The 144,179-nt window shown below is 44.6% G+C and overlaps 1 pseudogene; it reads right to left on the bottom strand.

Moving 5' to 3' along the window:
* Positions 1 to 74,683: 74,683 nt before the first annotated feature.
* Positions 74,684 to 75,435, bottom strand: LOC138672146 (calcineurin subunit B type 1 pseudogene; annotated as a pseudogene).
* Positions 75,436 to 144,179: the final 68,744 nt, after the last annotated feature.

Below are 144,179 nucleotides of genomic sequence, written 5' to 3'. Positions count from 1 at the left end.
TAGTCTCCAGAAACGCATTGAGATTCTTACCCATATGGTTCGTTGTGAAGTCTGTATCCTCTATGTTCAAAGTTTGTGAATAAAGGAAACTCTTTTTTACGGATTCGGTGAAGATGCACATTCTTTTCTTTTTTGGACTTTATACGCCTGGACACAGCGGGTCCGTGCTCCTGAAGATTGGTATATGCATCACGGGTGAGCTGGCTTATTTTTCTTCAATACATAAGAAAACTGTATGGCAGTACCGACTGAAGAATGTGAAATGGCTTTTCCTGTGGCCATCCAGAACCTGGGTTCAAAGGCTTATTGGGGTGCATATGACTTGATAGCAGGACAAGCCTTGCATGTAATACATAAGAATACAGTTGTCATGATTAATGGAGCCTAGTCTCCAGAAACGCATTGAGATTCTTACCCATATGGTTCGTTGTGAAGTCTGTATCCTCTATGTTCAAAGTTTGTGAATAAAGGAAACTCTTTTTTACGGATTCGGTGAAGATGCACATTCTTTTCTTTTTTGGACTTTATACGCCTGGACACAGCGGGTCCGTGCTCCTGAAGATTGGTATATGCATCACGGGTGAGCTGGCTTATTTTTCTTCAATACATAAGAAAACTGTATGGCAGTACCGACTGAAGAATGTGAAATGGCTTTTCCTGTGGCCATCCAGAACCTGGGTTCAAATGCTTATTGGGGTGCACATGACTTGATAGCAGGGCAGGCCTTGCAGGTAATACATAAGAAAACAGTATGGCAGGACCAACTGAAGAATGTGAAGTGGCTTTTCCTGTGGCCATCCAGTACCTGTGTTCAAAGGCTTATTGGGATGTGTATAACTTAATAGCAGGGCAGGCCTTGCATTCAATGCAACATTTTTTCAGGAAGCCCTCCTGTACCTCTCGTGAAAGGGGTATTGGGGTGCATTGTAATTGTTGGCAGCCCAGCCACTCACTTCCAAAGCAATAACAGCATAGGAGACCCACTGTTTAATAATGGCCCCTTAAGGATATTAATGCCACCTGATGCCCCTCTAAAAATAGGCTTTGAGACTTTAAGACCGAGTCCCTCTTTCATAAATGAAACAAATGTCTCCTTATGTGTCACACACCACATGGCCAGCTAGGGTTGTTAAATGTTACAATGACATTTCCCAGTGAATGCATTTGTATTAGTTCAAAGCAATGTAAAAGATGAAAAACGCATCAAAAACGCTGTGTGTAAACATAGCCCAAGTGGTGGTGGAACATTTTGGTCTGGAATTAATTATTTTCCCTTATATACAAGTCATTACCCTGGAAAGGATGTACCTTAACATATTTTCCAGCAAAATCCATTTTGATTTCGTTTTTGTATGTTTTTTGGTGAACCTGTAAAAATGGCGTGAAACTCTTACAACATTGCTTTCAGTTGTGAGCTTGGAGTCAGAAATGCTTCCAGGGGCGATCCCCATGATATTCCCGTGTCATTTAAGCAGTGTTTCCATCATTTTCAGATATTTTTAGACCTTAAAAGGAGCCCCGGGGGGATCGCTGTAAAAATACTCGGGTTTTCCATAGACTTTCATTGGGGTCGTTGCTTGGTTCAAGTACCCGAGTATTCCAGTTTGCTTGTCCCAAGCAAAGAGCACCCAAGCATTTTAGTGCTTGCTCATCACTATTCAAAATGAATCAGGCATTCATTCGTGCTGACTTTCATTCAACAATGGTATATGCCAATCTATTTGATTGCCTACTTGAGTGTCTGTTATCTTTTTCCTACATTATTCTGCCACCACCAGTGCTAATAGAAAATAATAATAATGATCCTAGGAGTGCTGGAAATTAGATCAAGACAAGGATTTTAGTGTTGAACCATCATTGCTAAGGGCCCACGCTCAGTACTAATGGCCTATTTTGTCATGTTCTAGTTCTAGACAATGTTACTGCTATAATAGCTGCCATTGCTGGCTTAAACTGCCACACATCTGCTTGTGTTCCCTGTCTCTGCTGTGCAACTTCTTCCTTGTAACTGCAAAGCAATTCAAGCCATACATTTCCCTGGCTGTTTATTATGCTAGACAGTTCATACTATACTGTTGCTTCTAAAAAACAGATATTTTTGGATGGCTAGATAAAAATACTTTGTAATTGCTTAATTAGTTTTAAATGGCAAACCTGTGGCGGATCCCCAAAAAGGGAAAACAAATTAACATAATTAAGAAACCATTACTTCTTCATGCACCTTGGCCGGAGCAATCATATTGTTGCATATACATCTGATGGAAAGATACTAGGGTTTATGGAAAAGGAAAACAACTTGAGTATTCTGGTTACAAGTAAGCGAAGTCAGGCAGCATCTGCAAAAGCATTTTCGGGTATATAAGAAGAAAGATTCAATCCTGTTATCCAAATGTATCATTTATTGCAACTCTATAAATCAGTCCTAAGGCCGCATCTTGCATGTGGGATCCAATTTTGGGATCCACATTGTGAAATGTAGAATGCCCTGCCATAAGAGGTAGTAATGGCAATCACTAGGGTTGAGCGACTTTTCATTTTTTTGAGATCTAGTCGGGTTTCACGAAACCCGACTTTCTCAAAAGTCGGGTCGAGTGAAATCGGCTGATCTTATTGAAAAGTCGGGGATCGGCCGAAACACGAAACCCAATGTAAAGTCAATGGGAAATTTTCTTTTTATATATTTGCTTCAGCGCGATATCAGAAAAGCCAGTAATTCAATTGCCGGCTTTTCATTTCTCCTGCCTAAACCCGACATGATATGAGACATGGTTTACACACAGTAAACCATGTCATATCCCCCTTTTTTTGCATATTACACACTACTAATGTTAGTAGTGTGTATGTGCAAAATTTCGGCGCTCTAGCTATTAAATTTAAGGGTTAAATCGCGGAAAAAAATTGGCATGGGCTCCTGCGCAATTTTCTCCGCCAGAGTAGTAAAGCCAGTGACTGAGGGCAGATATTAATAGCCTGGAGAGGGTCCATGGATATTGCCCCCCCCTGGCTAAAAACATCTGCCCCCAGCCACCCCAGAAAAGGCACATCTGTAAGATGCGCCTATTCTGGCACTTGGCCACTCTCCTTCCACTCCCGTGTAGCGGTGGGATATGGGGTAATGAAGGGTTAATGCCACCTTGCTATTGTAAGGTGACATAAAGCCAGATTAATAATGTAGAGGCGTCAATTCTGACACCTATCCATTATTAATCCAATTGTATGAAAGGGTTAAAAAAACACACATTATTAAAAAGTATTTTAATGAAATAAACACACAGGTTGTTTTAATATTTTATTGCTCGCTCAATCCACCTCAAGACCCTCATTCTGTAACAAATTAAAAATAATAAACCAACAATATACATACCTTCCGTTGATCTGTAACGTCCCACGCTGTAAATCCATGTGAAAGGGTTAAAATATTTTACAGGCAGGAGCTCTGCTAATGCAGCTGTCCTCGTGGCTGTAAAACCCCGGGGAATGATGGTAATGTAGGTCAATGACCTATAGCTACCTTCATTCACGGTGATGCGCCCTCTGCTGGATGTCCTCATATGAACTCGAACCTGGGAACTTGTCTCCAGCAGAGGGCGCATTTAACCCTTAAATTGCCTGTAGCTATTAAATTTAAGGGTTAAAGGCAATTTAAGGGTTAAATCGCGGAAAAAATTGGCGTGGGCTCCCGCGCAATTTTCTCCGCCAGAGTGGTAAAGCCAGTGACTGAGGGCAGATATTAATAGCCTGGAGAGGGTCCACAGTTTTTGGCCCTCCCCCTGGCTAAAAACATCTGCCCCTAGCCACCCCAGAAAAGGCACATCTGTAAGATGCGCCTATTCTGGCACTTGGCCACTCTCTTCCCACTCCCTTGTAGCGGTGGGATACGGGGTAATGAAGGGTTACTGTCACCTTGCTATTGTAAGGTGACATTAAGCCAGATTAATAATGGAGAGGCGTCAATTCTGACACCTATCCATTATTAATCCAATTGTATGAAAGGGTTAAAAAACACACACATTATTAAAAAGTATTTTAATGAAATAAACACACAGGTTGTTGTAATATTTTATTGTACTCTCAATCCAACTGAAGAGCCTCGCTCTGTAACAAAGGAAAAATAATAAACCAACAATATGCATACCGTATATACTTGAGTATAAGCCGACCCGAGTATAAGCCGACCTCCCTAATTTTACCACAAAAAACTGGGAAAACTTATTGACTCGAGTATAAGCCTAGGGTTGAAAATGCAGCAGCTACCGGTAGTGTTGAGCGATACCTTCCGATATCGGAAAGTATCGGTATCGGATAGGATCGGCCGATATTCAAAAAATATCGGATATCGCCGATACCGATACCCGATTCCGATACCCGATCCCAATGCAAGTCAATGGGACCAAAATATCGGAATTAAAATAAACCCTTTCTTTCCTTGTAGGTTCATTCTACATGAAGGAAAACAACTAAGAATAATGCAGGATGTATTTGGGGAGGTGGCGGAGACATTAAAGTCATAGAGGTTTAGCCCAATCAAATAGAATAGCATGTTTTTTTTTTCTTTTAAAGACGTTCGGAGTGACAAAGATATTGACTATGTAAATTTTTTTTTTATTTTGTCAGATATTGATGTTTCACTATTCCACGCCCTTCCCCTTCTTTTTTTTTTACTTTTCCCACATTTTCATCTTCATCATCATCAGCATCTTTGACATCAACTTCTTCTTCACCTTATTCATCTTCTTCTTCATCCTTTACCTTTTTTTTTTTTTTAATACATTCTTCATATTCATTTTATTCAACTATTATTATTCTTCCTATTCTACATATTCATTTTATTCAACTGTTATTATTCTTCCTATTCTACTTCTTCATCATATTCTCATTTGTGACAGGCATTCCCGTAGTTGTTATCTATAAAAGTTGGAAGATTACACCTTCCGTTCTGCCAGTCACAAAAGTTACATTTGTCCGCGTTCAGTTTGGCCTGCAGCATCAGGCTTTATCCAGGGGCACCACGAGGAGGAACGGACTCACCCCCATACACTGCTTAGTCTTCTTCTGCATATAATTTAGATAATATCTTTTGCTCTGATATTAAGTCTTATGCTTAATGTTCTTCTGCTCTTTGTTCTGCAGCCTCTTGTTCTTCTGCTTCTCGGTCTTCCATGTCGTCGTCTCCAGGGTCGTCGTCTCCAGTGTCGTCATCTCCGCCGTCGTCGTCTCCGCCGTCGTCGTCTCCGTCGTCGTCGTCATCGGGGTGGTCTTCCGGGTCGTCGACGTTAGGGTCTTCAACTTGGAAATGTAGCAGAAGGTACAAGAAGGCTGAGAAAATGCCAAGAACCAGCTGATGGAACTGGAACTCGGATGGCTACCCGAAGGTTCAAGAGCCTATGGAACTACCGAGGACCAGCTGACTTTACTGGAACCCGGTTACTAAGCAGGAGGTACCCGTGCCTGAAAGCACTACCAAGGACCACCTGACGTTGGTGGAACTTGGATACCCAGAAGGAGGCACCTAAGCCAAAGGCTCTGCCCGGAACCAGCTGATGGTACTGGAACCAGGATGGGGAGCAGAAGGTCCAAGAGCCAATGGAACTACCGAGGACCAGCTGACGTTACTGGAACCGGTTACTAAGCGGGAGGTACCCGTGCCTGAAAGCACTACCAAGGACAACCTGACGTTGGTGGAACTTGGATACCCAGAAGGAGGCACCTAAGCCAAAGGCTCTGCCCGGAACCAGCTGATGGTACTGGAACCAGGATGGGGAGCAGAAGGTACAAGAGCAAAAGACACTGCCGAGAACCAGCTGATGGTGCTGGAACCAGGTGGTGGACCCGAAGGCCCACAGGAGAGGAGAGAACAGCTAGGCCGCGAGGCAGCCGCAGTTACCGAACCTCAACAGTCCTACAGGGGGAGCTGGGCCTACTGGCACTACAGAACCAGCCTTGACTACCAGTTCACGCAGCCCACATAGGAAGCTCCTAAACTGGAGTCACCCTGGAGTTGGCTAACCCGACCGCACCACGACGGGGCAAGCATAGGCGTCTCAGTGAGCTTGACACTACCCGGAAACAGCTGACGGTGCTGGAACCAGGTTTGGCACGAGGGAGTACCTGTGACAAAAACACTGCCGAGAACCAGCTGGCGGTGCTGGAACCCAGATGCGTTGCCCCAGTGTGCAAGAGCCAATGGCACGACCGAGGACCAGCTGACGGTGCTGGAACCCGGTTAGTAAGCTGTAGGTGCCCGCGCTTAAAAGCACTACCAAGGACCGCCTGACGTTGGCGGAACTCGGATACCCAGGAGGAGGCACCTAAGCCAAAGGCTCGGCCCGGAACCAGCTGACGGTGCTGGAACCAGGTGGTGGACCCGAAGGCCCACAGGAGAGGAGAGAACAGCTAGGCCGCGAGGCAGCCGCAGTTACCGAACCCCAACAGTCCTACAGGGGGAGCTGGGCCTACTGGCACTACATAACCAGCATTGACTACCAGTTCACGCAGCCCACATAGGAAGCTCCTAAACTGGAGGCACCCTGGAGTTGGCTTACCCGACCGCACCACGACGGGGCAAGCATAGGCGTCTCAGTGAGCTTGACACTACCCGGAAACAGCTGACGGTGCTGAAACCAGGTTTGGCACGAGGGAGTACCTGTGACAAAAACACTGCCGAGAACCAGCTGGCGGTGCTGGAACCCAGATGCGTTGCCCCAGTGTGCAAGAGCCAATGGCACGACCGAGGACCAGCTGACGGTGCTGGAACCCGGTTAGTAAGCTGTAGGTGCCCGCGCTTAAAAGCACTACCAAGGACCGCCTGACGTTGGCGGAACTCGGATACCCAGGAGGAGGCACCTAAGCCAAAGGCTCGGCCCGGAACCAGCTGACGGTGCTGGAACCAGGTGGTGGACCCGAAGGCCCACAGGAGAGGAGAGAACAGCTAGGCCGCGAGGCAGCCACAGTTACCGAACCCCAACAGTCCTACAGGGGGAGCAGGGCCTACTGGCACTACAGAACCAGCCTTGACTACCAGTTCACGCAGCCCACATAGGAAGCTCCTAAACTGGAGGCACCCTGGAGTTGGCTAACCCGACCGCACCATGACGGGGCAAGCATAGGCGTCTCAGTGAGCTTGACACTACCCGGAAACAGCTGACGGTGCTGGAACCAGATTTGGCACGAGGGAGTACCTGTGACAAAAACACTGCCGAGAACCAGCTGGCGGTGCTGGAACCCGGATGCGTTGCTTATCAAAGATTGTCTTCCTACAGCCCCAACTAGCGGTGTTGGAGCAAAGGGTAAGCAGGGGGAGCAGAGTGTAGGCCGAAGCCTGCACTGGAGTCAGCTTTGTGTCTGCGTTGCGTTTGCAGGACACTTTGCCGGCTACACAGTGGGGGAACAGCAGGCGGTGCTGAACCCCAGTAACACATTGGCTGGTGTTTTTCTCTGTGCAGCTAGCACTTCCGGGCAAAAACTAGCGGTGTTATAGCCCAGGGGCAGCAGGAGGAGGAGAGGAGCAGAGGAGCAGAGTGTAGGCCGAAGCCAATTTCAAAGGTAAACTTTAACCCCCCCTCAGGTGTTACAAAGTACAAGAGCCACACCTTGTGCAGCATTAATGCTGCACAAGTAAAAGGTTGCTCTATTAATTTTTCTACTTGCACACGCTGAATGCAACACGTACACAATTTAGCCCATTCTACAGTCAAACTGTAGTTGAGGCGTGACTTGTATTTTTAAGGAGACGCAGCATAGGTGTCCCAAATAACGCCTTTGTGCTTGGCGCAGCTTCCTGAGCGTTGTTTTTTGCTGTACAGGAGTCTGCGCTCTTGTGTTATCCCTTGGCAATGCCCTGTTAGCGCTGCCCGTCTTATGACCTCATTTCATGTTGGCCGCTGCGGTTAACGATGGCCATAAATCCCAGACCCACAGTGCCTTTTCATAAAGTCACACTGCGGTGCTGGGATTCGTGGCCTTGAGCAGTAAATATTTTCGACGCTCACACACGTCCTTACACCTGCTTCAGACTAGGCGGTCTCTGCTGATCCCTTTTCGCATGCCGCGGCCATGAGGCTGCACAGTCAGAAGAAGGTGGAAGGAGATGAGTGACGACAGGCGAACATATGCACTGCTCATGCCCATAAACCACACCCTCGCTGACAAAATAAATAAGACAACGAGGGGCGTTGTTTCACGCAGGGCGGATGCACAGGCGAAGCCAGCTAACCATGATGTCAAAAGACGGGAAGCGCTACCAAGGGGGGTGCTGCGTATCATTAGAAAGGAAAGTCACACCTCAGGGACAGTGGAATGGTCTCAATGAGACACATTTTGTACGTGTTGAGTTCCACGTGGGCAAGGAGAAAAACTCAGCCACCTTGCACAAATGCAGCAGTACTGCTGAACAAGGTGGTTGTTATACATAGAAACACCTGGGGGTGGGGGGCAGGCTCCCTTCAATTTCAGTTCATGTGCCTGCATGGCGTTTGCAGGTCACGTTGCCGGCTACACAGCAGGGGAACAGCTGGCGGTGCTGAACCCCACTGACACATTGGCTGGTGTTTTTCTCTGTGCAGCTAGCACTTCCAGGCTAAAACTGGCGGTGTTATGAGCCCAGGGTCAGCAGGAGGAGGAGAGGAGCAGAGTGTAGGCCAAAGCCTGCACTGGTGGCAGCTTTTGTTCTGCTGTGCCTGCGTGGCGTTTGCAGGTCACGTTGCCGGCTACACAGCTGGGGAACAGCTGGCGGTGCTGAACCCCACTAACACATTGGCTGGTGTTTTTCTCTGTGCAGCTAGCAATTCCAGGCAAAAACTAGCGGTGTTAGAGCCCAGGGTCAGCAGGAGGAGGAGATGAGCAGAGTGTAGGCCGAAGCCTCCACTGGTGGCAGCTTTTGGTTGGTTGTGCCAGCGTGGCTTGAGCTGGACAAGATGCCGGCTACACAGCAGGGGAACAGCTGGCGGTGCTGAACCCCACTAACACATTGGCTGGTGTTTTTCTCTGTGCAGCTAGCACGTCCGGGCAAAAACTGGCGGTGTTAGAGCCCAGGGTCAGCAGGAGGAGGAGAGGAGCAGAGTGTAGGCCGAAGCCTAGTTGAACCAATTTCAAAGGTAACCTTTAACCCCCCTCAGGTGTTGCAAGGTACAAGAGCCACACCTCGTGCAGCATTAATGCTGCACAAGTAAAATGTTGCTCTCTTAATTATTCTCCTTGCACACGCTGAATAAAACACGTACACTATTTAGCCCATTCTACTGTAAAACAGTAGTGGAGGCGTGACTTGTCTTTTTAAAGAAAAGCAGCCCAGGTGTCGAAAATAACACCTTGGTGCATGGGCGCAGCTTCCTGAGCGTTGTTATTTGCTGTACAGGAGTCTGCGCTCTTGTTATCCCTTGGCCATGCGCTGTGAGCGCTTCCTGTCTTCTGACCTCATTTCATGTTGGCCGATGCGGTTAGCGGTGGACATGAATCCCAGACCCACAGTGTGTTTGGAAAAAATCACACTGCGTGGCTGGGATTCGTGCCCTTGTGCAGTTAATATGTTTGCCGCTCACACATGTCCTTACACCTGCTTCAGACTGGGCGGCCTCATCTGATCCCTTATCGCATGCCGCGGCCATGAGGCCGCACAGTCTGAAGAAGGCGGAAGGAGATGAGTTAAGACAGGCGAACATATGCACTGCACATGCCCATCAATAACACCCTCGCAGCCAAAATACATGAGACAACGTGGGGCATTGTGTTGGGCAGGGTGGACGCACAGGCACAGGCAGCCAACCAATAATGTCAGAAGACGGGCAGCGCTACCAAGGGTGGTGCTGCGTATCATTAGAAGGGAAAGTCACACCTCAGGGACATTGTAATGGTCTGTAATGAGACACATATTTTACGTGTTTAATTCTACGTGGGCAAGGATAAAAAATCAGCCACCTTGTACAAATGCAGCAGTACTGCTGTACTAGGTGGCTGTTATACATAGAAACACCTGGGGGGGTGGGGCCAGGTTCCCTTTAATTTCAGTTCATGTGCCTGCGTGGCGTTTGCAGGTCACGTTGCCAGCTACACAGCAGGGGAACAGCTGGCGGTGCTGAACCCCACTAACACATCGGCTGTTGTTTTTCTCTGTGCAGCTAGCACTTCCGGGCCAAAACTAGTGGTGTTTGAGCCCAGGTGCAGCAGCAGGAGGAGAGGAGCAGAGTGTAGGCCAAAGCCTGCACTGGTGGCAGCTTTTGTTCTGTTGTGCCATCGTGGCTTGTGCTGGACACGTTGCCGACTACACAGCAGGGGAACAGCTGGCGGTGCTGAACCCCACTGACACATCAGCTAGTGTTTTTTCTGTGTAGACAACACTTCCAGGTGGCAACTGACAGTGTTGAAACCCAGGGAATCAAAGAGGAGCAGAGTGTAGGCCGAAGCCTGCAGTGGAGCAAGTTGAAAGGGAACCTTTAACCCCCCCCAGGCACTGTCAAACCGTCGCGGAAGTGGGACTTTCCTTTGTAATGTGACACAGCAAAGCCGTCATTCCAACCCCCTTGGTGCCGTGCGCCACCTCCGCAACGTTGTTTGGTTCTGTCACGGAGCCCGCGCTGTAATGTTATCCCTTGGCCATGCACAGTTAGCGGTGCCCGTCTTCTGACATCATATAGGTGTCAGGCTGGCAGTGCCTGTGCGTCCAAGCTGCCCGAGATCCAACATTGCAGTGTCATCTAATGTAGTCCCACTGCGGGCCAGGGATCCATGGGCATGCGCAGTGCATATCATCGCCTCTCACTCACCTCCTTCCTGCTTCTTCAGACTGTGCGGCGTCACGGCCGTGGCATGCTATTAGGGATCAGCTGACGGCGCACAGTCTAAAGAAGGCGGAGGGAAATGAGCGAGAGCCCGAGGGGAAGATATGCACTGCACATGCCCATGGATCCCAGGCCCGCAGTGTGACTCAATCAGAAGACACTGCGAGGCGGGATCTCAGGCAGCGCGGCCGCACAGGCGCAGCCAGCCTGACACCAAATTATGTCAGAAGACAGGCAGTGCAAATAGGGCATGCCCAAGGGATAACAGAACAGCGCAGGCTCCGTGACCGCTTAAAACAACGCTGAGGAGGTAGCGCATGGCACCAAGGGGGTAGGAATGACGGCTGTGCTGCGTCACATTACGAAGGAAAGTCCCAGCTCCGGGACGGTATAACGGTATCAGTGAACACATTTTATAAGTGTTAAGTTCTGCGTGTGCAAGGAGCTAAACCAAAAGAGCTATCTTTTCCTTGTGCAGCATTACTGCTGCACAAGATGGCTCTTTCAGTAACAAACGACGGGGGGGGGGGGGGACAGGTTCCCTTACATTTAGGTTGTTGTGCCAGCGTGGCGGTCGCAGGACACATTGCCGGCTACACAGCTGGGGATCAGCTGACGTTACTGAAACCCAATAACACTGGGTCGTATGTTTACTGTGCAGCCTGCACTTCTGATCCGCAACTGGCAGTGTTGGAGCCCAGGAATAGCAGTTCAGGTGATAGAAAGATGAACACAGCAGGAGACCTGGATGACACCCAATTACTTAATCAGGCAGAGGAGTGGCAAATTCCTGCGAGATCCAGGCCTGGTTCATTTTCAGGAAAGTAAGCCGGTCAACGTTATCGGAGGACAGTCGAATGCGACGGTCTGTTAGTACACCACCTGCGGCACTAAAGACACGTTCCGATAAGACACTAGCCGCAAGGCAAGCCAGCACCTCCAATGCATAGTGGCTTAGCTCTGGCCATGTATCCAGCTTAGAGACCCAAAACTTGAACGGGGAAGAGCCGTCTGGGAGTACAGTAAGAGGGCAAGCCATGTAGTCTGTCACCATCTGACGGAACCGTTGCCTCCTGCTGACTGGAGCCGCCGGTGATGGTGTAGACATTTGGGGCGGGCACACAAAAGTGTGCCAGAGTTGTGCCATACTGGGCTTGCCTTGGGCAGAGGCACTGCTTCTGCTCCCTCTTTGGGCAGAGCCTCCCCCACTGCCTCGACGCACTGAGCTGCTTTGTAAAGCACTAGCAGCACTCCTCTCAGTTGGACAGGAGAAGATGATGGAATTCACCAGTGTGTCGTGGTACTCCCGCAATTTACGCTCCCGGGTCAACGCTGGGATGAGGTTTTGGACGTTGTCCCGGTAGCGAGGATCGAGGAGGGTGAACACCCAATAATCAGGCATGTTGAGAATGTGGTCGATGCGGCGGTCGTTTCTCAGGCACTGCAGCATGAAATCCACCATGTGCTGCAGACTGCCAACTGGCCCAGAAACGCTGTCCCCTGCTTGAGACATGATCTCTGCCCGCTCGTCATCACCCCACCCTCGCTGTACACACTGACCACTGGACAATTGTGTCGCTCCCTCCTCTGGACGGAGCTCTTCCTCCTCCATTGACTCCTCCTCATCCTCCTCACAAATTGGCCCCTGCGTACCCCTTTGTGAGGAACCACGTGGCGCTGACTCTCCAGAAGCTGATGGAAAAGGTGACTCCTCATCCTCCACCTCTTACACAACATCATCCCTTAACCCTTGCAAAGTTTGCTGAAGCAGGCAGATAAAGGGGACAGTCATGCTGACTAGTGCATCATCTGCACTTGCCATCCGCGTGGAATAATCAAAAGGACGCAAAACCTGGCAGACATCCTTCATAGTGGCCCACTCTGTGGTTGTGAAGTCTGATCGGCGCTGACTGCGACTTCTTTGCGCCTGATGCAGCTGGTACTCCATAACTGCTTGCTGCTGCTCACACAACCGCTCCAACATATGTAACGTGGAATTCCACCGGGTAGGTAGGTCACATATGATGCGGTGTTCCGGAAGGCGGAATCGGCGCTGCAGAGCAGCAATGCGGGATCTGGCCAAGCTGGAACGCCGCAAGTGAGCACACTCTAGGCGGACCTTGTGCAGCAGGGCATCAAGATCCGGATAGTCCCTCAGAAAACTCTGCACAACCAAATTGAGCACATGTGCCAGACATGGGATGTGAGTGAGGTTGCCAAGGGCCAAAGCTGCCACCAGATTTCGGCCATTGTCACACACTACCATGCCTGGCTGGAGATTCGCTGGCAGTAACCACACATCGCTCTCCTGCTTGATGGCATTCCAGAGCTCCTGCGCTGTGTGGCTTCGATTCCCCAATGAAACAAGTTTCAAGACGGCCTGCTGACGTTTGGCCACGGCTGTGCTCATGTCGGTCATAGGTAAACGTTCACGGGTCCATGTGGAGGTGGACTGTGACGGCTCCTGCAGAGTTGATTCTGAGGAACTTGTGTAAGAGGAGGAGTCAATGCGTACAGACTGGATTCCTGCAATCCTTGGAGTGGGCAGGACACGTCCTGCGCCACTCGCACGATCTGTACCTGGCTCAACAACATTAACCCAATGGGCAGTGAGGGAAACGTATTGCCCCTGTCCATGCTGACTGGTCCACGCATCGGTGGTGAGGTGGACCTTGCTACTGACGGCGTTCAGTAGCGCATGTTTTATGTTTCCCTCAACATGCCTGTGCAGGGCAGGGACAGCTTGCCTGCTGAAGTAAAAGCAGCTGGGCACCTTGTACAGTGGGACTGCCAATGCCATCAAGTCACGGAAGCTGTCAGTCTCCACCAGCCTGAACGAGAGCATTTCCAGGGACAACAGTTTGGCAATGCCTGCATTCAGAGCCTGTGCTCGGGGGTGGTTGGCCGAGAATGCCCGCCTTTTCTCCCATGCCTGTACTACCGATGGCTGTAGAGTAGACTGGGAGTGTGAGGATGACTGGGAAGGTGGTGCTGTGGGTGGAATTACACAAGGTCTCTGGACAACAGTGCCAGAGGTTCTTCCATGGCGATCCTGGGAGGAAGCCAAACCAGCTGTGCGTGAGCTGGAGGAAGAGGCAACACGAGCTGAAGAGGTGGTAGCTGCCGCTGTTGGTTGGCCTACATCTTCAGTGTGTTTCTGTAACTCCACCGCGTGCCTGGTCCGCACATGTTTCCACATATTTGTGGTATTGAGGTTGCTGACATTTTTCCCTCTTTTTACTTTCTGATGACACGGCTTGCATTTGACAAAACAAATGTCATCTGCAACTGTGTCAAAAAAGGACCAGGCACTGCAAGTCTTGGGAGTGCCCTTTTTGGCTTTGGAAAGAGACAGGCTCCTAACGGGTGCCAAAGTGGAGGCTACAGGCTCCGCAGTCTTCCCCCTCCCTCTTTGGCCCGTAAGGGGAATCTCTTCCTCAGAGCTGCTCCCACCACCTTCCTGTTCCTCACGCCATGATGGGTCAATGACCTCATCATCTCCACTACCCTCTGCCACCAACTGCTCCTCCTGGGTAGTCTCGGCAGCACAGTACGCACCAGAAAGCGGCACCTGAGTTTCATCATCAGATGCGTACTGCTCTGTGGTCACCGGAGGCACTGGCCCACCTGCCTCTTCAGAGTCAGAGAGAAAAAGCTGTTGGGCATCACTGCACACTGCCTCTTCTTCCATTTCTCCAATGCTGCTTGGCTGGCCCCCTGTTTCCAAGCCAAGAGATTCAGAGAACAGAAGTAGAGACGGCTCCTGTCCTGGGCTCTCTGACTGCCTGGCCAATTTGGCAGGTGGTGAAGAGACAGATGGCTGCTCTCCAGTGGTCTGTGCCTGAGAGGATGTGGCACTAACTGAAGTCGACGCCGAGGCGTTAGCTGCCATCCACCCGACAACGGCTTCAATTTGGTCTTCACGCAGCAGCGGTGCACGGCGCTCTCCGACAAAGCTGCGCATGAAGGACTGTTCCCTGCTGAAACTGAGTGACGACGAGTCACCGGCGCCCGCAGCAGGCACAGAATCACCACGTCCTCTCCCTGCTCCCCTCCCTGCTCCGCGCCCACGCCCACGCCCACGTGCCTTACTCCCTGCCCTCTTCATCTTGGTTGACAGATAAAGATAAGCAGAAAAGTACTAAGGCCTTAGTGTGCTTATTCCTGAAATGCTCCTCCTAACAGGTGTAAGAAACACTAATGTTGTAAATTGTGGACTAAACTTTATTATTTTTCAAATGTGGCCTACACAAGTGTTAAGTTGTTTGGTGAACTTTACTTTTTTTTTTTTTTGCAGATCGGGCTACAGAGCTAGTTTAAATCACACGGAGACCGTGCAGACAGCCGTAAACGGCGCTGCAAGGCCCAAAAAACCTCCTCTAGGTTATCCTATTTAGTGTTTTTCCACTATTTAGCTGGAGACGGGTGGAAAGACACTAATAGGGAATTTTTTTTTTTAATTTTAAACAGGCTGCACTATTTGAAAAAAAGGATTTTTTTTTTCAAGGTATGAGGCAGTAACGCACCCTGAGCTGAATCCAACCGGCTATGGCTGCACACAGACTACAGGACGAGCTGCGCTCACACAGAGACCGTGCAGACAGCCGTAAACGGCGCTGCAAGGCCCAATAAACACCTTCTAGGTTATCCTATGTAGTGTTTTTCCACAATTTAGCTGGAGACGGGTGGAAAAACACTAATAGGAAATTTGAGAAAAAATGTGCAGCAGGCTGCACTATGAGCAAAAAAGGACAACTGTGTGAGGCAGTGTGAACCCCCCCTGAGCTGAATACAACCGGGTATATGGCTGCACACAGACTACAGAGTGAGCTGCACACACACACACAGAGACCTTGCAGAACGCTGTTAAAACAGCGCTGCAAGGCAAGAGCAAGGTGAACAGTGAAGAACACACAGCGTTTTGCTAAATTAGCCTTTGGAAAGGAAAATAAAGCAATTAGCTATCTCAACTGGCCCTTAGTTAGAACACAGCGTCCTGTCCCTAACTGAAATCATAGCAGAGTGAGCGCAAAATGGCGGCAGCGTTTTTTATAGTGCAGAGTGACATCATTTCAGCAGCCAATCACAGCCTTGCCAGTACTTACATGCCCACCATGCTAAACAGGATGTGCCCACACTTCCAATCATTCCTCATTGGCTGCTGCGTTCAGTTTGAATTCTGGGAACTTCCGATTCCGGTATCCGATACGCGGGAAGTATCGGAATTCGGTATCGGAATTCCGATACCGCAAATATCGGCCGATACCCGATACTTGCGGTATCGGAATGCTCAACACTAGCTACCGGTGAATTTCAAAAATAAAAAATGACTGTAAAATATTTTAACCCCTTCAGATGGATTTACAGCGTGGGATGTTACAGATCAACGGAAGGTATGTATATTGTTGGTTTATTATTTTTAATTTGTTACAGAACGAGGGTCTTCAGGTGGATTGAGCGAGCAATAAAATATTAAAACAACCTGTGTGTTTATTTCATTAAAATACTTTTTAATAATGTGTATGTGTTTTTTTTAACCCTTTCATACAATTGGATTAATAATGGATAGGTGTCAGAATTGACGCCTCTCCATTATTAATCTGGCTTAATGTCACCTTAAAATAGCAAGGTTGCATTAACCCTTCATTACCCCATATCCCACCGCTACACGGGAATGGTAAGAGAGTGGCCAAGTGCCAGAATAGGCGCATCTTACAGATGTGCCTTTTCTGGGGTGGCTGGGGGCAAATGTTTTTAGCCAGGGGGGGCCAATAACCGTGGACCCTCTCCAGGCTATTAATATCTGCCCTCAGTCACTGGTTTTACTACTCTGGCGGAGAAAATTGCGCGGGAGCCCACGCCAATTTTTTCCGCGATTTAACCCTTAAATTTAATTAAAAAAAACACCAAATAATATCCCTGAATAGGCCATGAAGGGACAAAATAGACAACACCAAAAGGAACCAAAACCTTCACAAAAAGAACCAACAACTATATATAAAAGATACAAACTTTATTGGGTATACATAAAACAATGTAAAAGCAGGGCAGTAGCCACCAGTGCAGCAGCAAAGGTGGGACTCACTCGGGGGCAACCTCGATACTAACAGCATACATGAAAGTAAATGATAAATAATAAATAATAAAAAAAATAAAAAAAAACCTCCAAACGGTATAGAGAATAATTATAAATACAATCTGAATAATCATACAGATATAAAGTGCACTAATAATGTACAATGATAAGTACAAAATAGGATACTAGTGAAAGCTAACGTAAGCCAAAAGATATATACTTAAATCATAAAAACACAATACATGTAGCCATAGTGTAAATCAAAGGTATAGTTACCATGGAGGAGCACCCGGGGACCCACCACACCCGACGCGCGTTTCGCAATGAAATGCTTCGTCCAGGGGTGGTTGGGTACTGGCCAGAGGGTGTTATAAAGGGGTCATGACCAATGAGAACGAAAGGAAATAATGAATACTAATACCGGCACCTGGGTAGAAAGCATCCTAATAGTCAAAAGTAGTACGAGCGTGTGCGCACGATGCAACCGGAAGCGGAAATGACGGCGCCAACCCGAGTCCGAGCTACAGCGCAGCCGCGCAAAAGGCAAAGCAACCGTTGTCATAGCAGAAATGATGGTAACGGCACCTGTGTCAGAAGCGTCCTGAGAGTGTCCCGAGCAATGCAAGCGCGTCCACAAGGAAGAACAGGAACCTGAAATGACTGCGCCGACCACACTCAAAGCTACAGCGCAGATGCAAAGAACAGAGCGACCATTGTCATGGCAAGTAAATAACATGCAGTAGACTACGCACGCGCACGGATAGAAGACGGTGGCTACACAGCCACATACTAAAGTGCTGACTAGTGTTGAGCATTCCGATACCGCAAGTATCGGGTATCGGCCGATACTTGCGGTATCGGAATTCCGATACCGAGATCCGATACTTTTGTGGTATTGGGTATCGGTATCGGATCCATAGGGATGTGTAAAATAAAGAATTAAAATAAAAAATATTGATATGCTCACCTCTCCGGCATGCCCTGGACATCACGCTGGTAACCGGCCGGCTTCTTTGTTTAAAATGAGCGCCTTTAGGACCTGCGAATGACGTCGCGGGTTCTGATTGGTCGCGTGCCGCTCATGTGACCGCCACGCGACCAATCAGAAGCCGCGACGTCATTCTCATTCACTAAACTCCTAATTCTAGGAATTAAGGACCTGCGAATGATGTCGCGGCTTCTGATTGGTCGCGTGGCGGTCACATGGGCGGCACGCGACCAATCAGAACCCGCGACGTCATTCGCATGTCCTAAAGGCGCTCATTTTAAACAAAGAAGCCTGCCGGTTACCAGCGTGAAGTCCAGGGGCCGCCGGAGAGTTTAATATATCAATATTTTTTATTTTAATTCTTTATTTTACACCTTAATATGGATCCCAGGGCCTGAAGGAGAGTTTCCTCTCCTTCAGACCCTGGGAACCATCAGAATACCTTCCGATATTTGGTGTCCCATTGACTTGTATTGGTATCGGATATCGGTATCGGCGATATCCGATATTTTTCGGGTATCGGCCGATACTATCCGATACCGATACTTTCAAGTATCGGACGGTATCGCTCAACACTAGTGCTGACATAAATAATAAACAGCGAATTAACACAAATACTATGGTTAAATAACATATCATACCGGCACAAACCGGATATGTAAAGACATGGTAAAGGAACGCACGAATGCGTATACAAGACCCAAAAACCATACAAACAGTAACAATAAACAAATAATGAAACACCAGGTGAGGACATCAACACACAAAAATGAACGCTTTAAATATGACGCCTAAAATATCAATAAAAGATCAATAAAAAATCGCACAAAGTATGATGAATGCCAAAGTGACAAATGACTAAAAATAGGGATCATATTAGTATAGAAATGTGAATATAAATATGAATATATCCGTACAAAGATAGCAAGTGACTAGTGTTGCTGAACAACATATAGAGGTGTACAGACACCTAAGGCTGAAGATAAACACAATATACCAGCACTGTAAACAAGGTAGTGAATACATACTAGTGACCAAATATATGAATGAAAATATAAAGTGCCCACAAGCAAATATGCCTATAAAATACAAGAATTGACGGAACAGCGAAAAATAATAAAATAAATATATACATATAACATAACAAAAATAACAATAAAAAAGAAGAACATGACAAAAATGACAACATCAAAGGAGCCCACTAAGTTGCTAGAATGTCTGGAAGTCTTCATGTAGATGTACCAACGAACCAAATGTATCTTGATGTTAATATAGCAAAGGGTCGGATGTATCCATCAATCCACAAGATAGGAAGCCAGAAAGATAAATCCCAGGAGGAAAGGCGAACAGGACATGACCAAATAAAATAATAAACCTTAACAAAACGACAAAAGAAAAATAAAAGCGTATATAAAACAAGTTTATTAAAAAGAGCCAGATAAAAACAACCAACAGAGAACAGCATGTAGCATAAAAATCTGCTAGTAAGTAAATACCCAAAATTGTTATATAGGTAAGAAAGGAACAAAGCTATTGTGGTCGTTAAGACCATACGGTGTTATTGTATTTAGTTTGTGTATCCACTTTGATTCACACTGGGCCAAAAGTCTTTTCCAATTCCCACCACGAGGACCAATGAAAACACGGTCAATACCCTTGACCATTAATCCGGTAGAATCACACTTGTGTAAGGACTTAAAATGGCAAGGTATAGGTTTGAGTTTATGAAGGTCTTCCTCAGTAATCGCATTATCAATATCTAAGATGTGTTCCCGCACCCGACGACGAAGCTCACGTGTGGTCATGCCAACGTAAATCAAGCCACAAGGGCAAGTGGCATGATAGACCACCGCTTTGGTGGTACACGTGATGGTGTGGGTAATAACAAAATTCTTATCCCTGGTAGAATTAGAAAATTCCGTGGATTCACAGATGTTTTTACAGGCCACACACTTGCCACACCGAGTGCATCCCCATTTAGGACCTTTGGAACCGAAGATGTATTTTTGTCATGGACCAGTGTAATAACTGTGAACCAGTTGATCTCTTAAGTTCTGTGACCTCCTAAATGTAATCTCCGGAGTATCACCAATACACTTGGAGATAACATCGTCAAGTTGCAGAATGTGCCAATGTCTGGCAATGAAATAGCTAGAGCGCCGAAATTTTGCACATACACACTACTAACATTAGTAGTGTGGAATATGCAAAAAAGGGGGATATGACATGGTTTACTGCATGTAAACCATGTCTCATATCATGTCGGGTTTAGGCAGGAGAAATGAAAAGCCGGCAATTGAATTACCGGCTTTTCAACATTATCGCGCTGAAGTAAATATAAATACATATATATGTGTCTTTATGATATATATATATATATATATATATATATATATATATATATATATATATATATATATATATATATATATATATATATATATATATATATATATATATATAAAAGCGAAACCTGACTTTGGAGTACAGATCACCGACCACCGACCCGATGCCAGAGTGGGATCGGGTCGTGTTTCACGAAACCTGACTTTGCTAAAAGTCGGCGACTTTTGAAAAGTGCCGATCTGTTTCGCTCAACCCTAGCAATCACTATATCACTACTTATAAAAAGTGCTGGATGCTTTTCTCATAACAAATGGCATTGTGGCTTATAAATAGAGTTGAGCGAATATGTTCGGAATCGGTCTCCAAATCTGTATTTGCCATATTCGTGCCATATTAGTACACTATTCGTGCCGAAATTATGTTTGACAATCGATTCCATATTCGGTCATTTCTACTTCCATTGACTCCAATGACGTTCGGCTGTGTTCTGCGAATATTGCAAACACAATATTCGCATCCAATTGTAATCGGAATCGAATTTAGAAAAATTTGCTCAACTCTACTTGTAAATCTAGTGATAGTGAATATATATCTGGAGACGAAAGTTTAAATTTGGTTATCTTATATACTTTTTCAACCTATTTAACTATGTAACTATGTGTGGAACCAGTTGTATATACATAAAGAGTAGACTATATAAATAATCGAGACAGTGTTAGTAGAATATGACTTACAAATATAAGAGGAAAAGTTTTCCAACTCAGTTTAAGTTTCTGTATATGAATTCCAAATTTGTTTAGAAAAGTATCAGAACTGTATTCCTGCATATATTTCAGCTGAGCAATGATGAGAAATGCTAGCATAAGATTAGTTATATACAATTATTTTTTGGCAATTGACATAAATGGAGTATATAGCACCATTTTATCATCATAATAAATACTGTACTGCTGATAAAAAAAACTATATAGTGATCCCTACTTTAATAAAGAATAACATGCTCTACACAATTAGGACACCGGGGTTCTAAAATAATAGAACCATGTTCACAAGGCCAAATTTTTGCAATTGTGTCTCATTATGTTTCATTATGCTTGACTAGTGCCTTGAGCTTATTTTCTACATTGCCAATTTTTCTTTTATTAAATCTCATCTGTCATGTATATGCCGATTTTGCATTCTTTTAATTTCTTAAGGCATAAAGAGCTGTACATTATTTTTATTCACTCCTGGAGACATCAATAAAAGATTTTTGCGCAAACAATATTTTGGAGGGAAGCCTAATTTCTATATAGGAATGAAAATTAATTTCATTTTATAAAGAAATAAAAACTAATACAATTTACATACTAGCAATAGAAGGCTTTGGATAGTTTTGAAGGTCATAGCTATTCATTGATATACAGTCAGATCAGGAATGAATTTTATTCTTCTCTCATTAATGTTCCCAACAAGTGAGCATCAATATATGCAAACGCAAACAGTGCTGTATTATTATCAACTTGTAAAATAAATTTGCAACTGCTTTTAATTTTTAAGTAGCGTTTGCTTCATTTGGCATGCTTTACAGAGATGAGCACTGTTGGAACACAATGTGCACTGGCTCATCTAACATCCTCTTTAGCTGCTTTGGAAGTTTAGGATGCCGTCCATCGTTACTTAAGGATTTATTTATTTCAGCGCAAGCCTGACAGTTACACACTATGCTATAAAATGTTCAAAGTAGACAAGGAGATGTGTAGCCACAAAACATTGGCGGGCATAAGATAATAAAGCACTCAAATAAGAACAGCACAGTGTAAGCACTATTGAAGTTGAAATGGTTAGAGTCCAGCATGTCGAAATCAGGTGCCAAAACAAGGCTACAACATGAGAAAACAAAGCTAATAGATGGCAATTGAAAGACAGAGCATATATAACGAATTCTGGAAAGTGTGAACATTTATGCAAAAATAATCACAGAGTAAATACGTATCAGCAGCAATCTCAGAAGACTTAAAGCATAACCTTCTTTCTGATTTTTATTTCATAAATCAATAGTACACATGCAAATAAGAAACTGTGTTATGCCCACAGGGCGAGGGGCTGTATAATGGACTCACTAGACCACTGATGGAGCAGTGGTAGCTGTATACCCGATACACAAGAGACAGGAGAATGAGCTTTCAAAAACCAAAGGTATTTATTTAAAGGAAACTTTAACAAACAGAAAGAGGAGCCTGAGGAAAGAACCCTCTGGACCACGACACTGAACCACGTAGTGGAGCACCGGGCAAGGCGTACCCCTATACAGGGATTCCCCCATCATAGCACCAGGTGGCCTGAATGCCGCGGTACCCGGACCAGAGGGACGACCCGTACAGACCGTATTAACAAGACGGTGGAATTCAGGCTCAGTCAGTGGAGAGAATCCTGAAAGCTCTGTGGAGTCCCGGAAAGGCTGATCCAGCCGGCAGCGATAACTGGATGGCTCAGCGAGGAGCAGCTTAATCAGCCTGAAGTGGAAACCGGAGAGTCCAGAAGGATCCAGAATAGGGAACTGCGAGTGGAGGATTCTGAGGAGACAGAGGAATCAGAATAACAAAAGTAGTAAACGTCAATTTGCAGAGCACAGCAGAGTGTGGCCTGAGCAGAAGGCCACAAACAACTGAATGAACACATTGCCCAGGCACCTCCCATAAGAGGAGGATGCCTTTTATGCACAGAGCATCATAGCACAGAGAGCCCTAATAGAGAACAGGTGCTCTGCTGTTTTAAGTATGTGCAGGAAGAGGGTGCACGCCTCCTAAGAGCATTTCCAGGAGACTTGCTAAGAGGATGCAGGTTCTTGGCAGAGAAAGGAGCCGCTGATCATCTGGAGCCACGGACAGGGTGAGTAGTACCAGTGGAGCTGGGTGAAAAGCGCCGGTATCCCTGCGCAGAGGAGACCGGACCTGCAACTGAGGGCATGACACTTTGTAATATATCCTATCAGAAAAATCACCTTCTTTCTCCTCCTACAACTAACTATTCATTTTCAAAAGTTTCAATTCATGAGCAAAATTTGTATTCAGTGAAGACAGATTTTTACATTACAAAGATAGGAGATGGCAGTTGCTACTGATAAGTTTCTAAGTAGATGGAATGAGGGAGGAGCTAGTGGAAAGCTCATCCCTTTCCTTCCTCATTTCTTCATCTCCTAAATCAGTAACATAAAAATTTGTCCTCACTCTATACAAATTTTACCTATGAATTGGGAATTTTGAAAATGAATGATCAGTTGTAGGCGGCGAAAGAAGCAGATTTCTCTGATAAGATATATTACAAAGTGTAATATTTTCATAATCATATAACATTTCAATCTCATATTGTTCAGTTTATGGCTAAAATTGTTATTGATAGCTATTAATAATTTTTATAATCAAATTATTTTTTCTACTACTAAAGTTGTACCCATTAATATTTATATATTTATGCCGCATATATGAGTCAATCAATTAGCTCATGGTTTTCAATTTAAAGACAATATATAATAATAATAATAATAACAATAATAATATCTATCAGGAAAGAGCATATTCGCTTGTGTAAAAACCCATATGTTATATATATATATATATATATATATATATATATATATATATATATATATATATATATATCTATATATATAATTGTCTAAGGGTTTTTCCGTCTGTCTGTCTTTCTGTCTGTCTGTCTGTCTGTCCAGGAAATCCTGCGTCTCTGATTGGTCGAGGCCGCTAGGCCTCGACCAATCAGCAACAGGCACAGTATCGACATAGAAATCCCGCGTCTCTGATTGGTCGAGGCCGCCAGGCCTCGACCAATCAGCAACGAGCACAGTATCGACGTAGATGTCATAATGGTTGCCATGGCGACGATGATGTCATAAAGGTTGCCTCGACCAATCAGCGACGGGCACAGTTTTCCGCGAATTCTGAAATCATCATTGTCCATATACTACGGGGACATGCATATTCTAGAATACCCGATGCGTTAGAATCGGGCCACAATCTAGTATATATATATATATATATATATATATATATATATATATATATATGTATATATGTATATATATATATATATATATATATATATATATATATATATATATATATATATATATATATATATATATATATATATATATATATAATATACAGCTCTGGCAAAAATTAAGAGACCACCACACATCAAAACCCTGTCATGGGCAGCCCAATCTCCAGACCTGAACCCCATTGAAAACCTCTGGAATGTAATCAAATGGATGATGGATAGTCACTAGTGATGAGCGAATATACTCGTTACTCGAGATTTCCCGAGCACGCTCGGGTGACCTCTGAGTAGTTTTTAGTGCTCAGAGATTTAGTTTTCATTGCCGCAGCTGAATTATTTAAATCTGTTAGCCAGCATAAGTACATGTGGGGGTGGTCTGGTTGCTAGGGAATCCTCACATGTAATCAAGCTGGCTAATAGCTGTAAATCATTCAGCTGCAGCGATGAAAACTAAAAATTACTCGGAGGTCACCCGAGCGTGCTCAGGAAATCTCAACTAACAAGTATATTCGCTCATCACTAAGGCTGCCGTCACACTAGAAGTATTTGGTCGGTATTTTATATCAGGATTTGTAAGCCAAAACCAGAAGTGGGTGATAAAAGCAGAAGTGCTAAATATGTTAATATTATACTTTTCCTCTAATTGTTCCACTCCTGGTTTTGGCTTACAAATACTGATGTAAAATACTGACCACATACTGCTAGTGTGACAGCAGCCTAATGGTCACACGCCCTCAAACAAAGAAGAACTTCTTAAATTTTTGCACCAGAAGCAGTGTGAAAGACTGGTGGAAAGCATGCCAAGACACATGAAAGCTATGATTAAAAATCAGGGTTATTCCACAAAATATTCATTTCTGAACCCTTCCTGAGTAGGGTTGAGCAAAACGGATCGGACAAATTCAAAAATCGCCGACTTTCGGCAAAGTCGGGTTTCATGAAACCCGACCCGATCCTAATGTGCGATCTTCGTGCCAAAGTCACGTTATGTATGACGTTTTCAGTGCCATTTTTCAGCCAATGAAGGAGGATGCAGAGTGTGGGCAGCGTGATGACATAGGTCTCGGTCCCCACCATCTTTGAGAAGGGCATGACAGTGATTGGCTTGCTTTCTGCGGCGTCACAGGGGCTATAAAGGGGCGTGCATGCCGACCACCATCTTACGTCTGCCGATCGTAGCATAGGGAGAGGTTGCTGCAGCTTCACCAGAAGAAGGGATATAGTTAGGGAGGGAAGATTAAGCCCCGAAACTGCTTGTGCTGTAGCGATTTCCAGTGTCCAACACCACCATTTGTTTGCAGGGACAGTGGAGGCTAAATTTTTGTGTATCAGCTCTGTAGCTTATTAGGCTGCCTTATAAGTCTCCCTGATAGCTGCATTGCTATTTGCACGCTGCTGTGCAAACCAACTGCTTTTTTAAAAGCAAAAATCCTGTTGCTCCTTTCTGCACAGTTATCTTGTTTATTTGTCCACACTTTTGTGTGCAGCAGTCTTTTTATTGATGCCATACTTTTCCTGAGATCATTGTAGGGAGATTGAAATTGTACTACAGTCCTTGTATTTTTTCATATATCTTCCAGCCACTTTCTGCCACTGCATCAATTCAAAGTGACAGGAAACAGCATTTGTCCAGTATGGTTATGAACTACTTTTCCTCCCTTATCGATGTTCTCCCTCACAGGTCATTCACCTTTAATTACTGGGCATCTAAAATAGACACCTGACCTGAATTGGCAAAATATGCATTACAGGAGCTCGCTTGCCCTGCTTCTAGTGTGCTATTAGAAAGAGTATTCAGTACTGCTGGTTCAATACTGACCGAAAAAAGGACACATCTGGCTGCCCAGAATGTTGATGATCTAACCTTCATTAAAATGAACCAATCATGGATTTCAAATTATTTTGCCTCACCTTCCCCTGCTGACACGTAGCTTGCCTGAAAAACGTCTTGCTTTTGGCCTCCTCTTACTGACTTCTCCAATTCCTCCATTTGCAGCTGCTGAATGTCCACCGTAGGCCATTTTTATACCTCCCTTAATGGGCTGACTCCCCCCACAGGGCAGTGGTCACCACCTGGCGCAAGCACCCGTGCGAGTGCCGTTTGCCTGGACAGGTGGGTGGGCCCACTCTTGGGCGACGGCCCTGGCACAGGGTCCCTCATAGTATAATGAAGTGTCTCCGATGGTGGTGGTGCACAACCAACGTCAGGCACACCGTGAGGGGCCCTGTGCCAATATCGCCGCCCACGATACGTTCCCCCCAGCTCGAACAGTGCTCTACCACTTGCAATACTTACCTCTCCCTGCTCCACCACTGTGTAGTCTGTGCTTTTAAATCCTTCAGTGGCACTGCCAATACAAATTTGTTGAAATGATAGATGATAGTTAAAATATACAGGGGCCCTGGCCTCCATTTAGACCAGTTAATACTTTGCGCCTACTACCACTGTCTGCTACTCAGCAGAGGAGCCCACCCCTGTAAATAGCTATGCCAACTGTTAAATCCCGTTACCAATTTTGAACTGCATTTAGCCTACTTTATTATTTTTCCTTCTAACTGTGTCTGCCACTCATTACAGTTGTCCTCCACTGAACAAAGCAATGCTGCCTGTTTAGTCCGGTTACCAATTTGGAACTGCATATAGCCTACTTTATTATTTGGGCCTACTAACTGTATCTGCCACTCATTACAGTTGTCCTCCACTGAACAAAGCAATGCCGCCTGTTTAGTCTTGTTACCAATTTTAAACTGCATTTAGCCTACTTTATTATTCGGGCCTACTAACTGTGTCTGCCACTCATAACAGTTGTCCTCCAGTGAACAAAGCAATGCCGCCTGTTTAGTCCTGTTACCTATTTTGAACTGCATTTAGCCTAATTTATTATTTGGGCCTATATCTGTGTTTCCTCCTCATCCTGCCCATTGCCCAGCCAGTGATAGATGAGTCTGCTGGTATATTGACCCAGACCACTACATTCCCCTTGCACTCTACACAACCAGAATCTGACCCTGCTGAAAGTCAGGTTCCCATTCCCGCATACTATACCACCTTACACGGGGACAAAGAGGAAGGTGCAGAAGAAAGTGCAGGTTCCTTCATCAGGTGGGGGGGCATACTCGTTGGCGATGTCACTGGCACAGGGCCCCTCATAGTAAGCAAAAGTGTCTCTGCCAGTGTGAGGCGCCACCCACCGTCAAACACACCGCCGTACTATGAGGGGCCCTGTGCCAGTGCCAACGAGTGAGCCCCCCCTGCATGCTCAGGATCACAGCACTTGCAAAGTTGAAATACTTACCTCTCCACCGCCATGATGTATTCCGTGTTTCCTGGGCCCACAAAAATCTTGAGCCAGCCCTACCCCCCCCTCCCGCAACTTTAGCCAAATGACCCCCAGTTTTCAATTCCTAACTATTATTATAAAGTAAATTAAGATTGACAAGCTTAAGTAATAAGAATTGATGTTTTTAGAATTAAAATGGGCACTGTAGGCCTTTTCCTGTCTTCCACTCACTGCCGACTTTGATTTCCCATTGACTTGTATTGGGTTTCATGTTTCAGTCGGCCCCCGACTTTTCGCAATAATCGACCGATTTCACCCGACCCGACTTTTGACAAAGTCGGGTTTCGCAAAACCCGACTCGATCCGAAAAAAGTAAAAGTCGCTCAACTCTAGTTTTTACTTCTCATGTAACTCACTCTGATATTTATTAAGAATATTTTTTGGAAGTTCTGTTTATGTAATACCCTCAGATACAAGTGTTTCTTCATCAAAAGTGACCTTTGAGAATAAACAAGTTATTTGACAACACTTTTAAAAATTATGAGCACGGTGGGAGAGCAACATTTTTATAATTTGTCTAATTTGCCTTAGGCTTCAAAATCAGTATAATATCTCTTTGATGTAACATAAATGGATTTGTTATTTAACTTTGAGATTTTTAGTGCTATATTGCTAAATCATTACGTTAAAAAATAATAAACGTACCTAACATAATATGTGACACCATATTGACTGTGAGATACCTGTCTCTCAAGACCGAAAATAGCTCATAACTTCTGGAGACTTGGTTGATTTATGCTTTGTGTGTAGGAACTTTTGGTTTAGGTATTTTGCAAATAGTGACAAATATATATTCAATTTTTGTGAAGTGTAACTCAAGATTTAGTAATATCATTATAGCAAAGATATAAAAATTAGGCAAATTAGATGGTACATATAACATTCCACTTGAGAGGAAGGGGTTACATTCTTCAGTGGTGGCAAATTCTTCTGTACTTTCCTGTGATGCATTGCACACAATGCAGTCTCATTGTCAATTTATTTAGTGAACGCCTGTCAATGTTTTACCTGCAGTCATTTTCACAGGCTACCATGTCTATTATGAGCCATGTGAATATATTAAGTTTGAGTAGCTCTTGAAATATGAATGTCATTTTGCTGTATCCTTAGAATAGTGACCCTGAAATTAGTCAAATTAAACCCAGAAAAATTATAAATTTAATTTCCAATGCACAAAATCGTAGAAGAAAATTGCATTTGACTTTGCATGACCTGACCCGAAATAAGTTGGAAGGGCACCATATTTCCTTCTTTATGTGTGCTGATTTACATTCTATAATTGACCCTACACAAAGTATACAGTGGAATAAGCAAGATATGAATTTATTTTCGTTGCAGATGTTAGTTTTCCTTGATATCCATATTGAAAGTTCTTTGCTGTGCATAAGAAGTTATTGCCTAGGTTGCCAGATGCACACTAAAATTCCTGTCTTCACGTACCACCAAGGCACCCTTAACTGATCACATGTCTCGCACCTCTGCAGCCTGCTGTCCACCCTCCAGTCCTCAAGGCCTCATCTTTCCACAGTTTTCCACAGGACTTTCAGCTGCGATCAGGCCTTGGAGATCATGGCACATCCTAATATCGTAAAGTCAACATGAATTGTTAATTTTAAAACCTGCTTGGGCAGAAAGTCCTGTTCTAGATTGAAGACACAAGGCCTCAGTTTTCATGATGAAAAGTGCACCAAAAGGTTGTCAGGTCTCATTGATATACCTTGCAACATTACAATGCACTGTGACTTTTAAGACCTGATCGTTAATGGAAGTACAGTTCTAGAATAAAGACAATGGTGTATGTTCTCAGAAAGAAGAGGCCCTGTGCATCAAAAGGGCAGGCTGCAGGCAGTGGAGGCAGTGGTAGGGCCAGAACAGGAGAACGATGAGATATTAGGTTTCCATTTTAACATTTTACTTTTATTAAAAGCGTTGTCCAGGTTTGACATGAAAGTTGCAGGAGGCATGCATCTTACATTCTTGGGTTTACATGACTGCCCTGTCTTGTCACCTGCACCAGAAAATCCTGACAGTGCATGCAGTGTTTGCTGTGAAGATTCATAAGTTTGAAGTGACACAGAGACACTGCAGACTTTCATGCCAATAAAAAACACAAAAATTGAGCATAATTTAAGTTGGTAAACATGCAGCACATAAACATTGGCCATAAAGCATACAAAACCAGAAAAACAAAATTAGCAAAAACCCTGCTGTAAGCAAATATGTAAAAAGTAAAAGTGCATTTAAATAACACAGGGTTCTTAGTAATACTGTCCTACGCTGTCTACTATTAAAAACCATACCATGTGTCAGAGTTGACCTCAGTGTGTGTGAATAAGGGCAAACAAAAGGACCGTGTATACCAACTTAAACCAAGCTCAATTCTTGTGTTTTTTATTTTTGTATTCTGTGCCAGCCAGGGTGTGGCCTCCCTCTCCTGAGCTGGAAATTACATTTAAAGGCTTCCCTAGATTGGTGTCCATGGGTTGGGATCCAGTAATTTTGCCTGCCCTTATTCACACACTGAGGTCAATTCTGACACATGGTAAGGTTTTTAATATTAGACAGTGTAGGACCGTCCCGATCAGGGTCACCTTGTCAACGGCGTGATAGCTTTCATGCTATTTTTTTAATCAAAAACAGGATTATTCAGAACCATGTGTTATTTAAATGCACTTTTGCTTTTCAACTTATTTAGTTACTTAGTTACAGCAGGGTTTTTGCTCTTTTTGTTTCTTGTAGGTTTTCTAGACTTTTATGCTGGGCAACAACTTCAAACTCTATAGTCTGGTGAAAAACTTTGCTATGAAGTTATCTTACAACTAAAATCTCCATGATATGGCAAATTCAAATTTTGTCAGTTCAGCTCTTGGCTCTCTAGTCAATACTGTTGCTGAATTTTACCATAAAAGAGCTCCAGGTTAGACTAAGGTTCAGCCCTGTCCATCTATCTTTCCTCATTTAGTTGGCCTATATTCAATAAGTGAAGCTCCTTTAACCAAAAACAGAAACAAATTATATCTAGAAACATATATTATAATTAATAACATTATATTATATTTTACTAATCTAAAGGTTAAATTTTGAAGGAATTTGGAGATAAAGTAGGGTTCAAAATAGTCAATGGATGCTGTATGACTTGCAGATTGTACTCTACAAAACATCACATCTAAACTAACTAAACTTTTTCTTTGTACAATCATAGAAATATCTAGAAAATTCCAAGAGTTATTCCACAGAGTAGAATATGATCAGATATAACTTTAATTATACAGTGGGGGACAAAAGTATTTGATTCCTTGCTTATTTTGTAAGTTTGCCCACTGACAAAGACACAACCAGTCTATAATTTTAAGGGTAGGTTAATATTAACATTGAGAGATAGTATATCAAAAATAAAATCCAGAAAATCAAACTGTATAAATTATATAAATTTATTTTCATTTTTAGTGATAAATAAGTATTTGATCCACTAACAACCATTAAGAAGCAAGAAGAGTAAATGGAAGAAAATGGGAGAAATATAAAATGACTGCGAATCGATATTGATCTGGGGTACCATGCAAAATATCACCTCGTGGGGTATCCTTGATCATGAGGAAGGTGAGAGATCAGTCTAAAACTACACAGGCAAACCGCGCCGCCTGAAGATTTAAAGGGGCGTCTTTTTTTTTTTTTTTTTTTCTCTTTCTCCTCCTGCAGCGCCGGCCGCCCCCCGCATTGTGCCGCCCGGGGCGTACCGCCCCCCCCCCGCACCCTCCTTCCTATGTCACTGTCCCCCTGCTCAAGAAGGCACATGTGCAGGCCAGTCTGAAGTTTCCCAATGAATACCTGGATGATTCTGTGAGTGATAAGGAGAAGGTGCTGTGGACAGATGAGATAACAATTGAGGTATTTGGCATGAATTCATCTCGCCGTGTTTGGAGGAAGAGAAATACTGCCTATGACCCAAAGAACACTATCCCCACTGTCAAGAATGGAGGTGGAAACATTATGTTTTGGGGGTGTTTCTCTGTAGTGATGAGCGAACGTGCTCGCCACTATTCATTACTTGCCTGAGTATCGGGGTACTCGGGGTACTCGCTGAGCGGCAAGCATTTTCGGGATTATTCAGCAGTAACTGCAGTCTCCACCCTGCGTTTTTGGTGGACTTTAGAGACCCAATCACGGTGCAGGGATTGTCTGCCAGGCCATGAAACGCCGCAGCCATCTTTGTTGTGGTTGTGCAGTGATTGGCTGGGCTGTGCAGCATCATTCTGAGTATAAGAAACCTGGTGCCGCCCTGCTCGCCGCATTCTGTTCCTGTTTCAGCGAGAGTAGGGAGAGCTGCTGCCGAGATAGGGTGAGAATCGTCATTTTTAGAGTTAGTGTAGGTCTAAAACTCTTACATCCATAACGTAGCCTAAGTGGATCTCCGTCAAGTCTGTTAGTTTGTCGTATATCAGCCAGCCATGTTCTGCCACTTACATTGTGTAGTGTTATTCACCGGGCCTGAGTTTTGGTTCAGTCTCACCCCAAAAAAAGGGAGATTTAAATTCTCAACAAGTTTATATGCAACTTCTACCTTGTTTTACAGTACCATATAACGGTTGTTATTTTTTTTAGATTTTCCCAAAACTGAGGAAGTCTGGTGGAAGAGGCCGTGGGCGGTCGTTGCCAGCTGGTAATGATGGTGGTGGTGGTGGTGGTGGAGCATCTGGTGGTAGTGGGAAAAGCAAAATAGCACCAAAGGCTCAAGGTGTTAAGCAAGCATCATCGTCTGGCTACACAAGGCCTCGAAGGCTCCCTTATCTGGGGAGTAGGAAAACAGCTTTTAAAGCTGGAGCAGCAGGAAAAAGTTTTGGCTTTCCTTGCTGACTCAGCCTCTAGCTCTTTCGCCTCCTCTTCTGAAAGTGCCAAATATAAAAGCAACGAGTCGTCAGTGGATGCTCCTGGTCAGGAACAAGTCGCTTCCTTGTGTCCTTCACCCAAAGCAAAAGTGAGGGATGCGGCAGGCGACATCACAGTTTACTCCATGGAGCTCTTTACACATACTGTGCCTGGGTTAGAGAGGGAAATTGTTAACAGCCCATTACAAGATGAATCAGACATGGAGTGCACAGATGCACAGCCACAGCTAGATTATTATGCTGTTCCATTGACTCAGATCACTACATTGCCATCGCAGTGTACTGAGCCAGAATCTGACCCTGATGAGACTATGGTGCCCCGTCACAAACGCTATAGCATCTTACACGGTGCCACAGAGGAAGGTGCATATGATATTGAAGAAGAGGTGATAGATGACCCAGTTGTTGACATAGATTGGCAGCCATTGGGGGAAGAGGGTGCCGCTGCCAGTAGCTCAGAAGCGGAGGAGGATGATCCGCAGCAGCCATCTACATCACAACAGTTTTCATCTGGCAGGCCCGTATCAGGCCAAAAACATTTGTCAAAAACAGTTTTAGGACAGCGTGGCCATCCAGTGAAAGTAGCACAGCGTGCAATGCCTGAAAAGGTATTCCATAGTAGGAAGAGTGCAGTGTGGGAATTTTTTAACTTTGCACTGATCATTCGGATCTTGGTTATCTGTAAGAAATGCTCAAAGACCTTTAGCAGAGGGTAGAATCTCCAAAATTTAAATACAACGTGCATGCTTAGACATTTAACCAGCATGCACTTGCAAGCCTGGACTAACTAACAAACGTCCCATACCATTGGTGCGCCTGCTCAGAATGAAGGTAGTCAGCAACGCTACTTTGCTTCCCTCACTGTAAGCCCACCGATTAGGACACCACCAGCAGCAAATGTGGAGGTATTGTCGCAAGGCCAAAGCAGTCAGGGAATCACAAGGTTCTTGGTAGGAAACACTATATGTAGGCCAACATCAAGAATACCATCACCAACCCTCTCTCAATCTGCCATGTCCACCACCACCCCCGCTAGTTCCACCATATGCAGCTCTCCAGTCCAGCTCACCCTACAAGAGACTTTCTCTAGGAAAAGAAAGTACTCATCCTCTCATACACGTACACAGATTTTGAACGACACATTGCTAGACTAATATGGTTAGAGATGATTCCCTACTGGTTGGTTGAAAGCAGCGAAGCTTTCAAAGACCTGATGGCCTATGCAGTACCACGCTATGACCTACCCAGTTGACACTTCTTTGCGAGAAAAGCCATCCCAGCCCTCCACCAGCATGTCAAAGACCACATTGTCCATGCACTGAGGCAATCAGTGAGTAGAAAGGTGCACCTCACAATAGATGCATGGACCAGTAGGCATGGCCAGGGACATTACATATCCATCATGGCGCACTGGGTTAATGTGGTGGATGCAGGGTCCACAGGGGACAGCCATAGTGGGACAGTTCTGTTAGCCCACGGTCTAGGAAACAGTTGGCTGTAGGCATTCGCCACCCCTCCTCCTTCTCCTTCTTCTCCAGAAACGAAAGCTCGTCCACAGAGCGCAGTCACACGACCACTCCATCCGCAGCTGCCAGTGTTGCACACGAGGTGTCCCACATTATCGAACAGTTAGTGGTAAGCATCAACAGGCTGTGTTAGAAATGAAGTGTTTTGGCGACAACAGACACACCGTGAAAGTACTGACCGAGTACTTGCAGCAAGAAACTCAGTCATGGCTGGGCAGTGTACATCTTGAGGCAGGCAAGGTAGTCAGTGATAATGGAAGGAATTTTATGGCTGCCATAGGCCTTTCAGAACTGAAACACATACCTTTCCTGGCTCACACCTTGAACCTGGTGGTGCAGTGCTTACTGAAAAATTATCTGGGGTTACCAGCCCTGCTCCTGAAGGTGCGAAGACTTTGCTCGCACATCCCCCAGTCGCCCGTACACTCCAGCTGTATGCTGAATCATCAGCGATCGCTGAATCTTCCCCAGCACCGCCTAATAATCGACGTTACAACAAGGTGGAACTCCACACTGCACATGCTTCAGAGGCTGTGCGAACAGAGGCGTGCTGTCATTTATTTGTGGGAGAATACACAAACACGGGCATGCAGTTGGATGGCAGACATGGAGTTATCTGGTGTGCAGTGGTCGAAGCTACAAGACTTCAGTCAAGTTGTTCAGTGTTTTGAGGAATGTACACGGCTGGTAAGTGCAGATGACATCATCATAAGCATGAGCATTCCACTAATGCGTCTGCTGATGCAAAGTTTGACGCACATTAAGGAGCAGGCGTCTGCAGCCGAGGAGGAGGGAAGCCTTGATGACAGTCAGCCATTGTCTGCTCAGGGAATTCTCCTGGACGAGGTGGCGGACAAAGAGGAGGAGGAAGATGGGGATGAATATTTATGGGAGGATGCTTCTCAGGGGGCAATAGAAACTGGTGGCGTTGCAAGGTCAGGTACAGGGTTTTTGCGCGACACAAGTGATGTTGATTTGCAATAAAGTGCTCCTCAACCCAGCACAAGCAGTAAATTGACACCTGGAACATTGGCCCACATGGCTGAGCATGCCTTACGTATCCTAAAAAGGGACCCCTGCATTATAAAAATGATGACCGATGATGATTTCTGGTTGGACTGCCTCCCGGATCCACGAAATAAAGGAAAATTACAAAATATCATGCCACATGAGAAACTTGAGCAAATATTGGCTTCCAAACAAGCATCTCTTGTAGACAGTTTAGTTCAGGCATTCCCAGCACACAGCGGTGGTGATGGTTCAAAATGGGGTCAAAATGGCAGAGGTATTAGAGGTGCACAAATCCGAAGTGGCGTTGGACAGAGGGGTTTTATGACCAGGTTGTGGAGTGATTTTGCAATGACCGCAGACACGACAGGTACTGCTGCATCGATTCAAAGTGACAGGAGACAGCATTTGTCCAGTATGGTTGCGATCTATTTTTCCTCCCTTATTGATGTTCTCCCTCACAGGTCATTCCTCTTTGATTACTGGGCATCTAAAATAGACAAATGGCCTGAATTGGCAGAATATGCATTTTCAGGAGCTAGCTTGCCCAGCTGCTATTGTGCTATCAGAAATAGTCTTCAGTGCTGCTGGTTCAATACTGACCGAAAAAAGGACACGTCTGGCTACCCGAAATGTTGATGATCTAACCTTCATTAGCTTGCCTGAAAAATGTCTTGCTTTTGGCCTCCTCTTACTGACTGCTCCAATTGCTCCACTTACAGCTGCTGAATGTCCACCATAGGCCATTTTTATACCTCCTTAAATGGGCTGACTCCCCCCACAGGGCCGTGGTCACCACCTGGCGCAAGCACCCTTGTGAGTGCCATTTGCCTGGACAGGTGGGTGCGCCCACACTTGGGTGACGGCACTGGCACAGGGTCCCTCATAGTACAATGAAGTGTCTTTGATGGTGGTGGTGCACAACCAATGTCAGACACACTGTTGTAATTTGAGGGGCCCTATGCCAGTACCGCCGTGTTCCCCCCAGCTTGTACAGTGCTCTACCACTTGCAATACTTACCTCTCCCTGCTCCACCACTGTGTAGTCTGTGCTGGTAAATCCTTCAATGGCACTGCCAATACAAATTTGTTGATATGATAGATGATAGTTAAAATATACAGGGACCCTGGCCTCCATTTAGACCAGTTAATACTTTGCGCCTACTACCACTGTCTGCTACTCAGGAGAGGAGCCCACCACGATACCTAGCTATGCTGCCTTTTTAGTCCTGTTACCAATTTTGAACTGCTTTTAGCCTACTTTTGTATTTTGGGCCTACTACCTGTGTCTGTGCCACTCATTACAATTGTCCTCCACTGAACAAAGCTATGCCGCCTGTGTACTCCTGTTACCAATTTTGAACTGCTTTTACCCTTTTTTTATTTTGGGCCTATATCTGTGTTTCCTCCTCATCCTGCCCATTGCCCAGCCACTGCTAGATTAGTCTGCTGGCACATTGACCCAGACCACTACATTCCCCTTGCACTCTACACAGCCAGAATCTGACCCTGCTGAAAGTCAGGTTCCCTGTTGTGAATTCTGTTTTCAAACTCCCTCCTGAGGTCATGAATATTATGTCGGCGAGTTCTGTCCATGGACTCCCTCTGGTGGCTGTGACTGGAGCTGCTGCTTCTGAGGTTCCTTCCACAGGTGACGTAGTTTATTCTTTGGCTGGCTATTCTATTTAACTCCACTCAGATCGTTACTCCATGCCAGCTGTCAATGTTCTTGTACTGGTTCAGTTCGCTCTTGGATCTTTCTGGTGACCTGTCTACTCCAGCAGAAGCAAAGTCCCTGCTGGCTAATTATTTGTTTATTGTTTCCTTGTCCAGTTGGCTATCATGATTTTGCCTTGCCAGCTGGAAGCACTGGGATGCAGAGTGGCACCTCTGCACCGTGAGTCGGTGCGGAGGTCTTTTTGCACACTCTGTGGTTTTTTGTAGTTTTTTGTGCTGACCGCAAAGATACCTTTTCTATCCTCAGTCTGTTTAGTAAGTCTGGCCTCCCTTTGCTGAAACCTGTTTCATCTCTGTGTTTGTGACTTTCATCTTAACTCACAGTCAATATATGTGGGGGGCTGCCGTTTCCTTTGGGGAATTTCTCTGAGGCAAGGTAGGCTTTATTTTTTATCTCTAGGGCTAGTTAGCTCTTAGGCTGTGCAGAGGCGTCTAGGTCGTGTTAGGTACGCTCCATGGCTATTTCTAGTTGTGTGACAGGATTAGGGGTTGCGGTCAGCAGAGTTCCCACTTCCCAGAGCTTGTCCTGTGTGAGTTTAACCATCAGGTCGTTCCGGGTGATCTTAACCACCAGGTCCATAACAGTACAGCTGGCCCAAAGTATTAATGCATCTCAATAGAGGGATAAGAGAAGTTCTGAGACCATTTTTTTTCCTCTGCAGTGTTTTTTGTCTTTCTTTTCCCCTTAACCTCTGGGTGGTTCAGAACACAGGTGTAGATATGGACATTCAGGGTCTGTCCTCTTGTGTGGATCATCTCACGGCAAGGGTGCAAAACATTCAAGATTTTGTGGTTCAGAATGCGATGTTAGAGCCTAGAATTCCAGTTCCTGATTTGTTTTCTGGGGATAGATCTAAATTCCTGAATTTCAAAAATAATTGTAAACTGTTTCTTGCTTTGAAACCCCGCTCCTCTGGTGACCGCGTTCAACAAGTAAAAATCATTATTTCTTTGTTGCGTGGTGACCCTCAAGACTGGGCATTTTCCCTTGCGCCAGGAGATCCTGCATTGCGTGATGTTAATGCGTTTTTTCTGGCGCTTGGATTGCTTTATGATGAACCAAATTCAGTGGATCAGGCAGCGAAAATCTTGCTGGCTTTGCGTCAGGGTCAGGATGAAGCGGAGGTGTACTGTCAGAAGTTTAGAAACTGGTCTGTGCTTACTCAGTGGAATGGGTGTGCCCTGGCGGCAATTTTCAGAAAGGGTCTTTCTGAAGCCCTTAAGGATGTCATGGTGGGATTTCCCACGCCTGCTGGTCTGAATGAGTCTATGTCCTTGGCCATTCAGATCGATCGGCGCTTGCGTGAGCGCAAAGCTGTGCACCATTTGGCGGTATTCTCTGAGCATAGGCCTGAGCCTATGCAATGTGATAGGACTTTGACCAGAGCGGAACGGCAAGAACACAGACGTCGGAATGGGCTGTGTTTTTACTGTGGTGATTCCACTCATGCTATCTCCGATTGTCCTAAGCGCACTAAGCGGTTCGCTAGGTCTGCCACCATTGGTACGGTTCAGTCTAAATTTCTTTTGTCCGTTACTCTGATTTGCTCTCTGTCGTCCTATTCTGTTATGGCATTTGTGGATTCAGGCGCTGCCCTGAATTTGATGGACTTGGAGTTTGCCAGGCGCTGTGGTTTTTTCTTGGAGCCCTTGCAGTATCCTATTCCATTGAGAGGAATTGATGCTACGCCTTTGGCCAAGAATAAGCCTCAATACTGGACTCAATTGACCATGTGCATGGCTCCTGCACATCAGGAGGATATTCGCTTTTTGGTGTTGCATAATCTGCATGATGTGGTCGTTTTGGGGTTGCCATGGCTACAGGTCCATAATTCAGTATTGGATTGGAAATCTATGTCTGTGTCCGGCTGGGGTTGTCAGGGGGTACTGTTATGAACAGGTAATTCAGAACCACAATGGACCTTGAAGTTCAGAGCACACAAAGTGACCTAACAATTACCCAAAAACATAGGACGAGCTCTGAGACATGGGAACTCTGCTGACCGCAATCCCTAATCCTATCCAACCACACTAGAGGTAGCCATGGAGCGCTCCTGACCAGACCTATGCGCCTCGAGCACAGCCTGAGAAACTAGCTAGCCCTAAGAAAGAAAAATAAGCCTAGCTTGCCTCAGAGAAATACCCCAAAGGAAAAGGCAGCCCCCCACATGTAATGACTGTGAGTTGAGATGAAAATACAAACGCAGAGATGAAATAGATTTAGCAAAGTGAGGCCCAACTTACTGAACAGACCAAAGATAGGAAAGATTGCTTTGCGGTCAACACAAAACCCTAGAAACAACGACGCAGAGGGGGCAAAAAGACCCTCCGCACCGACTAACGGTACGGAGGTGCTTCCTCTGCGTCCCAGAGCTTCCAGCAAGCAAGAAAAACCAATATAGCAAGCTGGACAGAAAAAATAGCAAACAAAAAATAACACAAGCAAAACTTAGCTTATGCAGGATAGACAGGCCACAGGAACGATCCAGGAGAAAGCAAGACCAATACTAGAACATTGCCTGGAGGCCAGGATCAAAGCACTAGGTGGAGTTAAATAGAGCAGTACCTAATGACTTAACCTCATCACCTGAGGAAGGAAACTCAGGAGCCGCAGTACCACTCTCATCCACCAAAGGAAGCTCATAGACAGAACCAGCCGAAGTACCACTCACGACCACAGGAGGGAGCTTGGCCACAGAATTCACAACAGTACCGCCCCCTTGAGGAGGGTTCACCAAACCCTCACCAGAGCCCTTAGGCCGACCAGGATGAGCCACATGAAAGGCACGAACCAGATCGGCAGCATGGACATCAGAGGCAAAGACCCAGGAATTATCTTCCTGACCATAACCTTTCCACTTAACCAGATACTGGAGTTTCCGTCTCGAAACACGATAATCCAAAATCTTCTCCACTATATACTCCAACTCCCCTTCAACCAAAACCGGAGCAAGAGGATCAATAGATGGAACCACAGGTGCCACGTATCTCCGCAACAATGACTTATGGAACACGTTATGGATGGAAAAAGAAGCAGGAAGAGTCAAACGAAAAGACACAGGATTAAGAACCTCAGAAATCCTATACGGACCAATGAAACGAGGCTTAAACTTAGGAAAGGAAACCTTCATAGGAATATAACGAGATGACAACCAAACTAAATCCCCAACACGAAGTCGGGGACCCACACAGCGCCTGCGGTTAGCGAAACGTTGAGCCTTCTCCTGGGACAAAGTCAAATTGTCCACTACATGAGTCCAAATCTGCTGCAACCTATCCACCACAGTATCCACACCAGGACAGTCCGAAGACTCAACCTGCCCTGAAGAGAAACGAGGGTGGAACCCAGAATTGCAGAAAAACGGCGAAACCAAAGTAGCCGAGCTGGCCCGATTATTAAGGGCGAACTCAGCCAAAGGCAAAAAGGACACCCAATCATCCTGATCAGCAGAAACAAAACATCTCAGATATGTTTCCAAGGTCTGATTGGTTCGTTCAGTCTGGCCATTTGTCTGCGGATGGAATGCCGAGGAAAAAGACAAATCAATGCCCATCCTAGCACAAAAGGCTCGCCAAAACCTCGAAACAAACTGGGAACCTCTGTCAGAAACGATGTACTCTGGAATGCCATGTAAACGAACCACATGCTGGAAAAACAATGGCACCAAATCAGAGGAGGAAGGCAATTTAGACAAGGGCACCAAATGGACCATCTTAGAGAAGCGATCACAAACCACCCAAATGACCGACATTCTTTGAGAGACGGGGAGATCCGAAATAAAATCCATAGAGATATGTGTCCAAGGCCTCTTCGGGACCGGCAAGGGCAAAAGCAACCCACTGGCACGAGAACAGCAGGGCTTAGCCTGAGCACAAATCCCACAGGACTGCACAAAAGAACGCACATCCCGCGACAGAGACGGCCACCAAAAGGATCAAGCCACCAAATCTCTGGTGCCAAAGATTCCAGGATGACCAGCCAACACCGAACAATGAACCTCAGAGATAACTTTATTCGTCCACCTATCAGGGACAAACAGTTTCTCCGCTGGGCAATGGTCAGGTCTATTAGCCTGAAATTTTTGCAGCACCCGCCGCAAATCAGGGGAGATGGCAGACAATATCACCCCCTCTTTGAGAATACCCGCCGGCTCAGGCAAACCCGGAGAATCGGGCACAAAACTCCTAGACAGGGCATCTGCCTTCACATTTTTAGAGCCCGGAAGGTACGAAACCACAAAGTCAAAACGGGAGAAAAACAGCGACCAACGAGCCTGTCTAGGATTCAACTGTTTGGCAGACTCGAGATAAGTCAAGTTCTTGTGATCAGTCAAGACCACCACGCGATGCTTAGCTCCTTCAAGCCAATGACGCCACTCCTCGAATGCCCACTTCATGGCTAGCAACTCTCGATTGCCAACATCATAATTTCGCTCAGCAGGCGAAAACTTCCTGGAAAAGAAGGCGCATGGTTTCATCACCGAGCAATCAGAACTTCTCTGCGACAAAACCGCCCCTGCTCCAATTTCAGAAGCATCAACCTCGACCTGGAACGGAAGCAAAACATCTGGTTGGCACAACACAGGGGCAGAAGAAAAACGACGCTTCAACTCCTGAAAAGCTTCCACAGCAGCAGAAGACCAATTGACCACATCAGCACCATTCTTGGTTAAATCAGTCAACGGTTTAGCAATACTAGAAAAATTATTGATGAAGCGACGATAAAAATTAGCAAAGCCTAGGAACTTCTGCAGACTCTTCAGAGATGTTGGCTGAGTCCAATCATAAATGGATTGAACTTTAACAGGGTCCATCTCGATAGTAGAAGGAGAAAAAATGAACCCCAAAAATGAAACCTTCTGAACACCAAAGAGACACTTTGACCCTTTCACAAACAAAGAATTCGCACGCAGGACCTGGAACACCATTCTGACCTGCTTCACATGAGACTCCCAATCATCCGAGAAGACCAAAATATCATCCAAGTATACAATCAGGAATTTGTCCAGGTACTCTCGGAAGATGTCATGCATAAAGGACTGAAACACTGATGGAGCATTAGAAAGCCCGAATGGCATAACCAGGTACTTAAAATGGCCTTCGGGCGTATTAAATGCTGTTTTCCATTCATCGCCCCGTTTAATACGCACAAGATTATACGCACCACGAAGATCTATCTTGGTGAACCAACTAGCCCCCTTAATCCGAGCAAACAAATCAGACAGCAGCGGCAAGGGGTACTGAAATTTGACCGTAATATTATTTAGAAGGCGGTAATCAATACAAGGTCTCAGCGAACCATCCTTCTTGGCCACAAAAAAGAACCCCGCTCCCAATGGCGACAATGACGGGCGAATATGACCCTTCTCCAAGGACTCCTTCACATAACTCCGCATAGCGGCGTGCTCAGGTACAGATAAATTAAACAGTCGACCCTTAGGAAACTTACTACCAGGAATCAAATCGATAGCACAATCACAATCCCTATGCGGAGGTAGGGCATTGGACTTGGGCTCATCGAATACATCCCGGTAATCAGACAAGAACTCTGGGACCTCAGAAGGGGTTTGTCCATCATGCCAGAGGACAAACCAGAAATAATCTATTGGTACCACGAGAGGGGAGGAGAGAGATTGACAAGACTATTAGAATGATCTGTGCCTTTGACAATGGGGCTCCATTGGTTAGGACGGTTCTCAAGAAACATTGGGGTATACTCGCTATGGATGATGATTTGAAGGATGTTGTGGGCACACAACCACAAATTACATACAGAAAATGCAAAACATTAGGGGATCGGTTGGTGCATAGCCATCTTACTACACCCAGCAAGACGACCTGGCTACCAAATAGACCCAAGGGGTGCTTCAGATGTGGCACTTGTTCAGCGTGTGAAAGCATACAGGTGGGCAGGGAGTTCCACAATATCCACACGCAAAAAACCTATACTATAAGAGAATTCATTAACTGCAAATCAAAAGGTGTCATATATAGAGCAGCCTGTATTTGTGGCATGACATATATTGGTAAAACCATCAGAGAACTCAGAAGAAGAGTGGGCGAGCATTTGGGGGATATCCGGAATCTGAGGGATACCCCCATTGCGAGACATGTTAACACCTGCCATGATGGAAATACCAGAGTCATGAGTTTCATGGGGATTGACAAGGTTGCCCCTCCATTGAGAGGAGGGGATTTTGATAAGATCTTGTTGCAAAAAGAAACAAGGTGGATTTTTATATTGGACACATGTCATCCTCACGGTCTAAACGATCAGCTCAACTTTAGTTGTTTCCTGTAGACTGTCCCAGCATTCTATGGTTATTCCCTCAGATCACCTTTATTGTCTATCTGGGCTTCTTCCTATATAGTATGTATTACAAGTCGGTGCTCGGTTCCTCTGTGCTAGAAACAGCCATAATAAACAAAACAATTGCAAAATGTCGCTATAGGGTCACTACCCTGTAACGGTGTACCCCTTATGATCTCCTCCTGACATCATATTTTGGGAATTTTTGTCTTTTTCTCTCTGATGGAATTTTCAGGAAGGAAGGGGTACCTTGGCCTTAAGTGGGCAATCTTTACAGCGTTTTTATTTCATGGCGTCTGTAATTGTCGCCAACTGGCGATAGCATTTTTTGCATTTAGACTAGCAGTGTCCGTTATCTCCTCCTCCGCTAGGCCTTTCCGGCCCCCTCCACTATACCTCGTTCCCTTTCTTTATCCACCATTGTCCCTATTGCACCCTAGTTTTTTCATCTGAATATTTCCAGCAGATATCTCTTTGATAATCTATATAGATCTTATTATGTATGGGGATCTCATGGGTATATTATGTTGCATCAATGATTTTCCAGCTGGATTTGAATTTTATTATAGTTGGCATATACATATACTTTGCTCCTCCCTTTAAGCAATCATGGCTGGGAATTCACCTGGGAGGTTTTCTGGTCTGGACATTTCCGGCCATTATTCCCTTTTCTTTTTCTTTTATAATTTCTGGACACTTCCAGTGATTGTCAGCAGATACATATACCCTTTAATTATTACTGCTGTGAATGTACTATAGGGGTCTTCTAGTCCGGACACTTCCGGTAAGCATCCCCCTATCAATCTGCATATGGTAATGACATCTGCTGATATTATACTATGCTTTTTGTAGTGGAGCAGGCATTTTAGTGGAGGCACCGTTTGTTATTATTATTTCCCCGCTTCTACCTATCCTATATTGGTGCATTAGATATTAGGAACCAAGGTTTTTATAGGTTCTTATATACCCTTTAATTATTACTGCTGTGAATGTACTATAGGGGTCTTCTAGTCCGGACACTTCCGGGAAGCATCCCCATGATAATCTGCATATGGTAGTGACATCCGCTGATATTACATTATGCTTCTTGTAGTGGAGCAGGCATTTTAGTGGAGGCACCTTTTGTTATTACTATCTCCCCGCTTTTACCTATCCTATATTGGTGCATTAGATATAAGGAACCAGGGTTCTTATAGTCCTCTTCCCCCCCCTCTAATGATAAGTGTTACCCCGTGTACCGGCATTACTTTTAAGTGCTCTTTTGTTGGCCGTATATGGGTTAACCTTCTCCAGTCTTGTGTACGCTGGAGCGCTCTTCAGTTATGGCGCACCGCTATTCGGGTACGGATTTGAATGCTCAGGGTGGGTGTTCTGAGTAGCGCCGTATTTTGGCACTACTTTTGGGTGCGCCGAGGTCATATCCAGGCGCCCGGCGCTTGCGTTCCAGCTGTGGAGCGCAGTACACTGGTGGCGCACCAGAAGTCGGATTTTCAATATGGCGCCGACACTTCCGGCTTCGCCGTTCTGAGCGGCCCTGGCTTGTGTTCCGGCGGTGGAGCGCAGGACACCAGCGGTACACCGGAAGCCGGATTCTGAATATGGCGCGGACACTTCCGGTTTCGCCGTAAGTAGCGGCTTGTGGACATGGGGAAATCTGCACGTGTGCTTTATGAAGGGAGTGCGGCTGGGACCCTGTTCCAATTAGGGACTCTGTGAGAGGTTAGTGGGGGTGTCTGTTGATTATTACAGCTGGTCAGGGGGGAGGGACTTCTGGCTTATAAGGAAACAACGGACGCCATGTGTAGCTGACTCACTCGTCCATTGCCGGCAGACAGCACACAGGTCTGCCTGTATTTGGGAAGCCATACAGCCACTGCGTATGGGCTCTGCTCGTTTGGACTATTCATTTTCCTACGGACTTGTTAGCTGTATCTGGGCCGGTTGGCCATGAAATACTCCCCTGATGAATCTCTGTGATCGGAGAAGAAACGCGTTGGGAGACGCTATTTATTACTGCAACTAACACTTTTTGGAGGGTGTCCGTAGTGGGACTGATTTGGGCCTGTCCTTGTGAGGACAGGAGTTATTACTGGGGCACGACAGTGGTTTAGGGAACAGGCCCCCCGTCCCCCCCCATCTCTCTAGCCCACAACTACTGGAACCTTATAGGGACCTTCAGCATTGGCAGTGGGACCCTTTGTCCATGATTGGTGAGATCAAACCATTTTTTTATCTGAGCACAGTTTTCGGCGTGAGCACTTGTTTATTTCTTTCTGTATAGTTTTGTCCACTTTTTAACATTATCAGTAAAAGTTATGTTTTATTCTATTGGGTTATGCTCTTCTAGCTATTTCTACTGGATGATGAGATAGTCAGAATTGGAACATCACCATGTACCCCCTGGCAACCCCAGCTGGACACAGACATAGATTTCCAATCTAATACTGGGCTATGGACTTGTAGCCATGGCAACCCCAACACGACCACATCATGCAGATTATGCAACACCAGAAAGCGAATATCCTCCTGGTGCGCAGGAGCCATGCACATGGTCAGCTGGGTCCAATACTGAGGCTTATTCTTGGCCAAAGGCGTAGCTTCAATTCCTCTCAATGGAATAGGACACTGCAAGGGCTCCAAGACAAACCCACAGCGCCTAGCAAACTCCAAGTCCATCAAATTCAGGGCAGCGCCTGAATCCAGAAATGCCATGACAGAATAGGAAGACAAAGAGCAGATCAAAGTAACGGACAAAAGAAATTTCGACTGTACCGTACCAATGGTGGCAGACCTAGCGAACCGCTTAGTGCGCTTAGGACAATCGGAGATAGAATGAGTGGAATCACCACAGTAGAAACACAGCCCATTCTGACGTCTGTGTTCTTGCCTTTCAGCTCTGGTCAAAGTCCTATCGCACTGCATAGGCTCAGGTTTATGCTCAGATAATACCGCCAAATGGTGCACAGATTTACGCTCACGCAAGCGTCGACCGATCTGAATGGCCAAAGACATAGACTCATTCAGACCAGCAGGCATAGGAAATCCCACCATGACATCCTTAAGGGCTTCAGAGAGACCCTTTCTGAAAATAGCTGCCAGCGCACATTCATTCTATTGAGTGAGCACGGACCACTTTCTAAACTTCTGACAATAAATCTCTATCTCATCCTGACCCTGACACAGAGCCAGCAAATTTTTCTCTGCCTGATCCACTGAATTAGGTTCTTCATACAGCAATCCGAGCGCCAGAAAAAACGCATCAATATTACATAATGCAGGATCTCCTGGCGCAAGGGAAAATGCCCAGTCTTGAGGGTCGCCACGTAATAAAGAAAAAATGATCTTAACTTGTTGAACTGGGTCACCAGAGGAGTGGGGTTTCAAAGCCAGAAATAGTTTACAATTATTTTTAAAATTCAAAAACTTAGCTCTATCTCCAGAAAACAACTCGGGAATAGGAATTTTAGGTTCTAACATAGGATTCTGAACCACTAAATCTTGAATGTTCTGTACATTTATAGCGAGATTATCCATCAAAGAGAACAGACCCTGAATGTCCATGTCCACACCTGTGTTCTGAACCACCCTGATGTAAAGGGGAAAAGAAAGACAGAACAAAGTGCAAAGAAAAAAAATGGTCTCAGAACTTCTCTTTTCCCTCTATTGAGAAGCATTAGTACTTTGGGCCTCCAGTACTGTTATGAACAGGTAATTCAGAACCACAATGGACCTTGAAGTTCAGAGCACACAAAGTGACCTGACAATTACCCCAAAACATAGGACGAGCTCTGAGACGTGGGAACTCTGCTGACCGCAATCCCTAATCCTATCCAACCACACTAGAGGTAGCCGTGGAGCGCTACTGACCAGACCTATGCACCTCGAGCACAGCCTGAGAAACAAGCTAGCCCTAAGAAAGAAAAATAAGCCTAGCTTGCCTCAGAGAAATACCCCAAAGGAAAAGGCAGCCCCCCACATGTAATGACTGTGAGTTGAGATGAAAATACAAACGCAGAGATGAAATAGATTTAGCAAAGTGAGGCCCAACTTACTGAACAGACCGAAGATAGGAAAGATTGCTTTGCGGTCAACACAAAACCCTACAAACAACCACGCAGAGGGGGCAAAAAGACCCTCCGCACCGACTAACGGTACGGAGGTGCTCCCTCTGTGTCCCAGAGCTTCCAGCAAGCAAGAAAACCAATATAGCAAGCTGGACAGAAAAAATAGCAAACAAAAAAATAACACAAGCAAAACTTAGCTTATGCAGGATAGACAGGCCACAGGAACGATCCAGGAGAAAGCAAGACCAATACTAGAACATTGCCTGGAGGCCAGGATCAAAGCACTAGGTGGAGTTAAATAGAGCAGCACCTAACGACTTAACCTCATCACCTGAGGAAGGAAACTCAGAAGCCGCAGTACCACTCTCATCCACCAAAGGAAGCTCATAGACAGAACCAGCCGAAGTACCACTCACGACCACAGGAGGGAGCTTGGCCACAGAATTCACAACAGGGTACATGGTGATGTTCCATTGCTGTCAATTTCGCCTTCTACTATCGAGATGGACCCTGTTAAAGTTCAGGCCATTTATGATTGGACTCAGCCGACATCTGTGAAGAGCCTGCAGAAGTTCCTGGGCTTTGCTAATTTTTACCGTCGCTTCATCGCTAATTTTTCTAGTGTTGTTAAACCATTGACTGATTTGACCAAGAAAGGTGCTGATGTGGTCAATTGGTCCTCGGCGGCTGTAGAGGCTTTTCAGGAGTTGAAGCGTCGTTTTTCTTCTGCCCCTGTGTTGTGCCAGCCAAATGTTTCGCTCCCGTTTCAGGTCGAGGTTGATGCTTCTTAGATTGGAGCAGGGGCTGTTTTGTCGCAAAGAAGTTCTGATAGCTCGGTGATGAAACCATGTGCCTTCTTTTCTAGAAAATTCTCGCCTGCTGAGCGCAATTATGATGTTGGCAATCGAGAGTTGTTGGCCATGAAGTGGGCATTCGAGGAGTGGCGACATTGGCTTGAAGGAGCCAAGCATCGCGTGGTGGTCTTGACGGATCACAAGAATTTGACTTATCTCGAGGCTGCCAAACGGTTGAATCCTAGACAGGCTCGATGGTCTCTGTTTTTCTCCCGTTTTGATTTTTGGTTTCGTACCTTCCGGGCTCTAAGAATGTGAAGGCTGATGCCCTGTCAAGGAATTTTGTGCCTGACTCTCCAGGTGTTCCTGAGCCGGCGGGTATTCTCAAAGAGGGGGTAATTTTGTCTGCCATCTCCCCTGATTTGCGGCGCGTGCTGCAGAAGTTTCAGGCTGATAGACCTGACCGTTGTCCAGCGGAGAAACTGTTTGTCCCTGATAGATGGACTAGTAGAGTTATCTCTGAGGTTCATTGTTCGGTGTTGGCGGGTCATCCTGGAATCTTTGGTACCAGAGATTTGGTGGCTAGATCCTTTTGGTGGCCTTCTTTGTCACGGGATGTGCGTTCTTTTGCGCAGTCCTGTGGGATTTGTGCTCGGGCTAAGCAGTGCTGTTCTCGTGCCAGTGGGTTGCTTTTGCCCTTGCCGATCCCGAAGAGGCCCTGGACGCATATTTCCATGGATTTTATTTCAGATCTCCCTGTCTCTCAAAGGATGTCGGTCATTTGGGTGGTTTGTGATCGCTTCTCTAAGATGGTCCATTTGGTACCCTTGTCTAAATTGCCTTCCTCCTCTGGTTTGGTGCCATTGTTTTTCCAGCATGTGGTTCGTTTGCATGGCATTCCGGAGAACATCGTCTCGGACAGAGGTTCTCAGTTTGTTTCGAGGTTTTGGCGGTCCTTTTGTGCTAAGATGGGCATTGATTTGTCTTTTTCTTCGGCTTTCCATCCTCAGACAAATGGCCAAACCGAACGAACTAATCAGACTTTGGAGACATATCTGAGATGATTTGTTTCTGCTGATCAGGATGATTGGGTGTCCTTCTTGCCTTTGGCTGAGTTCGCCCTTAATAATCGGGCCAGCTCGGCTACTTTGGTTTCGCCTTTTTTCTGTAATTCTGGTTTCCATCCTCGTTTCTCTTCAGGGCAGGTTGAGCCTTCGGACTGTCCTGGTGTGGATACAGTGGTGGACAGGTTGCAGCAGATTTGGACTCATGTGGTGGACAATTTGACATTGTCCCAGGAGAAGGCTCAACGTTTCGCTAACCGCCGGCGCTGTGTTGGTCCCCGACTTCGTGTTGGGGATTTGGTTTGGTTGTCATCTCGTCATGTTCCTATGAAGGTTTCCTCTCCTAAGTTTAAGCCTCGTTTCATTGGGCCATATAAGATTTCTGAAGTTCTTAATCCTGTGTCATTTCGTTTGGACCTTCCAGCTTCTTTTGCCATCCATAATGTGTTCCATAGGTCGTTATTGCGGAGATACGTGGCGCCTATGGTTCCCTCCGTTGATCCTCCTGCCCCGGTGTTGGTCGAGGGGGAGTTGGAGTATGTGATGAAGATTTTGGATTCTCGTATTTCGAGACGGAAACTCCAGTACCTGGTCAAGTGGAAGGGTTATGGTCAGGAAGATAATTCCTGGGTTTTTGCCTCTGATGTTCATGCTGCCGATCTAGTTCGTGCCTTTCATTTGGCTCATCCTGATCGGCCTGGGGGCTCTGGTTAGAGTTCGGTGACCCCTCCTCAAGGGGGGGTACTGTTGTGAATTCTGTTTTCGAACTCCCTCCTGTGGTCATGAATGGTACTTCGGCGAGTTCTGTCCATGGACTCCCTCTGGTGGCTGTGAGTGGAGCTGCTGCTTCTGAGGTTCCTTCCACAGGTGACGTAGTTTATTCTTTGGCTGGCTGTTCTGTTTAACTTCACTCAGATCGTTACTCCATGTCAGCTGTCAATGTTCTTGTACTGGTTCAGTTCGCTCTTGGATCTTTCTGGTGACCTGTCTACTCCAGCAGAAGCTAAGTCCCTGCTGGCTAATTATTTGTTTATTGTTTCCTTGTCCAGTTGGCTATCATGATTTTGCCTTGCTAGCTGGAAGCTCTGGGATGCAGAGTGGCACCTCCGCACCGTGAGTCGGTGCGGAGGTCTTTTTGCACACTCTGCGTGGTTTTTTGTAGTTTTTTGTGCTGACCGCAAAGATACCTTTTCTATCCTCAGTCTGTTTAGTAAGTCTGGCCTCCCTTTGCTGAAACCTGTTTCATCTCTGTGTTTGTGACTTTCATCTTAACTCACAGTCAATATATGTGGGGGGCTGCCTTTTCCTTTGGGGAATTTCTCTGAGGCAAGGTAGGCTTTATTTTCTATCTCTAGGGCTAGTTAGCTCTTAGGCTGTGCAGAGGCGTCTAGGTCGTGTTAGGTACGCTCCACGGCTATTTCTAGTTGTGTGACAGGATTAGGGGTTGCGGTCAGCAGAGTTCCCACTTCCCAGAGCTTGTCCTGTGTGAGTTTAACCATCAGGTCGTTCCAGGTGCTCTTAACCACCAGGTCCATAACAGTTCCCCTTCCCTCATACTATACCACCTTACACGGGGACAAAGAGGAAGGTGCAGATGAAAGTGCAGGTTCCTTCATCAGGTGGGGGGGCATACTCTTTGTTGACATGACTGGCACAGGGCCCCTCATAGTACGCAAAAGTGTCTCTGCCAGTGGGAGGCGCCACCTGCCGTCAAACACACCGCCGTACTATAAGGGGCCCTGTGCCAGTGCCAACTAGTGGGCCCCCCCTGCTTTCTCAGGTTCACTGCACTTGCAAAGTTGAAATACTTACCTCTCCCTGCTCCACCGCCGTGACGTATTCCGCATTTCCTGGGCCCACGAAAATCTTGAGCCAGCCCTACCCCCCCACAACTTTAGCCAAATGACCCCCAGTTTTCAATGCCTAACTATTATTATAAAGTAAATTAAGATTGACAAGCTTCAGTAATACAAATTGATGTTTTTGGCATTATAATGGGCACTGTAGGTGTTTTCCTGTCCTCCACTCACTACCGACTTTGATTCCCCGTTGACTTGCATTGGGTTTCGTGTTTCGGTCGGCCCCCGACTTTTCGCCCAATTTCACCCGACCCGACTTTTGAGCAAGTCGGGTTTCGCGAAACTCGACTCGATCCTAAAAAGTAAAAGTCGTTCAACTCTACTTGAGACGCATCACGGCAAAGTTTGTTCCATGACTGCTTTCCAATTACCAGGGGGATAACCATCTGAGTGTCAAAACTTTCGGCCTAGACTGTGGATGTGTGCTTATATATATACATATATACATACATATATATATATATATATATATATATATATATATATATATATATATATATATATATATATATATATATATATATATATATATATATACAGTACAGAGCAAAAGTTTGGACACACCTTATTTAAGGATTTTTCTGTATTTTCATGACTAGTGTTGAGCGATACCGTCCGATACTTGAAAGTATCGGTATCGGATAGTATCGGCCGATACCCGAAAAATATCGGATATCGCCGATACCGATATCCGATACCAATACAAGTCAATGGGACATCAAGTATCGGAATGTATCCTCATGGATCCCAGGGTCTGAAGGAGAGGAAACTCTCCTTCAGGCCCTGGGATCCATATTAAAGTGTAAAATAAAGAATTAAAATAAAAAATATTGTTATATTCACCTCTCCGGCGGCCCCTGGACATCAGCGGGAGGATCCGGCGTCCGGCACGGCTTCTTTCTTCAAAATGCGCGCCTTCAGGACCTGTGGAATGACGTCCCGGCTTCTGATTGGTCGCGTGCCGCCCATGTGACCGCCACGCGACCAATCAGAAGCCGCGACGTCATTCCTCAGGTCCTAGAAGGCGCTCATTCTAGGACTTTAGCTGAGGAATGACGTCGCGGCTTCTGATTGGTCGCGTGGCGGTCACATGGGCGGCACGCGACCAATCAGAAGCCGGGACGTCATTCCACAGGTCCTGAAGGCGCGCATTTTGAAGAAAGAAGCCGTGCCGGACGCCGGATCCTCCCGCTGATGTCCAGGGGCCGCCGGAGAGGTGAATATAACAATATTTTTTATTTTAATTCTTTATTTTACACTTCCGATACCGATACCCGATATCACAAAAATATCGGATCTCGGTATCGGAATTCCGATACCGCAAGTATCGGCCGATACCCGATACTTGCGGTATCGGAATGCTCAACACTATTCATGACTATTAAAATCGCAAGTTCACACTGAAGGCATCAAAACTATGAATTAACACATGAGGAATTATATACTTAACAAAAAAGTGTGAAACAACTGAAAATATGTCTTACATTCTAACTTCTTCAAAGTAGCCACGTTTTGCTTTGATGACTGCTTTGCACTAGTGATGAGCGAATATACTCGTTACTCGAGATTTCTCGAGCATGCTCGGGGGTCCTCCGAGTATTTTTAGTGCTTGGAGATTTCGTTTTTCTTGCTGCAGCTGGATGATTTACATCTGTTAGCCAGCATAAGTACATGTGGGGGTTGCCTGGTTGGTAGGGAAAACTGAACAGCTCTTCGGAGTGTCCGAGTGTTGGATCAATTGTCTACATGGTAGGAGGAAGGAGGATCAGGGTGAGTAATATGAGGTCCACACTCACGGCTACTCAGACTTCACCATGTGGAAGACGTGGTGGTGGCTACGTGACTGGAAACATTATCTGCTATCCAACCAACAATCGTTTCACACTGCTCTGGCTTCAATAGTGGTGTGCTGTGGTCCCCTAGAAACTGGGACAGGAAGGTCGAGCGAGACGATATGGGTTTTTGTTGTGGCCCACTTTCAGCTTGGCCATGGCCTCGTCCTCTGCATGCACCATCAGCATCACGTCCACTTCCCCATCCCTTGCCCCTTTCCCTGCCCATTTTAAATGGACTATTGAAATATTTTAAAAGTTCAATACAAACAGACTGTTTCATTATGTGGCCTGTTTTTGTAACTACAAAATACTGTATACACCAAGGGTAGTAGACAAAAATCTGGAATGTAGGCCTGAAAAGCATGGATTTGGACACCACAGCTAGGCCAGGCATCTGACTGAGATAACAGACTGTTTCAATATTTGGGCTTTATTATTTTATCCTGCAAATACTGTATAGACCAGTGTTCCCCAACTCCAGTCCTCAAGAGCCACCAACAGATCGGGTTTTCAGGATTTCCTTAGTATGGCCAAGGTGATGGAATTGTTGCCTGTCCAGATGATAGAATTCTCACATGGGTAATACTAAGGAGATTCGGAAAACATGACCCATTTGTGGCTCTTGAGGACCGAACTTGGGGAAAACTGGTATAGACTAAGGCTAGCAGACAAAAAAATGCAATATATGCCTGCAAAGCAAGGATTTGGACACCACAGATACACCGGGTGTCTGACAGATAACAGACTGTTTCAAAATGTGGCCTGCATTTTTTTTCTTTTGTTAACCACAAAATACTGTATAGACCAAGGCTAGCAGACAAAAAAATGCAATGTATGCCTGCAAAGCAAGGATTTAGACACCATAGATACACCTGGCATCTGACAGAGATAACAGACTGTTTCAATATGTGGCCTCTATTCTTTTTACATTTTTTTAACCACAAAATACTGTATAAACCAAGGCTAGCAGACAAAAAAATTCAATGTATGCCTGCAAAGCAGGGATTTGGACACCACAGATACACCGGGAGTCTGACGGAAATAACAGACTGTTTCAATATGTGGCTTTTTTTTTACCACAAAATTTACTGTATAGGCCAAGGCTAGCAGACAAAAAAATGCAATGCATGCCAGCAAAGCAAGGATTTAGACACCACAGATACACCGGGCGTCTGATGGAGAAAACAGACTGTTTCAATATGTGGCCTGTTTTTTTTTTTTACCACAAAATACTGTATTGAACAAGGGTAGCAGAAAGACAAAAAAAAGTGGAATGTATGCCTGAAAAGCAAGAATTTGGAGACCACAGATAGACCAGGTGTCAGACGGAGATAACAGACTGATCAAAATGTTGCCTTGATATTTTTGGCCCACCAAAATTGTGTTAATAAGTAGGCTATGACACTGAAAAAAAATTGGAGTACTAAAATTGTTAAATATTTAGCGCAATGATATGCGATGCGTGTGGCTTACAAATCACAGTGATAAATATAAGAACTGTAGCTAAATGTTTTTGGGCCAGCTACAGAATTTTGGACAGCAAAATGGCGTCCAAAAATGTTGTAAGACACTCCAAAAAATAATATAGCACCAAAAAAAGGCCAGAATTTTCTGCGCCCGCACATCAGATGCCTGGGACAAAACAAAATTTTTTAAATTGTTAGATTTTCACTCTCTTGTACTGAAATGACCTGGCTGTAGTCTGCAGTGTGACCAAGCTAATATATGTAGAAAAAATGGGGTTATGGATATCTTTCTAATAAAATTAACAGGTATAAGGTGCAAAAAAAAAAAGAAACATTGCCACGGATACCAGCTGCTACGTATATATAAACTGTGCAGCGTCAGACAGTAATGGAGCTTTTTGAGTTATGCAGTGAGATCTATATAGTCACATACAGTGCCTGCATGCCTCCCCTGCCTACCTAGTGCTGCCATCTATATACCCCCGAATTAGCCCTAAAAAGGAATGTTGGTTTATCAGGATTTGTGGATTGAACACTAGTAGACCCACACTAACTAATAAAAGTAAGAATCCCACCCTATCTCTGCAGCAGCTCTGCCTGCACTAGCTGAGTCTGGAGCACAATGTGGTGAGCAGGTCGGCGCCAGGTTTGTTATAGACCTGATGACGCTGTGAGGTCAGCCAATCACTATAAGACCAGGGTCACACTAGCGTGTTTTACGGACGTTTGAGAGGCGCAGAAAATACGCATTGCAAACGGTACAATGATTCTCTATGGCCCAGATTCTATCTGGCGTATTTTACGCATCCGCATTTTACGGTCTTGTACGGCCGTAGACAATCACAGCATGCTGCGTTTGTCAGTGTATTGCGCAAAAAATCCACCAATGAAAGTCAATGGGGGCGAGAAAAATACAGATTACGCACGGACCAACAGTGTGACTTGCGAGAAATACAACATAAACATCTGCCTCCAGCCACCCCAGAAATGGCACATCTGGAAGATGGCCTATTCTGGCACTTAGCCTCTCTCTTCCCATTCCTGTGTAGTGGTGGGATATGGGGTAATAAAGGGTTAATGTCACCTTGCTATTGTAAGGTTATATTAAGCCAGGTTAATAATGGAAAGGCGTTAATAAGACACCTATCCATTATTAATCCAATAGTAGTAAATGGTTAATAAAACACACACACATTATGAAAAAAAGACACAGGGTGTTGTAATAGTTTATTAGACTCTCAATCCAATTGAAGACCCTTGTCACCTGAAACAAAGTTAAAATAAAAAACCAACAATATCCTATACCTCTCCGATGCTCAGTCATGTCCCACACTGTAAATCCATCTGAAGGGGTTAAATAATTTTACAAGCAGGAGCCTGCTAATGCAGCCGCCCCTGCCTGTAAACACTGGGGAATGAATGGGAAGAAGGGGAACGTAGCTACTGTACCTAGACTTGCAGTGCTGCGCCCCCTGCTGGTATAAACTCAGATGAACTTGAGCGTGGGATTTTTTCTGAATACTGGTACTCTGGCAGGCACGGCTGGCACTCTGGCAGGCAGGCGGGCATGGCTGGCAGTCTGGCAGGCAGGTGGGCATGGCTGGCACTCTGCAGGCAGGCCGGCAAGGCAGGCACTCTGGCAGGAACACAGGCACATATGAGTAGGGAACAGATAGGAACCGGTTCAGGCTGGAGGGACAGGAACCAGTTCAGACTGGAGGGACTGGAACTGCATCAGGAGACACGGGAACACAGGCAGGTATAAGTAGGATAAGGGGGCAGGTTGGAACCAGTACAGACTAGAAGGACAGGAACTGTAAGGAACCAGTTCAGACTAGAATGACAAGGACACACAGGGCGCGGAGCAGAAGCAGAAAAAAACCGCAGGATGCAGAGGGCAGGGCAGAGCTGCAGGAAGTGAGACGAGAGCAGAGCAGAGCAACAGAATGCGATGAGCAAAGCAGAGCAGAGCTGTAGGTTGCGGTGAGCATTGCAGAGCTGCAGGTTTTGGCGAGCAGAGCAGAGCCACAGGTTGCGATTAGCAGAGGCACAGGTTGCAGCGAGCAGAGCCGCAGGTTGCAGCAAGCAGAGCAGAGCACAGCCGCAAGTTGGGGCAAACAGAGCGGAGCAGCTGGATGCGGAGAGTGGAGCAGAGTAGAGCAGAACTGCAGGATGCGGAGAGCAGAGCAGAGCCGCTGGATGCGGTGAGCAGGGCAGAGCCGCTGGATGTGGTGAGAAAAGCAGAGCCAAAGCATGCGAAGAGAGGAGCAGAGCTGCAGTATGCAGAGAGCAGAGCTGTAGGATGTGGGAAACAGAGCAGAGCAGCAGGTTGTGCAGAGGCAGAACAGAGCTACAGGATGCGGAGAGCAGAGCAGAGGGAATAGACACCAGGATACACACAGCTGAATAGGGAAGGCAGCAAACATGGATGTAAACAGGTACAGAAATAAGCCAGAGTTCAGACAGGAACAGACATGGGAACAAGTTCAGGATAACAATTCAGGGATATGTATACAGACCCTGGGTAGCAGAAACAAGACACAAAGACTACAGATATGGGCCTGAGTATGCAGCATCCAGGGTGACGAAAACAAGATACACAGAATCGGTCTGGTATGCAGCCCTCAAAGAGGCAGAAAACAGGACAGGACCTGGCAACTCAGAAGCAAGACAGAGAATTCGTTGCTCAGGCATCTCCCAGTAGGTGGATATGCCTTAAGTACCTGATGCCTCCTAGCAATACCCTGGGAACATATTAGGAGAGTGCACACAGTCTTTATAAGAACCAGGAAGTGACGGGGTCGCCACACTAAGGAATACAGCCAGGAAGTTGCTGCAAGCAAGGAAATTAGCCCCACAGCAAGTGGCCGGCAGAGGACAGAACTCACAGCATGGTCCAGAGTGGTGAGTAAGATGGGAGATGGAAAGCCATGCAGTGATGCCAGCAGGGATGTTACACCCTCCCACTGCTGAAGCTCTATGCCTGGTTTATCATTGTTTTTTTTCCTTTTGACATCATTTTTCCTTTCTTCAGTCTTCATTGTGATGTCATTATGTTTTGGAAAAACAATGATGTCTCACCAAGACTACTCGACAACGAAGGCACCAAAGATTAAAAAGGAAGAAAAGAAGCCCAAAGTCAGAGGGAACGAGCCAGCAAAGAACCAAGGCGAAAGCTGCTGTTGTGGGACAGGTATATTTTTTAACTTCTCCATGAATTATGCTCTGGAGTTCAAGAGACATCACAGCATAATAAATACGTTTTTTTAACTAGCAATTGGGCCATGCTAATTTTGCATGAAATTTCCTAGACAAATTTTAACAAATCCACTGATTTAGGATTTTGGCAGATTTCTTGTCTCTAGTTATACAGTCATGGCTGAAAGTGTTATCAGTAGCTCCCTTGAAATTGTTGCAGAAAATGAAGTATTTCTCCCAGAAAATTATTGCAATTATACATCTTTTGTTGTACAAGTCTATTTCCTGATGGGTTTTAGTGTGAAATTATGTCCAATTTGTCTCTTTTTCTGCTTTTTTTTTGCATTGTTCCAATACAGACAGAGAAAATAGACATGTGTATAACAAAACATGTTTAGTTGCAAACATTTTCTGGGAGAAATATTTCATTTCTGGAACAATTTCAATTCGAACACTTTCTCCAATGTCTGTATCTTATAATCCTAACAAATTAAAGCTGCACTCTGAAATGCTTTAGTATGTAAACATTGAATATATGAAATTGGAACTTCACTACTGCTGTAGCAAACATGTTAAAAATGAAGTTACTTAGACAACAGATTGGCCATTTCACATGAGCCCAACAGCCAGTGACAAGTTTTCAACTGGTTTCTGGTGCTCACCATAGAAAACACAAGTGCGTATGTAAAATTAGAAGAAAAAGATGCGTCACTCAGCAGTTTGAAAAAAATCCAGTATCCTTTATTTCACCATATGTGGTATGGACAAAGTGTCGGAAAAACATGTTAACGAGGCATGTGGGAAGAACAGGATGATGGCCATTTCACGTGTAATCGCGTCAACGGGTCCAGATGAGTAATTAAGTGAGGTCATTTCCTTTATAGGGGCTGAGACCATGAAAATACACCTACTAAACATTGTGAAACTTCTAATGTGAGAAAGGAACAAAAAGATTTTTTTTTTAAATATTTAAATTAGTAATTACTATTGCAGATTAGCATTAAGTATTATTAGAGGAAGATTGATAGATCTAATCTATCGCTAAGTCCAAGTGGACCTTGTGCTTTAGATTTTATAATCCAAAATGCTTTGTGTCTTAAGATGATTTTATTATGGTATCCACCTAGTAAGGGATAATATACCCTTTCATGTCCTGCAAAACGTAAGGTCTCGGGTTTAGCATCATGTTTTTCTTGTGTGTGCTTTATAAGTCTTTGGGAACTCTTTCCTGTAGTTATTGATTGATAATGCTCACAAAATCTGGTGTCAACGTGTCATTTCGCAAGGCATTACTGGGAATGGGAGCTGCCGGCAGCATTGCGAGCATCGGGAAGGCCGTGGGAAGGCTGCGGGGACACCGGAAGGTAAGAATATCACGATTTTTAATTTTTTAATTATTTTTAACAAGATATCTTTTTACTGTTGATGCTGTATAGGCAGCATCAATAGTAAAAAGAGAGACCGAGAAAGAATTTCCCTGACGGCATCTGTCGCGGGATTCCTGCTTTTGACAGTTAGCAAGCGATTTTCTGATGTACAGATAAAACTTTCCTCTGTGCATTGTCTCCGCCTGACGGACAGCAATTTTACGACGAATCCAGTCCACGAAGGATGAAACGGAAGGCCATCCATCACAATCTGTCGCTAATACAAGTCTATGAGAAAAAACGGATCCAGCAGAAACATTTGCTGGATCCATTTTTTTTCTCAAAACGATGCATTGTGACGGAAAAAGACAGAAGTGTAAAAGAGGCCTAAGTCATAATCATCCACATTAACAGAAATAAACACTTGAAATACATCACTCTATTTGTAATGACTCTATAGAATATATGAGTTTCACTTTTTGCATTGAAAAACTAAAATGAATTCACTTTTTTATGATATTCTAATTTTATGAGAGGCACCTGTATCCCTCGTAAAATCAGAGTGATCAGCTGGCTTTCCCATGAAGCCTATGGTGCCAATTGAAACAGGGCTCTCACCCTGTAGACAATTTAAAGAATTGTGAGGTTCCACATTTGCAAAAGATTTATAGAGATGTAGTTTTCTAATACTCTTAAATAACTCAATCTTGAAGTCAATAAGATCAAAATGTACAGGTATACAAAAATTCAGTCATTTGGATAGCACTGAAAGATGGTCCGCAGTCAAATGTCTCTTAATCAAATTTAAAATTAGCAGCTCTTCATTAGATGTAATTATTTCCTGCACAAGATCGGTTATCATTTTGTCCCCAGGTTTGGGGTTTTTACCGCCTATTCGTCTGCTCTTCCTAAAGGGATTGGTGTGACTGTGTTCATTGTTGAATTACTACAACTTTCTTCCACCTGGTCTTCTATAGCACTAGAATCAGAATCTGTGATCTACCTGTCCGTGTTAAACTTTTCTTTTTACGTTTTTGGTTGCAATTACTGTTCTGAGGAAAATATTTAGAATTGAGAGTCCTCAGTGGTTGATACCTTTTAATGGCTAACTGAAAAGATGGTAACAAATTGCAAGCTTTCGAGACTACACAGGTCTCTTCATCAGGCAAAGACTAAAACAAATTCTGAAGAATCACATATTTATGCACAACATAGTATAGGAAAAAAAATTCTAATGTGGTGTACCTAATTATTTGTACTAAATGTCCAACTGGGGGTCTGTATGTGGGGGAGACAGGGCAGAAGCTTAGAACAAGAATGAACTCCCATCGCCATACAATAAGAGAAAAAGAATGGATCTACCGGTGGCAATACATTTCTGTCTCCCAAATCATAACATTATGGAAATGAAATTACTTGTATTGAAAGGAAACTTCAAATCGCAGAAAGACAGGAGAGTCTGGGAATATAAACTGATGACGACCTTTGACACTCTTAATGCAGGAATGAATGTGTCACATGGATTTATGTCTTTTTACATCAACTAAGGAACTTGCCCCTCAGACCATGAAGGGTCATTACAACAGAGACCCTAATCACAGGACAATAAAACAATCCTTATCTAAGAATTGGCCCAATATTTATGGACGTAACTGTTTATCACCCATGGTAATTCTGCTTCATGTCACCTGGCTTATCCATGGTTTTTTTCCCCTTTTTTTTTCCTATACTATGTTGTGCATAAATATGTGATTCTTCAGAATTTGTTTTAGTCTTTGCCTGATGAAGAGACCTGTGTAGTCTCGAAAGCTTGCAATTTGTTACCATCTTTTCAGTTAGCCATTAAAAGGTATCAACCACTGAGGACTCTCAATTCTAAATATTTTTCTAACCACTGGCTAACACGGTACCAAGATATATTTATTTCCTGCTCTGAGGAAATCACTTTTGTTATTCTTCCAAGAAAGAACGTGGCTTGTATTATAGTAACATAGTAACATAGTTAGTAAGGCCGAAAAAAGACATTTGTCCATCCAGTTCAGCCTATATTCCATCATAATAAATCCCCAGATCTACGTCCTTCTACAGAACCTAATAATTGTATGATACAATATTGTTCTGCCCCAGGAAGACATCCAGGCCTCTCTTGAACCCCTCGACTGAGTTCGCCATCACCACCTCCTCAGGCAAGCAATTCCAGATTCTCACTGCCCTAACAGTAAAGAATCCTCTTCTATGTTGGTGGAAAAACCTTCTCTCCTCCAGACGCAAAGAATGCCCCCTTGTGCCCGTCACCTTCCTTGGTATAAACAGATCCTCAGCGAGATATTTGTATTGTCCCCTTATTTACTTATACATGGTTATTAGATCGCCCCTCAGTCGTCTTTTTTCTAGACTAAATAATCCTAATTTCGCTAATCTATCTGGGTATTGTAGTTCTCCCATCCCCTTTATTAATTTTGTTGCCCTCCATTGTACTCTCTCTAGTTCCATTATATCCTTCCTGAGCACCGGTGCCCAAAACTGGACACAGTACTCCATGTGCGGTCTAACTAGGGATTTGTACAGAGGCAGTATAATGCTCTCATCATGTGTATCCAGACCTCTTTTAATGCACCCCATGATCCTGTTTGCCTTGGCAGCTGCTGCCTGGCACTGGCTGCTCCAGGTAAGTTTATCATTAACTAGGATCCCCAAGTCCTTCTCCCTGTCAGATTTACCCAGTGGTTTCCCGTTCAGTGTGTAATGGTGATATTGATTCCTTTTTCCCATGTGTATAACCTTACATTTATCATTGTTAAACCTCATCTGCCACCTTTCAGCCCAAGTTTCCAACTTATCCAGATCCATCTGTAGCAGAATACTATCTTCTCTTGTATTAACTGTTTTACATGAGAAGATAGTATTCTGCTACAGATGGATCTGGATAAGTTGGAAACTTGGGCTGAAAGGTGGCAGATGAGGTTTAACAATGATAAATGTAAGGTTATACACATGGGAAGACGGAATCAATATCACCATTACACACTGAACGGGAAACCACTGGGTAAATTATAGTCATTTTTATATTGCAAAAAATTATTTTCTTTTATTTCATGTCAATCTGAATTAATATAAGTTTTCTTTCTAGTTTTTTTTTAAATTAATTTTGATTTTCAGTTAAACGAGAACAAAATTCAATTTTTGCCTTTTCCAGTTGCTCACTTAGTAAAGTATATTCTAGTTAATTTTTGGAAGCCACAAGACATAATTGGTTTTAAGAACATTGTAGATTGATTTGTTCCCATTCTTTCTGAAATAAGGGATCATCTTTGAATTGTGAATTTTCTTAAAATACACAAAGACCTCTTGGTACCCTATCACATTCAATATACGAATTCAACAATTTTATTGTCCAAAAAAAGCCAGATTTCTTTTTCGACAAGGAAATAAATTCTTGATTCAAGGGTTTTTGTGCTTATAATTTGTAGCTCCTCTTTATGATTACAGTCTGCAAAAAATTCTCAGCAATCCTCTCGTCCTGTTAAAAGTCCTTGTTTATCCGCTTCTTGTTCAGTAGGATCAATGTTATCATCTATATCCAAGTTTATGGATTTTATGTGAATTTATCTGTGCTCTGCTCTTAAGAATATAAACAGTTAGATGAATTGTAAACACATTTCCTAAAGAGATGCTACCTGGGTTAACAATAAAAATAAAAATAAAAATAAACACAGCAGCCAAAGATATGCTGAGATTTATTTTTAGTTTTAAGCATAGCCCTTTGGATAAAATTATTCATGCAGCAATATTAAAAAATTGGCATCTCATTAAAACTGATAATGACCTGCAAAAAATAGGTTCCTTAACCCATCAATTTTTATATAAAAAACTCCCAATATAGTAGATTTATTAGTTCATAATTGTCTTTTGCCAACTGACAATAATTGGCTACAAATTAACACGCCAAAGGGGAATTATAAATGTGGACATAGCAAATATTGACATTTACATGTCACTACTAACCAATTCTAGTTTGGTCCAATTACACATAGAGCTCGGGATTTTATTTCCTGTTAAACCAAATTTGTAGTTTATATTTTATTGTGTCTGTGTTTAATCTTTTATTTAGGAAAAACAATAAGACATCTAGCCACCAGATTTTGTGAGCATTATCGATCAATGACTACAGGAAATGTTCCCTGAGACTTATAAAGCACATACAAGAAAAACATGATGCTAATCCCGAGACCTTACATTTTGCAGGACTTGAAAGGGTATATTATCCCCCACTAGGTGGACACCATAATAAAATCCTGTTAATACACCTAGCCCATTGGATTATAAAATCTAATGCACAAGGTCCACTTGGCCTTAATGATAGATTCGATCTATCAATCTTCCTCTAATAATACTTAATGCTAATCTGCAATAGATAGTAATTACTCATTTAAATATTTAAAAAAATATATTTTTGTTTTCTTTCTCACATTAGAAGTTTCACAATGTTTAGTAGGTGCATTTTCATGCTCTCAACTCCTATAAAGAAATACATATTTACTCACCTGAACTCGTTGAAGCGATTACATGTGAAACAGCCATTTCCCTGTTCCTCCCACATGCCTTGTTAACCTGTATATCCGACACTTTGTCCATACCACATATGGTAAAATAAAGGACACTGGAATTTTTTCAAACTGGTGAGTGACGCATCTTTTTCTTCTAATTTTACATACGCACTTGTGTTTTCTATGCTGAGCACCAAAAACCAGTTGAACACTTGTCACTGGCTGTTGGGCTCATGTGAAATGCCCAATCTGTTGTCTAAGTAACTTCATTTTTAACATGTTTGCTACAGCAGTAGTGAAGTTCCTATTTCATATATTCAATGTTTACATACTAAAGCATGCCAAAGTGCAGCTTTAATTTGTTAGGATTATAAGATACAGACACTGGAGAAAGTGTTTGAATTGAAATTGTTCCAGAAAATGAAATATTTCTCCCAGAAAATGTTTGCAACTAAACATCTTTTGTTACACACATGTCTATTTCCTTTGTCTGTATTGTAACAATGCAAAAAAAACAGAAAAAGAGACAAATTGGACATAATTTCACACTAAAACCCATCAGGAAATAGACTTGTACAACAAAAGATGTATAATTGCAATAATTTTCTGGGAGAAATACTTCATTAAGTTTGCATACTGCAAATATTGTCAACTTTTAGCTTGGGAGAAGCATTATGTTTAGAGATGAGGAAACCCGAATTGTAAAGTTCGGGGTTCAAAATTGACACTTAGCAGAATTGTAAAGTTCGGGGTTCAAAACGGACACTGGTGCTGAACTCTGAACACGGACTTCTGCCAGATGTCCGATTTAATTTTTGGAGTTCAGATGCTCAATAAAGCTTTCAGAAAGACTGCAGTGTAGCCAATCAACAGCCTTTTTGGCTGTGGGCACTTCCGCAGCCATTACAACCATGCTCAGTATAGGCATGGCTAAGACTGACTTCTGGATAACATCACATATAACCGCCCGATAATGGGTGGTGCTGCCATTCTGCTCTGACTAGCATAGGACAGGATGCAGTTCAAGTAAGGTACAGTATAAAGTTATGTGGGTGTGCTCTGCAAAACAGCTTGTTTGTGTTTACTTTGCAAAACAGCCTGTGTGGATGCACTCTACAAAAAGGCCTTGTAATATTCTGCACTTTTTTGGGGATGCAAAGAATGAGGAGAGTATAAAATATGAGATGTAGCCCTGTTGCTGCTGGTGTAGCTGCTGCAGGGAGAGGACATGATAGGTCTGTCCCTGCCATGCACCCAAATGAGATACCTTGCTCTGGTGCACGCAGGCGACAGGACGTTCTGCGTAATTTCATAAGCTTGAGTACCACTGGATGAACGGTGAGGACAGAACAAGCAGAGGCTGAGAGTGCCTTCAGTTCCTTTGAATTGTCTTCCACATGGTCCCCTTTTGAAAATGCAGAACTTGTCCCTGCGGCCCATGGTCATCTGTTTTTCACCACATGCATTTACAAATCAGACAAGCAGTCAGAACCCAAAGTCATGCAGCAATTACTTCTGCTTTTTGATGACTGCACTGGCTGTGGTTCTGAGGGATAGTCCTGCCCCACAAGTGTAAGAGATTAAGTGCACTGATGTCTGACCACATGTTCAGTTTGAGGATGAATACCTGGGAGTGGTAGTGCAAACGGTCAGCAGACTACTGCAGCATATCTCTGATGCTGATGACTAAACACAGGTGCCAACTGCTGTGGACCAGCAAGTAGGCAGAGTTGTGGATTGGGTGGAAGATGATGCAGGTGCTGATGAGGTCCTAGAACCCACATGGAGTTATGGCCATGCGAGTGACGTAGGCAGCTTGAAGGAAGAGGTAGTAGTCATGCTGTCCTAGCTGCACAGCAAAAGAGGGAGCAGGCTGCAAAAGCATAGCAGATGGCCCACAGCAAATATGTCAGCTGCTACTACCCACTGCACCAATGAACTGAGCACAACAAAGTCAGTTAAAAGGAGCTCCGTGGCACAGCATTTCTTCAGGCAATAATGACAAGGCACAGGTGGTTTGAACACTGTGCCGTCAAAGCCTGAAGCGAGGCATACAATGTTCTGAACCTGAGTGCCACCTGCATAATGAGGCATCTTAATGCAAAGCAAGAGCTGCAGTCGAGTACACACCTGAAAAACAAGAAAGATATAAGGTTCCTTCTGCTCCTTTTTCTGCTTTAGTCTCAGCCTCTTCCTTCCACTCCCGAGCAACAGGGCCACCTTGCTCCCCGCAAAGAGAGGAAGTGACAGCACCACTACTAGCAGTGTCTCCAAGTATCTACACTCATGGAAGCATTCAGCTGTCCATCCCCCAAACACTGGAGAGAAAGAGAAAGTACTCCCTACCCACCCTAAAGCCATGGTCCTGAATGGCCTAATTTCAAAATTCCTGGCCTTTGAATTGCTGCCATTCATACTGGTGAAGACAGACACTTTAAAAAATGTTATGGTGGTGACTGTCTTACAGTATGTGCTTTCCAACCGCCACTGCGTTTCCAGGTGGGCAATCCCTGCCCTGCATAAACATTCTGTGGATAAAATCAGGTGTGCACTGCATGATGCCATCAGTGGCAAGGTCCACATAACCAACAATATGTGTACCAGTAAGCATGGCCAGGGATGTTAATTCTCCTTAATTGCCAGCTGGGTAAATATAGCGGTGGATAGGTCTGAGGCGGAAAGATTTTTGGCGCATGTCCTACCACCACCAAGAATTGCTGAATGTTTCTCGGTCTATCTTGCCTTCTCCAACTTCAGCACAGCCAGGAGGTAACGACAACAGGCTGTTTTGAAACTCATGTGTTTGGTGGAAAAACCCACACTGCACAGGAGCTGTGGGTGAAGATCAAACAACAGACTGATGAGTACTCGGTACCGCTGAACCTTAAACCCAGCCTGGCTGGTCTGTGATAATGAACAAAAACTCAGAGCAGCTTTGGGCTAGCCAGCTTGATGCAAATCCCTTTCCTGGCACATGTGCTAAATTTAGTGGTGCAAAGCTTCCTGAAAAATTACCCCGATGTCAGAACTGCTGCAGAAAGTGAGGGCCATCTGTGAGCGCTTTCGGCGTTCTCAACTTGCTGCTGCTCACCTGTCTGCGCTGCAGTGTCACTTCTGCCTTCCTGCTCAGTGCCTCATATGCAACATATTAACGTATTAACAAGGTGGAACTCCACCTTGCATATGCTAGAGAGACTGTACGAGAAGCAGTAGGCAATATTGGAGTATCAGCTGCAGTACGCACGAGTGAATTGCTATGTGGAACAACTGCACTTCACGACCAAAGAGAGGGCCTCCATGTGGGACTTCTGTGCCATGTTACACTGCTTTGAGTACTCCACAAACACACATCATCGCAATCATACCTCAATGCCTCCTTGAAAAAATGCTTCAGGTGTTGGTGGATGAGGTGGTTGCCAGGCAAGCCGTCCACACAAGGTTTGGTAGGTGGTTTCCATTACCAACAGTGGCCAGGTACACAACTGTCCAGCCAGGGGACAGTTTAGGAGGATCAGGAGAAATAGGTAGAGAAGGATGAATAGTTTTCACAGCAGTGTGGTACTCTTTTTTGCTTCTTCCCCTGCCTAGGTATTGTGGTATGATCAGACCATGTTCCTGTACGGTCAGACACAGCCAAGACACAGTATAAAGCAGGGGCACAAGTGTAAGATTATCTCAATACAGGAACATTTTTTTAAACACATCTAATTGTGGAAATTATTATTATTCCAAGATAAATTGATTAAAAAGAAATTTAATATTAATTATGTTCATGATGAAACCCCTTTAAGCCTTTTCCCTATCCACAGTTTTTTATTTTCAGATATCACATGGGCTAAATTGCACACAGGGGGCTGGCATGTTCCATTTCTGCAGGGTTTGCTTGTATCCTCTCTGTTTTAGTAGCAATATTGGGATACAGCACTAGACAAGCAAGCTAAATCTTTTCCCTTTGTTGATAGACGCACATTATATCTGTGCATGACTTAAGGTACCGTCACACTGAACGATATCGCTAGCGATCCATAACGTTGCAGCGTCCTGGCTAGCGATATCATTCAGTTTGACATGCAGCAGCGATCTGGATCCTGCTGTGACATCGTTGGTCGGTGCAGAAAGTCCAGAACTTTATTTCGTCGCTGGACTCCCCGCACTTAGCAGGGCCGCGCTTAGTAACCCGATGTTTACCCTGGTTACCAGCGTAAAAGTCAAAAAACAAACACTACATACTTACATTCCGGTGTCTGTCCTCCGGCGCTCTGCTTCCTGCACTGTGAGCGCCGGCCAGCCGGAAAGCAGAGCACAGCGGTGACGTCACCGCTGTGCTTTCCGGCCGGCGCTCACAGTCAGTGCAGGAAGCAGAGCACCGGGGGACAGACACCGGAAGGTAAGTATGTAGTGTTTTTTTTTTTTACTTTTACACTGGTAACCAGGGTAAACATCGGGTTCCTAAGCGCGGCCCTGCGCTTAGTAGCCCGATGTTTACCTTGGTTACCAGGGGACCGGCATCGTTGGTCGCTGGAGAGCTGTCTGTGTGACAGCTCTCCAGCGACCACACAGCGATGCTGTAGAGATCGGGATCGTTGTCTGGATCGCTGCAGCGTTGCTAAATGCGACGGTACCTTTAGGGTAAACCCTTAAACTCTGCTCTCTCAGAATTCTACACAGCTACAGACTATCTTAATGCACTTAAATTCAATTCAATTATTGCCAAGACAAAATCCAAATATACTGAAGAAGTACTAAAAGAAGGTTTTTGTTATTGATAAATCTTTTTCGAAACACAATTAGAGTTGGTCGTAGCACGTTTGTTTGGCTTATCTCATTAAAATAAATCAACAGAACGTAAAACAGCAGCATTCTTGCAGTATTTTAGCTCATGGAATTGCATTTGTTACATTCAGGCACCATATATCTGATTCACTGTTTCATTCCATTGAATTATTTTTCAAAATTTATATTCTGATTTTGCTATTGATCTTTTGGAGGGAGATGAAACTCTGAAAGAATTACTATTGAATTGACAAAAAAAAGAAGATTAAGAAGAATAAGATAGCGCAGACAGCAGCTCTCAATAAAAAAATATGATAATTTTGTTTATAGCATCATAACACATTCTAACCTTTACATTTACAAGTATTATGATGTACTCTGCATCCTAGAGGGATGTGATATAATTGTTTTGTTACGATCATAAATAGAGATAGCAAGCGCAAAGTGTCAGATTCTGTATATGCAGTTGACAAGTTACTGACACAATGTGTGAAGCAAGGAATTTGAATATATTAATGACATTAGTGTCCAAGGGAGGGTTGACTCAGCTCAAGGTTTATACTAAATCTTCCAGATACCAAATAGTGTATAGCATACAGTCTATTAAACAGCGTTATACACTAGCAAGCAGAAATAATCAGGAGCAATGATGGCAGGTGGTACCAATTTCCTACTAATACAGTTTACTGTGCACCATATTGAGCCTTTTGCTCATGGATTAAGTTTTTTGCCTATAATGATATATTCTATAAATAAATGACTCCAAACACAAAGAGATTGTAAAGTTATATACATAAATATATATTCTACTAAACTTTCTGTTGTAATCGATCATGTGTATTCAGTAGTGATTAGTGAACGTGCTGGATGATAGTCGGCTATCACTCGAATATCACGGTGCTCGGTTGTGCTAGTTAATTGGCAATCAATAGGCGGTGCTCGATGTAAAACTTGAATCTCTGCCTCGCATCTTTGGCATCTGTTATGCAGCCAATACGCATGGGGGGATTGCCTGTTAGTGACTGTAATACCGTAGCCTTCTTGGTTGTGGCATTACTGTGATTAGTTGGCCATCTGACATCATCAGGGATTTTAAAAGGACAGGCGCTGCACGGTTTGGCATACTGACGCAATTGCACAGCTCTGTGATACTTCGTAATAGAAGAAGAGACTGCTTGTCAAGGCCTGTGTGTGCACAGTACAGCAAATCAGAGACCTGTAGTGCTGATAGTGGTACAGAACCTGAACCATCATACTTATAGCCCTTTTAAAGCCTAATCTTTTGCCTTGCTGTTTGTATCACATACAATCTGCATTTAGCCTAGGGAGGGAGAGAGAGTTGCAGGAGCAGGGAGATTAATGGAATCCAGTCTGTAGACAGGGATTACAAACAAAAAAGGCAGCACTCTGTAGCGCCATAGCATGTAAATATGAAATATGAAAATTGAATTGCATTACTGCACTAGAAATATGAAAAATTGAGAAGCTTAGCTCATAAATTGCCAATTGATATGTACCTGGAAGCCATGGTAAGGCGTTTCTCTTTTCCAGGACCCAACACTGCCATTCCTCTCTTACAATAAAGTCTTCATCTGAATGGGAACCTAATGTGAGTCCTCCCTTAGACTAAAATCCTGCTGTAATTAAAACAGCTGTGGCTAAAAGTGCTCAGTCAGAAGCCTAATGAATACAAATTTCAAAAAACTGACCGTAACATCCAAACATAGACTAAGTGTGAACAGTTGCTGAATAGTGATGAGCGAACATGCTCGCCACTACTCTTTACTCGCCCGAGTATCGCTATGCTCGGCGTACTCGGCGAGCAGCAAGCATCTCCAGTATTATTCAGTGGTAACTGCAGTCTCCACCCAGCAGTTTTGGTGGACTTTAGAGACCAAATCACGGTGCAGGGATTGTTTGCCAGGCCATGAAACACCGCAGCCATCTTTGATGAGATCGTGCAGTGATTGGCTGGGCCGTACAGCATCATCCCGAGTATAAGGCTATATTCACACTTTGCGGGTTTTACCGCGGAACCGCCGCGATTTTGATGCTGCGGGTCCGCAGCAGTTTCCATTGCGTTTACAGTAACATGTAAACCCTATGGAAACCGCAAACCGCTGTGCACATGCTGCGGGAAAAACCGCGCGGGAACGCAGCGGTTTACAACCCGCAGCATGTCACTTCTTTGTGCAGAATCGCTGCGATTCTGCACCCATAGGAATACATTGAACCGCTTACTTCCCGCATGGGGCTGTGCCCACGTTGCGGGAAGTAAGCGGATAATGTGCGGTTCCTACCCGGGGTGGAGGAGAGGAGACTCTCCTCCAGGCCCTGGGAACCATATTTGGGGTTAAAAAATAAAAAATCTGGTTATACTCACCCTCTGATGTCCGGATCTCCTGGGCGCTGCACGGGGCCGTCCGGTCAGAGTTGCTGTGCGACCAGGACCTGCGGTGACGTCGCGGTCACATGACAGTGACGTAACGAAGGGTCCTTCTCGCACAGCATCTTTGGAACCGGACCGCCGGGTGCAGCGCCCAGTAGATCCGGACATCAGAGGGTGAGTATAACCAATTTTCATTATTTTTAACATTACTATTGATGCTGCATATTGCTGCATATGCAGCATCAATAGTATAGGCGGAAACCCGCAGCGGAAACCGCGGAACAAACCGCGATAAATCTGCAGGGAGAACCGCAGTTGTTTTGCCCTGCAGATTTATCAAATCCGCTGCGGGAGAACCCGCAGGGACCCGACGCAAGGTGTGAACATAGCCTTAGAGACGTGGCGCCGCCCTGCTCGCCGCATTCTGTTTCTGTTTCAGCAAGAGTAGGGAGAGCTGCTGCCAAGATAGGGTCAGAATTGTGTTTTTAAAGTTAGTGTAGATCTGCAACTCTTACATCCACAACTCCTCAGAAACCAGAAGTCCTTTTTATGGCTAATTTGTGGGTCCCGATATTGCAGCGCTAGGTAGGCAAGGCACAGCATATCCACATCAGTGCTAGGCCTGCAGGCACTGTATGTGCGTCCATTGGTCCCACTGCATATTTACCAAAGCTCCATAACTGCCTGATGCTGCTGCAGTTTATTTACTGTCTATATACCTATTTTTTTTTTCAAAAAATAATCCTCCCCAAAAAAATAATATACAGTCTGTTCTGTCAGACTGAGGCCTGTTGAAAAGTTATAGTTTTTCAGGCATACGTAGTATAGTTGTGTGTGTTACCCTTGTGACCCTTTTTTTGTGTTTTAAATTCTCCAAAAAAGGCCTCATATATCTGCGTGCTCCAAGTTTGGGCATTGGAGGCCGGTGTACTTATTTTTTGGCTGTGTGATACTCAAATTCTATACAGCACTATTTAGCATAAAAAAAATTGAAAGGCCACAGATTTGCCAGTGTGGTATTTCTGTTTCAGTCGTCATATATCTCTGTGCTCCAAGTTTGGTCATTGGAGGCCGGTGTACTTATTTTTTGGTTGTGTGATACTCAAATTCTATACAGCACTATTTAGCATAAAAAAAATTGAAAGGCCACAGATTTGCCAGTGTGGTATTTCTGTTTCAGTCGTCATATATCTCTGTGCTCCAAGTTTGGTCATTGGAGGCCGGTGTACTTATTTTTTGGCGGTGTGATACTCAAATTCTATACAGCGCTAGTTCGTATAAAAAAAAATTCAAGGGCCACAGATTTGGCAGTGTTGTACTTCCGTTATAGCCGTCATATATATCTCTGTGCTCCAAGTTTGGGCATTGGAGGCTGGCGTACTTATTTTTTGACTGTATGATAATCAAGTTCTATACAGCGCTATTTCGCATAAAAAAAAATTCAAAGGCCACAGATGTGCCACTGTGGTATTTCCGTTACAGCTGTCCTATATCTCTGTGCTCCAAGTTTGGAGGCCGGTGTACTTATTTTCTAGCTGTGTGATACTCAAATTCTATAAAGCACTATGTAGCCTTAAATATAAATTCCAAGGCCACAGATTCGCCAGTGTGGTATTTCTGTTACAGCCGTCATATGCCCCAAGTTTAGGCATTGGAGGCCGTTATACTTATTTTTTGGCTGTGTGATATTCAAATTCTAAAAAAGCACTATTTCCCTTAAAAAAAATTGAAAGGCCACAGATTTGTCAGTGTGGTATTTTTGATACAGCCATCATATATCTCTGTGCTCCAAGTTTGGGCATTGGAGGCCGGTATACTTATTTTTTGGCTGTGTGATACTCAAATTCTATACAGCACTATTTTGCATCAAAAAAATTCCAAGGCCACAAATTTGCCAGTGTGGTATTTCCGTTACAGCCGTCATATATCTCTGTGCTCAAAGTTTGAGCATTGGAGGCCGGTGTACTTATTTTTTGGGCTGTGTGATACTCAAATTCTATACAGCACTATTTCGCATAAATTAACTTAAAAAAAAGAAATAAAAAATTGAATACAGTCTGTTAGGTCAGGCTGAGGCATGCCTGGTGTTTGGGTTTGAAAAATCACAGATTTGCAGGCATACTTATCACATATTATTTTGCTACTAATAAAGACATTTGTGTTGAGCATTTGAAACAGTGCAGTAGTCCATTTAAAATGGTTAAGGCAAGGGGCAAGGGACGGGGAAGTGGAAGTGATGCTAATGGTGCATCCCGAGGATGAGGCCGTGGGCAAGGTGAAAGTGGGCAACAACAAAGACCCACATCTTCTCGCTCAACCTTCCTGTCCCAGTTTCTAGGGGACCGCAGCACACCACTATTGAAGCCAGAGCAGAGAGAAACGGTTGTTGTTTGGATAGCGGATAATGCTTCCAGGCACTTAGCCACCACCACCACCACCACCTTGTGTTCCACACGGTCAAGTCTGAGTAGCCCTAAGTGTGGCCAGGATATTCCTCACCCTTATCCTCCTTCCTCCCACCATGCCGAGTGCCCTGAGACAACTGATCCCACACTTGGACACTCTGAAGAGCAGTTCAGTTTTCCATTTCAAGATTCAGAAATCTCTGCCGGTCAAATTGAAGTGGGGAAAGATAAGATCACACATAGAGCTGCCCAAAGCTTTGACCAGCCCAGGTCACAAGAAGGTGATGGTGGGAAAGTGTCACAAGAGGTGGACGATGATGAGACACAATTGCCAGAAGCTCAGGAGAAGGAGCAGGGTGCGGATGTGGAAGATGAGGTGGTGGATGACATAGTGACTGACCCAACCTGGTAGGAGGACATGCATAGTGAGGACAGCAGCACAAATGGGGAAAGAGGCATTTCCCCCCAACAGGTAGGAAGAAGCAATGTGATGGCCACAGACAGAAGGTGTGCATCCATTCCCAGTAACACCAACATGATTAAAGTTGCCATTCCACCTATGAGATCTTCCCGAGTCTGGCTATTTTTTAAAGACTCTGCTGATAACCCCAAACAGGCCATTTGCAGCACCTGCCATGCCCGCATCAGGAGGGGTAGCAAAACAACCAGCCTGACCACCACCAGCATGATCAGGCACATGACAGCAAATCATCCGACTTTGTGGGCCAAACCCCAGGATCCAGGAGCACTGTCTGCAGGTGACACCACTGCTTCTTCCACTGTTTTGCGCAGAAGCCAATCCCCAGTTTACCATGCATGTGAAGATGCTTCGTGCTCTGCACCTGTTGTTGCCCACAGTCAACCAGCACCATCATTATGCACGTCCTTGTCCTTGTCCCAGCGTACCCTTCAGATGTCTATAACCCAGTCTTTAAAATGCAAGCGGAATAACCCATCCAACGCCCCACAGGCCACAGTCCTCAATTCTAATAATTCTCTTCTGCTTGCATTAGAAATGCTGCCTTTAAGGCTTGTTGAGACGGAAGATTTTCATAACTTGATGGCGGTGGCCGTCCCAAGGTACTCAGTCCTCAGTCGCCACTATTTCTCCTGGTGTGCCATACTGTCATTACACCAGCATGTGTCCCACAACATTACCCGTGCCCTCAACAATGCTTTTACCGGGAAAGTCCACCTAACCACGGACACGTGGACAAGTGCTTGTGGGCAGGGACGGTGCATCCCAATGACGGCACACTGGGTTAAGATAGTGGAAGCCAGGACCCAGTCGGACCTTGGGATGGAACACATCCTCCCCATGCCGAGCATTGCTGGCCCTACCTCAATCAGGGTTGCCCCCACAGTATACAGCTCCTGCTCCTCCTCCTCTTCACCCTCCATCTCTGAAATCAACATATCAGTCATAAGCTGGAGGCACTGCAGCACTGCCTCAGCCAAGCAGCAACAGGCTGTGCTGAAGCTATTCTGCATAGGTGGCAAACCGCACAATGAGTTGTGGACAGTGCTGAAAGAGCAGTCAGATGTTTGGATGACACTTTTATTTAAAAAAAAAGGATTTTACATTGGAAAATTGGGCATGACATTACATTGTTTTTTTTTACTCTAGCTTCCTTTGTTTTCTTTACTCAAGTAACTTAATTTAAAGCCCACCCAACGACTACGTATAAAGCCATCTATATTCTCTTTAGAAAAGACAAAGAAAAAAAAAGGATAAAAAAAAATAAGCCATCTCCCTTCTTTTTCCTCCATCAAACCAATACGGTCTTCCCCATTGCGCGGTCCTTCAGACCGTAAAGTGCTGCACCGAGTTATTGAGAGAGTTACAAAGTTCAATGACACTTAAGTTGTTGACTTCATGAGGCTCATGTTGGAAAATGTGGCTTCACAGAGAAAAATACTTCCATTTAAAATACACAGAGAGCGTTGCTGGACGTCTTGAGCAGATCTTCAGAGATGGAGAAGAAAGCAGAAGTGTTGGGTGCTGCTCGGAGGAGTCACACATCGACCACCATCTTTTTGTGGATATCTAAACCTCCTACCACAGCACAAAACTCTTCGAAAGATATCCTCCCATCTCCATCTTTATCTGCATTGATAATCGTTTTGTCTACTATCTGCTGCAGCTGGGTGTCTTTCAGATTGTTTCCCACCATCATCTTCAATACTTGGAAAAGCGTGCCGTTAGAGATGTAGCCGTCTTTGTCCATGTCATAGATACGGAAAGCGAACCGCAACTTCTGCTCCTTGTCGCCCTTCGCACTGAACTAGGACACACCTTCAATCAACTCTTTAAAGTCGACCTCTCCATTGCCGTCAGTATCAAATATGTTTATTACTCGCTGGACGAGCGGGTTTTGCTGCAGCTCAGGTAATGACATGAACATCTCTACGCTCAGAGAGCCAGAATTGTCCAAATCGAGTTTCTTAAACCTTTTCCTCAGCCGTTTGATCTCATCAGCATCAAAGTGTGAGCACATCTCCAACGGGTAGCTTGCTTCATTTCCCTTGTTTTTTTTCTTCTGTTGATCCATTTCACAGACTGACAATGAGTAAAATACAGATTCAGATAATGTAATATAAATCCACCTTGTAATACTTCATAACATCGATCGACCACCACAGGTGCGCGGAACTCCGTCTTGACTGGACGTGCACTCCAGGGGCTTAATCCGAATAGTAGATGTGGTGCGCAGGTCACTGGTGGCAAGCAACTGGTTAATGATACAGGAAGAAATAAAATATATTCCAGTACTAAACAAAATAAAAAGTTAAAATGGCCACTTTATTGAAAACTCTTTTAAAACATATAGAAAAAATATCCTAGGTGACGTCACATGTGACGTGCCCAGTTAAACCTCCTGAACACTTCTTAATCAGAGATCTCTGGGCTGTGATGACCCTCTTTTATATGTAAAAAAAAAAAAGATTTTACATTGGGGAATTGGGCATAACATTACATTGGGCCTACTTCTTAACTCGGTCTCCTGCAATCTGTCCTGTACCTGCCAGTAGATCACCAGGGTGAACGTGCTCTGTATTGTTATAGGCCAGTGAATTTTGGGCAAGGGGGTTGTGATGGCACTATTTTTTTAAGTCCAAAAAGGACAACACATTGGGGAATTGGGCATGACATTACATTGGGCCTACTTCTTCATTCTGTCTCCTGCCATGTGTCCTTTAACTGCCACTAGATCACCAGGGTTAACGTGCTCTGTACGGTGCATTTTGGGCAAGGGGGCTGTGATGGCACTCTTTTTTTTAAAAAAAATGGACCCCACTTTGGGGAATTGGGCATGACATTCCATTGGGCTGACTTCTTAACTCGGTCTCCTACAATCTAAAATGTACCTCACACTAGATCACCAGGGTGAATGTGCTCAGTACTGTTGTAGGCAGTTGAAGTTTGGGCTAGGGGCATGCATTGGCATTAAGGTACTCCCATTGGGGAATTGTTTGGCAGATCATGCACTGCATTAGAAGTCTCAGAGACCTACACCACTACATTGGCCCTAATTCTTAACTCTGTCTCCTGCAATGTCTCTTCCTTATCTCCGACAACATGACCTGGGTGAACATGCTTTGTACTGTTATAGGCCCGTGAAGTTTGGACAAGGGGGGCTGTGAAGGCAACAGTATATTTTTAAAAAGGTACCCCTATTGGTGAAACCACATCCTTGATGGCAAACACTTCATATTTGTTTACCTTAAAGAGCTCACTTGAAAAGCTCATTTTTGTGTTGCCTGGTTGCTCAAATTTGACACAATACACTTCATATAAATTTAATAAAGCAATGCTGCTAGGGTTGAGCGACCTTTACTTTTATAGGATCGGGTCGAGTGAAATCGGCCGATCCTATAAAAAAGTCGGGGTCGAGGTCGGCCGAAACTCGAAACCCAATGCTGTGCATTGGGTTTCCAATGGTTCCCAGGGTCTGAAGGAGCGGAAACTCTCCTTCAGGCCCTGGGATCCATATTTAAGTGTAAAATAAAGAATTAAAATAAAAAATATCGCTATACTTACCCTCTGACGCGCCCTGGTACTAACCGGGAACCTTCCTTCCTTCGAATCAGCGCTTCCAGGACCTTGCGGTGACATCGCGGTGACGTCGCGGCTTGTGATTGGTCGCGTGGCCACCCATGTGACTGCTCGCGCGAGCAATCACAAGCCGCGACGTCACGCAAGGCCCTGCAAGCGCTGATTCTTAGGAAGGAAGGCTGCCGGAAAGAAGCAGGGCGAGTCCGAGGGTGAGTATATTCCTATTAGGTATATACTCACCCTCGGACGCGCCCTGCTTCTTTCCGGCAGCCTTCCTTCCTAAGAATCAGCGCTTGCAGGACCTTGTGTGACGTCGCGGTGACGTCGCGGCTTGTGATTGGTCGCGCGAGTGGTCACATGGGCGGCCGCGCGACCAATCACAAGCCGCGATGTCACCGCGACGTCACCGCAAGGTCCTACAAAGCGCTGATTCGAAGGAAGGAAGGTCCCCGGTTAGTACCAGGGCGCGTCAGAGGGTAAGTATAGTGATATTTTTTATTTTAATTCTTTATTTTACATTAAATATGGATTCCGATACCGATTTCCGATATTGCAAACATATCGGAAATCGGGATCGGAATTCCGATACCACATTCAGAAGATCGCCGACTTCATGGCCGACCCCACACAGGGGTCGGGTCGGGTTTCATGAAACCCGATTTGCCAAAAGTCGGCGACTTCTGAAAGTGGCCAACCCTTTTCACTCAACCCTAAATGCTGCTAATTTGGCTCAGTAGTTCATTAAAAATATAGCTTTGTCCACTATATTAGTTTCTCTCCTTGAGAGCCATAACTTTGACTTCCTCAAATGTACAAATGGTGAATATACAAATGGCGATTTGTAAACAAGATTGAAATACTGTACACTGAATGCATTCAGACAATCACATAGCTGCATGTCTTGTAAAAGATTTCCAGCTGTGACAGACAATGCTCATAGTGCACAATCTTGATAAATGTTTGTTTACTTAGTTCACAAACATTTCAAAGCCTCTATACGTTTGCTGTTTGTCATTTTAAAACATTAAGGTTTACTGAAACTCTGCCTGTGGTGGTTTGATCTAAATCCTTGTGACTTTTATTTTCTAGGGGTGTATGGACCCTCATCTGATGAGTCCACGATATCTCAGTTTCATCCAACCTTGAAAAGTGGCCACTTGAAGGTCTGGGTGAAACTAGAGTTAAGGTACCTTCACACTAAACGATATCGCTAGCAATCCGTGACGTTGCAGCGTCCTCGCTAGCGATATCGTTTAGTTTGACACACAGCAGCGATCAGAATCCTGCTGTGATGTCGTTGGTCGGGGCTAGAGGGCCAGACCTTTCTTTGGTCGCTGGCTCTCCCGCTGACATCGCTGGATCGGCGTGTGTGACACCGATTCAGCGATGTCTTCACTGGTAACCAGGGTAAACATCGGGTAACTAAGCGCAGGGCCGCGCTTAGTAACCCGATGTTTACCCTGGTTACCATCCTAAAAGTAAAAAAAACAAACACTACATACTTACCTAACGCTGTCTGTCCTCCAGCGCTGTGCTCTGCACTCCTCCTGTACTGTCTGTGAGCGTCGGTCAGCCGGAAAGCAGAGCGGTGACGTCACCGCTCTGCTTTCCGGCCGCTGTGCTCACACAGACAGTACAGGAGGAGTGCAGAGCACAGCGCTGGAGGACAGACAGCGTTAGGTAAGTATGTAGTGTTTGTTTTTTTTACTTTTAGGATGGTAACCAGGGTAAACATCGGGTTACTAAGCGCGGCCCTGCGCTTAGTTACCCGATGTTTACCCTGGTTACCTGCATCGTTGGTCGCTGGAGAGCGGTCTGTGTGACAGCTCTCCAGCGACCAAACAGCGACGCTGCAGCGATCCGGATCGTTGTCGGTATCGCTGCAGCGTCGCTTAATGTGAAGGGGCCTTTACTCCATAGTGTAAATCACTATATAAGACCAGAGAAACATGACTAAGACAGATGTCAAAACTAGGGTACCTGTACATGTACAGTGTGCTGGTACCTGCATAATTGGGGACGCCCATGCAGTGTAGGTAATCTCCCAGGGGTTCTCTGTCTTTGTGTTGCTTCTCGGATATTCCAGGTGGATGATATTTAACACTAGAACTACCGCAGGTTTTATAATACCTATAACTACCATTAGGGGTCATTTTGACCCCCATTCAAAAGTACTGACTCTGGAGTAAAAATAACTTTTTTGTTGCCAACAAATTAAAGAACATTTATTTTAACTTAGTAGGAACAGTGTTAAGATCAAGTACAGCATGCATTTTCCTTTAACATGGTTATAGCATGAAGCTGAAGAATGATCTCCCATTTGCTAATTTTACTCCCAGTTGCTGTTTTATAGAGTATAATTGCGTTTATAGCTGCTAAATCAAGTATGTTACAAAACACCTGAACAGGCCATCGGCGGCTTCCAGATTTTGTGGTGTAATTTCGAGCCATCTGGTCTACTATGTGCACTCCTACCTTTGTTTAATTGTAAAATTGTACCGTTTCCAGTTTTTTTTTCTTGTCATTTCCAATTGCTACATCTGGGTGAAAACTACTGAACAAAATGACATTCTTATTTGGCTCACCTTGGTAACTGTAAGAGTGATGTCACCATTCTTCATCAGAGTAGTCTCATATGTATTTGTTATTAGGAGACTTGCCTACTACTACTTTTATGTATGGGGTAAAATTGACCCCTTTAGTACTTATTGGTATGAATTGTAAAATCCAGGCCCCTGAAAAAGTTTCAATTCATTTTTGTGTCCAAAAATATACACTACCATGAATAAATAAAAGTCACAAAAACTCAGAACTCATTTGTTAAAATTTTAGAAATTATAGGAAAAAGAAATAGCAAAAGGGTCAAAATGACCCCTCCGGTAGTTCTAGTGTTAAAAGCCTCTTGGTGATGATCTAAGTAGACTGTATGAAGGTAATCTTCATATATACGTAATCAGTATATTTATGTAATCCTTATATGTGCTAGTTATTAACCTTTGTATGTTATTGTTAACGTATACAAAAATGTACGCACTCACACTATTCAATCTTAATATTCCTTGAATTTTGTAGTTTGCAATGAAATTGCTTTGTATTGCATGGATTAGTCTTTTTTAACCCCTTAAGCCCCGAGGGGCACGAGGTTTGCACGATAATGACCAGGCCAATTTTTACAATTCTGACCATTGTCCCTTTATAAGGTTATAACTCTGGAACGCTTCAACGGATCCCAGTGATTCGACATTGTTTTCTCGTGACATATTCTACTTCATGATAGTGGTAAAATTTCTTTGATATTACCTGCATTTATTTGTGAAAAAAAATGAAATTTGGCGAAAATTTTGAAAATTTTGCAATTGTCCAACTTTGAATTTTTATGCAATTAAATCACAGAGATATGTCACACAAAATACTTAATAAGTAACATTTTCCACATGTCTACTTTACATCAGCACAATTTTTGAACCAAAATTTTTTTTTGTTAGGAAGTTATAAAAGTTAAAAGTTGACCAGCAATTTCTCATTTTTACAACACCATTTTTTTTACGGACCACATCTCATTTGAAGTCATTTTGAGGGGTCTATATGATAGAAAAAAACAATTGTGACACCATTCTAAAAACTGCACCCCTTAAGGTGCTCAAAACCATATTCAAGAAGTTTATTAACCCTTCAGGTGTTTCACAGGAATTTTTGGAATGTTTAAATAAAAATTAACATTTAACTTTTTTTCACAAAAAATTTACTTCAGCTCCAATTTGTTTTATTTTACCAAGGATAACAGGAGAAAATGGACCCCAAAAATTGTTGTACAATTTGTCCTGAGTATGCCGATACCCCTTATGTGGGGGTAAACCACTGTTTGGGTGCATGGGAGAGCTCGGAAGGGAAGGAGTGTCGTTTGACTTTTCAATGCAAAATTGACAGGAATTGAGATGGAACGCCATGCTGCGTTTGGGGAGCCACTGATGTGCCTAAACATTGAAACCCCCCACAAGTGACACCATTTTGGAAAGTAGACCCCGTAAGGAACTTATCTAGAGGTGTGGTGAGCACTTTGACCCACCAAGTGCTTCACAGAAGTTTATAATACAGAACCGTAAAAACAAAAAATCATATTTTTTCCCTAAATTATAATTTTGCCCCCAATTTTTTATTTTACCAAGGGTAAGAGAAGAAAATGGACCCCAAAAGTTGTTGTACAATTTGTCCTGAGTACGCTGATACCCCACATGTGGGGGTAAACCACTGTTTGGGCGTATGGGAGAGCTCGGAAGGGAAGGAGCGCCGTTTGACTTTTCAATGCAAAAATTGACTGGAATTGACATGGGACGCCATGTTGCGTTTGGAGAGCCACTGATGTGCCTATACATTGAAACCCCCCAAAAGTGACACCATTTTAGAAAGTAGACTCCCTAAGGAACTTATCTAGAGGTGTGGTGAGCACTTTGACCCACCAAGGGCTTCACAGAAGTTTATAATGCAGAGCCGTAAAAATAAAACACAAATTCCCACAAAAATTATATTTAGCCCCCAGTTTTGTATTTTCCAGAGGGTAACAGGAGAAATTGGACCCCAAAAGTTGTTGTCCAATTTGTCCTGAGTACGCTGATACCCCATATGTGGGGGGACCACCGTTTGGGTGCATGGGAGGGCTCAGAAGGGAAGGCGCGCCATTTGGAATGCAGACTTAGATGGAATGGTCTGCAGGCGTCACATTGCATTTGCAGAGCCCCTAATGTACCTAAACAGTAGAAGCCCCCACAAGTGACACCATTTTGGAAAGTAGACCCCCTAAAGAACTCATCTAGATGTGTTGTGAGAGCTTTGAACCCCCAATTGTTTCACTACAGTCTATAACGCAGAGCCGTGAAAATAAAAAAATCTTTTTTTTCCCAAAAAATTATTTTTTAGCCCCCAGTTTTGTATTTTACCAAGGGTAACAGGAGAAAATGGACCCCAAAAGTTGTTTTCCAATTTGTCCTGAGTACGCTGATACCCAATATGTTGGGATAAACCCCCTGTTTGGGCACACGGGAAAGCTCAGAAGGGAAGGAGCACCGTTTTACTTTTTCAACGCAGAATTGGCTGGAATTGAGATCGGACGCCATGTAGTGTTTGAAAAGCCCCTGATGTGCCTAAACAGTGGAAACCCCCCAATTCTAACTGAAACCCTAATCCAAACACACCCCTAACCCTAATCCCAATGGTAACCCTAACCACACCTCTAACCCAGACACACCCCTAACCCTAATCCCAACCCTATTCCCAACTGTAAATGTAATCCTTACCCTAATTTTAGCCCCAACCCTAACTGTCGCCTTAACCCTGGCCCAACCCTAGCCCTAGCCCTAACCATAGCCCTAACCCTAACAGTAACCCTAGCCCTAACCCTAACCTTAGCCCTAACCCTAATGGTAAAATGGAAATAAATACATTTTTTAAATTTTTTAATTTTTCCCTAACTAAGGGGTTGATGAAGGGGGGTTTGATTTACTTTTATAGCGGGTTTTTTAGCGGATTTTTATGATTGGCAGCTGTCACACACTGAAAGACGCTTTTTATTGCAAAAAATATATTTTGCGTTACCACATTTTGAGAGCTATAATTTTTCCATATTTGAGTCCACAGAGTCATGTGAGGTCTTGTTTTGTGCGGGACGAGTTGTCGTTTTTATTGGTGACATTTTCGGGCACGTGACATTTTTTGATCGCTTTTTATTACGATTTTTGTGAGGCAGAATGATCAAAAACCAGCTATTCATGAATTTCTTTTGGGGGAGGTGTTTATACCGTTCTACGTTTGGTAAAATTGATAAAGCAGTTTGATTCTTCGGGTCAGTACGATTACAGTGATACCTCATTTATATCATTTTTTATGTTTTGGCGCTTTTATACGATAAAAACTATTTTATAGAAAAAATAATTATTTTGGCATCGCTTTATTCTCAGGACTATAACTTTTTTATTTTTTTGCTGATGATGCTATATGGCAGCTTGTTTTTTGCGGGACAAGATGACATTTTCAGCGGTACCATGGTTATTTATATCTATCTTTTTGATTGCGTGTTATTCCACTTTTTGTTCAGCAGTATAATAATAAAGCGTTGTTTTTTGCCTCGTTTTTTTTTTTTCTTACGGTGTTTACTGAAGGGGTTAACTAGTGGGACAGTTTTATAGTTTGGGTCGTTACGGACGGCGATACTAAATATGTGTACTTTTATTGTTTGTTTTTTTATTTAAATAAAGAAATGTATTTATGGGAATAATATTTTTTTTCCTTATGTAGGAATTATTATTATTTTTTTATTTTTTTTTTACACATGTGGAAATTTTTTTTTTACTTTTTTTTACTTTGTCCCAGGGGGGGGACATCACAGATCGCTGATCTGACAGTTTGCACAGCACTCTGTCAGATCAGCGATCTGACTTACAGTACTGCAGGCTTACCAAGCGCCTGCTCTGAGCAGGCACTTGGTAAGTCACCTCCCTCCCTGCAGGACCCAGATGCCGCAGCCATTTTGGAGACGGGTCTGCTGCAAAGAGGAAGGTAAGAGACCCTCGCAGCAATGTGATCATATCGTGTTGCTGTGGGGGTCTCAGGGAAGCACGCAGGGAGCCCCCTCCCTGCGCGATGCTTCCCTGTACCGCCGGCACACCACGATCATGTTTGATCACGGTGTGCCGGGGGTTAATGTGCCGGGGGCGGACCGTGACCGCTCCTGGCACATAGTGCCGGATGTCAGCTGCGATAGCCAGCTGACACCCGGCCGCGCTCCCCCTGTAAGCGCGGCCGATCGCATATGATGTACTATCCCATCACTGGGAATTAAGTCCCAGGTCACCTTGACGGATAGTATGTCATATGGGATTAAGGGGTTCAAGCCATATCTGAAACTTAGTGTTATAAACATGTCAAACACAATTGCCAAATTCGCCTGTAAATAATTCTGCAAAGAGGGAACCATCATACCATTAAAAAATACGAGTGGATTTTCATGGGCCCATCCAGTATGTGGGTTCCAAGGCGTAATTGGGTGCATATGACTGACTATGCAGCAGGGCTCACCTTTCTGCCGATGTGTAAAACCAAGAAGTACGGGAGTATAAAATGCATATTGTGAAGTGGATTTTCATGGGCCCATCCACTATGTAGGTTCCAATGGGGTGCATATGAATATGCAGCAGGGCTGGCCTTGTTTCCAGTGTGTAAAACAAAGGAGTACGGAGTACAAAATGCTTATTGTGAAGTGGATTTTCATGGGCCCATCCACTATGTGGGTTCCAAGGCTTATTGGGGTGCATATGAATTGGTGGCAGGGCAGGCCTTGAATTCAATGCAACACTTTTTCAGGATTCCCTCCTGGACATCTTATGACAGGCGCATTGTGGTGCGTCATAATTCTTGGCAGCACATCCACTCACAGCATAGGCTACAACAGCTTAGGAGACCCACTGTTTCACAATGGCCCTTTAAGAAGATTAATGTCACCTGATGCACCAGTAAAAATAGGCTCCGTGACTTTAAGAGTCCCTCCTTCATAAATGAAACAAGATGGGTCTGCTTATATGTCGCACACAACATGGCCAGCTAGGGGTTTTAAATGTTACAATGAGATTACCCAGTGAATGCATTTGCAGTGGTTTAAAGCAATGTTAAAGTTGAAAAACGCTTCAAAAACGCAGCGTCTGAACTAAGCCTAAGTGTAGGAGGAAATTTTCATTCTGGGGTAAAATATTTGGCCTTACAGGCAAGTCATTAACCTGCAAAGGATGTACCTTGACATATTTCCAAGCAAAACCCGTTTTGGTTTCATTTTAATGTGTCTTTTGCGGCACCGGGAAAAATGGCATGAATCTTGGAAAAAAAAGATTAAAGTTGTGAACTAGGAGTCTGGAATGCTTCCAGGGACGATCCCCATGAGGTTCCTGTGTCATTTGAGCAGTGTTTCCATCATTTTCAGACCTTAAAAGGACCCCCGGGGGGGGATCGCGGTAAAAATACTCGGGTCTCCCATTGACTTACATTATGCTCATTTTTCTGGTCGAGTACCCGAGTATTCCAATTTGCTTGACCCGAACAACGAGCACCCGAGCATTTTAGTGCTCGCCCATCACTAGTGCTGAACCTAGGGTCACCAATTCATATACATGCAAACAAAAAGGCAGCATTCTGTAGCGCCATGGCATGCAAATATGAAATATGAAAATTGATTTGCATTACTGCACTAGAAATATGCAGATTTCTAGTGCAGTAATGCAATTCAATTTTCATGTTTCATATTTACATGCTATGGCGTTACAGAGTGCTGCCTTTTTTTTGTATGTACATGAGATGGTGACTCTACGTTCAGCACCAGTTCACACTTAGGCTACTTTCACACATCAAGTTTTTTGCATCAGGCACAATCCGGCGAATTTTTTCCTCCGCCGGATCCGTTTTTTCCTCATAGAGTTGTATTAGCATCGGATTGCGCCTGATGTCCCAACGTTTCATCCGTTTTTTGCTGGATCCGTCAATAATTTGTTTTCCAGCGGATAGAGAAAATGTCCAGAGCAATGTTTTTTCTGTCCGGCGGAAAACCGCAGATTGACTGATTCGGCCCAAAACGTATGAAACGCAGGTAGAAATGGCCGAATCCGGCGACTGGATCCAGTTTTTTACAAAAATCATGCATTTTCCATTCTGGGATATCTCTCTCTCTCTCTCTCTTTCTCTCTCTCTCTCTGGAACAAGAAGTCACTGTATTCCTGGGTGAAAAAACAAAGAAAAACAACAAAAACGGATCCAGCAGAAAACGGATCCGTCGCATCAGTTTTTCACTATTTGTGACGGATCCATTTTTTATAATATTAGCTGGTTTGAGCCTGAAACAAAAAATCTAATGTGTGAAAGTAGCCTAAGTCTATGTTTGGATGTGATGGTCAGTTTTTTAAAAAACTAAGGCTACTTTCACACTTGGGTCGGTACAGGTCAATCGCTATGCGCCGGGCCAACGTACCGATGCATGTTGTGAAATTTGTGCATGACATGGGCAGCGGATGTAGTTTTTTAAAGCAACCACTGCCCATTCTGTAGTCCGCGGAGGAGGGGACGTAGTTTCGGCCGCTCATGCGTGATAGAAAATGGGGGACATGACGGACAAAAAAACGTTAAATTGAACGTTTTTTGTGACGACGGTCCGTCAAAACACGACGGATCCGTTGCACAATGGACACGACTTGTGGACATCCGTCGCGATACGTCGTTAATACAAGTCTATGGGCAAAAAACGCATCCTGCGAGCACATTTGTAGGATCCGTTTTTTTCCCAAAACGATGGATTGCGATGGATGCCAAACAACGCAAGTGTGAAAGTAGCCTAAGAGAGGACTCACATTATGTTCCCATTCAGATGAAGACTTTATTCTAAGAGAGGAATGGAAGTGTTAGGTGTTGTGAATTCTGTTGTCAAGCTCCCTCCTGTGGTCATGAATGGTACTTCGGCTGGTTCTGTCCATGGGCTTCCTCTGGTGGTTGTGAGTGGGGCTGCGGCTTCTGAGTGTCCTTCCACAGGTGATGAGGTTAATTCGTTAGCTGGCTGCTCTATTTAACTCCACTTAGATCTTTGCTCCATGCCACCTGTCAATGTTCCAGTATTGGTCTAGTTCACTCCTGGATCGTTCTTGTGACCTGTCTTCCCAGCAGAAGCTAAGTTCCTGCTTGTTTTTCTTTAGTTTGCTATTTTTCTGTCCAGCTTGCTATTTTGATTTTTGTCTTGCTTGCTGGAAGCTCTGGGACGCAGAGGGAGCGCCTCCGCACCGTGATCTTTTTGTAGTTTTTTGTGCTGACCGCAAAGTTACCTTTCCTATCCTCAGTCTGTTCAGTAAGTCGGGCCTCACTTTGCTAAATCTATTTCATCTCTGTGTTTGTAATTTTCATCTTTACTCACAGTCATTATATGTGGGGGGCTGCCTTTTCCTTTGGGGAATTTCTCTGAGGCAAGGTAGGCTTTATTTTTCTATCTTCAGGGCTAGCTAGTTCCTTAGGCTGTGTCGAGTTGCATAGGGAGCGTTAGGAGCAATCCACGGCTATTTCTAGTGTGTGTGATAGGATTAGGGATTGCGGTCAGCAGAGTTCCCACCACCAGGTCATAACAGTTAGGTCCTCTCTCTTCTCTCCCTGCATGCCTCTGCCAGCTGATGCACCTTACCATCTGAGATGACAGTTATGAAATAAAGGACTTTCTGTCAGAGAGGGAGATATGAGCGACACCCACCGATGCTAATTCCTGGAAAGACAGGATCCAGAGAGAGCTGCAGACTCCCAGAAATGCAGAGCAAGCAAGACTGGCTTCAGGCCTGACAGGACCTGAATCACCTGACTTCAGGTGGGCGTGACCTAAGCTTCAGGGAACTAGAAACTGAAGGAAAACTCCTAGAAAGGTAACTAAAGAACAAAGCTACCAAGGGGCACAGACAGAGACATAAACAGATCAGGCCAGTGTCAGAGCACAGGATAGCATTACAGTACCAAGGGACTAGACAGAAAGGAAAGTAGGGGCTGTGACACAACAGTCTGGGATCGCCTTTGCTGGGGTCAAAGGCCACGTGGTTTGTGCATTGAATCTGAGGCGTACAGCAGGTTTGTGAGCAAGCTGACCTCAGGTCAGATTTATTAACGTGAAAGCAACATAGAAAAACAAAACATAAAAATAAATCCTAGCCTGTCCGGCGCTAACTAAACCAACACGTTCCTATCTCAACAGCTGGGGGGGCTTCTCCCACCCAGCTAACATTACACAATTCTTGAACACAGCTCTCACTCACGTTTGTCTCACACAGACAGGCAATCTGAGTGCCCCAGGCTGACGCTGGAAACCCCCAGCTGGTCATCTTTTATTCCTGCACTTATTAACCCATTAGCACCCTGAAGATACTGAGCAGCCTAATTCACATAGGACAAATACCTGGGTGAGATATACCTGCCTCCAACTACCACACCAGCATGAGTCTTACATATCCCCCCCCCCCTTGCTCAGACCACTCCAGTCGAGCAAGAACACTCTTGAAACAGTGCACTCGGGATAGGGCATCGGCGTTCCCCATCTGCACCCTAGGTCGGTGCTCCACCGTAAAAGAGTAAGCCTGCAGGGCAAGGAACCACCGGGTTACCCGACTATTACGGTCTTTGTGGAGGTGCATCCACTTGAGAGGGGCATGGTCTGTGACCAGCCTAAACTTCCTACCGGCCAGGTAATACTTGAGGGAGTCGAGAGCCCATTTAATGGCTAGACACTTTTTTTCAACCACCGCATACCTCTGCTCATGTACATTCAGTTTCCGACTGAGGTAGAGGACCGGGTGTTCGACTCCGTCCCTCACCTGGGAAAGTACAGCTCCGACACCAGTATCAGAGGCATCAGTTTGTACCACAAACTCGCTGCTGAAATCAGGAGTCACTAGTACGGGCTGAGAGCACAAAGCCCGTTTCAGGCTGTGGAAGGCCTCTTCAGCAGCTGAGGTCCATTTTACCATGACGGAACCCTTCCCCTTGGTAAGATCCGTCAAGGGAGTGGCCATGGCTGCAAAATTGGGAATGAACCGGCGATAATAGCCGGCAATCCCCAGGAAAGCCTGTACTTGTTTTTTGTTCTCTGGTTGTGGCCAGCCCAGAATTGCCTGTACTTTGTCGATCTGGGGTTTAACCACTCCTCGGCCAATCACGTAGCCCAAGTATCGGGCTTCTTCAAGCCCGATGTGGCATTTCTTGGGGTTTGCCGTTAAACCTGCATCTCGCAGGTCATCAATCACCGCTTGTACCTTCTGGAGATGAGTTTCCCAGTCCATGCTGTAAATTACAATGTCATCCAGGTAGGCAGAAGCGTACTGTCTGTGAGGCCTCAAGACTCGATCCATCAATCTCTGGAACGTTGCGGGAGCTCCGTGAAGTCCAAACGGCATATAGACATACTGGAACAGACCTTCCGGTGTAGCAAATGCCGTCTCCTCTCTGGCCGCCTCGGCCAGAGGAATCTGCCAGTACCCCTTTGTTAAATCCAGGGTCGTAATGTATCGGGCTTTACCAAGCCGGTCGATCAACTCATCGACCCGGGGCATAGGGTACGCATCAAATTTAGAAACTGCATTCAGTTTCCTAAAGTCATTACAAAACCGGATGGAGCCATCCGGTTTAGGTATCAACACAATTGGACTGGACCAGGCGCTGTGCGAGTCCTCAATGACTCCTAAGTCCAACATTGCCATCACTTCCCGGGAGACGGCTTCACGGCGGGCTTCCGGAATCCGGTAGGGCTTCACATGAACAGTGACGCCAGGCTCTGTGACAATCTCATGTTTCACCAACTTAGTCCGGCCAGGTTTTTCGGAGAAAAACTGTCGGTTCTGTAACAAAAATTGCTTAACCTCAGATTGTTGTCGTTCTGAGAGAGTCTCGGCAACCTGCACCTCCGGTACGGTAGGTGAACAAACCGGACGGGGCAGATCCACCGTTAGGGCAGAGCGGTCTTTCCAGGATTTTAATAAAGTATATAACACAGTACACCCAAGATTATACGCAAATAAAATAATAATAGAAATAAAATGGTATAAAATATTCAAAGACTGTATAGGGTGCGCTGTGCAGAAGTACAGTGAAAACCCACTGTGAAGAAGACCTAACAACCAACGTAAAGTGACATGGGACGGAGTCCAAAAAGACACAACCAAGGCTGGGATAAGGAAAAATCAGGCTTTATTGATAGGATGCCTATGATTACATATAATCAAAATTAAGTAAAAGTCACAAAAAGTAGATAAAATAGAAGCTTGTGTGTTATAATTGAGTCCCTGGAGTGGACAAACAGCAGTAGGATAGGGTATATATCCCTTTATCTCTCATTTTGTTACCTTTTTTCTTTTTCCTCCCTCTTTGTATGCTTTGCACCCTGTCACTTTAATTAGCATATTTGCACATTAAATATTATGACATATGCAGTGGATGGTTTTTATAACTAATTTTTATACACATAATCTCACTCTTGCTTATTTGCACATTTTTTTGTCCGGGTAATATAATAGAGATATTGATAGAAATCAGGAAATTTTATATCCCTCCTCCTGCTGCTCATTTTGCACTAGTCACTTTGATTTGGCACAGTGTATATTCTGAGGTATTTAGTAAGCTGCCCCCCTTCCCTCCCCCCATTTTTTCACAGTATTTTAAAATAATATATTTAATTTTTTGCACTCATATTTTATATATATATATTTTTTTTTATAATATTTCATTCTCTTTTTTTATATATATAATTTTTACTCTTTGGTGCAGTCATATAATAAATTATATCCTGCTGGTAGGTTTTTGATATATACAATATCAGTGTGCGCAAGCTTCTATTTTATCTACTTTTTGTGACTTTTACTTAATTTTGATTATATGTAATCATAGGCATCCTATCAATAAAGCCTGATTTTTCCTTATCCCAGCCTTGGTTGTTTCTTTTTGGACTCTGTCCCATGTCACTTTACGTTGGTTGTTAGGTTTCCAGGATTTTATCAGATTCACATGATAAATCTGTTCCGGTTTTCTCTTACCCGGCTGGTACACTTTATAGTTCACTTCACCAACTCTTTCTCGGACCTAAAATGGGCCCTGCCATTTCGCCAGGAATTTACTATCCATCGTAGGGATTAGGACCAACACCCTATCGCCGGGTGCAAATGTACAGACCTTAGCGCCTCTATCATAACTTTGCCTCTGGGCTCCCTGGGCCTGTATCAATGGGCATGACAGCGGCAATACGATCCTGCATTTGTGTTACATGGTCGATCACCGTTTTAAAGGGAGTGACTTGACCTTCCCAGGTTTCTTTTGCGACGTCCAGCAGTCCCCGGGGACGACGGGCGTACAACAGTTCGAAAGGCGAAAACCCTGTGGAAGACTGGGGAACTTCCCAAATGGCAAACAGCAAATAGGGTAACAATTAATCCCAATTCTTCCCTTCTTTGTCTATCGCCTTCCGGAGCATCTGTTTTAAGGTTTTGTTGAAGCGCTCAACCAGGCCATCTGTTTGAGGGTGATAGACAGACGTACGCAACGGGTCTATTTGTAAGAGCCTGCAGAGCTCCTTCATTACCCTCGACATAAAGGGAGTCTCCTGGTCAGTGAGTATCTGTTTTGGAATTCCCACCCGACTAAACACTTGTACCAATTCCTTGGCGATCGTCTTGGTAGCTGTATTACGCAAAGGGACGGCTTCAGGGTAACGATTGGCATAGTCCACGATGACGAGGATATGTTGGTGCCCACGTGCGGATCGGGGAAGGGGCCCAACCAAATCCATCGCAATTCTCTCAAAAGGGACCCCAATGATAGGAAGGGGTACCAAAGGGCTACGGAACCGAGATTTAGGGGCCGCGATTTGGCACTCTGGACAGGACTCACAATAGTTACGCACATCATAATGTATTCCAGGCCACACAAAACAATGCAATATCCTTTCTGTGGTTTTCTGTACCCCCAGATGTCCCCCCATTATATGTCCGTGGGCCAAATCCAGTACCTTCCGCCGATAAGGTTTGGGTACCACTAACCGTTGCACTGTGTCTTCCCCTTTTTTTTCTACCTGGTAGAGCAAATCATTTTCAAGAACCATATACGGGTACGCTAGCCTAGTGTCAGGTTCTACGGGTACCCCATCTATCATTTTTACATTTTTCCTAGCCGGAGTCAGGGTAGGATCTTTCATTTGCTCGCTGTGGAAGTCATCCACCTGGACCCCCAAATCTGGCAGGCAGGGTGCCGGATGGCTATCTGCCACCGCCTCTCGCTGGGGTTCCTCAGTTTCCTCTGTTTCCCCCGCCATGATGGAAAAGGGGTACGGAAGATTAGATTCACTAACCTCCCCAGCAACATCTTCCTGTGGGGTCTCCTCTAGGGACTCGGGACCTCCAGATGGCATGGGAGAAGATTCACGGGTACAGCTACCGTGAAGGAGCAACTGATTCTCCCACAACTGCCAGAAGTAGGGAAAACCCCTGCCCAGGATTACATCCTGTAACAATGCGGGAACGAGTCCCACTTTGTGCTGCACTGACCCATAGGGAGTGGAAATCCATATGATCGCTATTAAGTACGAGCAGGTGTCACCATGCACACACGTTACAGAAAACTTGTCAGACGGACCAGACGGAAGTGCCACCAGACTAGCTTTCACCAGAGTCACCACACTTCCAGAGTCTAGTAATGCCACAACATTTTTCCCATCAACAGATAATTCACACAGGTGTTTCGCTGTATCATTTTGACCCGCATTCACACTCACTAGCTGTGTAACCAAAGACATGCGTTTTTTAGAGTCTATAACGTCGCACTGCATGGGTTCAGCGGTAACAGGACAGTTCGCAGAAACATGACCCTTCTCATGGCAGCAGAAACACCTAACAGGTCCCCTACTGAGACCACCGTCCAATACTCTTGGTCTCGGAGTGCGAGCAGTCCCGGGCTCCTCCCCCACAGTTTTAAGCGATTTTCCTTCACCCGTGGTCCCTGGAACAGTCTTACCGGTTCCACGAGGAGGAGGCACAAACCGGGGGTTGGCGGTGTCATCGGGAAGTCCTTCTGCCACGGAATAACGCTCGACCAACTCCACAAGTTGATCCACTGTCGTGGGATTTCCTTGGCTTACCCACCTTTTCAGCGCTGGGGGTAGTACTCTCAGGTACTTGTCCAGGACAACCCGCTGGATTATTTCGGGTATTGTCAGTACCTCGGGTTGCAGCCATTTCTTTGTCAAGTAGATCAGGTCGAACATCTGAGACCGTGCCGGTTTATCTTGCAGGTATGTCCACTGATGTACCCTCTGTGCCCGGACAGCCATCGTCACACCGAGCCGGGCCAGGATCTCAGCTTTCAGCTTCTCAAAGTCCTGAGTGACCTCTGGGTCCAAATCATGGTAAGCTTTTTGGGCCTCGCCGGAGAGAAACGGGGCAGTCAAATCGGCCCACCGTGCCTTCGGCCACTTTTCTTTCAATGCCGTCCGCTCAAACGTTGTCAGGTATGCCTCGACGTCATCTTCTGCAGTCAGCTTTTGCCAGCATCAACTCACATGGATCCTTCTGGACTCTGCTTCCGGGTCCGCAACAGGCATGCTCGCCAGACGCTGCGCCACCTGTTGGAGAAGTTGGCGGTCTGCAACCGTCATGTCGACTATCTCTTTCAGCTGTGCGGCCATCAAGCGATTAGCTTCGTGCTGTGCAGCAGTGGCTGTACTAAGGCTTTCACCACGTCTTCCATGCTGTCGCCTGTGCCACGGTATGCCCGCGTTCTCCACCACAATGTGATACAACAGTCTGGGATCGCCTTTGCTGGGGTCAAAGGCCACGTGGTTTGTGCATTGAATCTGAGGCGTACAGCAGGTTTCTGAGCAAGCTGACCTCAGGTCAGATTTATTAACGTGAAAGCAACATAGAAAAACAAAACATAAAAATAAATCCTAGCCTGTCCGGCGCTAACTAAACCAACACATTGCTATCTCAACAGCTGGGGGGGCTTCTCCCACCCAGCTAAAGGCCCCATCACACATAGCGACGCTGCAGGGCTCACAATAGTGGGTGGTTCTATATCCCTAAGCCGGCTGATAGCGGTGGTGCGCATGCGCTGCGCCTCTCCCCTCGCCCTCCGTCGCGGTGGCGTCTTTTCTGCGTTGCGCGTGCGCTCTGGGCTATGTCCCAGGCGCCCTCGTGACGCATGACGCCCTCTGCGACGCGGCGCGTGGTGGGTAGGACGTGCGCATGCGCCGAATATCCCGCGGCCATTGGCGGGGATACAGCATGTGAGGTCCCATGTTACGACAGGCCGGCCCTATTTAATGACGCCATACCCGGATAACGCTATCTCCCCTTGATAAAGCTAAGTTACTTGTGGGCGAAACGCGCGTCGGGGGTCGCGTTCGTGGATCTCAACCGGTGCGCCTGGCTCTAGGACTCTATACTGGTAAGCGCTGCTCAGTACAAGTCAATTATTTAATTATTCTTATGCCACTAGGCTCTGGTGATCTACTGAACTATATCTTGTACTTATCGCAGCACGCCTCTACTATCTATCTGTATACTGGCCCTATAGTCAGTGCGCACCGGGGGGACATCCACTCATGTATGGTTTTTATCATCCTTGCACATTGTCATGTCTGATCTTTTTATATGGTACTATTTACACTTGTAAATTAATATTTGTGACTTAATAAAATATTGTTATTCTTTGGATTACCTATATGCTCCTCTTGTACTCCTTTCTTCATAAGCTCTATGGAGTTGGTTCTGGTGTTTGGTGAGGGGTCTTTTGGCGCTATTTAGCGCCTTCTTCTCCTCTCATCTTTATATGATGTTGCCTGGTTTTGTTACTATTATTATTTCTGTGTTTATCACAGTTCTCCACAGGCCTATTATGGACTTCAGGGCACGTGATTCTACATGGCGTGCTCAAATAAATGATACTTTCAAGGATGGTTTTAACGGGGGTGTGGAGGGGTCGAGTGCTGACCTGCAGGAGACTATTGGGCGTTTTAAGGATCTCTTGAAAAAGAGGACCAAGGTTTGGTGGAACCATGCATACTTTGAAAAATATCTGGAAGGGGGACTTATCCCACGTGGACTGAGAATCCAGGTTTTTCCCTCTTTTCCTATTATCGATGAAGACTTTAAAAATAAGTGGGAGGAACTTTCGAATACCTGTTCGTTTGGTTTTATGACCCTATTGAAAGGCCTGGATTCCTCTAAACTTGGGGAGATAGAAGCGGAGATCGAAGCAGTTCAAATTAAACTTAAAAAAGATATGTCTGGGGATGCCATTAAAAAACTAAATGATGATATGGATATAGAACTGCAAAAATGGGTTAATGAAATTCAAGGATTAAAGGCAAAAAAATTTAAACGGGATGTGAATGACAAACAGACCTCCAACGTCTACAGATGGCGGAGCCTGGATGATCGGTCACGCCCCCGTTTTAGAAATTTTTCAAGCTCCAGATCCCGCTCCAGATCAACCCGGTCTAATGCTCCCTCTGAGGATAGGTATACGTCACGTATGGAAACTAGAGGTGAACCATCCGGACCTAACCCACATGCCAAAAAAATCGTCACACGACAGGCCTCTAAGGCCATGACTGCGGCCAGCAAGCAACAGGGTACAAGTAATCATACAGACCTTCAGGTACTAAATCTATCGACACGGTCCCTCTCGGATGTTCAGATCGAGGTTCTAAGCAAGGGGCTAAATTTTTCTCCGACTAATTCTTTTGATTTTTTCCTAGCCATGAAGGACCTCCATCTGTTCTCCCGGAAACTCGTTTTAAAAAAATTACACTATAAAAGCCATTACGCCCAGGGGCCTGCATCTGAGATGGAGAGGGAGGCTTTACAGGCTTTAGAAGATCTCCTAGAGGAACAATCCAGTACTCCTCAAGGTAGGTTTCCGCCTGCATGCATGCCCAGATCGACTAGGTTCCCCCCTTTGTCTCTGTGTCCAGCCGTGGACATATTCACTAGACTGGTCACGGAAGATTTCAAACGTTTATCTTCAAGACGTAAATTTGACAATCTCTCATCCAAACAGAGAAATGCAATTAAAGAGCTACAGTCCTTTAAGGACATTGTCATTAAGCCGGCAGACAAAGGGGGGAACATAGTCATCTGGCCGTGCGACAAATATGAAAAAGAGGCCTTTCATCAGCTGAGGGATACCACCACATACACGAAGCTGTCCTTTAATCCTCTACCTTCCTTCGCATCTCAGCTGCAGGCTATCCTTGGGAGGGCTTTTGATAAGGGGATTATAGATAGGAAGGTCTTGGAGGGTCTGACTGTGAGGTCACCGAGGGTACCAACCTTTTATCTGCTCCCAAAGATCCACAAGGACGCCGTCAATCCACCGGGGCGTCCGATCGTGTCTGGCATTGAGGGATTATGTGATCCCATCTGTAAATTCATCGACTTCTACTTAAAACCATTGGTCGAGGTACTACCATCTTATGTCAGAGACACGACGGACGTCCTTTCACGGGTTGACGGCGTCCTCGTGGACCCTGGCGTCCTCCTGGTCACCGCCGATGTGCAGACATTATATACGTGTATTGACCATGAACACGGTCTGGCTGCAGTCCGCCTCTTCTTGGGGACCTCCGACTTGGGTGGCCCCATGTGTGAGTTAATCCTCGAGCTGCTGCGCTTCATCCTGACCCACAACTTTTTTATTTTTAAGGACTGGTTTTACCTGCAGAGGCGTGGCACAGCCATGGGCGCGGCCTGTGCGCCTTCGTACGCCAACCTCTTCCTGGGCTCATGGGAGAGGGATATTTTTGGCGACGGAGGTGTGCGGGCCGCGGACCATGTGCTGTGCTGGCTCAGGTATATTGGTGATGTCCTGTTCTTGTGGGGGGGTACGGCGCAGCAGCTCGAGGATTTTATGAGTCAACTCAATGAGAACTCTCTTAATATTAGACTGACATATAATTTCGATCCACAGCAGATCGACTTTCTGGACGTCAAGCTGGAGGTCGACGACATGCGTCGGATCCAGACTGACGTTTACAGGAAGTCGACTGCTGTCAATGCTCTCCTGCATGCTGATTCTGCACATAATTCTACCACCATTGGGGCTATCCCGGTCGGACAGTTCCTAAGAATGAGGCGGATTTGCTCTACGGATGAAAAGTTTTTTGCACAGGCTGGTGATCTCGAGGGGCGCTTCATAGATCGCGGATATAGCCGCAGAAGCATTAGACGAGGCTTTGAGAGGGCCAGGAGAACACCTCGTAGGAACCTATTGTATATGAATGACAGCGGACGGAGGAGGAAAACCGATGTAGATAAGACTAGGTTTATTACAACATATAACCATGAATGGTTCAATATGAGGAACATATTGAAGAGACACTGGTCGGTTTTGATGACTGAGCCCTCTCTGGCCCAAGCCCTCGGTGACTTCCCGTTAATGACCGCTAAAAGATCTCCTAACCTTAATAGTTTGCTGGTCCGCAGTCATTATGTCCCCCCCATGGCTAACCCTTTTGGTTCACGGGGCCCGTCACTTGGCTCATTCCAATGCGGTCACTGCCGGGCATGCGAGAATATCGTGAGGGCCACAACTTTTAAATCTTCTGATGGCAGGAAAGAATTCTCGATTAGGCAGCACATCACGTGTGGCACATCCAATGTGGTTTATTATGCCACATGTGGGTGCCATTTAATCTACATTGGACTGACATCTAGGGAGCTACGGGTACGTGTCCGTGAACACGTTAGGGACATACGGGCAGCGCGGACTCTGGATGATGCCTCTGACCTGAAGACTATCCCCCGCCATTTTAAACAATTTCATAATTGTGACGCGGGGTCTCTTCAGGTCAGGGGCATTGAGAGTATTCACCTCGGAGCTAGGGGTGGTAATTATAAGAAGATCCTTGCCCAACGGGAAGCAGGCTGGATTATTCGGGTTGACACTATGGTACCTAAAGGACTGAATGAGTCCCTGAGTTTTTCCTCTTTCCTCTAAATCATTCATGGGCCTGTATTGTAGTGCTTGGTCACCTCCTAGATTTGGAACATTACTGTTGATACCTTGTATTCACCTGCCTTAATATCATAATGAGTAATCTGCGGAGATGCATTCGTCGCCCCTCTATTCTGTTTACATCTCCCCCTTTGAGTGGGTCCCCCTTTTAGGGATCCTTTGTGTGTTCTTGGTTTTAATGTTTTTTATCTGTTACTTATTCATTGTTATATGTTTTTTGTTTCTTTTAGCCATTTCTAGCAATAACCGGGTTATTAACATCATGGGCCGGAATGGACCTCCCTTTCAAGCTATAAGGGAACATTACTACCTCATCCTTAATATACAACTGACAACACGAGTCCTATGTATGTTGCGGCTTATACCGTTTTTGGACAAGCATTCTGGACTTCCCCGCCGGGTCTTATGCAGTGTTTAAATATTTTGAGCTGGTATACTTGTATCGTCTTCCATATTCTGCTCTTTTCATTCTCCTGCGAGATCCGGCGTTAGGGCTCACAATAGTGGGTGGTTCTATATCCCTAAGCCGGCTGATAGCGGTGGTGCGCATGCGCTGCGCCTCTCCCCTCGCCCTCCGTCGCGGTGGCGTCTTTTCTGCGTTGCGCGTGCGCTCTGGGCTATGTCCCAGGCGCCCTCGTGACGCATGACGCCCTCTGCGACGCGGCGCGTGGTGGGTAGGACGTGCGCATGCGCCGAATATCCCGCGGCCATTGGCGGGGATACAGCATGTGAGGTCCCATGTTACGACAGGCCGGCCCTATTTAATGACGCCATACCCGGATAACGCTATCTCCCCTTGATAAAGCTAAGTTACTTGTGGGCGAAACGCGCGTCGGGGGTCGCGTTCGTGGATCTCAACCGGTGCGCCTGGCTCTAGGACTCTATACTGGTAAGCGCTGCTCAGTACAAGTCAATTATTTAATTATTCTTATGCCACTAGGCTCTGGTGATCTACTGAACTATATCTTGTACTTATCGCAGCACGCCTCTATTATCTATCTGTATACTGGCCCTATAGTCAGTGCGCACCGGGGGGACATCCACTCATGTATGGTTTTTATCATCCTTGCACATTGTCATGTCTGATCTTTTTATATGGTACTATTTACACTTGTAAATTAATATTTGTGACTTAATAAAATATTGTTATTCTTTGGATTACCTATATGCTCCTCTTGTACTCCTTTCTTCATAAGCTCTATGGAGTTGGTTCTGGTGTTTGGTGAGGGGTCTTTTGGCGCTATTTAGCGCCTTCTTCTCCTCTCATCTTTATATGATGTTGCCTGGTTTTGTTACTATTATTATTTCTGTGTTTATCACAGTTCTCCACAGGCCTATTATGGACTTCAGGGCACGTGATTCTACATGGCGTGCTCAAATAAATGATACTTTCAAGGATGGTTTTAACGGGGGTGTGGAGGGGTCGAGTGCTGACCTGCAGGAGACTATTGGGCGTTTTAAGGATCTCTTGAAAAAGAGGACCAAGGTTTGGTGGAACCATGCATACTTTGAAAAATATCTGGAAGGGGGACTTATCCCACGTGGACTGAGAATCCAGGTTTTTCCCTCTTTTCCTATTATCGATGAAGACTTTAAAAATAAGTGGGAGGAACTTTCGAATACCTGTTCGTTTGGTTTTATGACCCTATTGAAAGGCCTGGATTCCTCTAAACTTGGGGAGATAGAAGCGGAGATCGAAGCAGTTCAAATTAAACTTAAAAAAGATATGTCTGGGGATGCCATTAAAAAACTAAATGATGATATGGATATAGAACTGCAAAAATGGGTTAATGAAATTCAAGGATTAAAGGCAAAAAAATTTAAACGGGATGTGAATGACAAACAGACCTCCAACGTCTACAGATGGCGGAGCCTGGATGATCGGTCACGCCCCCGTTTTAGAAATTTTTCAAGCTCCAGATCCCGCTCCAGATCAACCCGGTCTAATGCTCCCTCTGAGGATAGGTATACGTCACGTATGGAAACTAGAGGTGAACCATCCGGACCTAACCCACATGCCAAAAAAATCGTCACACGACAGGCCTCTAAGGCCATGACTGCGGCCAGCAAGCAACAGGGTACAAGTAATCATACAGACCTTCAGGTACTAAATCTATCGACACGGTCCCTCTCGGATGTTCAGATCGAGGTTCTAAGCAAGGGGCTAAATTTTTCTCCGACTAATTCTTTTGATTTTTTCCTAGCCATGAAGGACCTCCATCTGTTCTCCCGGAAACTCGTTTTAATAAAAAAATTACACTATAAAAGCCATTACGCCCAGGGGCCTGCATCTGAGATGGAGAGGGAGGCTTTACAGGCTTTAGAAGATCTCCTAGAGGAACAATCCAGTACTCCTCAAGGTAGGTTTCCGCCTGCATGCATGCCCAGATCGACTAGGTTCCCCCCTTTGTCTCTGTGTCCAGCCGTGGACATATTCACTAGACTGGTCACGGAAGATTTCAAACGTTTATCTTCAAGACGTAAATTTGACAATCTCTCATCCAAACAGAGAAATGCAATTAAAGAGCTACAGTCCTTTAAGGACATTGTCATTAAGCCGGCAGACAAAGGGGGGAACATAGTCATCTGGCCGTGCGACAAATATGAAAAAGAGGCCTTTCATCAGCTGAGGGATACCACCACATACACGAAGCTGTCCTTTAATCCTCTACCTTCCTTCGCATCTCAGCTGCAGGCTATCCTTGGGAGGGCTTTTGATAAGGGGATTATAGATAGGAAGGTCTTGGAGGGTCTGACGGTGAGGTCACCGAGGGTACCAACCTTTTATCTGCTCCCAAAGATCCACAAGGACGCCGTCAATCCACCGGGGCGTCCGATCGTGTCTGGCATTGAGGGATTATGTGATCCCATCTGTAAATTCATCGACTTCTACTTAAAACCATTGGTCGAGGTACTACCATCTTATGTCAGAGACACGACGGACGTCCTTTCACGGGTTGACGGCGTCCTCGTGGACCCTGGCGTCCTCCTGGTCACCGCCGATGTGCAGACATTATATACGTGTATTGACCATGAACACGGTCTGGCTGCAGTCCGCCTCTTCTTGGGGACCTCCGACTTGGGTGGCCCCATGTGTGAGTTAATCCTCGAGCTGCTGCGCTTCATCCTGACCCACAACTTTTTTATTTTTAAGGACTGGTTTTACCTGCAGAGGCGTGGCACAGCCATGGGCGCGGCCTGTGCGCCTTCGTACGCCAACCTCTTCCTGGGCTCATGGGAGAGGGATATTTTTGGCGACGGAGGTGTGCGGGCCGCGGACCATGTGCTGTGCTGGCTCAGGTATATTGATGATGTCCTGTTCTTGTGGGGGGGTACGGCGCAGCAGCTCGAGGATTTTATGAGTCAACTCAATGAGAACTCTCTTAATATTAGACTGACATATAATTTCGATCCACAGCAGATCGACTTTCTGGACGTCAAGCTGGAGGTCGACGACATGCGTCGGATCCAGACTGACGTTTACAGGAAGTCGACTGCTGTCAATGCTCTCCTGCATGCTGATTCTGCACATAATTCTACCACCATTGGGGCTATCCCGGTCGGACAGTTCCTAAGAATGAGGCGGATTTGCTCTACGGATGAAAAGTTTTTTGCACAGGCTGGTGATCTCGAGGGGCGCTTCATAGATCGCGGATATAGCCGCAGAAGCATTAGACGAGGCTTTGAGAGGGCCAGGAGAACACCTCGTAGGAACCTATTGTATATGAATGACAGCGGACGGAGGAGGAAAACCGATGTAGATAAGACTAGGTTTATTACAACATATAACCATGAATGGTTCAATATGAGGAACATATTGAAGAGACACTGGTCGGTTTTGATGACTGAGCCCTCTCTGGCCCAAGCCCTCGGTGACTTCCCGTTAATGACCGCTAAAAGATCTCCTAACCTTAATAGTTTGCTGGTCCGCAGTCATTATGTCCCCCCCATGGCTAACCCTTTTGGTTCACGGGGCCCGTCACTTGGCTCATTCCAATGCGGTCACTGCCGGGCATGCGAGAATATCGTGAGGGCCACAACTTTTAAATCTTCTGATGGCAGGAAAGAATTCTCGATTAGGCAGCACATCACGTGTGGCACATCCAATGTGGTTTATTATGCCACATGTGGGTGCCATTTAATCTACATTGGACTGACATCTAGGGAGCTACGGGTACGTGTCCGTGAACACGTTAGGGACATACGGGCAGCGCGGACTCTGGATGATGCCTCTGACCTGAAGACTATCCCCCGCCATTTTAAACAATTTCATAATTGTGACGCGGGGTCTCTTCAGGTCAGGGGCATTGAGAGTATTCACCTCGGAGCTAGGGGTGGTAATTATAAGAAGATCCTTGCCCAACGGGAAGCAGGCTGGATTATTCGGGTTGACACTATGGTACCTAAAGGACTGAATGAGTCCCTGAGTTTTTCCTCTTTCCTCTAAATCATTCATGGGCCTGTATTGTAGTGCTTGGTCACCTCCTAGATTTGGAACATTACTGTTGATACCTTGTATTCACCTGCCTTAATATCATAATGAGTAATCTGCGGAGATGCATTCGTCGCCCCTCTATTCTGTTTACATCTCCCCCTTTGAGTGGGTCCCCCTTTTAGGGATCCTTTGTGTGTTCTTGGTTTTAATGTTTTTTATCTGTTACTTATTCATTGTTATATGTTTTTTGTTTCTTTTAGCCATTTCTAGCAATAACCGGGTTATTAACATCATGGGCCGGAATGGACCTCCCTTTCAAGCTATAAGGGAACATTACTACCTCATCCTTAATATACAACTGACAACACGAGTCCTATGTATGTTGCGGCTTATACCGTTTTTGGACAAGCATTCTGGACTTCACCGCCGGGTCTTATGCAGTGTTTAAATATTTTGAGCTGGTATACTTGTATCGTCTTCCATATTCTGCTCTTTTCATTCTCCTGCGAGATCCGGCGTTAGGGCTCACAATAGTGGGTGGTTCTATATCCCTAAGCCGGCTGATAGCGGTGGTGCGCATGCGCTGCGCCTCTCCCCTCGCCCTCCGTCGCGGTGGCGTCTTTTCTGCGTTGCGCGTGCGCTCTGGGCTATGTCCCAGGCGCCCTCGTGACGCATGACGCCCTCTGCGACGCGGCGCGTGGTGGGTAGGACGTGCGCATGCGCCGAATATCCCGCGGCCATTGGCGGGGATACAGCATGTGAGGTCCCATGTTACGACAGGCCGGCCCTATTTAATGACGCCATACCCGGATAACGCTATCTCCCCTTGATAAAGCTAAGTTACTTGTGGGCGAAACGCGCGTCGGGGGTCGCGTTCGTGGATCTCAACCGGTGCGCCTGGCTCTAGGACTCTATACTGGTAAGCGCTGCTCAGTACAAGTCAATTATTTAATTATTCTTATGCCACTAGGCTCTGGTGATCTACTGAACTATATCTTGTACTTATCGCAGCACGCCTCTATTATCTATCTGTATACTGGCCCTATAGTCAGTGCGCACCGGGGGGACATCCACTCATGTATGGTTTTTATCATCCTTGCACATTGTCATGTCTGATCTTTTTATATGGTACTATTTACACTTGTAAATTAATATTTGTGACTTAATAAAATATTGTTATTCTTTGGATTACCTATATGCTCCTCTTGTACTCCTTTCTTCATAAGCTCTATGGAGTTGGTTCTGGTGTTTGGTGAGGGGTCTTTTGGCGCTATTTAGCGCCTTCTTCTCCTCTCATCTTTATATGATGTTGCCTGGTTTTGTTACTAATGTGATACAACAGTCTGGGATCGCCTTTGCTGGGGTCAAAGGCCACGTGGTTTGTGCATTGAATCTGAGGCGTACAGCAGGTTTCTGAGCAAGCTGACCTCAGGTCAGATTTATTAACGTGAAAGCAACATAGAAAAACAAAACATAAAAATAAATCCTAGCCTGTCCGGCGCTAACTAAACCAACACATTGCTATCTCAACAGCTGGGGGGGCTTCTCCCACCCAGCTAAAGGCCCCATCACACATAGCGACGCTGCAGCGATACCGACAACGATCTGGATCGCTGCAGCGTCGCTGTTTGGTCGCTGGAGAGCTGTCACACAGACAGCTCTCCAGCGACCAACGATCCCAAGGTCCCCGGTAACCAGGGTAAACATCGGGTAACTAAGCGCAGGGCCGCGCTTAGTAACCCGATGTTTACCCTGGTTACCATCGTTAAAGTAAAAAAAAAAAACGCTACATACTTACCTACCGCTGTCTGTCCCCGGCGCTCTGCTTCTCTGGTCTGGCTGTGAGCATAGCGGCCGGAAAGCAGAGCGGTGACGTCACCGCTCTGCTTTCCGGCTGACCGGCACTCACAGCCAGACCAGAGAAGCAGAGCGCCGGGGACAGACAGCGGTAGGTAAGTATGTAGCGTTTTTTTTTTTTACTTTAATGATGGTAACCAGGGTAAACATCGGGTTACTAAGCGCGGCCCTGCGCTTAGTTACCCGATGTTTACCCTGGTTACCAGCGAAGACATCGCTGAATCGGCGTCACACACGCCGATTCAGCGATGTCAGCGGGACCTCAACGATCAAAAAATGGCCCAGGCCATTCCGACACGACCAGCGATCTCACAGCAGGGGCCTGATCGCTGGTACGTGTCACACATAGAAAGATCGCTACTGAGATCGCTGTTGCGTCACAAAACTTGTGACTCAGCAGCGATCTCGCTAGCGATCTCGCTATGTGTGACGGGGCCTTTACATTACACAATTCTTGAACACAGCTCTCACTCACGTTTGTCTCACACAGACAGGCAATCTGTGTGCCCCAGGCTGACGCTGGAAACCCCCAGCTGGTCATCTTTTATTCCTGCACTTATTACACATTAGCACCCTGAAGATACTGAGCAGCCTAATTCACATAGGACAAATACCTGGGCGAGATATACCTGCCTCCAACTACCACACCAGCATGAGTCTTACAGGGCCAAGTAGAGGTCAATACCGAACGGACAGAGAAGGTAGAAATAGGGAGTCCAATAAACAATATCCAGAGAGCAGACCGAGTCAAAAAGCCAAGAGACCAAGCAAACCAGCACACAGCACAAAACACACTCAGGGGTCAATACACTTAGCCAAGGGCTGAAGTATCACTGACAAAGGAACCTCCCAGAAGGAGGCTATAAAAAGTCCACCCAGGACCAGCGTGAGGCTACAGAAGTTAACCCTAAAAGAACCGAACCAGACAAACCATGACATTTTCATTAAAGCTGCCTTGGTGTGTGCCGCATACTTTTTTCTGAATCATTTACAAATATATAGCTGCAGTTTTTTTTGTGGGAGTTAAAAAAAATGTAATATATTTTGATTAATCAAGTATTACGTGCTTCGAGGTTCTGTTTTAGCTTTATAACACACCCAAAAATCATTTAAACATTTTCCTGGGCTACATTTCTCAGCCATACACTATTTGATAGTGAGAAATAAATTTCTGTGACTTCTAAAATTGATAAAAGCTGTCCTGGGCCCTGTATTATTTAAAATCTTTATCAATGATTTAGATGAAGGAATTGGGGGTACATTGATTAAGTTTGCTGATGACACAAAGCTAGGAGGGATAGCTAATACTAGAGAAGAGAGAGAGGATTCAAAAAGATATACATAAACTGGAACAGTGTGCTGCAACTAACATAATGGCTTTTAACAAGGAAAAATGCAAAGTTCTACATCTGGGCAATAAAAATGAAAAAAAAAACATATACAGAAAGGGAGGAATAGGGCTAAACAACAGCACATGTGAAAAAGACTTAGGTATACTAATATATCATAAAATAAACATTAGTCAACGTGTGATGCAGCAGCAAAAAAGGCAAATGCAATTCTGGAATGTATTAACAGAAGCATATAGGCTACATCACGCAAAGTCATTATTGCCCTCTACTCCTCTTTGGTCAGACCTCATCTGGAATACTGTGTCCAGTTTTGGGCACCACATTTAAAAAAAGACATCAACAAACTGGAGCAAGTTCAGAGAAAAGAAACCAGAATGGTGACCGGTCTGCAAATCATGTTCTATGAGGAATGTTTACAGGATTTGGGAATGTTGAGCTTGCAAAAAAGAAGACTGAGAGGAGTCTTAATAGCTGTCTATAAATATCTCATGGGCTGTCACATTGTAGAAGGATCATCTTCATTCTCATTTGCACAAGGAAAGACTAGAAGCAATGGGATGAAACTGAATGGGAGAAGACACAGATTAGATATTAGAAAAAACTTTTTGACGGGATGATCAATGAGAGGAGCAGGCTGCCATGAGAGATGGTGAGTTCTCCTTCCATGGAAGTCTTCAAACAGAGGCTGGACAGACATCTGTCTGGGATGATTTAGTGAATCCTACTTTGAGCAGGAGGTTGGACCAGATGACCAAGGAGGTCCCTTCCAACTCTACCATTCTATGATTCTATGATTTTAAAAAATTTGCAGACTTCTATTTCTCAGCAATACAGTGTTACATGGTCTGTGATCATTTCTGAGGTCTCTAAAACTGACAAAAAGCTTTTTATAGCAATTTTTATCTAAATTTCAAAACTTTTTTCAATATCCAAGAAGTATTGTTTCTCCTTGTGGAGATTGAGATGCTAAGCATTGCCGAGATGAGGAGACTTAAAGCCACAATGCTACTCTGGGAAATATGCTAATTATGCAAATTGTATCTTCAGAGTGGGAGAGAACTAGAACTCAGAGTGCCACCTATTGGAAGGTAGCAATCCTACAAGTCAATGTCGACTCTTTAACGAGCCTTGTCACATGACTTAGGATAATAGCCAAACCAGAATCTCAATTTGCAGACACTGTGTTTCGGGGTACTGCCCTTCGTCAGTGCAAAGTGGAGATCTGGTTTGGCTGTGTGAGAGGTGTCCGACCGATATCCAAGAAGTATTATTTCTCCTTATGGAGATTGACGTGCTAAGCATGCCAAGATGAGGAGACTTAAAGCCGCAATGCTCCTCTGGGAAACATGCTAATTATGCAAATTGTAAAGAGACAATTTGCCTAAAACATTTTTTCAAGAACAGAGAACAGACATACAGATTACATATGTAACAATGTATAATAGGAAGGGAATAAAGCCCAAGTATAGTGCATAAGTTGTGCAAGTGACCTGCAAGTGGAATCAAGTTCACATCATAAACAGTAAACTGCCAGATCAATGTTTTAAGTGAATTAGAGATCAAGACCACATTGAAAATATAGTACTATACAGTAAGCATAGGAGGCTGGAGGGGAGGGAAGATATAGCAGGCAGGAAAGTCCAGTGGCTGATGTCAAAACCTTAATCTTGTATCTATGGTACTACATAAAAATACTGATAATGAGCTAGCATCTAACACGACTACAAATAGCAACATGAGAAAAGGAGGTAAGTATAGCATCCATTTGAAACAGGAATAGCAAATTTAGAGGAGGCCCGTAACTCCCACGCTTTACAGACTTTTGACCAGGAGGTAGAAATCAAGGCAAGTGTTGAAAATGTATACCATATATACTCGAGTATAAGCCGAGAATTTCAGCCCATTTTTTTAGGCTGTAATTGCCCCTCTCAGCTTATACTCGTGTCATTCCCAGGGATTGGCAGGTGAGGGGGGGCGGCAGCTGTCTAATCATGCTCACCTGCTCTTGGTGCGGTCCCTGCATGTTCCTGGTTCTCCGGGTGCCGGCAGCTTCTTCCTGTATTGGGCGGTCATATGGTACCGCTCATTACAGTAATGAATATGGACCCAACTCCACTCCCATAGGGGTGGAGCCGCATATTCATTACTGTAATGAGTGGTACCATGTGATCGCTCAATACAGGAAGAAGCTGTCAGTGCCCGGAGAACCAGGGACGTGCAGGGAACGCACCAGGAGCAGGTGAGTATGACGGGGCAGTGTGCGATATTCACCTGTCCCCGTTCCACCGTTGGCGCCACTCCATCTTCTGTGTCCTCTGCAGTGATGCTCAAGTCAGAGGGTGCGATGATGCGATTGGTATGCGCGCCGCCCTCTGCCTGAACAGTCAGTGCAGTGTACGTGGAAGACACAGCAGCGCCTGGCGGTGGAACGGGGGACATGTGAATATAGCAAGTGCCGGGGGCCTAAGCGACGAGAGGTGAGTATGTCATTTTTTTTTTAATTGCAGCAACAACATATGGGCCATAATAGTCTATGGAGCATTTTATGGGGCAATAATCAGCATTTGTGCAGCATTATACGGGACACATTTTTCTATGGAGCATCTTATGTGGCCACGTTCAGCATTATATGGGGCAAATATCTCTATGGAGCATCTTATGGGGCCATAATCAGCATTTGTGCAGCTTTATATGGAGCACATATCTCTATGGGGCATCTTATGGGGCCATAATCAGCATTTGTGCAGCATTATATGGGGCAAATATTTCTATGGAGCATTTTATGGGGCCATAATCAGCATTTGTGGAGCATTATATGGGGCAAATATCTCTATGGAGCATGTTATGGGGCCATAATCAGCATTTGTGGAGCATTATATGGGGCAAATATCTCTGGAGCATCTTATAGGGCCATAATCAGCATTTGTGCAGCATTATATGGGGCAAATATCTCTATGGAGCATCTTATGGGGCATAATCAGCATTTGTGCAGCATTATATGGGGCATGTTTTAATATGGAGCATCTTATGGGGCTCATCATAAACTGTATGGAGCATTATATAGGGCATACTTTGAATGGAGCATCTTATGGGGCCTATCATGAACTGTATGGAGAATTATATGGGGCTCCTGATTCAATATGGATATTCAAAAACACTTAACCTACTGATTTCTCAATTAATTTTACTTTTATTGGTATCTATTTTTATTTTTGACATTTACTGGTAGCTGCTGCATTTTCCACCCTAGGCTTATACTCGAGTCATTAAGTTTTCCCAGTTTTTTGTGGCAAAATTAGGGGTCTCGGCTTATACTTGGGTCGGCTTATACTCGAGTATATACAGTTAGGTCCATATATATTTGGACAGAGACAACATTTTTCTAATTTTGGTTATAGACATTACCACAATGAATTTTAAACAAAACAATTCAGATGCAGTTGAAGTTCAGACTTTTAGCTTTCATTTGAGGGTATCCACATTAAAATTGGTTGAAGGGTTTAGGAGTTTCAGCTCCTTAACATGTGCCACCCTGTTTTTAAAGGGACCAAAAGTAATTGGACAATTGATTCCAAGGCTATTTCATGGACAGGTGTGGGCAATCCCTTCGTTATGTCATTCTCAATTAAGCAGATAAAAGGCCTGGAGTTGATTTGAGGTGTGGTGCTTGCATTTGGAAGGTTTTGCTGTGAAGTAAACATGTGGTCAAAGGAGCTCTCCATGCAGGTGAAACAAGCCATCCTTAAGCTGCGAAAGCAGAAAAAAACCATCCGAGAAATTGCTACAATATTAGGAGTGGCAAAATCTACAGTTTGGTACATCCTGAGAAAGAAACAAAGCACTGGTGAACTCATCAATGCAAAAAGACCTGGGCGCTCACGGAAGACAACAGTGGTGGATGATAGCAGAATAATCTCCAGGGTGAAGAGAAACCCCTTCACAACAGCCAATTAAGTGAACAACACTCTCCAGGAGGTCGGTGTATCAATATCCAAATCTACCATAAAGAGAAGACTGCAAGAAAGTAAATACAGAGGGTTCACTGCATGGTGCAAGCCACTCATAAGCATCAAGAATAAAAAGGTTAGACTGGACTTTGCTAAAAAACATCTAAAAAAGCCAGCACAGTTCTGGAAGAACATTCTCTGGACAGATGAAACCAAGCTCAACCTCTACCTGAATGATGGAAAGAGAAAAGTATGGTGAAGGCGTGGTACAGCTCATGATCCAAAGCATACCACATTCTCTGTAAAACACGGCGGAGGCAGTGTGATGGCTTGGACATGCATGGCTGCCAGGGGCACTGGGTCACTAGTGTTTATTGATGATGTGACACAGCACAGAAGCAGCCAAATGAATTCTGAGGTATTCAGAGACATACTGTGTGCTCAGATCCAGCCAAATGCAGCCAAACTGATTGGTCGTCATTTCATACTACAGCTGGACAATGACCCAAAACATAAAGCCAAAGCAACACAGGAGTTTATTAAAGCAAAGAAGTGGAATATTCTTGAATCGCCAAGTCAGTCACCTGATCTCAACCCAATTGAGCATGCATTTCACTTGTTAAAGACTAAACTTCAGACAGTAAGGCCCACAAACAAACAGCAACTGAAAACCACTGCAGTGAAGGCCTGGCAGAGCATCAAAATGGAGGAAACACAGCGTCTGGTGATGTCCATGAGTTCAAGACTTCAGGCAGTCATTGCCAACAAAGGGTTTTCAACCAAGTACTAAAACTGAACATTTTATTTACAATTATTGAATCTGTCCAAATACTTTTGGTCCCTTTAAAAACAGGGTGGCATATGTTAAGGAGCTGAAACTCCTAAACCCTTCATCCAATTTTAATGTGGATACCCTCAAATGAAAGCTAAATGTCTGAATTTCAACTGCATCTGAATTGTTTTATTTAAAATTCATTGTGGTAATGTCTATAACCAAAATGAGAAAAATGTTGTCTCTGTCCAAATATATATGGACCTAACTGTATGGTATTTATTTTGTTACATAGTAAACCTAGTGAAGGAGGTAGAAGCAATTTCCACAAAGCTGCAATACTTTGCCTGAGAGGAAATGAAGCACGGTCTGGGGGAGTGCCGGGGAATAGTCCTGTCAGCAGGTAAGGGGAGTTACATGAGGTCCATCTGTGGCAGCTCCAGCTCTGTTCCTCCGAGGGAGAGATGGAGTGTGAAGAAAAAAAAATTGCAACGCAGTCTGCAGAGCGCTCAGATGAAAGTCGCAGGGGGCCAGTGGTGAAAAGAATAAAAACCTTTATTCCTCAATTCGTTTCAACAGCATATCGTGATGAAGATGGCGATATGCCATTGAAATGCATTGTGGATTAAAGGTTTCCATTCTCTTCACCACTGGCCCCCTGCGACTTTCATCTGAGCGCTCTGCAGACTGCGATGTAAATTTTTTTTTCTTCCCAATATTTTGCCTGGCAGAAGTGAGCATGTGTGCCTCTGGCTATCTAAAATCTAAAGGGAGATCATCGATACCTATGATAAGAACTGCTACAGCTAGACTAAGCAGAATTTTAACATTAGTGACTTCAGATATCAGATCAAAAACCCATTGCCAAAAGGCCTTGATCAGTGGACAAAAGCACCATTTATATGCCATTGATCCTTTACAACCACAAATCTTCCAGCATAAAGAGGACATGTTTTTGAACCCATATTCCGATCTGTCAGGATTCATATACCCTCTCATATGAATCTTTTTGAACTGTTCTAAATGGTCCATGCAGCAGGACGACTTAGGCATCCAACTAGAAGCTTCCTGCCATTACATTAGGGAAAAAGAGAGACCAAAATCCTATTCCCATCTCCCCATACACGGCCAGTGTTTCCCTTGATTAAAGTCATAGATTATTTTAGAAATAATGGAAAGACCTTTTGAAGACTTGGTATCCTTGTTTAAGAATTTTTTAAGTGGGGACTAGGGTTGAGCGACTTTTCCTTTTTTTGGGTCGAGTAGGGTTTTGCGAGACCTGACTATCTCAAAAGTCGAGTTGAGTGAAATCGGCCGATTTTCTCAAAAAGTCGGGGATCGACCGAAACACGAAACCCAATGCAAGTCAATGGGGAAGCATAGTCGGCAGTGAGTGGGGGCCAGGAAAACACCTACAGTGCCCATTTTAATGGCAAAAACATCCATTCTTGTTACTGAAGCTTGTCAATCTTAATTTACCTTATAATAATAGTTAGAAATTTGAAATTGGGGGTCATTTGGCTAAAGTTGTGGGGGGTAGGGCTGGTTCAAGTATTTAGTGGGCCCAGGAAATGTGGACCACGTCATGGCAGTAGAGCAGGGAGAGGTAAGTATTTCAACTTTGCAAGTGCTGTGATCCTGAGCAAGCAGGGGGCCCACTCGTTGGCATTGGCACTGCCACAGGGCCCCTCAAAGTATGGCGGTGTGTTTGCACGGTGGGGGCGCCTCCCACCTGCAGCGACACTGAGGGGCCCTGTGCCAGTGACGTCGCCAATAAGTATTCCCCGCACCTGATGAAGGAACCTGCACTTTCATCTGCACCTTCCTCTTTGTCCCCATGTAAGGTGGTATGGTATGCGGGAACAGGAACCTGACTTTCAGCAGGGTCACATTCTGGCTGTGTAGTGTGCATGGGGAATGTAGCGTTCTGGGTCAATGTACCAGCAGACTCATCTATCACTGGCTGGGCAATGGGCAGGATGAGGAGGAAACACAGATATAGGCCCAAATAATAAAGTGGGCTAAATGCAGTTCAAAATTGGTAACAGGACTAACCAGGGGGCATTGCTTTGCTCAGTGGAGTACAACTGTAATGAGAGGCTGACACAGTGAGTAGGCCCAAATCAGTAAGTAGGCTAAATGCAGTTCAAAATTGGTAACAGAAGTAAACAGGCGGCACTGGTTTGTTCAGTGGAGGAGAACAGCAAGGAGCGGCAGACACCGTTAGTAGGGCCAACAAAACAAGTAGGCCAAATGCAGTGTTATATTAAAAACAATTTAACAAGAGCCTGAAGATAGAAGCTAGGGAAAGGCAACTGTTATGATCTGGTGGTCTTGGAGCAGCATGAGACGTACTCTGGAGAAGGTGGCACCTGTACTGACCGTAAACCCTGAACTTAGCAGCGCAACTAGAAGTAGCCGTGGGGGGTACCTAACGCTCCCTAGACCCCTCGACACAGCTTAAGAATTAACTACCCCTAAAGACAGAAACAGGAAACCTATCTTGCCTCAGAGAAAATCCCCAAAGGATAGACAGCCCCCCACAAATATTGACTGTGAGAGGAGAGGGAAATAACATACGCAGACATGAAATCAGGATTTAGCATAGGAGGCCATACTAGCTAAAAAGAAAGGATAGAACAGAGTACAATGCGGTCAGTATTAAAACACTAGAAAATATCTACCACAGAAAATACAAAACACCACATCTGACTAAAGACATGGAGGGTATATCTGCATCTCCACAGACACAGCTAAGCTGCAAAAAATCCTTCACAACAAAGCTGGACAAGACAAAACATGAAAAATGCACAGAACTATAAGGTCCACAGCAGGTGGACAGCAAAAACAAAGCCAGGACTTATCTTTGAAGAAAAGCACAGCGAACAGGAGAGACCAGAAGGGACGTGAATCCTCCAAAAACAATGGACAACTGGCACTGACTAAAGGAACAAGCAAGGCTATATAGCCCAGCCCAAATTGCAAAAAATAGATACACCTGATAAATGCTGCGATCCAACTACTGCAGCACTACCACTCATAACCACCGGAGGGAGCCCAAGAGCAGAATTCACAACAGTACCCCCCCCTTGAGGAGGGGTCACCGAACCCTCACCAGAGCCCCCAGGCCGATCAGGATGAGCCAAATGAAAGGCACGAACCAAATCGTCAGCATGAACATTGGAGGCAACAACCCAAGAATTATCCTCCTGGCCATAACCCTTCCATTTGACCAGATACTGAAGCTTCCGCCTCGAAAAACGAGAATCCAAAATCTTCACAACCACATACTCCAACTCCCCATCATTCAACACCGGGGCCGGAGGATCAACAGAGGGAACAACGGGCACCACATACCTCCGCAACAAAGATCTATGGAACATATTATGGATGGAAAAAGAGGCTGGAAGGGCCAAACGAAAAGACACTGGATTGATAATCTCAGAAATCCTATAAGGACCAATAAACCGAGGCTTGAACTTAGGGGAAGAAACCTTCATAGGAACATGACAGGAAGACAACCAGACCAAATCCCCAACCCGAAGCCGGGAACCAACACACCGACGGTTAGCAAAACGCTGAGCCTCCTCCTGAGACAACACCAAATTGTCCACCACATGAGCCCAAATCTGCTGCAGCCTGTCAACCACAGAATCCACACCAGGACAATCAGAAGGCTCAACCTGCCCTGAAGAAAAACGAGGATGAAAACCAAAATTATAAAAAAAGGCGAAACCAAGGTAGCAGAACTAGCCTGATTATTAAGGGCAAACTCGGCCAATGGCAAGAAAGCCACCCAATCATCCTGATCAGCAGACACAAAGCATCTCAAATAAGTCTCCAAAGTCTGATTAGTTTGCTCGGTCTGGCCATTTGTCTGAGGATGAAATGTGGAAGAAAAAGACAAATCAATGCCCAGCCTAGCACAAAAGGCCCGCCAAAACCTAGAAACAAACTGGGAACCTCTATCGGACACAATATTCTCCGGAATGCCATGCAAACGAACCACATGCTGAAAAAACAAAGGAACCAAATCAGAAGAGGAAGGCAATTTAGGCAAAGGTACCAAATGAACCATCTTATAAAACTGGTCACAAACCACCCAGATAACCGACATCCTGTGGGAAACCGGAAGATCTGAAATAAAATCCATAGAAATATGCGTCCAAGGTCTCTCAGGGACCAGCAAAGGCAGAAGCAACCCAGTAGCGTGGGAACAGCAAGGCTTAGCCCGCGCGCAAATCCCACAGGCCTGCACAAAAGAACGCACATCCTGCGACAAAGAAGGCCACCAAAACTACCTATCAACCAAATCTCTGGTACCAAAAATCCTAGGATGGCCAGCCAACACAGAACAATGAACCTCAGAAATCACTTTATTAGTCCATCTATCAGGAACAAACAGTTTCCCCACTGGACAGCGGTCAGGTTTATCAGCCTGAAATTTCTGAAGAACCCGTCGTAAATCAGGGGAGATGGCAGAAAGAACCACCCCTTCCTTCAGAATGCCGACCGGCTCAAGAACCCCAGGGGAATCAGGAAAAAAACTCCTAGAGAGGGCATCCGCCTTAACATTCTTAGTACCAGGAAAGTACGAGACCACAAAATCAAAATGGGAGAAAAACAGGGACCATGGAGCCTGTCTAGGATTCAGCCGTTTGGCAGACTCGAGGTAAATCAGATTCTTATGATCGGTCAGGACCACAATACGGTGCTTGGCCCCATCAAGCCAATGTGGCCACTCCTCAAATGCCCACTTCATAGCCAACAACTCCCGATTGCCGACATCATAATTGCGTTCCGCATGCGAAAACTTCCGAGAAAAGAAGGCACACGGTTTTATTAAGGAACCATCAGAATTCCTCTGAGACAAAACGGCCCCTGCCCCAATCTCAGACGCGTCAACCTCAACCTGAAATGGAAGAGAAACATCCAGCTCACGCAACACAGGGGCAGAAGTAAATCGGCGTTTAAGCTCCTGAAAGGCAGAAACAGCCGCAGAGGACCAATTCGTCACATCAGCGCCTTTCTTCGTCAAATCAGTCAGAGGTTTAACCACACTCGAGAAGTTGGCAATGAAACGATGATAAAAATTAGCAAAGCCCAAGAATTTCTGAAGGCTCTTCACAGATGTGGGCTGAATCCAATCATGAATGGCCTGAACCTTAACCAGATCCATTTCTATAGATGCGGGAGAAAAAATGAAGCCCAAAAATGAAACCTTCTGCACTCCAAAGAGGCACTTTGACCCCTTCACAAATAAAGCATTATTAGAGAGGATCTGAAATACCATCCTGACCTGTTTCACATGAGACTCCCAATCATCGGAAAAAATCAAAATATCATCCAAATATACAACCATGAATTTATCAAGATAACTCTGAAAGATATCAAGCATGAAAGATTGGAACACAGATGGGGCATTAGAGAGTCCGAATGGCATCACAAGGTATTCAAAATGGCCTTCGGGCGTATTAAATGCCGTTTTCCATTCGTCACCCTGCTTAATACGAATAAGATTATATGCCCCTCGAAGGTCAAACTTAGTAAACCAGCTAGCCCCCTTAATCCTAGCAAACAAATCAGTAAGCAAAGGCAGAGGGTATTGAAATTTGACCGTGATCTTATTCAAGAGGCGATAATACAGGGTCTCAAGGAGCCATCCTTCTTGGCAACAAAAAAAAAATCTGCTCCCAATGGTGAAGAAGATGGCCGAATATGCCCTTTCTCCAAAGACTCCTTAATATAGCTCCGCATGGCGGCATGTTCTGGCACCGACAGGTTGAAAAGTCGGCCCTTAGGGAACTTACAACCTGGAATCAAGTCAATAGCACAATCACAGTCCCTATGTGGTGGAAGGGAACTGGATTTGGGCTCATCGAATACATCCTGGAAGTCTGACAAAAACTCAGGAATTTCAGAAGAGGGGGAAGAGGAAACTGACATTAAAGGAACGTGACCATGAACCCCCTGACAACCCCAACTAGTCACAGACATAGATTTCCAATCTAACACCGGATTCTGTAGCTGTAACCATGGAAAACCCAGCACAATATCATCATGCAAATTATGCAACACCAGAAAACGACAATCTTCCTGATGGGCTGGTGCCATGCGCATGGTCAGCTGTGTCCAAAACTGAGGTTTATTTTTAGCCAACGGTGTAGCATCAATGCCCCTTAAAGGAATAGGGTTCTGCAAAGGCTGCAAGGGGAAGCTACAACGTCTGGCAAATTCTAAGTCCATTAAGTTCAGAGCGGCGCCTGAATCCACAAATGCCATGACAGAAAATGATGATAATGAGCAGATCAAGGTCACAGATAACAGAAATTTAGGTTGTACAGTACTGATGGTAACAGAACTAGCGATTCTCTTTGTACGCTTAGGGCAATCAGAAATAATATGAGCAGAATCGCCGCAGTAAAAACACAACCTATTCTGACGCCTGAATCTTTGACGTTCAGCTTTAGACAAAATCCTATCACACTGCATAGGCTCAGGGCTCCGCTCAGAGGACAACGCCATAGTGTGCACAACTCTGCGCTCGCACAAGCGCCAATCAATCTGAATGGCCAGAGACATAGAATCACTCAGACCAGCAGGCGTGGGGAACCCCACCATAACATCTTTAACGGATTCAGAAAGACCCTTTCTGAAAATTGCCGCCAAGGCATCCCCATTCCATTTAGTCAGTACAGACCATTTTCTAAATTTCTGGCAATACGATTCTGCCGCTTCTTGACCTTGACACAGGTCCAGCAAGATTTTCTCAGCTTGATCCACAGAATTAGGCTCATCATACAATAACCCCAATGCTTGAAAGAAAGAATCAACATTAAGCAAAGAAGGATTGCCAGTTTCCAGGGAAAATGCCCAATCCTGTGGGTCACCACGCAGCAGGGATATGATGATTTTAACCTGCTGAATGGGATCACCAGAAGACCGGGGTCTCAATGCAAAAAACAGTTTACAGTTATTTTTGAAACTCAAAAATTTGGATCTGTCATCAAAGAATAAATCAGGAGTGGGAATCCTAGGTTCTAAGGCAGGAGTCTGAACAATATATTCTGAAATACCCTGTACCCTAGCAGCAGGCTGATCCACACGAGAAACTAACTCCTGAACACTCATGTTATTACTAAGTTCCGCAGCCACCCAGAGATTAAGAGGGAGGAATAGGCTAAGGAAAAAAATGGCTCAAAACCTTTCCTCCCTTCTTTTGAGATGCAATTAACTCATTGTCCAGTGGGGTCCAGTTGTACTGTTATGATCTGGTGGCCTTGGAGCAGCATGAGACGTACTTTGGAGAAGATGGCACCTGTACTGACCGCAAACCCTGAACTTAGCAGCGCAATTAGAAGTAGCCGTGGGGGGTACCTAACGCTCCCTAGACCCCTCGACACAGCCTAAGAATTAACTACCCCTAAAGACAGAAACAGGAAACCTATCTTGCCTCAGAGAAAATCCCCAAAGGATAGACAGCCCCCCACAAATATTGACTGTGAGAGGAAAGGGAAATAACATATGCAGACATGAAATCAGGATTTAGCATAGGAGGCCATACTAGCTAAAAAGAAAGCATAGAACAGAGTACTATGCAGTCAGTATTAAAACATTAGAAAATATCCACCACAGAAAATACAAAACACCACATCTGACTAAAGACATGGAGGGTATATCTGCATCTCCAGAGACACAGCTAGGCTGCAAAAAATCCTTCACAACAAAGCTGGACAAGACAAAACATGAAAAATGCACAGAACTATAAGGTCCACAGCAGGTGGACAGCAAAAACAAAGCCAGGACTTATCTTGGAAGAAAAGCACAGCGAACAGGAGAGACCAAAAGGGATGTGAATCCTCCAAAAACAATGGACAACTGGCACTGATTAAAGGAACAAGCAAGGCTGTATAGCCCAGCCCAAATTGCAAAAAATAGATACACCTGATAAATGCTGCGATCCAACTACCGCAGCACTACCACTCATAACCACCGGAGGGAGCCCAAGAACAGAATTCACAACAGGCAACCTGAAGAACACCTTGGAGCGGAATACACCGTTTGTAGAACCCAGACCCAACTTGTAGGCCTAATGCAGTGTTGTATCAACAACTACTTAAAGAGAGCTTGAAGATAGAGTCTAGGGAGAGGCAACCTGGAGAACACCTTGGAGCGGCAGACACCGTCTCTAGAACCCAGAACAAACTTGTAGGCCTAAAGGTACCGTCACACTAAGCGACGCTGCAGCGATACCGACAACGATACGGATCGCTGCAGCGTCGCTGTTTGGTCACTGGAGAGCTGTCACACAGACAGCTCTCCAGCGACCAACGATCCCGATGTCCCCGGTAACCAGGGTAAACATCGGGTTACTAAGCGCAGGGCAGCGCTTAGTAACCCGATGTTTACCCTGGTTATCATCGTTAAAGTAAAAAAAAAAACGCTGTAAAAAAAAAAACGCTACATACTTACCTACCGCTGTCTGTCCTCGGCGCTCTGCTTCTCTGGTCTGGCTGTGAGCGCCGGGCAGCCGGAAAGCAGAGCGGTGACGTCACCGCTCTGCTTTCCGGCCGCTGTGCTCACAGCCAGACCAGAGAAGCAGAGCGCCGGGGACAGACAGCGGTAGGTAAGTATGTAGCGGTTGTTTTTTTTACTTTAACGATGGTAACCAGGGTAAAAATCGGGTTGCTAAGCGCGGCCCTGCGCTTAGTTACCCGATGTTTACCCTGGTTACCAGCGAAGACATCGCTGAATCGGTGTCACACACGCCGATTCAGCGATGTCTGTGGGGAGTCCAGCGACGAAATAAAGTTCTGGACTTTCTTCCCCGACCAGCGACAGCACAGCAGGGGCCTGATCGCTGCTGCCTGTCACACTGGACGATATCGCTAGCGAGGACGCTGCAACGTCACGGATCGCTAGCGATATCGTCTAGTGTGACAGTACCTTAACACTAGAAGTCCCTGGAATTTCAAGATCCCCCCTGATGTCCTGAGAAAGGGTCAAATGACCCTCAGTCCATATTGACACCTTAATTAGCATCCTTTTATTTGTAAATGTGCTCTTGCCTGAGGAATCTGCAGGGGGGATTATCTAAGATAAGAGTGTGTAAACAGAAGAATGCAAGCTATTCCTGAGTGTGGGGGTTGCTTGTGAGAATGTGAGCTGCTCCTGAGCGTCTGTCCACCCCCCCAGCTGCATTGCATTAGCAAATTTGCATGCAGCTTTATGTGCTGTGGGGGAGAAACCTATTTTGTTCACAGGAAAGAAAATGGAGAGAAGGCACACCATTGAAGAGGCATTGGAACTGATTCTGAGCAACACAAACCCTTCTGATTCAGATGGAGAAGACATAGTCCTTCAACCGGATTCGGACTCTGAGCTGTCTTCAGGTTAGGCTGGCTTCACACTCCCCTTTTTGCCTGTTCATTTGGATTCTATGTTTTGCAGGGCTTGGTGCAGATAAGGGTTGGTGACTTCCATGTGCACGGATCACGGAGGAAAGTGAAAAGCCTAAAAATAAAGAATTTCATATTCACCTCAGTCCAGCGCTGACAGTTCCTCTCACTTCCGGTGCCGCTCATTAGGCTATGAATATTCACTTCACTGAGCCCAAGAGTGAACCGGAAGTGAGAGGAGAAGAAGCGCTAGAGGGAGGTGAGTATGTGGTGACAGCAGACAGAGCTATCTGTGGATTCACGGATAGCACACGGACGTCACCCACGGTGCATGGGGGCCAAAAGGGATCCTGTGCTGCTTGTTTCAAAAACGGAGAGAACAGGATGCCAAAAAAGGCAGTGTGAGTTACCTATTTTATTTCCTGACTATCTTTTTTATTTTGAACCAAAACAAAATGCTTATTTGAAATTATTTATCTTGCAGATGAGGAGACTCCGCCTCTACCAAAAAAGAGAGCTCGGTTGGCGAGTGAGCCGACAGAGACCGCAAAAGATGGCACAGTGTGGCATGAAGTACAAGTGGGGAAACATTTCCATTTGACCCCAATAGAACCGTACCCTACAGATGGAGAGCCAAGTGCTAAGGCCAGATGAAGTGTCCAGAGTCGCCTTCAGAGCTTCCTCTGTTTTATCAGTCTTGACATGCTTCGTAGCATTGAAGAATGGACTACTCAACATGCACGTCACACGGAGCAGGTGGATTGGTTCATGGGTCTCACGGAACTAATGGCATTTATTTCAGTCATTATCTTGCGGGGGGTGACCAAGGTTCCATCACTACGTGACAGCTGGTCAGCAAACCTGGGAAACCCAAGGATCATTGCCACTATGACCCGAAACCGCTTTCAAGACATCATGCAACACCTACGCTTTGATGACATGTTCACGCGCAGTGAGTGAGTGGAGACCGATAAGTTTGCTGCAATCTCCGATGTGTGGAGATCGTTTGTCACCAACTGCATAGCATCCTACAACCCTGGTCGACACATCACTATTGATGAACAGCTTTTCCCGTCAAAGACTCGCTGCTGTTTTCTGCAATACATTGCAACAAAACCAGACAAGTTTGGCATCAAGTTTTGGGTGGCTTGCGACTTGAAATCAAAGTACATCTGTAATGTCCTCCCATATCTTGGCAAGGACCCCAGTCATCCCAGCGGGGAGAGACTGTCCGAAACTGTAGTGATGAGGCTGATGGAACCATTCATGGACAAGGGCAGAACTGTAACCACGGACAATTTCTTTACATCATTGTTACTTGCAAAATGACTGCTTAGCTGGGAAACCACTATCTTCGGCACAGTCAACAAGAGTCGCTGGGAAATTCCTCAATCCGCTAGACAGATGGACCGCACTGAATTCACCACTCAGGTGTTTTCAACCACTGGTGCCACACTGACAGTGTATGCACCCAAACGAAAGAAGGCCGTCTACATTCTCAGCAGCATGCACAGCGTGGTTGAGACTGAGAATACCAACAAAAGGAAGCCAAACACGGTCACACAATACAACCACACAAAGTGCGGTGTGGATGTAATGGACCAAATGGTGCAGGAGTACAGCATGCGTGCAGGAACACGGAGATGGCCAGTCGCCGTGTTCTACAACATGATTGACATGGCAGCACTCAATGCTCATGTTCTTTATCAGGCATGCACTGGGGTGCGGTAGAGGCGGGTGGACTTCCTGGTTGAGCTTGCAAAAGAGTTAGGTGGCCGTCATGTGACTGAAAAGAAGGCACGCAAGGAGAAACTCCTTTGGCAACTTCCTTCCACACCCAGCCCTGGCAAAAGGGTGAAGTGTCAGGTCAACCATCGATGCACGAACAATTGTGCAACTGAGAGATGTGTTGACTGCTACAAATACACGTGTGGCAAATGTACCAGGGACATACCCAGGCAGTGCCAGGTATGTTCCGACATGTTCAGACAGACTGCTGAGTGAGTGCTGAAATGCTAGTCATACAAGGACATGCCACTCACACACACACAGCCCCCACTGCAGCCTATTGAAAATATGTGTGGAATTGTTTTATTCCTTGTATTTTTTTAACATTTTTATAACAAAAATAAAAAGCATCCTTTCCCCTTTCCCCCCTCCCCTCTTCCCACTCCTCCACCAACATCCCTCCCTGTTGTATAATTTGATTATATTGTTTTCTTGTTCACTGTTTTATCGCATTTGTTTGGCCATGCCGCTTATACACTGCTCATCTTGAAAATGTGACTATTTGTTTGATGTTGGTGTGAAATAACCCTTTAGTGAAAAAAAAATCTTATTGGTTTTTAAAAAAAAATAAAAAGCATCGAAACAAATAACAGTTGTTCTTTTGTATATTTTTCACACTAAAATTTCAGTCCTCTTGTGCAAATTTTTTTCGCGCCAAATTTGCACAAGAATGAACATGCTGCAATTTTTTTTCGCTAGTGTGATTGAGGCCTAAAGGTACAGTTACACGTTATGATCTCATTGACGATATCGTTTGAAAACGTCACGTGATCACGTCGTTCATGCGATGTCGTTTTCACATCGTTGCGTGTAACGTGAAGATATCGGACGAACACATCGTTGGATCGCTGATCGCAGATTTGAGGTCAGGATCTCAAATTTTACGATCCTCGTCCAATTATGTGTCAGAAGATGTGCAGCATCGTTCAGTGTAACGCTGAGATGAACGATGTCGGTCTAAATTCTCCTATTCCTGCCATTGTGAAAAATCGTTCTGCAAACGTTTGCAATGAGGCTAACGCGGAGCCAAAATTTACATCGTTAACAAGATAGTTGCATGTGAAGCCTCTTGGACGATGTGAAACTGATTGCACGAACGATGTGATCACGTGACATTTCTAACTATATTGTCAACAAGATCGTAACATGTAACGGTACCTTTGACTGCTGCGGATCCGCAGCAGTTTCCCCTGAGTTTACAGTACAATGTAAACTTATGGGAAACAAAAAACGCTGTGCACATGCTGCGGAAAAATCCGCGCGGAAACGCTGCGGATTACATTCCACAGCATGTCACTTCTTTTCTGTGGATTTTCACCTGCTCCAATATGAAACTGCAGATGAAAATCCGCAGAAGAAGCCGCAGTAAAAAACCGCAACGGGTTTTCACTGCGGATTTTGGAATTCCGCTGCATAAAAATCCGCAGTGGAATCCGCAAAGTGTGCACATAGCCTTAGACAGAAATGCTTCTGGTCATTACTCACAGCTGTACCTTGCTTTAAAATTTCTAATTCTCTATTTAAAATATATAAAAAATGATTCATTGTTTCAGCGCTTTTTTGCTCAAATAAAACTAAACTAAATACAATATGTTTAGTCTTTATATTATCAAATACAATAAACTGAACAGAACTAACTTGAAACTTGAAACTACATGGGTAAAATCGATGGAAAACAGCAAACAACCTCCTGTGGTGTAACAGTAATGGCCTTAATTACAGAACAAAAGACAGTTAATTAAAGATAAAATAAGCTATAGATAAAATCCTTTAGGTCATTTGACCCTTCTCTGGGTTTCAAAGGTAGAAATGTCAAATGACCTGTCTCTGGGACTTCTAGTGCTAATGCAGTGTCCTATCAACAACTACTTAACAAGAGCTTGAAGATAGAAGCTAGGGAGAGGCAACCTTGAGAACACCTTGGAGCGGCAGACACCATCTCTAGAACCCAGACCCAACTTGTAGGCCTAATGCAGTGTTGTTTCAACAACTACTTAACGAGAGCTTGAAGACAGAAGCTAGGGAGTGGCAACCTTGAGAACACCTTGGAGCGGCAGACACCGTCTCTACAACCCAGAACCAACTTGTAGGCCTAATGCAGTGTCGTATCAACAACTACTTAATGAGAGCTTGAAGATAGAAGCTAGGGAGAGGCAACCTGGAGAACACCTTGGAGCGGCAGACACTGTCTCTAGAAACCAGACCCAACTTGTAGGCCTAATGCAGTGTTGTTTCAACAACTACTTAACGAAAGCTTGAAGACAGAAGCTAGGGAGAGGCAACCTTGAGAACACCTTGGAGCAGCAGACACCGTCTCTACAACACAGAACCAACTTGTAGGCCTAATGCAGTGTCGTATCAACAACTCCTTAACAAGAGCTATAAGATAGAAGCTAGGGAGAGGCAACCTTGAGAACACCTTGGAGCGGCAGACACTATCTCTAGAACCCAGACCCAACTTGTAGGCCTAATGCAGTGTTGTTTCAACAACTACTTAACGAGAGCTTGAAGATAGAAGCTAGGGAGAGGCAACCTGGAGAACACCTTGGAGCGGCAGACACCGTCTCTAGAAACCAGACCCAACTTGTAGGCCTAAGGCAGTGTTGTTTCAACAACTACTTAACGAGAGCTTGAAGATAGAAGCTAGGGAGAGGCAACCTGGAGAACACCTTGGAGCGGCAGACACCGTCTCTAGAAACCAGACCCAACTTGTAGGCCTAATGCAGTGTTGTTTCAACAACTACTTAACGAGAGCTTGAAGATAGAAGCTAGGGAGAGGCAACCTGGGGAACACCTTGGAGCGGCGGACACCGTCTCTAGAACCCAGACCCAACTTGTAGGCCTAATGCAGTGTTGTTTCAACAACTACTTAATGAGAGCTTGAAGATAGAAGCTAGGGAGAGGCAACCTGGAGAACACCTTGGAGCGGCAGACACCGTCTCTAGAAACCAGACCCAACTTGTAGGCCTAATGCAGTGTTGTTTCAACAACTACTTAACGAGAGCTTGAAGATAGAAGCTAGGGAGAGGCAACCTGGGGAACACCTTGGAGCGGCGGACACCGTCTCTAGAACCCAGACCCAACTTGTAGGCCTAATGCAGTGTTGTTTCAACAACTACTTAACGAGAGCTTGAAGACAGAAGCTAGGGAGAGGCAACCTTGAGAACACCTTGGAGCAGCAGACACCGTCTCTACAACCCAGAACCAACTTGTAGGCCTAATGCAGTGTCGTATCAACAACTCCTTAACAAGAGCTATAAGATAGAAGCTAGGGAGAGGCAACCTTGAGAACACCTTGGAGCGGCAGACACTATCTCTAGAACCCAGACCCAACTTGTATGCCTAATGCAGTGTTGTTTCAACAACTACTTAACGAGAGCTTGAAGATAGAAGCTAGGGAGAGGCAACCTGGAGAACACCTTGGAGCGGCAGACACCGTCTCTAGAAACCAGACCCAACTTGTAGGCCTAAGGCAGTGTTGTTTCAACAACTACTTAACGAGAGCTTGAAGATAGAAGCTAGGGAGAGGCAACCTGGAGAACACCTTGGAGCGGCAGACACCGTCTCTAGAACCCAGACCCAACTTGTAGGCCTAATGCAGTGTTGTTTCAACAACTACTTAACGAGAGCTTGAAGATAGAAGCTAGGGAGAGGCAACCTGGGGAACACCTTGGAGCGGCGGACACCGTCTCTAGAACCCAGAACCAACTTGTAGGCCTAATGCAGTGTCGTATCAACAACTACTTAACAAGAGAAGATATGGGAGGTATGTGTAACAGGGATGGATGCTCCCTGCAATGCAACCCGTAGTATTTTGACTTTAGTGCACGTGAGCACTAAGGACATAATTTATTGCACCTGGGTCTGGGTTGCGGGTAGCTATGAGAGATGGGAGGGTCTGGATACCAACATACCTCACTCTGAGTGGGGGTGCTCACTGTACCCTTTTCCCTGCAGGAGTTTGAGGACCTGCAGTGATGTCATAATCACGTTACAGTGCATGTGATGTTGCCTCACCTGTGGGTGTGGTTTTAGGCTACCTAATAGAAGTGTGTTTGGCACACGTTAGTGAGTGTTTGGGAGTCTGCCAGTGTGGACAGACTTCCATGTGTCCAGGCTGGACACTACAGAGTGGTCTGTATATTCAGAGGGAGAAGCCCTTCTGTGTCTGTGGCTTCAGATAGAGCCTGAGTGCTGGACATTGCACAGCCTGTGTGCCTTCAGGCCTGAGAAAGCAGAGCTCTTCTATGGACATTAATGCTGTGTCAGCCTGATGTACGGACAGTTTACCTTTTTGCTGCTGCCTTGGTGGTTTATGGAGCAAATAAACCCACATGGACATTGAAGAGAATGTGTCTCCTGTTTCCTCCTATGCATCTGAGTGAGTAGAATCCTTACAGTATGTATGGATGTAGTGTATTGCACGTATGTTGTATGTGTGTAGTATGTTGTGTGTAGTATGTATGTAGTATGTATGTATGTATGTAGTATGCATGTAGTATGTTGTATGTATGAATGTAGTATGTATGTAGTATGTAGTATGTATGTAGTATGTATGTATGTAGTATGTATGTAGTATGTAAGTTGTATGTATGTAGTATGTATGTATGTAGTATGTTGTATGTAGTATGTAGTATGCATGTAGTATGTATGTAGAATGCAGTTTTTTGTTTTTTTACATTCAACACATTAGCCGGATGATGGGACTACTACTGTCCCATCATTGGCTAATGTGTCAGTCACTGCTATTGTAGCAGGCATAGCCCAATGGGACTTGTAGTCCCATTGGACGATGCCTGCACACAAACACAAAGACCCCGGCAGGCCGCACAGACCCCCGAGAGGCCCGTACAGACCCCTGGCAGGCCGCACAGACCCTAAGAGGCCCGTACAGACCCTCAGCAGGCCGCACAGACCCCCGGCAGGCCGTACAGACCCCCGGCCATCCGCACAGACCCTTGAGAGGCCTGTACAGACCCCCGGCAGGCCGCACAGATCCCCGGCAGGCCGCACAGACCCCCGAGAGGCCCATACAGACCTCCGGCAGGCCCGCACAGACCCCACCACGGGCCCACACAGACACACAGTCTCCGCCCACGTACCTCCCACACTCTCCCCCCCCCGGAACAGGATGTACAATGAAAGAAAAGGCTTATTTTCATTCCGATATTTGTGTTCCATTGACTTGCATTGGTTTCCGGTATCGGTATCGGTATCGGCGATATCCGATATTTTTTGGATATCGGCCGATACAACCTGGTCCCGATATTTCCGAATATCGGAAGGTATCGCTCAACACTACGTATGGCCCTTAGTAACAGATATTAAATGTTTGCTGTCCAGCTCTTTTCTCTCCGCCGTCATCTCCTTTCTCATCTCCATTCTCTTGACCATAGTCCAGAGCTTGACCGCATCAAGTACGGAACTGACTGCAGTTTATAAAGTTGTCATCATCACGACCTTATGATGCGCAGTAAGCTCTAGTATGGAAGCAGTTGGAAGTACTGGCCTCTAATAAAGAGGTGGGAAATGTTATGCGCCCAGCTATGGATAAAAGAAGACAGGACATTAATGGTAAAATTAATCTATAATAATACTCACCTTTTTTGCCCTATTTTATCCACAGTCACATGCTGCATCTCCAAGGCTCCTAACCACGTTCAAACCACAGATGTCACTGCATGGCATAAGGATGATGACAAGCATGCAGATGAGCTTCCCTGAGACAGTTTCTGATAGTTTGTGCAGAAATTAATTGGTTCTTCAAAACGATACTATTGTTGCAGCATCAGTCCAGGTGGATGGTGTCAGAAGATCTTGGAGGTGAAGATGCTGGATATTTTAGAGTGGCCCTTAATTGTGGCCAGAATAATCGTGTGTCTAATCTGCTTCTTGACATGCCACACCTGTGAGATGGATAGATTATCTCGGCAAAGGGAAGTGCTCACTAACACAGTTTTAGACAAATTTTTGAACAATATTTGACAGAAAAAGGCCTTCTGCATTCTCAGAAAATGTCTTCGATGTTTTAGTTCAGCTCATGAAAAATGCGAAAAAATCAAATGTGTTGTTTTTATTTTTGTTCAATGTATTTGAAACTAGAAGTCTACATACCCTATATAAAAAAGATGCATATACACGTTTTTCTCAATATCTGACATGAAATCAGAATAAACCTTTCCCATTTTAGGTCAGTTAGGATTATTATAATTGTTAATATTTACCAAATGCCAGAATAATGAGAGAGAGAGAATGTTTACAGCATTTTTATTACCAACTACAAAATCAAAAGTTTACATACACTAAAATTACTATGCTTTTAAAAAATTTGGGACTGCCCATATGATGATGTCATGCGCTTGGAAGCTTCTAATTAGAGACACACCTGTGGATGTGTTTTAATGCACACCTGAAATGCACTGTTTCTTTGTGTAGCATCATGGGGAAGTCTAAAGAAATCAGTAAAGATATCAGAGAAAGAATTGTGGGCTTGCACAAGTCTGGCTTATCCTTGGGAACAATTTCAATATACCTGAAGGTGCTTCTTTCATCTGTAAAAACAATTATACACAAGTACAAACAATATGGTAATGTACAGTCATCATGCCAAACAGGAAGGAGATGGGTTCTCTATCCCAGAGATAAACGTGATTTTGTCTGACATGTGCATATCAAACCAAGGACAAAAGCAAAAGACCTTGTGTCGATGATGGGAGAAGCTGGATAAGATTTTGTCAATATCCACTCTGAAACAAGTACTGTATCAACATGGGCTGAAAGGCCACTTAGCAGGAAGAAGTGATGACTCCAAAAGTAACATAAAAAGCCAGATTATTGTTTGCAAATGCACACAGGAACAAAAACATTAATTTTGGGAGACATGTCCTGTGGTCTGAAATTGTGAAACTAAAATTGAATCGCTTGGGCATAATGACCATCTATACGTCTGAAGGAAAAAGGGAGACGCTTGGAAGCATAAGAACATCATCCCAACTGTGAAACACGGGTGTGGCAGTATCATGTTGTGGATTTATTTTGAAGCAGGAGTGACTGGTGCACTTCATAAAATAAATAACATCATGAGAAAAGAAGATTATGTGGCAATACTGAAGCAACATCTCAAGACATCAGCCAGGAAGTTAAATCCTGGGTGGAAATGGGTCTTCTACATGGACAGTGACCCAAATTATACTGCCAAAATGGTAACAAAGTGGCTTAAGGATAAGTGGAGTGACCATCACAAAGCCTGATCTTAATCCTATTGAAAATTTATGGGCAAAGCAGGTGCGAGCAAGGCAACCTACAAACTTGGATCAGTTACACCAAAATTCAGGCCCAAATTCCAACCAAGTGTTGTGAGAAGCTGGTGGAAGGGTATCCCAAACGTTTGACCAAAGTCATTCAGTTTAAGGGCAATGGTACCAAACACTAATGAAATGTATGTAAACTTTTAACTTTTCAGTAAGTAATTAAAATGCTTTAAAACATTCTTTCATTATTCTGGCATTTGGCAAATATTAATAATTAAGGTAATCCTAATTGACCTAAAACGGGAAAGGTTTTTTCTAATTTCATGTCAGATATTGAGAAAAACATGCATATGTGTCTGTTTATACAGTGTATGTATACTTCTAGCTTCAACTGTATATATACTGTATGCACTCACACAGACACCTGCACATAATTTATACTATATTACACATACACACTACATATATTATTTAAAGACAATATGTAATATGTACACACAATTTGCACTAGCTATGCACAATTTACATTACATATAAACAATATATACGTTATACATATCATTGTCACAACATAAAGACATTACATACTATATACACACAACTTTATCTTAGGCGTGTTGCCATCAGTTTGCACTTAAGTTATGTTTTTCTGATTCAATTGATTTTTCAAAAATGAACCTTTTGAAGGAGAACAATGCTGTGTTAGGATGGCATGCACATTTTAATATTGGACTTCCAGATAAAAAAAAGGTGTGCAAAAAATGTTTAACTACACTCACACTTTGAGGTAGACCGTTGATTTTAAAATTATGGATTCTAAAAATTTGTAGTTTGCTTTAAAAAAAATAAAAATAATAAATATATATATATGAAGAATAAAAAATATGCTTACATTGAGGTGCTGTTATTTCTTGACTTGTCCTCATCTTTTAATTTGGCTGTGATATTTTGTGTTGATTAGCTGTGGTAGACTGTGCGACCACTCTTGACTTCAATAGTCTTTTCTGCAACTCTTTAAAAGTGAGTTAAATAGTGGCGGCCTTTTTAACTTTGCCCGACCGGCTTTAGTCAAATTGAAAACTATTATTCGAATTCGGAAGGAACTGCAAATTTTGGCAAATTCGAATTAATACAGTTTTCCACGCATTAATTCAATCATCTGTTCTCTATTTATTAAGGGAATGGGCTTATAATGACAGAAAAAAATAGATCTCTGTTGGAAGGGATGATGCTTTGCTAATGAAAAGTGACTTTAACACTTTTCTTGTTAGTTCAATAAAATGTTCACTCTTTAATGAATATCATGACTAATTAATTAAACAGCTGTTTAATGACATTATGTAAGCAATAGCATATACACTGTATATATATTTGCTTGCCTGATTATTAATTCATTAGTCTTGTTGGTTTTAGAAATGTTACATCTTTGCAAACTAATTTTCCTTGCTTGTACTAAATACGATACAAATGAGCTTTGACAAAACAAATCTGGAGTTTTGCTCTTGAAGGACATTTATACTATTATTGGTTTTTACTGCATTGAATTAACTTTTTTTTTACTTTTTCTATGGTTTTACAAATCTAACATCTTATAAAAAACAGTAATTTGTTCCATTTACCCTATATACTGTAGGTCAGGGGTGTCAAAATGCATTCCTCGAGGGCCGCAAACCATGCGTGTTTTCAAGATTTCCCTAGCTTTGCACAAGGTGCTGGGATCCTTATGTGTGTAGGTGATTAAATTATCACCTGTGCAGTACAAGGAAATCCGACCTGTTTGGGGCCCTTGAGGAATGCAGTTTGACACCTCTGCTGTAGGTCACCAAGATAACAACACAGCTAGCAAAATTAGCAAAGTACTATTTAGCACTTCTATAATAACAGTGCAATCTAAGTCATCAGTGTATTCGGAAACAAAAATATATACTAAACTAAGACACATACATAAAGGATGACACTTTAAACCTTGAGCTGTCTTTTATTTATTATCTATTCATGTGTCCAAATGAGACTGGAGCCAATTTAGGGCCACAGTTGACTATCTCACCTCAGGTTAAAGTATCTCTTATGTTTTGGCAGCAGGGTAATGTCTCCTGGCTATCATATACATAAGAAATGCATTGGCGAGCAATGCATCACTACTTTATGTGGAAAAAACTCTCAAGCATATAACACAGTATTGCTCTATTTTTATTATTATTTATTTATACAGCACCATTAATTCCATGGTGCTGTACATGAGAAAGGGGTTACATACAGAGTTATAGATATCGTTTACAATAAACGAATTTCAATGACAGACTGGTACAGAGGGGAGAGGACCCTGTCCTTGTGGACTTACATTCTATGGGATAATGGGCAAGAAGGTCAAGGGTGCAGCAGCTCTGGTGGTGGTGAGACGGCAGCTCGGGTGGTGGTGAGAGAGCAGAATGATTATTGCAAGCTGCAGGCTTTCCTGAACAGATGGGTTTTCAGGTTCTGTCTGAAGGATCCGAGGGTGGTGGATAGTCGGACGTGTTGAGGCATGGAATTCCAGAGGATGGGGATATTCAGGAGAAATCTTGGAGGCAGTAACATAATGTTCTAGCTGGACAATGACCAGAAGCATAAGTCGATAATGGAACAGGAATGATTTAATGACAGTAGAGGTGCTGGATTGGCCCCCATAGTCCCCAGTCCTCAACACAGAAAAAGGTCACACTATCAGTATTTGGTAAGTATTTTACATCAGTATTTGTAAGCCAAATCCCGGAGTGGGTGATAAATGCAGAAGTGGTGCATATGTTTCTATTATACTTTTCCTCTAATTGTTCCACTCCTGGTTTTGGCTTACAAATACTGATGTAAAATACTGACCAAATACTGATAGTGTGACGGCAGCCTTTTTCTGTGTTGAGGACTGGGAACTATGGGGGCCAATCCAGCACCTCTATTGTAATTAAATCATTCCTGTACCATTATCGACTTATGCTTCTGGTCATTGTCCAGCTAGAACATTATGTCGTCCTTTTCATACCCATAGTACTCCAGTGTGTGAAGTAAGTCTTCTGGTAGGATACTAACATATAGCTTAGCATTAAAGGGAACCTGTCACCCCAAAATTGAAGGTGAGCTAAGCCCACTGGCATCAGGGGCTTATCTACAGCATTCTGAAATGCTGTAGATAAGCCTCGATGTAACCTGAAAGATGAGAAAAAGAGGTTAGATTATACTCACCCAGGGGCGGTCCCGCTGTGGACTGGGTCCGATGGGTGTCGTGGTCCTGGTTCGGCGCCTCCCCTTTTCATAGGATGACGTCCTCTTCTTGTCTTCACGCTGCAGCTCCGGTGCAGGCATATTTTGTCTGCCCTTTTGAGTGCAGAGCAAAGTACTGCAGTCCGCAGGCGCCGGGCTTTTCTGACCTTTCCTGCTGACTGTGCACAGCAGTACTTTGCTCTGCTCTCAACAGGGCTAACAAAGTACATCTGTGCCGGAGCCGCAGCATGAAGACAAGAAGAGGACGTTATTGTAAGAAGATGGGAGGCCCTGGACCGGACTGCAATGCCCATCAGACACGGACTGCAGCGGGACCGACCCTGGGTGAGTATAATCTAACCTCTTTTTCTCATGTTTCAGGATACATCGGGGGCTTATCTAAAGCATTCCAGAATGCTGTAGACAAGCCCCTGATGCCGGTGGGCTTACCTCACCTTCGATTTTGGGGATGACAGGTCCCTTTAAGACCACCACCAATCCTGGTCAAGGATCCAACGCCTTGGCTGACAAACAACCACATATCATCAGGCTTCCTCCACCAAACTTGAAAGTTCCTTCACTTTCTCAATCTGTTAGCCTCTTTTTCCTTTGCTTATTCCAGACCTATTTGCACACATCAAAGCCTACTCTATTGACTTTTGTGTCAATGCCCCAAATCACTCATTTCCAATCTTCTACTGTCCACTTTTCATACATTTTTGCAAACTCCAGTCTACGCTTCTTATGACCAAATTGAAGTCAAGGCTTCTCCACTTTTTTTCGGGCAACTATTACAAACTTGTGTAAAGTGTGTATCGCAGCGCTTGCATGGATGTCTGTGATCTTATTATTACGAACAAATGAGCGAACTCCACTGCGGTGTTTGTCACACCAGAACTGATAGACCTTGTGATGAGTCGACTTGTTAACTCAGATATTTTGCTTTGGAAGTCAACCTCTTTGCTTTTAAATGGATGGACGGACTTCATTTTCTTTTCAACTTTCATAGCACTCATGTGATGCAGTTGGCAATTTTCTTGGTTGAGAGACCACTATCGATGAGCTGGATGATATGGTTTCTCTTTTCCTGTGATATCTTTTTCCTTGCTACTCCTCTATTCAAACCAGTGACCTTTGGGAATCAAACTAATAACATTTACTATTTTGGAATGTGAGAACAGGCTGTAATTTGTAGTATACAGGAAGAAAAAGATTTTTTCACCACCAGGAACAAAACAGTAACAATGGAGTGACATACAGTGGGCACAGAAAGTATTCAGACGCCATTCAATTTTCACTCCTTGTTTCATTGCAGCCATTTGGTAAATTCAAAAAAGTTTATTTTTTCACATTAATGTAAACTCTGTGGTAGGACTGGCGGAACGCACCAAGTTTAAGATGAAATAATATTAGGTGCGTTCGCAGTCCGGGCTCCATCGTGCAGGTGAAAACCTGCTGCTAGTAAATGGCAGCGCTATATGGCGGTGGAAGCGAACCCTGTTAAGTCACAGGACCGCAATACCGCACTTAAGAGCACAAGCTAAGGCTGCTGTCACACTTTCAGTATTTGGTCAGTATTTTACATCCGTATTTGTAAGCCAAAACCAGAAGTGGAACAAATAGAGGAAAAGTATAATAGAAACATATGCACCACTTCTGCATTTATCACCCACTCCTGGTTTTGGCTTACAAATACTGATGTAAAATACTGACCAAATACTGCTAGTGTGATAGCAGCCTAAGAGTCACCAAACTCAATCCCTAGACTCGGGGTTGAAGTCCGTACAGACTAATTACATACAACACCGCAACAGGGTGTATTAGGTAACTAATAGAAATAGTTTTGGAGAGCACCGAAGTCCGAACTGTGCCGTACTGGCAGACACCACCAAGCACACAGACGTGGGTTAGGAAGCGCACTACTGGTGCGTGGTGCCGCACTGGCGGTCACAGCAATGGACGCTGATTCGTGTGTATCACGTTGTGAGGATAGTCGGGTCTGGATAGCAGCCATACACCTTAGGCGGACAGTCATACAATAGGGTGGGTTATTTAAAGGATGACTTGCACTCATCAACACACACACGTATACAATAGTACACTAGCGCATGGCCGTGCGGTCATGCGAAGCTTATATAGCTGCTGTACGTATAGGACCTTCCAAAAAAGGACCAATGGGAACCGCAGCAGCATCTGAGCATGTGACCCTCGATCTCAAATGGAAGATCTCTGCCTGGGCATGCTCAGAAGGTAAAAAGCAGGACTTAGTCCCAAAAGCGTCTGCTCGCCGCTGCCCAGCACTGGCTTTAATGGCAAAAGCTGAAGAAGCAACAACAAGCCTAAGCACAGAGTGAGACTGAGCCAGACACAAGGACCGACATCTCCGCTGAGAAGGTTCCACTGCGGCAGGAGAAGAATGGGAGACCGCAGCAGAAACGGCCCGAGATTCCCCCTGTGCAGAAGCGGCAACTCGACCCCTAACACTCTGCACCCCATCTTGACTGAAAAAAGCAGAACTGTAGACATTTTTTGCAAATTTAATCAAAAAGAAAAACTCAAATATCACATGGTCATAAGTATTATGACCCTTTGCTCAGACACTCCTATTTAAGTCCCATGTTGTCCATTTCCTTGTGATCCTCATTAAGATGGTTCTACTCCTTCATTGGAGTCCAGCTGTGTTTAATTAAACTGATAGGACTTGATTTTGAAAGGCACACACCTGTCTATATAGGACCTCACAACTCACAGTGCATGTCAGACTAAATGAGAATCATGAGATCAAAGGAACTGGCCAAGGAGCTCAGAGACAGAATTGTGGCAAGGCACAGATCTGGCCAAGGTTACAAAAGAATTTCTGCAGTATTCAAGGTTCCTAAGAGCACAGTGGCCTCCATAATCCTTAAATGGAAGAAGTTTGGGACCACCAGAAGTCTTCCTAGACCTGGCCGTCCAGCCAAACTGAGCAATCGTGGGAGAAGAGCCTCGGTGAGAGAGGTAAAGAAGAACCCCAAGATCACTGTGGCTAAGCTCCAGAGATGCAGTAGGGAGATGGGAGAAAGTTCCACAAAGTCAACCATCACTCCAGTCGGGCCTTTATGGCAGAGTTGCCCTACGGAAGCCTCTCCTCAGTGCAAGACATATGAAAGCCTGCATAGAGTATGCTAAAAAACACAAGAAGGACTCCCAGACTATGAGAAATAAGATTTTCAGGTCTGATGAGATGAAGATAGACCTTTTTGATGATAGTTCACTGCTCATCACCTGCCCAATACAATCCCACCAGTGAAACAAGGTGGTGGCAGCATCATGGTATGGGGTGTTTTTCAGCTGCAGGGACAGAAAGAGTAGTTGTCATTGAAGGAAACATGAATGCGGCCCAGTACAGAGATATCCTGGATGAAAACCTCTTCCAGAGTGCTCTGGACCTCAAACTTAGCCAAAGGTTCACCTTCCAACAAGACATTGACTCTAAGCACACAGCTAAAATAGCAAAGGAGTGGCTTCAGAACAAATCTGTGACCATTCTTGACTGGCCCAGCCAGAGCCCTGACCTAAACCCAATTGAGCATCGCTGGAGAGACCTGAAAATGGTTGTCCATCAACATTCACCATCTAACCTGACGGAATTGGAGAGGATCTGCAAGGAAGAATGGCAGTGGATCCCCAAATCCAGGTGTGAACTTGTTGCTTCATTCCCAAGAAGACTCATGGCTGTACGAGCTCAAAAGGGTGCTTCTACTCAATACCGAGCAAAGGGTCTGGATATTTATGACCATGTGATAGTTCAGTTTTTCTTTTTTAATAAATATGCAAAAATTTCTACATTTCTGTTTTTTTCTCAGTCAAGATTGGGTGCAGAGTGTACATTAATGGGAAAAAAATAACTTTTTTGAATTTACCAAATGGCTGCAATGAAACGAAGAGTGAAACATTCAAAGGGGTCTGAATACTTTCCGTGCCCACTGTAACTAGAATCTGCACAACTAATCATATGCAAAATAGTAGCAAGTCAAATTTATTTATGAGATAGCGAAGATGATTGGTTATAAAATGATGGTAATCACATGTTTGAATCTGTAGTGGATGGGGAGATATGGAGCCTGACAGTTCAAAACATTGTTACCTTTTAACTCATCATTTTACATTTTTTCATTTTAATTTCTTCCTCCCCTTCTTCTAAGAGCCATAACATTTTTTTCAGTCAACCATAAAAAAGGGTATTTTGTCATTTTGATTTTTTTTCAGGCTATGCTGTTTACGGATCAGATGAATTCATTTTATATTTTGATAGACCAGACATTTCTGAATGCAGTGATACCAAATATGTGCATTTTTATTATTTTTTAATTTTCTTATTTTCAATGGGGCAAAAGAGGGGTGATTTGAACTTTTGTTTTATTTTTATTCATATTTTTTAAACTTTTTTTTACTTTTTACTTTATTTAATAGTCCTTTTAGAAGACTTGAAGCTGTGATTTTCAGATTGTCTATGTATAGCAGAAATCATGATGTCATATGAAAGTCGACAACGAGGCAGTATTCACAGGAGAGTCATAAGGACAGGCACGGCGATTTTAAGCACACCACTAGCTACCATGACCCGAGATCACCAGACAGGGGTGTCAATGGGCAGGATTAATGAAGCTCCACCCATGGCTGTTAAATGCACGAGTCATCATGTGAGTTGAAAAATGCAGACTCAGCATGTAAGCCTCCATCAAAGGCAGGGAAATGACATATGACATACGTCATATGTTGTGAAGGGGTTAAACATTTTTCATTATTTTTAGTATGGGTTGGAAAAGTATGGGCCCTTACAATATTCAGGCATGCCACACACTTGTCACATGGCTTACAATTACAACCCAAACTGGGTTTAAAACTGGATAAAAAGGAAGTGGAGTCATTTGTATAGTGGCTCTTAACAAGTTGATCACTTAGATTCTTGGACCTCCTAAATGTAATACTTGGTTTGGCCCCAATATATTGTGATACAATTAGGTCATCTTGTAGAATCGACCAAGAAATAAACGTATTAAGTGAGAATGCCCATGATATTGGGTAATGTATCTGACCAATTTCTTTGAGGTCGGTGGTTTGGTGGAATAAAGGGCTTGATGCTGGATAGTATGCCGGATTATCTCCATCTAAACATACATACCTCCTTTTTCTTATTATCTATTTATTAATTTCATGCCAAGTTTTTTCTTCCATCTAATTTATGTTATGTAGTTATGGTCCTTTCATAAGCGCAAGATCGAAAATACTCTAAGTATATTCCCATGGTTTCCCAGTACCATTACCTTATATGTTGCACATGTGTGTCCTGCGCTGTGAGCATGCACCTCCTGTGTCTCGTTTTGTGAATTCTGTGGCAGAGCTCCCTCCTGTGGTCACAAGTGGTACTTCGGCTGGTTCTCTCTGTGAGCTTCCGTTGGTGGAGGAAAGTGGTACTGCGGCTTCTGAGTTTCCTTCCTCAGGTGATGTGGTGAAGTCGTTAGGTGCTGCTCTATTTAACTCCACCTAGTGCTTTGATCCTGGCCTCCAGTCAATGTTCTAGTATTGGACCTGTTTCCTCCTGGATCGTTCCTGTGGCCTGCTGCTCTGCATAGCTAAGTTCCTCTTTGCTATTTGTTTGCTGTTTTTTTCTGTCCAGCTTGTCAATTTGTTTTTTTCTGCTTGCTGGAAGCTCTGGGACACAGAGGGTGTACCTCCGTGCCGTTAGTTCGGTACGGAGGGTCTTTTTGCCCCCTTTGCGTGGTTTTTGTAGGGTTTTGTGTTGACCGCAAAGTTACCTTTCCTATCCTCGCTCTGTTCAGAAAGTTAGGCCTCACTTTGCTAAATCTATTTCATCTCTACGTTTGTCTTTTCATCTTAACTCACAGTCATTATATGTGGGGGCTGCCTTTTCCTTTGGGGTATTTCTCTGAGGCAAGGTAGGCTTATTTTCTATCTTCAGGCTAGCTAGTTTCTCAGGCCGTGCCGAGTTGCATAGGGAGCGTTAGGCGCAATCCACGGCTGCCTTTAGTGTGGTTGGAGAGGATTAGGGATTGCGGTCAACAGAGTTCCCACGTCTCAGAGCTCGTTCTTGTTTTTTGGGTTATTGCCAGGTCACTGTATGTGCGCTGACCTCTATGTCCATTGTGGTACTGAATTACCTTTCATAACAGTACTGGAGGCCCAAAGTACTAATGATTCCCAATAGAGGGAAAAAAGAAGTTCTGAGACCATTTTTCTTTCTTTGCACTGTGTTTTGCCTTTTTTTTCCCCTAGACATTTGGGTGGTTCAGGACACAGGTGTAGCAATGGACATTAAAGGTCTGTCTTCATGTTTGGATCAGCTCACGGCAAGAGTACAAAGTATTCAAGACTTTGTGGTTCAGAATTCTATGTTAGAACCGAGAATTCCTATTCCTGATTTGTTTTTTGGAGATAGAACTAAATTTCTGAGTTTCAAAAATAATTGTAAACTATTTCTGGCTTTGAAACCTCGCTCCTCTGGTGACCCAGTTCAACAAGTTAGGATCGTTATTTCTTTTTGCGTGGCGACCCTCAGGACTGGGCATTTTCTCTTGCGCCAGGAGATCCTGCATTATGTAATATCGATGCATTTTTCCTGGCGCTCGGATTGCTGTATGATGAGCCTAATTCTGTGGATCAGGCAGAGAAGAATTTGCTGGCTCTGTGTCAGGGTCAGGATGAAATAGAGGTATATTGTCAGAAATTTAGAAAGTGGTCCGTACTCACTCAGTGGAATGAAGGTGCGCTCGCAGCTATTTTCAGAAAAGGTCTCTCTGAAGCCCTTAAGGATGTCATGGTGGGATTTCCTATGCCTGCTGGTCTGAATGAGTCTGTGTCTTTGGCCATTCAGATCGGTCGACGCTTGCGCGAGCGTAAATCTGTGCACCATTTGGCGGTATTACCTGAGCTTAAACCTGAGCCTATGCAGTGCGATAGGACTTTGACCAGAGTTGAACGGCAAGAACACAGACGTCTGAATGGGCTATGTTTCTACTGTGGTGATTCCACTCATGCTATCTCTGATTGTCCTAAGCGCACTAAGCGGTTCGCTAGGTCTGCATGGTGATGTCCCATTTCTGACTATTTCGTCATCCACCCCTTCTGAGGTTCCAGAGTTCTTGTCTGATTACCGGGATTTATTTGATGAGCCCAAGTCCGATACCCTACCTCCGCATAGGGATTGTGATTGTGCTATCGATTTGATTCCTGGTAGTAAATTCCCAAAAGGTTGACTGTTTAATTTATCTGTGCCTGAGCACGCCGCTATGCGGAGTTATGTGAAGGAGTCTTTGGAGAAGGGGCATATTCGCCCGTCATCGTCGCCGTTAGGAGCAGGGTTCTTTTTTGTAGCCAAGAAGGATGGTTCACTGAGACCTTGTATAGATTACCGCCTTCTAAATAAGATCACGGTTAAATTTCAGTACCCCTTGCCATTGTTATCTGATTTGTTTGCTCGGATTAAGGGGGCTAGTTGGTTCACCAAGATAGATCTTCGTGGTGCGTATAATCTTGTGCGTATTAAGCGAGGCGATGAGTAGAAAACTGCATTTAATACGCCCGAGGGCCATTTTGAGTATCTAGTAATGCCATTCGGACTTGCCAATGCTCCATCAGTGTTTCAGTCCTTTATGCATGACATCTTCCGAGAGTAACTGGATAAATTCCTGATTGTGTACTTAGATGACATTTTGATCTTCTCGGATGATTGGGAGTCTCATGTGAAGCAGGTCAGAACGGTGTTTCAGGTCCTGCGTGCTAATTCTTTGTTTGTGAAGGGATCAAAGTGTCTCTTTGGTGTTCAGAAGGTTTCATTTTTGGGGTTCATCTTTTCCCCTTCTACTATCGAGATGGACCCTGTTAAGGTCCAAGCCATCCATAATTGGACTCAGCCGACATCTCTGAAAAGTCTGCAAAAGTTCCTGGGCTTTGCTAATTTTTATCGTCGCTTCATCTGCAATTTTTCTAGTATTGCTAAACCATTGACCGATTTGACCAAGAAAGGTGCTGATTTGGTCAATTGGTCTTCTGCTGCGGTGGAAGCTTTTCAAGAGTTGAAGCGTCATTTTTCTTCTGCCCCTGTGTTGTGTCAACCAGATGTTTCGCTTCCGTTCCAGGTCGAGGTTGATGCTTCTGAGATTGGAGCAGGGGCTGTTTTGTTGCAGAGAAGTTCTGATTGCTCGGTGATGAAACCATGCGCCTTCTTTTCCAGGAAGTTTTCGCCTGCTGAGCGAAATTATGATGTGGGCAATCGAGAGTTGCTGGCCATGAAGTGGGCATTCGAGGAGTGGCGTCATTGGCTTGAAGGAGCTAAGCATTGAGTGGTGGTCTTGACTGATCATAAGAACTTGACTTATCTCGAGTCCGCCAAGCGGTTGAATCCTAGACAAGCTCGTTGGTCGTTGTTTTTTGCCCGTTTTGACTTAGTGATTTCATACCTTCCGGGCTCTAAAAATGTGAAGGCGGATGCTCTGTCTAGGAGTTTTGTGCCCGACTCTCCGGGTGTATCTGAGCCGGCGGGTATCCTCAAAGAGGGAGTAATTGTGTCTGCCATCTCCCCTGATTTGCGGCGGGTGCTGCAAAAATTTCAGGCTAATAAACCTGATCGTTGCCCAGCGGAGAAACTGTTTGTCCCTGATAGGTGGACGAATAAAGTTATCTCTGAGGTTCATTGTTCGGTGTTGGCTGGTCATCCTGGAATCTTTGGTACCAGAGAGTTAGTGGCTAGATCCTTTTGGTGGCCATCTCTGTCGCGGGATGTGCGTACTTTTGTGCAGTCCTGTGGGATTTGTGCTCGGGCTAAGCCCTGCTGTTCTCGTGCCAGTGGGTTGCTTTTGCCCTTGCCGGTCCCGAAGAGGCCTTGGACACATATCTCTATGGATTTTATTTCAGATCTTCCCGTCTCTCAAAAGATGTCAGTCATTTGGGTGGTCTGTGATCGCTTCTCTAAGATGGTCCATTTGGTACCCTTGTCTAAATTGCCTTCCTCCTCTGATTTGGTGCCATTGTTTTTCCAGCATGTGGTTCGTTTAGGCTACGTTCACACTAGCGTTGCGCCGCCCTGCGTCGGCGACGCAACGCACGACGCACGAAAAAACGCGCACAAATGCACGCAAAAACGCGCGCGTTTTGCGACGCGTGCGTCGTTTTTTGACGAGAATCGGACGCACAGAAAATGCAGCTTGTTGCATTTTCTTGCGTCCGACGCTAGCGTCGTAAACGACGCAAGTGTCAAAAAACGCCACCCAAAAAATGCACGCGTCCCCTATGTTAAACATAGGGGCGCGTCGCCGCTGCGCCGGCGCAACAGCGACGCACATTGGCGGAACGCCAATGTGAACGTAGCCTTACATGGCATTCCAGAGAATATCGTTTCTGACAGAGGTTCCCAGTTTGTTTCGAGGTTTTGGCGAGCCTTTTGTGGTAGGATGGGCATTGACTTGTCTTTTTCCTCGGCTTTCCATCCTCAGACTAATGGCCAGACCGAATGAACCAAACAGACATTGGAAACATATCTGAGATGCTTTGTTTCTGCTGATCAGGATGACTGGGTGTCCTTTTTGCCTTTGGCTGAGTTCGCCCTTAATAATCGGGCCAGCTCGGCTACCTTGGTTTCACCGTTTTTCTGCAACTCTGGGTTCCATCCTCGTTTCTCTTTAGGGCAGGTTGAGTCTTCGGACTGTCCTGGTGTGGATACTGTGGTGGACAGGTTGCAGCAGATTTGGACTCATGTAGTGGACTATTTGACTTTGTCCCAGGAGAAGGCTCAACGTTTCGCTAATCGCAGATGCTGTGTGGGTCCCCGAATTCGGGTTGGGGACTTGGTTTGGTTATCTTCTCGTCATATTCCTATGAAGGTTTCCTCTCCTAAGTTTAAACCTCGTTTTATTGGTCCGTATAGGATTTCTGAGGTTTTTACTCCTGTGTCTTTTCGTCTGACCCTTCCAGATTCTTTTTCCATACATAACGTATTCCATAGGTCATTGTTGCGGAGATACGTGGCACCTATGGTTCCATCTGTTGATCCTCCTGCCCCGGTTTTGGTGGAGGGGGAGTTGGAGTATATTGTGGAGAAGATTTTGGATTCTCGTGTTTCAAGGCGAAAACTCCAGTATCTGGTTAAGTGGAAGGGTTATGCTCAGGAAGATAATTCCTGGGTCTTTGCCTCTGATGTCCATGCTCCCGATCTTGTTCGTGCCCTTCATATGGCTCATCCTGGTCGTCCTGGGAGCTCTGGTGAGGGTTCGGTGACCCCTCCTCAAGGGGGGGCACTGTTGTGAATTCTGTGGCAGAGCTCCCTCCTGTGGTCACAAGTGGTACTTCGGCTGTTTCTCTCTGTGAGCTTCCGTTGGTGGAGGAAAGTGGTACTGCGGCTTCTGAGTTTCCTTCCTCAGGTGATGTGGTGAAGTCGTTAGGTGCTGCTCTATTTAACTCCACTTAGTGCTTTGATCCTGGCCTCCAGTCAATGTTCTAGTATTGGACCTGTTTCCTCCTGGATCGTTCCTGTGGCCTGCTGCTCTGCATAGCTAAGTTCCTCTTTGCTATTTGTTTGCTATTTTTTTCTGTCCAGCTTGTCAATTTGTTTTTTTTTGCTTGCTGGAAGCTCTGGGACGCAGAGGGTGTACCTCTGTGCCGTTAGTTCGGTACGGAGGGTCTTTTTGCCCCCTTTGCGTGGTTTTTGTAGGGTTTTGTGTTGACCGCAAAGTTACCTTTCCTATCCTCGCTCTGTTCAGAAAGTTGGGCCTCACTTTGCTAAATCTATTTCATCTCTACGTTTGTCTTTTCATCTTAACTCACAGTCATTATATGTGGGGGCTGCCTTTTCCTTTGGGGTATTTCTCTGAGGCAAGGTAGGCTTATTTTCTATCTTCAGGCTAGCTAGTTTCTCAGCAATCCACGGCTGCCTTTAGTGTGGTTGGAGAGGATTAGGGATTGCGGTCAACAGAGTTCTCACGTCTCAGAGCTCGTTCTTGTTTTTTGGGTTATTGCCAGGTCACTGTATGTGCGCTGACCTCTATGTCCATTGTGGTACTGAATTACCTTTCATAACAGTCTCGGCTCCTTGCTGCTTGTGTCCCGTGTCCTTGGTAACGTCGGGTACTCCGACCCCGTGTGTCTGTTCATGTGATGTGGCAGCTTGGATTTCCAGGTCCTCCTGGCAGCGCATGCGCAATGTGAGCCCTGGACACCATTATCGGTTTCACACATTCACCGTATATAAACCACTTGATTCTACACAGCTGACACCCCCTGACGAAGGAAGCAACTCCAAAACACGTGTTGGAGAGTGCTCAGTGCGGGCAATCAGACGGACCTTAAAGGTACTGTATATGCCATGGATATTGATCCCATTTGTGTGATATCCATTCCTTGACACTGTTTATTTTTACCAGCCTTTTGTATAGCACTACAAATTGAATTTCTAATTAGCACTATGACACTTTGTTTTTTGCTATTGTTGGGACCTCCTTATTCACTTTGCACTTGCATGTGTCCCTATTATATATTTTTTCACATTTCATCTTTTGAATTTTTAAATATTCAATACATATATAATTTAAGATTTTTTTTTTACCTGAATTAAATAACATGAGTGGTTGATTAATTCTTACTTCCTCGGTCCGTCATATAAGAATATTATATTTATCATATTTAATTTTTATTAAACTGTCTATCCGAGCACAGGCACTTGCTTTTAAAATGTAGTGCTACTGTTTGCCATATACAACCCCTGACAAAAATTATGGAATCACGAGCCTTGGAGCATGTTTATTCAGTTGTTTAATTTTGTAGATAAAAGCAGATCACAGATATGGCACAAAACTACTGTCATTTCAAATGGCAACTTTCTGGCTTTAAGAAACACTAAAAGAAATTAAGAACAAAAAATGTGCTAGTTAGTAATGGTTACTTTTTTTAAGCAAACACAGGGGAAAAATTATGGAATCACTCAATTCTGAGGAAAAAATTATGGAATCACCCTGTAAATTTTCATACCCAAAAATAACACCTGCATCCAATTAGATCTGCTCATTAGTCTGCAATCTAAAAAGGAGTCATCACACCTTGGAGAGCTGTTGCACCAAGTGGACTGACATGAATCATGGCTCCAACACGAGAGATGTCAATTGAATCAAAAGAGAGGATTATCAATCTCTAAGAGGGTAAATCATCACGCAATGTTGCAAAAGATGTTGGTTGTTCACAGTCAACTGTGTCTAAAATCTGGACCAAATACAAAAAGCATGGGAAGATTGTTAAAGGCAAACATACTGGTAGACCAAGGAAGACATCAAAGCATCAAGACCAGAAACTTAAAGCAATATGTCCCAAAACAGGAAATGCACAACAAAACAAATGAGGAACGAATGGGTGGAAACTGGAGTCAACATCTGTAACTGAACTGTAAGAAAACGCCTAAAGGAAATGGGATTTACATACAGAAAAGCTAAATAAAAGCCATCGTTAACACCTAAACAGAAAAAAAAACAAGGTTACCATTAGCTAAGGAAAAGGAATCGTGGACTGTGGATGACTGGATGAAAATCATATTCAGTGATAAATCACAAATCTGCATTGGGCAAGGTGATGATGCTGGAACTTTTGTTTGGTGCCATTCCAATGAAATTTATAAAGATGACTACCTGAAGAGAACATGCAAATTTCCACAGTGATTGATGATATGGGGCTGTATGTCAGGTAAAGGCATTG

Source organism: Ranitomeya imitator, chromosome 3 (assembly GCF_032444005.1).
Source record: "Ranitomeya imitator isolate aRanImi1 chromosome 3, aRanImi1.pri, whole genome shotgun sequence".
NCBI classification, from domain to species: Eukaryota; Metazoa; Chordata; class Amphibia; order Anura; family Dendrobatidae; genus Ranitomeya; species Ranitomeya imitator.
This window is presented reverse-complemented; position numbering and strand designations above follow the sequence as displayed.